Genomic DNA, 125,359 nt, shown 5'->3' with positions numbered 1-125,359 from the left:
GTACTTCAATGATAAGCGGGGTGGTTTGGTGTTTTAATTTAACTATTTGAACAACAATTTTTCACTGAGCAATACATCATATTGACGAAAACTGTTTAGAAGAAGAAGGACATGAGAAGGACTAACTAACTTAAATTTCTCTCTACAGAACTCATGCACACCATAAGTACTCAATGACATAAGAACAGACAATGTTCACAACCGACCTAGTTAATCTATATAATAGAAATATCTTTAAAACATCTCTGTACATTTACAGGGTGTCCCACATCATATTAGATCTTTTTAGCTCTAAATTGTGAATTTAGGGACGTTAATCAAAATCTTAAAAACAATGAATCATTTTTAAAAACCGTATAAGGCTATTATAAAAATTTTTCTTGCAGAAAATACTAGGTATTTCTAGTTTTATTTGAGTATATTGGCGTTAAAATCTTTGAAATAATCTAATGTGATATAGGACGCTCTGTATATCTTTCAAGATGAAAAATGTCGTCTTATGCGCAATCTATCTTTATCTATGCCTTAAATGGCCACTGGCCAGCCATTAACAATATGGTACATCATGACGTGATTAGAGGGTGTAAACAACATTTTAACAGCTATAATTGTTCTCATCAATGATGTTTGTTAAACCGCTCCAGTCACAAGAATTCCTGTTACTCTTTTAACGGTCTGACAAGTAACAATACACTAGAACAATTATCTCAGTCTCGACCTCTACTACTTCGAGACATAGGGGAGACTCCTGTAGTGCCCAGATATCGTCTTCAACAGAAAGCGGAAATGCGGGAACATGAAAACATTAATTCCCAATCCAGTCACCTTCCCGATATCATCCAGTTATAGTTACTAATTCTTAACCATGTATAGACGTGCTCCATATTTATACATATATATATATATATATGCCTAACCTTATTCTTAGATATTTATTATTTTTAAATAAATAATATTTACATATATCTAATAAAAAGTTGTTTTTCCCTTTAACTAAAACTTCTGCATTTCTATATTTTTATTTCTTTAAAAACTCATGTTGTCAATCTAGGATTTATCAGAGCTTAACCTTAAAGCTTAAAAACTCATGAATAAAGCGATAAAACCCCAACAATATTGACTGAAATATTGCACGTTGTCGTTATTTTCAGAAATGGCCAAATAATAAGAAATCCAACCAAATTTTGGGCCGCACTTTCTTCATCAACATTGATCATATTTGGGTCTCAAAAATTAAAGTCTTCAGAGGAGGAGAGAATTGGAACCTTAATTATAATATCCGTTCTGTGTAACCCTGTAAGTTAGCCATAAAGTTAAGATTGTCAACCTTCTTTAGTTCCCTAAATAACGGAACATGAGTCAAGAAGTTAATTTTCATATGAATTTGGCTTCAGGATATGAATTGACAGTGGATATCTTAAAGTTCATATTTGTATATACTTACCATACAATACAATACAACCCTGCAGCAAAGACGACTATTTTAAAGATTTCAATTTCCGGGAATCTTTATCTGTTATCATGATAAAAATGCGGCAAAACCAACCGGTGAGCGTTTAACATATTTCTTCTCTCTCACGAATCTGTGTTTTTATTCACGTCGTGTTGCTAGAAAAAATGCCAAATAATGAGTAAAATTATATCTCCTCGTTTTGCATGCATGTTCTTTCTGATTTTATAGGTTAAAGTTTTTTATTTCTCCATCTCTGATTCATCTGATTGCAGTTAATAGCGGCTAAATCCAGAGTCGTGATATAACCTGACAATATGGCGGCTTGTTTAACAGCTGAAAAACATGGCAAGGATTTTATTGAAGACATTTATTTTCCTCAAGTGGTTTTCTTCCTTAATTATTTACAAGAAATACTTGTTATTACTGAGAGAGTCGAGGATTTAATGTTACAGTCCCAAATTTTCATGTGATATACAAACCTGATAAACGAACCCGTCCTGAGGTTCGGAACTTTTGTGTGGAGTATCGTTAATCTTGAACTTTTGCTCTCGATATCCAATGTGGCCTCTTTTAAGTTTGAGGATAAATGAATGATTCCATAACTAAAGTTATAACCTCAGAATATGACCACCGAAGAGGAATCAAATTAAAAAGATCAATGGTTGATCCCGAGTTCTGATTTCTGGTCCCATTAACCTTTACAGAATAAGTAAGTAGGTATGTTTAGGTACTGTCAAAAGATTAGTTTAATTGTAAGTAATACAAATAACGTCTTACGTCACCTCAGTTGCTATATTTGGACACAGTTGCTAATTGGACACGGTATAACTAATTGGACCCCAATTCTCTTATAAATATGATTTTTCTTATTTGCCTTTTCAGACCTTTTTGTTTGAATTGTTATTCTAAATATCAAAATAAATATTTATGTTGCGTTATTTTCGCTTGATTTTGAGATCAAAATATGACTAAAATTATGTTAATATAGACAGGATGTACTTTGTTGTAGTTTTATAAGTATATTATTTGTTCTTGTCTTTTTGTATCAACTTATCTTTTTTAATCTTTATCAAATAGAAAAATTTTACATGGAAAAGAAAATGATAAAGAATAATAAATCTTTGTTAAGAATATTGTATACTAGTCCTGATACCCCCCCCCCCCTTAAACCTTGTCCGGCAGACCGCAATAATGAAGTTTTGGGGTTTTAAGACTCTCTTGAGTAGAACCTAGAGCTGTCCATGGACTAAACAATGATTAATTGTTTTAGTTTTTGCCATATTTTACATTCTCCTCTCGTATACAAAACAATTTATTGAATGCCTTCATAAATAAGAATTGATATCAGTCCATATCTTGTTTCTTAATCAAATGCAATTATTATTTTTTTATTTTCCTTAATTCTCATTTCTTCTCAATTATCTTTTCATAATTAAATTAATTTTTAGCCTTAAAGGGAGTGACCGGCTATGTAAGGTAGTTGAACTGAGGACGCAATGTTGTGGAAAACTTCTTTAAGATTCATTTGAGACATATTTCACTTTTTAAAGATCTGTAAATCCTGAGTTTGAGCGCAAATTCGACGTTCAAAACTCCTGATTTGGGGGTGGATACTCTTTCAGAATTAGTTTTTTTTTAAATTATTAATTAACGACGACATAAAATGTAAAAATATTCTACAATAAACTACAGACGTCATGTTTAGGAACATTTTGAGAAAATAAAAATTAATCTTATCATCGAAAATAAGTAATCTTGTTCATTTATTTGTTTCTATTATCTCATTATTCTAGTTTCTCGTTATTAACAAAGATGTTCGCAGATTTTCTATAATTATTATTGAAAAGACGACATTTAAAGAATTTGAAGAAATCTGCGAATAAATTCAAAGAAGATTAGAAATTTAATATAATGATGAAAACGAAATAATCGATTTTAGCATTGATTTATTGACAAATTTTTTGTGTGAAATATGTTCCTAGCCATTAGATTACTGTATAATTTTTACTTTATTTTTCGTTGTCGTTATTTAATAATTTAAAAAAAACTAATTCTGAAAGCGTATCCACCCCCAAATCAGGAGTTTTGAACGTCGAATTTGCGCTCAAACTCAGGATTTACAGATCTTTAAAAAGTGAAATATGTCTCAAATGAATCCTAAAGAAGTTTTCGACAACACTGCATACTCAGTCCAATTACCTCACATAGCCGGTCACTCCCTTTAATAATTAAACTCTCCTCCATTCCATTCTTTAATCCTTATTTTACTTAGTTCCTACAGTGAATATGAATACATAGCAAGAGTTTTTATAATGTTGTATTACATATTTGATATCAAATGCCGCGGAAAAATGAGTTTAGTTTAATATTAATATATCAATTGCATTCATATCTCAGGGGTTATATTAAACTCATTTTTCCGCGGCATTATTCTTAATATGTAATAAGACATTATAAAAAACTCTTGCTATGTATTCATATATCTGGGATTCACTGTATAAAATTCCTCCTAACTTACCTCTCTTTATATCGAAATTCTACACCCCCTACCCCCTCCATATCAATCCCTATCTCACTCAGTTTCTACACATTCCTCCTAACTCACCTCTTTTTATCTAAATTCTAACCCAACCCTCCATATGAATCCTCAACTCTCTCATTTCCTATTACCACATTCCTACTCACTCACCTCTTAATGCCTAAGTTATTCCCCGGCCCTACATTTGAATGTTCCACTCATTCTCGTCTTATTAAGTCAGTCATCTTCCCTCACATCTTCATATATTCGTAAATTCCTGCCTCCTTAAACTGTTCTTTTTTAATTTGAAAACCTGTGCAGAATATTTTGCATATATTCCTAAAAGCATTTTCAAATAAATCTAAAATTTTCGGCAGGTTAAAGTGGTTTAAGGGATTGGTTGCATTTCTTCACGATTAAAAAAGTGGAAATTGGAAACTGTTAAATATCCATTTTATCAGTAAATTACAACATCTGATTTTAAATAAATAATATAATTTTAAAATTAAAGAATTCTCGAGACTAGACTAGATATTTTCCGACTAGAGGCCTGGTAGCCTTGATTTTGTTTACAAATTGCACTGCTTCCACCCGCCAGTACAGAAATCTGGTCATCTGTACATGAGTTTTTCCCGCCATTTTCTTCACTAATGTCGTCTTTATGTGTTGAGCGATTGTGTGAGTCACACTGTAGACACACTGTACATGCAACATGGTCGTTATTGTTGTTGCGCATAAACATATGTGGGTTCAAGACGTTGTTTTCTTCTTTGAGGTTAAAGTCCTGTAAGTTTATTAGCTCTGGATTGTAATAAGACTGTTCTTGAATTGGATAAGGTTGATGACTGAAAGGAACTGCACAGGAGTTTGAACAGGGAAGAGTTAAGGACGGAGAACGTCGGTCTGTCCACTGATATAAACCTTCATTTCTGTCGCCCCTATGTTGTATAAACGATGTTTCCTGGACGGATTGAGATGTCTTGGCTCCTGATATACTGGATACAGAGCAGAGGGATGGGGACTGATGTGTAAGAGGGTTGGACAGATGATTAATTGAAAAATTCATTGCCTCGAGTCCTGGATTAGGTGGTAGAATGCCCGGGTAGGACGGAGAGGGGTTGGTTCTATCAGAACGAATGTATTCTAGTCGAGGGGGAAGAGATTGTCTCATCTCTAGCTGATTTCTAAGGAATTGAATTGGTCTTGGTGGTTGAATATACTCGTGAGAATGACTGAAATTAAGCTCTTGTCGATCAAGCACGGAAGGTCCATATTTCTGACCTATGATGTGATGGTTTGATGGAGATGTTCTAAACTCTTGAAAACTAGAAAGAGATTGTCCATACTCCGACGGACTACTTGTAGATTGTCTGTAGTAATCAGGAGATTGGTTTGAAAGAGTAGAAGGTTGAGGCTCTAATGGGCTTAAATGAGGAGATCTCATTTCTGAATAAGATTGAGGTTGAGATCGATGACAAGAATAGCAATGGATTTGTTTATTAATCGACATATCATCTGTTAAATTACCAGGATGATGTGATCTAGAATGATATGAGTTGTAATCCTCACTAGGAGTAGGTTGACAGGAGTTATGATAACAAGCATGTAAATGATATTGTGGAGAGCAGGGATAAGGACTTTGATGCACAGGATACCCTTGTACAGAGATTTGTAGAAGGGATTGATCTGGGGCTCCAGGTTCCCTTCCTAAACCTTGAGATGTTACTCCGGAGTTCTCTGTTCCAGGAGATGTTTCTTCCTTAGCGTGGCACAAAAACCGTCTGTACATCTAGAATGATATCATGTCAGAAATTGTGAAAACAGAAAAGTTATCTCTCTTTCTCTAAACTACATACTAAACTAGGCCAGGAGGAATAATTATCCTACTAACTATATTTTTAACCAATAAATGTCTTTTTAGCTGCCCCAAATGTGAATTTTACTCCATGCAATTAGTTAACAATTAACGTTCATGAAATAACCCAGTTTAATGAAGGATGTAAAAGCATCTCAATTTTAGGTTAACGACTTCCATAACTTCGCCTTAAAACAAGGGGTAAGAAAGCATGGAATATGAACACGTAATATAATGGAAATCTATTTTTAAATCATTTCTTGTGTTTACCTTATGTGAGAAGCAGAGCCCGATAGAGAGAAGACATGCGGCCAATAAACCAGTACAAGTTAAGATAAGAACAGATTTCTTCTCGTCGTCCTCAACATTCTCCTTCTTATCCCTCTCCATCTCTTCTGCATCCAAATCATCTTCATCTTCTGTAACAACTTGATCAAACAATTCCTTGTCTGTCACGTTCTCCAAATGTTCGTCTGAAGACTTTGTCAGGTTGGATTTAACATTAAAAACATTGTGTCTTTTTGTTATTTTATCCTTGGGTTCAACTGTAGTATTTAGCCCAGGCATGTCATCAAAGATGTCCAGAGATTGAGATTTTTCCGTTATGTTTTCCGCATTTTCTGGTTTAATTGTCACCTCGGTAGCGCCCGTTACAGGGATATTTTTACTTTCGGTAATTTCCGGAGGGTTCGGTCTTCTTAATATTTGCTCCGGTGCATACGTGCTCTCATAGATCAGGGTTGAGAATATATCCTGACTGAGAAGGTTTGCTCCGGGTTCCCAAACTCTCCGTATTCCCTCCTCCCTGAACAAAATTATAGAACTATTTAAAATAAATATTTTACATTTTGAATTATGATGAAAAATTGAAAACTTTGCAACAGATGGGATATGAAGCACATAAAACCGACGAGGGAGGTCTTGATACCGTTTATGGTGAACGGAGGAAGGGGCGGCGGGTCTAGAATAAAAATGAGTGGGGGAATGGAACGACTACAAGATATGTGCACATTATGTACATAATGTATGGGTTGGAAGGGTGGGGTTCAGATACGATATTACATCTCAATAAATAGAGCTGTTATTAATCACCCATGAAATACAAACTCAGGGTTGTCCGTGTATCTAGCTAGCTATGGAGTAAAACACAAAATGATAAAATAAAAAATGCATGTAATTTGTATGCTGTATTTTCAGTTTGAAATACAAGGGTAAATTTTGCACCATAAAGAGCTGGCTTAGGAATATTAAATTTTCTGGCAAACTTAATTTTGTGGAGGTCTTTAGGTCAGTATTCAGGATTTACTTTTAAATAATAAACCCTGGCTAATTCTGCTCTGCTAAAAAGCATTTCTCTAAGTTATCTGTAATTAATGTTGATATTTCGTAACCTTTCTTAATATTACCTAAACTCTGGCTCTGTCCTCTTCTGCTCTTAATATTACCTAAACTCTGTTTCTGTCATCTTCTGTTCTTAATATTAACTAAACTCTGGTTCTGTCCTCTTCTGTCCTTAATATTACCTAAACTCTGGCTCTGTCCTCTTCTGTCCTTAATATTATCTAAACTCTGGTTCTGTCCTCTTCTGCTCTTAATATTACCTAAACTCTGTTTCTGTCATCTTCTGTCCTTAATATTACCTAAACTCTGTTTTTGTCATCTTCTGTTCTTAATATTAACTAAACTCTGGTTCTGTCCTCTTCTGTCCTTAATATTACCTAAACTCTGGTTCTGTCCTCTTCTCTCCTTAATATTACCTAAATCTGGTTCTGTCCTCTTCTGTCCTTAATATTACCTAAACTCTGGTTCTGTCCTCTTCTGTCCTTAATATTACCTAAACTCTGGTTCTGTCCTCTTCTGTCCTCTAAGTGTGTCCTCTGAGCACGAGTACTGAACCTCCAGGTATTTAGGGCTACCTAGATAAAGTGAAGTTCAAATCTAAGAATATTAAGATATGATAAAAGAAACTGATTATGTATTTACAACCAACTCTATTTCTTAAATCTTTGCAACCTAATTTCGTAGACCTTTGATATTTCTAACTATGATTTCTATTGGATCAAATATTTAAAGTTTGAAATATTAAAAATTCACACCATCAGGTTTCAAAGATCAAGGACTATGAAAATTAGGGTCTGTAAAAAAATATCAGTTCCTTTGAACTTTTAAATAAGTGGGAATCAAGTAGGAAAATGTCTCAGAAGGTAAAGAATATCAGCCGTTTTCATGGGATAAGATAAGTTTTGTAATAACTTCAATATATATTGAGTCTAGCTGTCCTGATACTGTTATTCAGAGTTTTCAATTATAAAACAAAATATTTACTAAACACAATTTAATTTAATTCAATTATGAAAATGTAAAAAATAATTAGAAAACATTCCCAAAATGTTGAGCAGGAAACACAAAACTTTTTAGGAACTATCGATAGTTTGCGTGGCTCACTGTATACCTGGACACGGATCTCCAAACCATGCATATCCAGGCTCTAGTAAACAACTACTCAACCCTGAACACCTAAACAATTTATTTTATCATTTTTTGGGGATTTTAAAGCACCCCACACGCCAGAAGACAAGATTTGTTTTGGTTTATGGAGGACGGTTTAAAAAGTGAATTTTTTTACAGAAATAAAAACATTCATTCCGAGCTGAAAACTTTAGAAATGTGAATAATGAGATCAATCCTTTATTTTCTCTTTTTATTAATCTCAAGATTAATTTAATATTTTGTTATATCCTAAAAAGTGTACCAGTAGACCAATAGAGAGTGTCGCATGCAGACTCACAAACAGCCATTTAGAAGCCGGGAAATTTGAAATTTTACGCGCCATGAAATATAAAAATTGAACTCTCATAGGTCGGAATTTGGTAGGGATATCAAAAAGAGAGAAAAATAGGGGATTAAGCAAGAAATTAAAAGTGTCCACATTGGATATTGAGATTATGCGACCGGGGAAGTTCCTAGCTCTGTACCCCTTTTATTATCTTTTTTTTCTCGCAAATATTCCCCTTAAAGTTGGGTTTTGGTATCTTTATTTAAATAATAAAAAGTACCCCCAGCAGCAGCACAGTTCAATAATGCACACAATTTATCTATTTTAAATGCGAATATATATTATGTACTTTACAGTTTTACAAGATACAAAATACGCAATAAACATCATGTCCGTGTAGTATAGTACAGTACTCATGTACCCATGGAGTACTATAACCTGAGGAGGCAAACAATGATATCTAAGCATTTTATTGTTTATCCTGCCGTGTATACACACGGTTAAAGGATAGCATAGTAAATATGCTAACAGTGGGCTACCACAGTAAATATACAATGTTGTCCCAGTAACTAGCACCAAACAAACAAAAAATAAAATTCAAAATTGCAATGTGCCATGAATGTACAGAAATTATAGATTTTATTTCACTAGATTTTTTAGTTCGCCCAGTTCTACTGCACTTGAATAAATTTTAAAATCATTTTTTTAAGACTTGTACTTCATGATAAATGAGGCATGAAATAAATAAATTAGAGTATGGAGTGAACGATAAATAATGTAAATGATAAATAAAGTGTAGGATAAAAGTACTTCATGATAAATGAAGCATGAAATAAATAAATTAGAGTATGGAGTGAACGATAAATAATGTAAATGATAAATAAAGTGTAGGATAAAAAAGTCAATGAAAATAAAAAATGTGGAGGATAGATAAAACCTAGAATAAATAAAGTGAAGGAGAAATAGAATGAAAGATAAAAAGAGTTTAAGATAATTAAAGTGTAGGAGAAATAAAGTGAAGGATAGATAGAGTGTAGGATAAAGTAAAGTGTACGATTATTAAAGTGTAGTAACGAAAAAGGGATAGAGAAATAAAATTAAGGGTAAATAAAGTAAAGAATAAATAAAGTAAAGAATTAATAAAGTAAAGAATAAATAAAATTTAGGATAAATAAAGTTTAGGATAAATAAAGTTTAGGATAAATAAAGTTTAGGATAAATAAAGGGAGAGATAAATAGAGTGAATGATAAATAATATGTAGAATAAATAAAATGTAGGATAAATTAAAAAAGAAATAAAGTAAAGGATAACTAAAGTGAAGGATAAATAAGTAAGTTGTAGAATACATATAGTGTAAGATAAAAATAATTAGGATGAATAAAGTGCAGAACAGTGTAAATTAAATTTACATAAAGTTAAAAAAAATCAAGAATAATCATAAAAATAATTAATAGGAATATGTAGAGACCGCCAAACCAATTATTTGTTTGTTTTTTGTGACATCTAGTTAGTTTAGTTAGTAAATATATTGTAGTAGATTGAGTTCCTCTTGTATACAATGGACATATCTGAAATCAGATCCAAGATTTGCAAACAATTGTCATCATTTTGCAGGACGTAGGACGCTACTATTTATTGCAAAGAATTTAATGCTTTTAGGACAATATATCATGTTTAGTTTCAAGTTTATCATGCTTAATTCTTATGTTTGTTCGGAATTTAAAAGTTATCCAGAGAGGCTGATTGTGGTTTTAATTTTTAACTACGGTACAGGAAATATTACTTTATCAAGGGTTCGCTCCGCTCTTGATGTTTTGTAGCAAAATTGGTCGAGGGAGCCCGTGGTAAAGTAAAATTTTTAATTTCAGGGGATAGTAGTTCCAAAACTATCATTTGGTGTTAGGAATGGGCCAAATCTGCCAAGAGCATATATCTTTAAATCCAAGACGAGTAGAACAAAATTACACCATAAATAAAATAAAAAATGGCTAAAATTATATTGAAACAATAAATGTCAATTTTGAACTAATAATAAAGTGTGAGAATTAGTTTTTGAAGATTCTTGATTTCATTTTCAAACATATCCCTATTTTGAAACATTTACCGGATTTCAGCTCATGTCGCGTTTTCGGAACATATCCTGGTTTTGAGACAATTACCGGATTTCAGCTCATGTCGCGTTTTCGGAACATATCCAGGTTTTGAGACACTTAACGGAATTCATATCAATGTCAATTTTCAAGCAATTACCCACCTACGTAACAAAACAAGATGTTTTGAAAAGGTAAAATATAAACGAAATAGAAAATAAAAACAAATCGTTCTTTTATAATTTAAAATCATTACAGCATTTAGAAATCAAAATATCAATATCATTTGTTCTTACAATATAGATTTAACTAGAAATGCTGGAAACTGTTTGTTTAAAATGCTTGAAAATAAATCATCGATATTCTCTAATTTAACAAATAAAATGTGGAAGCTTAGATTCTATAAATAATTCAGAAGATAATTTTTGTTTTCAGTGATTTATTTGGTAAGTTATGAAAGTGAGTTTTGTTTTCAATTGTGGATTATACTCAAACACGGGAAAGTGGGGTTTGTCTCGAAAACGCGACAATGTTTCAAATTCATGATATGTTCGAAAATAGAAAACCTGACATTATCTTGAAAACGGTCAAAAGATTTCATATAAAAATAACTCCTATTATAATTTTGATTTAAAAAAAGTTTTAAATTAGGAATTGTTGTCCTCGTCATGTTTAATAAAATGTTGGTTATAGTTTTTATTATCTTCTTATACTCTGGAAATGGGCCGGGATCCCAAAAACCCAGTCTTTCAATTTGTGCCCATATCTAACAATCAGTGTTGGAAATGAGCCGAGTGTTAGTTTTGGAACTAATGTCCCCTGAATTTCCCAAAAAATTAGTTGCAGACAATTTTATAGTCTTTTAAGAAGAAAATGTACAAAATTTTCACAAAAAAATTCCCAGAGCGGGCGCTTATTTTAATTAATTGTCCCAAAGAAGGTTAAGTAACTTAAAGGGAGTGGCCGGCTATGTAAGGTAGTTGAACTGAGTATGCAGTGTTGTGGAAAACTTTTTTCGGATTCATTTGAGACATATTGAACTTTTTAAAGATCTGTAAATCCCGAGTTTGAGCGCAAATTCGACGTTCAAAACTCCTACTCTGGGGGTGGATACGCTTTCAGAATTATTTTTTTAAAAATTATTAAATAACGACAACAAAAAATAAAGTAAAAATTATACAGTAATCGAATTAGATGGTTAGGAACATATTTCTCAAAAGAAATGTGTCAATAAATCAATGCTAAAATCGATTATTTCGTTTTCATTATTATATTGAATTTCTAATTTTCTTTGAATTTATTCGCAGATTTCTTCAAATTCTTCAAATGTCGTCTTTTCAATAATAATTCTTGAAAATCTGCGAAAAATTTTGTGAATAATGAGATAATAGAAACTAATAGTTGAACAAGATTACTTATTTTCGATTATAGATTAATTTTTAGTTTCTCAACATGTTCCTATAAATGACGTCTGTAGTTTATTGTAGAACTTTTTTACATTTTATGTCGTCTTTATTTAATAATTTAAAAGAAACTAATTCTAAGGCTCGGTCCGGCTAACAAATCTGGGGGGCTCCTGTCTGCATAGCGGAGGCTCAAGGCGTCCGGGGGTTCCCTCTCTCGTCTGGGGAATCAGAAGTCTATAATGTTGGTCAAAATATAATTTGAGGCAGGTTATGAAGAACAAAAAAAAATTAAAATTTAATTTGAACTTTATTTAATAGGAACCCAATGTCAGTATTTTGTTCATAATTCCTTCTTTGGTAAATTATGTCTCAACATTTTAATTTTTAAAGTTTTAGACAACCTAGTCCTAATGTATCTTTAGACAACCTAGTCCTAATGTATCTTTAGACAACCTAGTCCTAATGAATCTTTAGGCAACCTAGTCCTAATGTATCTTTAGGCAACCTAGTCCTAATGTATCTTTGATGTTGCACGAAAGCAAAAAAAACTTACAAGTAGCTTAAAAATCAACTTATTAAGTGAAATGGTTCTGTGTAAAGTGCACAATATTATGTTTGCATGTTTGCATGTTCATCAGAATGTTTAAAATCATTACAATTAGAGTCTAGCAGTTTAAAGTTTCCTTTGTCCAACATTATTTTGATGAATTAAAAAAAAAAATTTTATTAAAAAAAGACAAATATTTGTGATTTGGAGTCTAAACTTAATCATGAACTACAGGGTGTCCCACGAAACATGACAGTATGCAACACGACTTGAATGTCGTCTTGATTTTTTATATAATTTGCTGCGTTTATTTGTCAACCTAATTTTAGAAGTAAATTTCTAGAGATAATAATAACAAAATTTCCCTTGTCCTGCCATTTCCAAAATGTGGTCTGTCTTTTTTGTGCTTTCAATATTGCCCGAGATATGAAGAATTTCGTTCAGATTTCGACAATTTTGCTTTTATTTAGCAAAATTGAAATCTGAACCAAACTCTTTATATCTCCGGTAATATTGAAAGCACAAAAAACGCAGACCACTTTTTGGAAATGCCAGGGCTAGGAGAATTATGTGATAATTGTTTCAAGAATCATACATGTTAAAGTTGACTAAATGTCACAAATAAATTCAAATATCAAAGACGACTTTCAAGTCGTCTTGCTATTGTCATGTTTCGTGGGACACCCTGTAAAATAAAAATGTTTTGATAATTTTGATAAATTAATAATATGATTTCCTTATTCAAAACACTCCTTTCAAAGATGGATCTGGTCACTATCTTTATTCAATTTATATTTAAACAAGTATTTTAAGACCATCTTGCAAAACACTATAAATTAACCCTACTGAAACCGAATTTGATGAATTAAAACTTCGTTTCTGAACCACAAACTGCCGATTCAAAGTTAAAGATTAAGGAAGGATTTAAATCGAAGATTCAAATTTAAACCGGCGGTAGGCAGTTCAAATTGGGTCCCTGGGTCCTTAGTTTCTTATATAATGATATTAAAAAATGTTTGATTGAAAGGCACTGCAAACTATATAAAGGGAGAAGTTCTTTATGCAACATTACCATTAGTACGATATATAGTTTCTCTAGATTTCTTTATACACAGTACACACAATTATAAGAATACTGAAATTCTGTTACAAATAAGAAAATCAAATATTGTTGGTCTTCTAAACACCTTTTTAACAAGATAAGTTAGGACTGAAAACATAGTATGGAGATGCCTTGCAGATTTATGCTGCAAAAAGAATGATGGCAATTGCCAGAATTCAACACTTTTTAAGGTAAAGAAACTTACATTTGTTGTATGGTTTGTTGTGTAGTGTTGAGTACACAATGGGTAGATATGTTGGTTAATCCATGTAGGTTACACATAGATATTGAGAGCCGGCCATAGTTGGCTCGTTTTATAAATATATTTCCAGTTTCACAGTTTAGAGTCAGTTTATCTCCTTCACATGCATATTCTGTTATAATATTCTCACATCCAGTTAATTTCATTGTGAGAAATATGTAATGAAATAATAAATCCCGCATGGTTGATCCTCCATGTTTTAGTTCACTTTGTACAGAAAAAAATCCGACATGATTGCACCTTGAGCGCCGCGAGATGACTGAGTTGGAATGTGAATTAAAGAGTGTATTACGATAAACTTGAAACACTGCCCATTAACCACCGAAGAAATGGTTCGGGCCGGTACGAATTGAAATCACTGTGTTAGGCACCAAGTGTCTGGACACTACAGCTGTGGCCAGGCCCCAGTGTCAGGACAGTACAACTAGAATTGTTTTAAATATCCCAAGGTTATGTCTGAGACAGGAATTGACCAAGTATGCAATTAATATTAGATATGGCTCAGCTAAATGGTTTAATATGTATATTTGAATTAAAATTTTCTCCAGATTTAAACACAAACTCAATTTTTCTAAAGGAGGATAAGAGAGTTAATAATTTTGATTTAATATTTGAGTAAATTGTATAAAAGTTTATAAATAAAATGCCACAAACTCAAATTTTCGAATTTCTTTATCTTTGCAACTCTATGATGTAATCCTTTGACATTTCAAACTTAAATTATTTGATCTAACATAATTCACAGTTCAAAATATCTAAGGTACAGGGTGTCCCACGAAACATGACAGTATGCAAGACGACTTGAATATCGTCTTGATTTTTGATATAATTTGCTGCATTTATTTGTCAACCTAATTTTAGAAGTAAATTTTTAGAGATAATAATCACAAAATTCCCCTAGTTCTGCCATTTCCAAAATGTGGTCTGCATTTTTTGTGCTTTCAATATTGCCCGAGATATGAACAATTTCGTTCAGACTTCGACAATTTTGCTTTTATTTAATAAAATTGAAATCTGAACCAAACTCTTTATATCTCCGGTAATATTGAAAGCACAAAAAACGCAGACCACTTTTTGGAAATGTCAGGGCTAGGAGAATTATTTGATAATTGTTTCAAGAATCATACATGTTAAAGTAGATAGAAAACTAAATGTCACAAATAAATTCAAATATCAAAGACGACTTTCAAGTCGTCTTGCTATTGTCATGTTTCGTGGGACACCCTGTACATAAATTTTACTAGAAGGGGATTATTCATTTGGCACACTCAGTGTTAGAAATGGGCCAAGTGTTGGAACTAATATCCCCTGAAATGCGGTCTATGTTTTATATCTTTTACAATTAGAACTGATGTACACATGTAATGAACCTAACAAACCTATTTCATGTAGTAAAAATAGTTCTCTTCTGATGTTCTTAAGATGAAAAGTAACGCGCTCAGAGATTAAATATTTTATCAAAGTAGCTCCATATTATTTAGCCACAACGCAAGAAGTTAAAATTTAATTAATTAAAACTGACAAAAAAGTAAAAAACCACAGTATTTATTTCTTTTCTCTACGAGCGATGCTCATAAAAGAGAGTTGAAAGTCATACTAATTACTACGAATAATGTCGGATATTTTATAGTAAGCCAACCTAGAGAATTTGATTGTGTTTTTAACCTTTTACGAACTTTAGCGTAGGATTGAAACCATTTTAAGAATCTATAAAACATTAAATTCAAATCTAGGAATTCGTTTATTTCAAGTCACGAATTTATTTCAAGTACTTTGCTTAATCATGAATTAAACTAAATTAGGTAAAACTGATAATTACTTTTTAATTTTGCAGATTTTACAAACATTTTAAAGCTTTAAATTTGAATTTTCAGGGATAAACAGAAAATTTAAAAATGGTTTAAGGTTTATGTAATTTTATGCATAAAATAAAAGATTTGATAAAAGTATTCGGTGTTTATTTCAGCGTAGAAGCTTGGACGCAATCCAAATTAATTTTGGAACGGTCTGTATATATAATTAATATATAAACCTCGATTACTTGTAATTTCCAAACATTTGTGTACGGTGGTAGGTGATTTAATCAATGTAACAAGACAACTTTCGAATCAAATTTTAATTCATATGAAGCTTTTAAACAGCATGGATACACAAAAAAATGGAAATAAAGAGAAACTGTTAAATTGAAAAGCTTCTCTTTTATTACTTGTAAACTTGTAATTCGATAAAAGCTTATTATCTATTAAAACTTAAATAACAAAGTCGTCTTCATTATATTGGTATAATCGCCTATCACCGTGTGGAGATAAATAAAAAATCTTATTTCCTATGTTTATTTTTCCCGCACAGGGAAGAAAATGAGAGATTTAAGTTCAGGGGAAGAAAGTTCCAAATCATGCTTGTGTTTAAAACCTGACAGGAGTGTCAGGTTTTGGCACAAATAACTCTCCCTGTCCTGTGCCGAATACAAATATAAATTAATGAAACTATTTCCAACATATTATTAAGCACTACAATAACTACAAATAACACTATTTACTTCTTTTCTAAAATTTAATCGGTCCTTCAATTTTAATAAAAACCCATACAATTTCGAAACAATTTGAGGTTTTCCATTTTCACACATATCAGGAATTCGAATCTTGGACTTGTTTTGGTACATAAACCAACTTAAGTAACAATCCATAATTTGAGAATATTCAACAATTCAGAACAAAACGCACTTTCATAATTTACAGAATAATATAAATAACTGAAAATATTTTTATCTTAAAAATTATTCTAAAATTTGTTTCCACTTTATACTTTTAAATACGGAGAGTGATTTCAAGTTTCGTCCATTTTTAATAAAAAAATTTTCCGCATTTTTCTGTTTATTTTAATTGAGTGAGTGAGTGAGTAAGTAAGTAATTATTTATATATGAAATACTAGCTGGAGGGCCCGGCGTTGCCCGTGGAAACAAAATTTGAAAAAATAAATTTTGAAAAAAATGTTTCGATTTTTTTAGCCTATAACACCCCCCGACCACCCATAGGTGTCCACAACAAATTTCAGCCCATTCCGTCCAGCCGTTTGGCTGGCTATAAGCAACTTAAATATTTACGAATGTCTTGTTTTATTAAATAGATAACAAAAGCATACAAAATTAAGCGTTTCCGAAGAAAATATTTTAAAACCCTCCAAAAATAGAGGCTATGGAAATATTTCCCCATAATTCTAAAAAAGATATAAGGAAAAGGAAAGTTACATATTTATTGTTTACATAACATTTAATATAAATTAGTGGTGGATTGTTAGTATTTTACGACGATGAAGTAACAACTTCTAGAACAAAAATTTTTAGATTTATTTGTAATGTTTAAAAAAAAAGATATGGGTCGTGAAAAAGATATATGTAGGTTTTACACAAAACAGGCATTATTAAGCATCTTATTAATTAGCGAAAATTTTTTACATCCTTTGTTTGATTATATCTTATGCTCTTTTTAGTCTTTTCTTTGTAAAATCGTCTTTGCTTTCTTCGATTCTTTTGCAAACGTAGCATGCGTTAAACGCATGCTACGTTTGCAAAAATTGCGTTAGCATGAAATCATTGGTTCTGTTGATAATAATCTTCAATTAAATTCTGTTTAAAATTCGAAACAAGATTGATTGTTGAAAGTTTAGGAAATGTCGTTTATTTTCATACCATATTTTAGGGAAATTGTGAGGAGGAAGCAGTCCAATTTTAATAGATTTTACTCTAGGAATATAGAAATCGTTTCTGCACCTAAAATTTGCGTTTTTTATATTTTTGATAATATTAAATCTTTTTTTAACTGTCGGGGGTAAACAATAAAAAAGATTACAATCAAATTTAATCTAATTACAAAAAAGTATGAACAAAAAAAATAATTCTTAAGATTTTAAAATTAATTTAGTTTTATTTATTTAACATATTCTCACATTACAATTACATTTATCATACGGAATTTCAAAAGATCAATTTCAAGAAAGGAACAACTATTGGTCTATTAATCACAAATAAATTGGGAGAGATCACTATCATTTCAGGGATTGATTCATGATTATTTAAACAAATATTATGATCATGATTCAATATTTCAATTTTTAAACTAATATTTTTCTTATTCATTATAAAAGGTTACCGGCCACAGACTCTAATGACGGCCTGAACTGAAACTCATTAAAAACATGACATGAATGAATTGAATATGAATTAAGTCTTATTTAATTTGGCGTACTTAATGAAATAAAAAGACTCAATAAATTTTGAGTTGTTAAAGTTAAAGTTTCATCCTTTCGGAGGTAACCCTTCACAAAAATACTATTATCAGACAACACAAAACAAATCAGGAATGCCAAGTATATTAACTAACAACATAATTAATAAATCCAGTTTATTTAAAAACTGAAACGGTTATTTTGTAATATAAACATCATCACATGGTATTTTATTTACTTTGGGTAGGCTAAAAGACATCAGATTTAAATACATTTAGCAAAATCCAGTACAGAATACTTAAGAAACATTCTTTCTTTATTTTTTCTACATATTTAGATAAAACCAGTTTTCTCGATCTGATCTATCGCTACTTGTAAATTTTGTTCAAACAAGTCTGCCCTGATTGGCATCTCGAGGGAGTAGAAGGGATTCTTCAAAGCAAAGTCTGCGTAGAGTTCATACACCTTATCCATCAGCTGATCTATACCAGCCTGCAATACAGTACATGATATACACTTACACTTTATCCATCAGCTGATCTATACCAGCCTGCAATACAGTACATGATATACAGTACACCTTATCCATCAGCTGATCTATACCAGCCTGCAATACAGTACATAATATACAGTACGCCTTATCCATCAGCTGATCTATACCAGCCTAAATTACAGTACATGATATACACTTACACCTTATCCATCAGTTGATCTATACCAGCGTACAATACAGTACATGATATACACTTACACCTTATCCATCAGCTGATCCATACCAGCCTGCAATACAGTGCATGATATACACTTACACCTTATCCGTCAGCTAATCTATACCAGCCTGCAATACAGTACATGATATACACTTACACCTTATCCATCATCTGACCTACACCCAAGGAGTATGGATTAAAAGTGAGATACAACTGACGCGGCCCGCCCTACCATATGATTATACATGCTTTGCAGACGGTACTTCATTTGTCTGATGTACATTACCGCGTATACAATAACATATTCTGAATATTTCTTATACAAATGGAGTACCGTCTGCAAAGCATGCATAATCATATGGTAGGGCGGGCGCGTCAGTTTTATCTCCCTCCTATTCCATATTCCTTGCCTACACCATACGAATACCCCAATAAAGATGTATGTGTAGTATTCTCTGTTTGTTGGTTTGTGTGTCTGATCAGAACTCCTGATCCCCTTGACCGATTTGTCTCAATATTTTACTGGTGAACTCGACGGAACCACGGGAATGTTCTTGGCTTGATTTAAAAGGTTTAAGTTGAGAAGGTCGACTTTTGAAGAAAAAACTTAGTTTCCAGGCAAAGCTGGGTTCCTGCGCTAGTGTATCTATGTATAAACAGTAGTATCTCTGTTTGTTCGTTTGTTTGTATATCCGAACATAACTCATAACTGTCTCAAATTTTATCTAAGAAAAGGTCTAAGCTAAATAGGTCGACTCACATAAAGAAAACTTAGTTTCCAGGCAAAGCTGGGTTCCTGCGCTAGTGTATCTATGTATAAACAGTAGTATCTCTGTTTGTTCGTTTGTTTGTATATCCGAACATAACTCATAACTGTCTCAAATTTTATCTAAGAAAAGGTCTAAGCTAAATAGGTCGACTCACATGAAGAAAACTTTGTTTCCAAGCAAAGCTGGGTTTCCAAGTAATATTTGAACCGAGTTGAGATTACCTGTTTAAGATCTGCAACAATGATGAATTTGATCCCCGTTAATGTTTGTGTACAATGGAGTTTAAAAGTATCAGACTCTAGCTCAAGAATGCCAGAAGAGCCCTAAAATAAACAGAAAATCAAAGTTTTTGTGAAAAAATAGAGGAGTATTTTGAATTAGCCAAAAATAAGACTTTTGTGGTATAATTTTTAAAATCGAATGATGAGTTCCTTGATAGGTCAATGTCATCATTGTTTTGCAGGTTTTGATATAATACTACAACAAACCTGCTCCGGACTAAGCTGAACTGCGAGGGCGTAGAGAGGATAGAACATGCTCGCCAGGACAATCTTCTCATTCGTCGTTATCTTCGCTCTTCCAAACTTCAGGTTCACAGGGAAATTATCCTTGTTTTCAAGAAACTAAAAAATAATTTTGTAAAAATTACAACTATGCATAATATATACTTTGCTTGTCTGTCTGTTTTTTTGCTTTGTTCAGAATTCCAAAAGTTTGTCTCCAAGATCCTAGTATCTTATGCTTGACGAATTATTTTATCACCTCCAATATCCCAGTACCATCTGGGAGCTTATCGTAGTTAAGTGCCTGCCCATTGACCGTCATGAGCACGTGACCCATGCATATTCCGTCCCGTTCTCCGAAAGCAACAGTAACGCGCTTATTTTCAAACTTCAGCTTTATATCCAACGGATAACTGTAAGTCTAAAATAAATTGTTGTTAAACATAGTTCGATTTATAATTTAATTATTAAAATAATTTTATCCTAAACAAAAAGCAAAACACAGACTTGCGAACGTTAAAATGTGCCTTGTACCATTTATTTTTATAATATTGAAAATAAAATTTATCAAGGTAATGATTACTATAAATAAATAGTATCTATGAATTATTTACATTATCATCGATAAAATTATCTATTTTGATATTCTCTTGAACCCTTCAAACTACAATTAAATAAAAGGTAAGAACATGAGTATAGCAAGAAGAATTATTTCGCAAACTTTTGTTATGTCTTTCCATTTTTACCTTTTCATTCTCTAGCTGTGGAATATTATGATCGTAGTTGAATATGAGACCACCGGATTTACTCACAATAAATATATGATAAATACCCATCTTTACATTCTAGTCAATCTGAAATATCACAGATCATGCAAATGTAAAAATGATAAAATAAAAAAAGATGGGTCCAATTGTTCAATTATTAAAACTTGGAAGTGATGACCATCAATAATAAGCAATCTACATTCTATTGTTAGAACTTAGAATTGTATGATATTTTATTGAAACATCTATTCGACAGATTGACGCAAGTAGAAAGACGTCGAAATGTACGAAAAATATTTTTCAGAACAATTTTGAAGGATCATTAAAGAAAAAAAAAGAAATCAATAATTAAATAATGAGAAAAGAAAAAAAAACATTATTTGATACCCTACACCAAGTTCTAATAACTGAACAATCTTTTGAAAAGGTTTGCTCCAGGTTTCATGAGGAGCATGATTCTCCATTAACCTGCTCCTTCTTTAGTTTCACTCCCTTAACCTTAGGGTTCGGAGCATACGGATTTTCTCCGTTATAGAATTCTTTAAGAAGTTGAATAGCCTCTGGAGCTCTGTGGCCTCCGGACACTTTCACTCTGTAATCCGGAGCTAAAAAGATAAAATTAATTATTTTTGTTTAAAAATTTTAAAAGTTTTGTTATTAAAATAATAGTTAAAATCTGACCTAGTTCTGCCATATTTGCTTCTAGGTTTCCTACAGATCCACATCCTCCAAACTTATCATTAGCACATCCATAGTAGATAGCTTTTACCCTGTATAGATATATAGCTTTCATTCTGTATAGATATATAGTAGATAGCTTTCACCCTGTATAGATATATAGTAGATAGCTTTCCCCTGTGCAGCTATATGGTAGATAGCTTTCATTCTGTATAGATATATAGTAGATAGCTTTTACCCTATACAGATAAATAGTAGATAGCTTTCACACTGTCCAGTTGTTATATAGTAGATAGCTATCACCGTGTACATTTACATAGTAGAAAGCTTTTACACAGTACAGTAGTTACATAGTAGATGGCTTTCACCCTGTACAGTTATATAGTAGATAGTAGTAGATGTGGAACTAACATCTACTTTTTTACTCTACAGAGGTTTGGTCCATCACCATCACCGAATTTGAAATAGTAGATAGCTTTCATCCTGTACAGATATATAGTAGATAACTTTCATCCTGTACAGTGTACAGTTACATAGTAGATAGCTTTCACCCTGTATAATTATATAGTAGATAGCTTTCCTCCCTTACAGATATATAGTAGATAGCTTTCACCCTGTACAGATATATAGTAGATAGGTTTCCCCCCTTACAGTTATATAGTAGGTAGCTTTCATCCTGTACAGTTACATAGTAGATAGCTTTCCCCCTGTACAGTTAAATAGTAGATAGCTTTCACCCTGTACAGTTATATTTATACAGTGAAACAAAAACCAACATACCTGACTTTCATTAGAGCCGCAGCGCACATAATACATGGTTCCACATTCACATAGACGGATATTGTAGGATATATACTGCTGGAGCACACCCCTCGGTCCTTGGCTAGAATTAGGATAAAGGATATTTGTATATATATATATATAAAACTAAATGTAAAGTTGTAATCTCTGTTTGTTTTTTGTTCGATCATAACTCAGGAACCCCTTGACCGATTTCCCTAAAATTTTTATTAGGGAAATCTGAAGACCCACGGGAATGTTTTTATCTTGGTTTCGAGATTGTAAGTTGAGTGGGTCGACTTTAATAGCGAAAATTCAGTTTCCCGGTAAAGTGCGGGTAAACGGCTTGAGTAATTTTTAATAACCTGGGCAGCAATAGGTTCCCAAGCTAGAATATAGATAAAGTTGGATGAACATATAGGGATTTGCTTAAAATCTTGTCTCAATTAAACCTATAATTGTTGTACCTAATTTCTCTACATCATCTACAGCATTAATCTCGGCGTGTCTGGTGGCGTTCTTGGTTTGGTTTACAGTATTCCTTGTCTCTGATATAACCTGGAATTCATGGGGTTTTAAGGAAGTATTTAGAGAAAAAATCGAACCACCCTGCCATATCACGTGACTACTGTGCTAAGAAGCTGCCAAGAGTACTAAAATGCTTCTTCTTTTACTGAAGAGCTATAATTAAAAACAATATAAAAAGGCATACATGCAACAGGATTTCTTTTTACCCTTGGATGGAAAATGATAAAATTTATAATTAGGAGGTGTATCAAGTATGGACATGGTAAGTAACTAAATTGTATCAATAATTATCTTTTAAAAAGAATATTAATAATAATATTAGACTGTAAAAATTCGAATTATTCATAAGAGTTCACTATCTGTACTCTGTAGAATACACAACTTTAAAGTAGGAAATATAATTCGATGTTTTTTTTACATCATCATAAGCCCTAGAACAGATTTTACCAATAATATGAATATTAGAACCAAAGTAATTTAAATAAAGCAAAAACATATAAATTTTCTTTGTAAATTGAAGACGTCAGTACTGAGCATATAGAGCATGTCATTGAGTCACTTGACTTAACGGATCAATTGATTTATAATATTTCTAAAGGTTGCTCAAGTTTTTTTTACCATGATTTTAACTCTATTTTTTTTTTAAATTTAGAAAAATAAAAAAACTAGATTCTAGAGTCTTACTTGGTCATTTTCTCCCACAAAAACGCATCCTATTGGCACCTCTCCAATAGCAAGAGCCTCATGAGCCTTAAAAAATGTTAAATATAAAACATTTTATTGTTACATAAATAATTGATTTTAGATTTACCTTAACAAAGGCCCTTGTCATGAAAGTATCATTATAATCTTGCATTTTATCTGAAAATTATAATAATAGTTTGATTTGCAGATTATTTTTATTGTCTTTCTTATTGACTTTCTTATTGACTTTCTTATTGACTTTCATCAAGAATGTTTGTGTAGTAGGTATAGTTTGTGTCATACATTAGCACTTTTTATGGCAGATTTTTAGCTTCAATATAATTTAAGTCGCAGATTTATTCATATGAATAATTTTTGTGTCATATTCTTTGAGCACACAGCTCAAAGAATATGACAAGTGTGGCAGATTTAGGAATCCTCAAGCTGAAACAGAAAATCAGGAGGATAACGTTGTACTCGAGGAAGTTGCTCCCAAAACGGCCATGGAGGTTGAAGATAACCCTGACCCTGCCGGAAGTGAAGTTTTGACGGCCGACGAAAATACGACCCGGAGCAGTAGTAGGAGAAGTAAGGCTGTTGACAATGATGTGTCAGCAGAAACGCAAACGGCTGTTGAAACCTTGAATTCGACACGAAGCCGTCGTAGCAGCAGGGCGGCTTCCAAGGTAAGACAATCCTCCTAATTAAAAATTGAACATTTGATATATCTATATATATTTTACAAATAACTTCCGAGATTACTGTTTGAAGATTGAAGGCTTGAAGTTATTCACTGTTCAGTTACTTATCCTCAAGTAATTTATCTACAGTTCTCTTATCTTGAATTATACGTGCTGTAAACTTCCTTCGTTCAACTCGACTCATTCCGAATGGGTTTACGTTGGGCATATATAATTCATCAGACACACTCTTCTGGGAAATCACGCTACTATCATCAACCAACCTGGACAAAATACAGATTTTTAAATGATAATTCTCAACTAACTTATCATTGATTTGATTTACTATGTTCCTGATTAAAACCAGTCCCGTTGAATGGCCATGACTTTTATTTTATAGTAAAGGATTTTAACATGTCCGTTTTTTTTCTCAAAAGTTGGTAGTTCTGGGTTTTAAGAACGTTGTTTAAAACATGCATGGCAAGCAAAAGACAAACAAAAGCCATGAAAAAGTGGAAAATAAAAACAAAATAAAAAACAAAATGAAAACAAATCATCCAACCCAATATTAAAAGTTGACTCTTATCTTGAATTAAATAAAATCCATTTGAAAGTTTTCAGAAAATTAAGAATAAATATTAACCAAAACTATGAAGAGGACGCAAACAAGCACATTTACACCCGAATTCACAAAAAAACTTTTATCCAAGTTTTCAACGTTGAATTAATAACCGTTTAAATATACTGAAGATTGCTAACCTGACATAAGCTGGAGGAATAAGCGCTGCAGCAACCACCCTACCCTCCTCCAGGAGATAGTTGTACGTGGAGATAGCGTTCTCAGTGGTTAACACCTCCATGGCAATCCCCTTCTTTTTCATTGCTAAAAGCAACAAGAATCATCAAGATAAAGAATTAAGCTCTTTGTTGAAACTTTTAATGTTCATGTCTTAAAATTAAGTTGCAAAATATATTAATACAATTACAATTAAAATGGTTGAATTGTCTAACCTAAAATGACTTTGACGTCTACAGGATTTCTAACAGAAGCAGCCTCACCATGCCCGATAACAATAAGATCCATCCTACAAATTGTTTCATTCAATTCATCATAAATAATAAGAAGTAAGACAAACTCTTTTATTATGTCAAAAATCTTCTAAATTATTTTTTTTTTTAAATACTTATAACATTTAGTTTTGATATTTAACCTTCCAAAAATCTTTTTTACTTTGATATCAAAATTGGACCTTTGATCAAATCAAATGTTAAAGCATATTTTGAATACATACTTAGGTTCCAGGAGAGTGAATAAAGCCAGAGACTCCTCTGGAAGAAAATAATCGTTATAGCATTTCATTTAAAATCCATTAAACTGCTTTGAAAAATAAAATTGACACAATTTTAAAATCATGCTAATCGAAAATTTTTCCTGAAATTTCTTTTGCCGAGTTGATGTTCCACCTGTTGGTAGAAAGAATGTTTTTTATTCAGCTAGAAACTTTTGAAAAAGTTTAACTCATTCCATACATTCAAAACTTTCGTCCAAGCTCTGCGTAGTGAATCAAGATTTTTTTTAAAAATTGTATTGCAATTTCTGTGTTGCTTTATTTCTTAAAGCAATAGCAGTTTTTATATACAATGTCCACAGAAATTAATATGAACGCCAAGTGACCCAAAAATCTGAATCAAGAATATTGATTAGAAGACAGATACAACTTTTTATTCTCAAGTTGACTTTGATTTAAACATTAGCATTATCAAACAATTGATCAAACAACAAACATTATGTTAATGGTTGGGAACAATAAATTATTTAAAACAATAACATTCTTTCCTAAGCACTGTATTAGGAAAGATAACCGAGGGACCGATTAGGAAACTGTTATCTGTTAATCTAAACCCATTAGAGGAGTAACTGTCAACCATATTTATTCCGGTTATCTCCTGAACATCAAAATATTTTATCAAATATCATATATCCAACATCATAGATCTAATATCATATATCCAACATCATAAATTGATCAAATATCTTAAATAACGAATCATTGATCAAATATCTTAAATAACGAATCATTGATCAAATATCTTATATCCAACATCATAAATAACAAATCATAGATCTAATATCATACATCCAACATCATAAATAACAAATCATAGATCTAATATCATATATCCAACATCATAAATAACAAATCATTGATCAAATATCTTATATCAAAACTTATTTCCTAAGTTTTGCACAAGAAAATGATTTTTTTAGTCAAATCAAATCAGATCATTCATTGCAGGGATTGCAGAGATTGCTTGAGGCATTCTTCCTTAATTAAAAAAATACAAATAATATAATTATTAATCCGCCAATGTTATATTAGAAGAGGGGTTATTCTTGTTCCTAGTAGAATTACCTGATTAAGAATAGAAACTGTAGTTTTCCCAGGCCCTTCATACGCTCCCTGTCTTTCAAATCCGTCAGCAGGAGTATTCAAGGTTCTAGTCAGGGTTGGGACGGGTTCGACTCCGGGTACTAGAAACCTACTGATCCTCGGGATTAGTTTATCTCTGGGTAGATTACTCCGAAACAAACAACATATTCGTCCCCGAAGCATTTTCTCTGTAAGAATCTCATTTATTTCATCTTTAAACTCGTGTATTTAGTATACATCACATTAAAGGGATTGTAAAGGATAAATGAAAGGGGGTATAGGCTGAAACCTGAGAATCTTAGGAGTTGAACGATATATAATTTTGACACAGTTTTATATAAATTTATCTAGACAGAAACATCAGATAGATGTCTTATATAGCGTTCAACTCCTTTTATTCTCTGGTTTCAGCCTATTCCCCCTTTTATTTATCCTTTACAGTCCCTTTAAATACTGATAAGGAGTGAAATTTTAAATTGTAATAGGTAGAGCGAATGCCTAGGATGTATCAGAGAGAAGATTTATCCCATTCCTCTCCGACATCTCCAGTAATGAGTCTAGAGAGTCTGTAAGAGTGAGATCTCTTCTAGGTTTCTCCGAGAGTGTTAGTTCTTGTCCTCGTTTCTCCGCTCGACCTTTCTCTTTAGACGTCGAGATCACTCTTTTCTTGGATGGCGGCTAGAAACAAAATTAATATATTTCATATTAAAAAGAAGAAGGGTGTTTGAAATATTCTCAATCATATAACTAAATTGTGCCCGTACCAATCCTTTTATAGTTCTAATACGAGTCTTCTAAGAAGAATCTCCATGAACATTACCCAAGAGACCTGTTAAATGTTTTTGACCGAACAGTTAATCAAAAACACTCACAATACCCCAGAGACCTGTAAATTTTTTTTTACCCATCATTTTATCAAAAACAGACTTGCTTATTAAATTTGACTAACCTCTACTTTCTTTCCGTCTGGAGTAAGATGATGTTTGTTGAGAAGATGAGCCTTCAAGTTACTGGATTGTATGGTTGAAAATGAACATAAATGACATTTGTTTGGTTTATCTCCAGCATGTATTTTCTTGTGACGCCTGGAAAATATAATCAAGTAAAAACAGCATTATTGCTTGCATTTCATTATCTCCATTTGAACCTTTTGTAAAATTAAATGACTCTTTATAGCACTAATTACTGATTGAATTTACTAAAATTGTTTACTCCCTTTTTTATTTTTATTTTTATTTTATGAAACAAATTAGAAAACAAGAACAAGAACAAGAACGCACGAGATAGTAATCAAAGACAATTGTTGCTCAAATGGAGGCGTAAAGGCTATTGTTATGAATCTTATGTAGCCCTCTTTAAATTGAAGGTTCCCTACTAACCCGAAAACCTAAAACTACTAAAGCCCCTATATAGGTTTACGTATTTTAAGACATATTTACTTAAAACGTATTTATCACACACAGCTTTTTTTAAGTGTTTAAGGTTATCCAGAAAAGTATTTCAAACGAATAATTGCGTATAATTTATTTCCAAGTAATATTTACGTATTTTTAAGTATTTTTCGTTTTTTTCTTTACTTAATTTAAAAATAAAATTTCAGTTTAAAAAATTGATGCAAACCTAAAAATATGTATTTTTACCAAGGAAATGGTTACGAAAAAACGTATTTCATATGTATTGAAAATTACGTATTTTTACGTATTCCAAACCTAAAAATACGCATATTTATGTAATTTCATATTTGTCATATACATATTTTTACGGATATAAAATATGTATTTTTACCAAGGAAATGGTTACGAAAAAATGTATTTCATACGTATGGAAAAATACGTATTTTTACGTATACCAAACCTAAAAATACGTGTATACGAATGTTATACGAAGGTTTAAGTTTTACAGTTAGTAGGGTTAATAAATATTTTGAACCTGAGTGAATTATGATCTCCCGTCCTGTAACTACACTCATCACAACTATAAGGTTTCTCCCCCGAGTGCTGCCTAACATGAAGCAGAAGATTCCCTTTCCGGGCAGTTTTATACCCACAGATCTGACAGATATACGGCTTCAGCTTCGAGTGCACTGCCTGCACATGCTTCTTCAAACTTTTACTGTCAGAGCACACTTTCTGGCAGATCTCACACCGCTTGGGTGTAGCCCAGTTGGGGAGCTCAACCATGGACTCTCTGAGATGTCGGACCGAGTGGTTGGTGAGCTGAACCTGCTGGTTGAACCCCTTGTAGCAGATATCACACTGGTACAGTTTCAGATTGGCGTGGGTCTGACAATGCTTCTCCAGGGCGTTGACAGTGCTGGTCTTGTAGGTCATACACTGGATACATTGATACATATCACAATCCTTCTCATGCTCACGCCACAGATGCTGGAAGAGATCAGGCCACCTCAATATTTTAAATTATAAAACCATTAAACATCATCAGCATCAGCATCAGCATCAGCATCAGCATCAGCATCAGCATCAGCATCAGCATCAGCATCAGCATCAGCATCAGCATCAACATTAACATCATCAACATCAACAACAAAAACATCGACATTAACATAAAAAAAATACTAAAATTTTTGAAACCTGGCAAACTCTTTCTTGCACTCTTGGCACTCCATGCAGTCTTCCTTGTGACATGAGATGTGGTAGTCCAGGTTTTTCTCCTCCTAATTCAAAGTATTTTACCTATTTACTTTTTAAAAAAATTTTCTTATCAGTTAACTCAACTTCATTGAGAAATTTCCAATTTTTTAAAGACAATAATAACCAAGCTCTTTATACTCGAAGGTTATTTCTTTTTCCCAAAATAATTAAAAAAAAAACTAACTCCTTTCAATTTAATTAATTAATCGTCACAAACTATAATCGAATTGTTAAAAATAACCTTGAAGATAGCATGACAGCTTTTAGTTGAGCAGACCCAAACCCTATTCTCTCCATCCACTTCTAGATTGGTCCTGTTCCTTCTCAACCTGGAGATCTTGTATTCCTCTCCTATATACTCGTCCTCTCCTCCTTTCTCCGGACCAGTATCTGCAACCTAAACAATCAGTTTAACATCTGTTGTCGAGTTTTTAAACAAAAATGATCTAATTTATCACATTTTTAAAAATAAATTGCGGTCGGGGTCGATCCTGTTAATTTCTTGAGAGCTGTTTCTGTCATGAAGATACAAATCAAAAAGAAACTTGGATCAAAAAACTCATCAAACCGAGAAAAATTATTGGTTAAAGAAGATTGTTAATCCCGTCAAAAAACTAAATTCCAGAGCGTCAAATGTTAGAGCTTGCATAGGCCCAAAGATCTGATTTGGTCTAATCTTTTTCTACCTTATAGAACTGATCTACTAGAGATATATCATCACCCTCCTGCTCTTCTGGTATACTGGAGAGAATTGTATTCCTGTCCTCCTGGTTCCCTGTAACTATAGGATTTGTTATCAATAAACATCATCCAGGGTTCCCAAGTGCAATTCTAGATTTTGCAAAGGGTGAGGAGTTAAATCTAGTTTTTATNCCTTGGTAAAAAAGGCTATTTTTTGCAATAAATTTGATTGGTGGAGTTTTATATAAAGATAGAGTTTATTATGAATGTTTACCTGGTGGGGGTTTATCTTTGATCTTGAAAACAGCAACCTGAAATAATATTAGTTTGAGAACAGATAACTTTAAAAACAAAATGAATAAACCGAAAGAACAGAAAATTGTTTTAAAGATCACACATGCACATGCACATGCACATGCACATGGTACAAAGTACGAAGTACAAAGATATGGCAGTTCCTAGTCAATTTATATATCTTGGATTGTTCAATGTGCATTGTACATTGAACAATCCAAGATATATATATTGACTAGGAACTGCCATATCTGATGCACCAAAACAAGGAATCCAGGGGCAAAACATCATTCATGTGTAAGTGCGGGGGGGGGAGTACATGAAGATCTGCAGCTTAAAATTGTAAAAATATACATTTACTTTGATTACTTTGATCCAGAGAAAACGGAACGTTGTGGGTTCCTTATGTCAAATCAAATCAAAATCAAAATCAAAATAAAATCAAAATCATCAAAATCAACTGAAAATCAACTGAAAATCAACTAAAAATCAACTCAAAATCAAAAATCGAAAATCGAAAATCGAAAATCTAAATCTACATCTAAATCTAAATCTAAATCTAAATCTAAATCTAAATCTAAATCTAAATCTAAATCTAAATCTAAATCTAAATCAAAATCAAAATCAAAATCAAAATCAAAATCAAATCAAAATCAAAATCAAAATCTTCAGGGCCCGGCACTATGCACCACACTGCAGATAGTGTAGTTCCTTACTACAATCCTACCTTGCACTTGATAATATGATTGTTGTACTCTGACTGTGTATTGAACCGTACACCGCAGTTATTACACTTGGAGTCCGTACATCCATCCCGAGCAGAGTGAATCTAAACAAGAAGTTATGTACTGTGTAGTATATGTACAGTACATAATGCCTTTTTGTAATTCACAATAACGTTGTAAGATTTTTGGGCACATTTAATCAAATAATTTTTTTGTTTACTTTCTTTAACAATGATATCCCACTTAATTCCCCCTTCTCCAATCTTGTATGCTATTAGTTCAAAATCAAATTTAAATCAAATAAAATCAAACCAAATCGAATTTTTAAACTGTAATCTAGAAGATACTTTACTAAAGAAAAGTTTTGGATATAATGTATTGTGTATTTCATTCCCTTTTATCTTGCTAGTTTCAAAATGGTTTCAAAGCTGTTTCAGAAATTTAAAAATTTTCAACCTTCATTTTTTCCTCGGAAGCCATACAAACACTGCAACGTGTACAAATAAATATCTCTTTCTGCTCCTTGACCAGGAAGAACTTGAAGAAAGGGTAGGAGCTAGATCTCTCAGCTGGAAGCTCATCCAGGATCATAGTCTCCGTCCTGCTCTCCATGTTATACTAAACATAGACGGACATTTGCAAAAACAAAAATGAACAATGTTTCAAAATAGTCTATGATTCTAACCTTGATATTATTAACGTCAGATATGATAAGCATAGCGTTAAGTTCTGGGTTCTCTACGTTCTCCGAACCTACTGGGTTGTGTTCGTCCGGAGGAAACTGCTCCAGGGTCTTTTGAGTACTGGACTCAGGAGCAGAACTCAAATGAGTAGTCTCAATGTGAGAATGAAGTGCATCTGAAAATGATTTTAAAATGCTCTTTAGTTCACGACTTAAGTGATCAAAATTCAGGAAACACAAAAATTAAATGATTGTTTGATATTTTTAACCGATTAAAATTTGTTTATATTTTATATAAAGATATATGGTAAATTGTTAAATACCTCTTTCACCACTGGTAAAATCACAGCCTTTACACTTGTATATTGTGAACACCTCGACAAAATCCTCCAGGGTTGCCATTTTCTTATTGTTGTCCAGAAAATAGAATTGATCTGTAGAATCCGTAGACAGAGGAATAGTTATATTATTTCCATTAAGCTTATCCGCAACCTAATAGAATGGGTCAATATTATTCTTCATTACAATTATTACAGAAAAAGTCTCTAAAAGCTTGAAAATAATGTTGAAATATGAAAATTGCATGCATCAAAAATCCCGGGAAAAAATTTGAATTCCTATATTACAAAAAAAATGGATTAATTATACCTGAGCATGAGTAAATGTGCCGGTCTCTATATCTTCTAGAACTCCAACAGTTGGCAACTGAATCCCGGGCATTCCTTCGTTATTAACCGAGGCGGAAAATGGATTTTCACGGACTTCTTGGATTCCGGGGATTTCATGGATAGCTTGGACCATCTCTGATCCCTGCAGGAGAATCTGGCGGATTTCCTTGTGCCCAGTGCCCTCTGAGGGTTGGGAGACTTGTAAACTGTGGACGGGTTGAAGGCCGTCCTCTATAGAGGTTCGGAGACCGATTTCACGCATCTCATGGATCCTAGAGTCAGCAGCAAGAGGAATATTCTAAACAAAAAAGTTGTCTAATAGATAAACATGCCAAATTTCATTAATTCCATTAATATATCAATTCAAATTTATTTCTTTAAACCAGTTCTTTATAAACCTGAGAGAGAGCAAAAAGTCTGCCATCATCAGCAATATAGTAAGCTTCCTCGCCATCACCTAAACATCACTTTTTAAATAATAAAAATATCAACTTTTATTTTTTTATTCAAAGTTTAATGTTGATATGAATTGAAAATAAGAAATTAAATAAAAACCCATGATAGTAAAGGTGTCAGGGGCGCCCAGATCCCTGGTTTAACTTAATGCACTATCAGTAGTAACAAAAATGATATATTGACTGGCTGAAAACGTCACTGAAGTGATCTCCCAGAGAAAAATATTCTGGTAATCCAGTAATTAACAAATATAACAATTACCATGCTCTTCAAAGAGTCCATTTTCCTCCAATAATCTAGAATTCTCCACCATTGTCCCAGAATGCTCCGCCATTGTTCCAGAATGCTCCGCCATTGTTCCAGAATGCTCCGCCATTGTTCCAGAATGCTCCACCATAGTTCTAGAATGTCCCACCATTATTCTAGAATTCCTGGTCATTTCACCTCATACACTCCAGATCCAAATCTTCATTTTAGAACCAGTATAACCATTTTTCAAAAAAAATATTTTCTCTGAAATTTCTAAATCATGAAAGGTCTCAATACAATAGAATAAAAGTTTTACAAAAATAGAAAAATAGCGATCAATAATAATTAATTAGTAATGATACACATTTAATATAATTTCATTTAAGACTTTATCACTTATAGTAGATATAATTGAAGTGTATTTATTACCATTTTAAAGTCAGAATCCAAAAATTGTTTATTAAAATATATGTTACTTCTTTCTTAAATGCAAAATGTTTCTGTTGCTATTATACGCATTACATCACAGTCAAATTCGATCAAAATATTTACAAAAGTACCAAAATAAAAAAGTACAAAATAAAAATAAAATTCATTTCAACAAGATAATTCAGTTCTCTCGGTACATCAGTACACTTAGGCAAGTTATTTAGTCTCACAGCCAAACAGAACTAGAGCAAAAATATAATTATAAAAACTATAAAATCTTCCATTAACACCAGTTTAAAAAGAAACATCTTAAAAAACATAATTAAGTGCAAATAGAGTGTCAAGTACTATAGATGGCAACGTAGACTTTGTACACTCTCAGTACAGCTGTATTCTTACGTCACAAGTGTCAACTTAGTTTTTGTGTCCGAAAAATTTTTTAATAATAATGATAATTTTAGAATAAAAGTGCTTATCTTACAATAAAAATTGTAATTTTATGTGTTCTTTATTTTCTGTTTCTTGGAAAACCTGTCAACTAATGTAAGAAAATTTCGTTTTCCTTGTTATATTTGACACTAGTGACGTTGTGTATAATTGGTCCATTTCGCTGTTGCCGCCTATTGTACTTGATAATCTATTTGATTAAGTATAATGACAACCTCTATCATAAAAATGTATAAAAACCAAAACCCCAAATATTCAATATACATTATGCATGACCTTTATGGAAGAAAGCGAAACTTTTACTGATATTGAGAAATAAATAATTAAGTGTAAAAAATGGATTCTGTTATAAAAAAAGTGTTATTATGCTTATTAGAGATAAAGTTTATTCTGAGATTGACGTGCATGGTTCTCAAATAAAATTTTCTGGTTCAACATTAGTTTTTTTCCTATCAAAAAAAAATATGTTTTTTTCTCCAAATTATTTCTGTGATAAGAAATATTTTTTTCTTTCTTGATGTGGTTTAGAATGCCTGTTATTTCTATTCCCGCGTTCTCCGAAGATACACTCTTCAGCCATCATTCATTTTTAAACACAGAGATGATTAGAGAGAATCCTCAGCTCTTTTGTCCTCTCGGAGAAAATGCTGAATACCAGTGAACATTTCACTGAAAACCAAAACAATAAGTTTTAATTAAAAAAAAGGCCGAATACAAACCCATGAGTGTCTTAAAGTTTTGGGGTAATATAACGTTTTTCAAAATTAACTACTTTCTTTGAGTGTGTAAAAAAATCGATAAGTTTTATATTTGTTCTAGCAATATTTGTTGCTTCCCGTCACCGATCGTTTTCTCAGAAATGTTCATCATTTGACACTAAACAGTCAGTAAACAGAGTACAGACAGTGAAGAAACAGAAACGCAAAAAATTCGACAAAAAATCTTTCATTGTTAGATTGCCTTCGCGGAGAAGAAGACAGGAAAAATCCTATTAACAAATAAATGTTTTACCCAGAAACATTGTTAAGGGTTTCAGTAAAAGTTAAACTTTTGAAAATTTTAAAAATTATTTATGAATTCAGATACTTTATAATTATTATAATAATTATTCATAATCACGGAATATTACCTGACAGCCTCGAATTCGGTTAGCCCTAATCTTCTACTGTTCGATAAATCATAAACACCTCCGCGCACCTCAGAATGTTCTCCGGAGGTTCCTCGAACCTGGAGACCTCGCTCCGAGGACAACCTTTCAACCTCATCAGAGGTCAGGGCGGAGAAACGGAGATGGACGGAGGCTCGAAGGGTTGTTCCGATGTTAGTAGGACAGAAGGTTAAATAACCAAACTCTTCATCATGTTCAAACTCAAGAAACTTCTCCAGTTTGTTCATAGTCAAGATCAACCTGGAGTAAAGATCATTATAAACCTAAATTGAAGTAAAAAAATTGTTTTTTTTTTTTCTCACATCAATTTCATCAAAAACAACAGGCATTAATGTTACTAAACTTATTATCTACTTTAGATCGTTTTTAAACAAATCCCAACCCTACTCTCTAGCACTAGAATTATATCATTTTCTTCTCAATATATTTCGCCAAAAACTTTGGCATCATCGGGAGTTCGTCCTTATTCTTTTGAAGAGTATTGAATGCAGAGTATTATCTACAGTTAGTGGCAAATGAATAAGATAAAATACTAGTATAGGACTTAACTACGATATGTTTAAATCATTCCGTCATTTAAATCCCATCCCATTCGAAGTTGTAAATGTAAGACTGAAATGTTTCTCGATGTTGTCGTTAACTGAAAAACAAATAAAATGTCCTTTTGTCCACTAATTGTGGAACCTGTTCCTATATCAGTTACCAGGTCATGAGTTCTCAAGGTTTCCTTATCTACCTGGAGTAAACACTTGAAAGATCTCCACCCTTCTCTAGTGATATAACCCTGAGATGATCCTCCTCATTGACCCAAACTATAAGCTGACGGTCAGAACTCAGGAATATACCGCGTCCAGTGGGCCAACTCACACAACCACCAGCTTCCAATACAAACCTGAATAACGAATATAGTAAATCGCAGGGTATATATTTACAAACAATTACCTCCTCCCCAGACTTCAACAATAAGCCTTTTAACATATTCAAATACTAAACCAAAAATAGGTAATATTTTTCCAAAAAGGTAAATCAACAAATTTGCCCTTTGCCCAAGACAAGCTAAAATTTAAAAAATTGAAGAAGAAGGGAAAGTGAGGAAGGTTAGGTTTTCAAATGAGTTTTATGTAGTTTTGGATAAGTTCTTACTAAATAAATAATTATCCCTCATCCCGTCTGGTCGTGTACCTATCACAATCTTCGAAGAGAAAATGTTGTTCCTTGAGTTTCTGTTTATCCTCCGGTGATATCTCCGCTAGGTTCAGATACTCTCCGGAGAATTGTTCCCGTAGAACTTTAGAAACCTTGGATTCAAGACTTGTCAGATCCTTTTCAGCCATTTTATTGTTAAACGGGAATCCTGAAAAAAAACTGAATCTAAGAATGCATCCTGGATCATTATATTTACAGTTAAAATTTAGATTTATTTTTAAAAATTTAGTTTTCTTGGCCACCTTACCCTTGATTGATCTCGCAATCCTGATCCTTGTTGACAAGATGTTGTTCCCCTCAAACTCTCCGATTTCTTTAGGGTTTCCCCAGAATTTCTCCGGTTGCGCTTCAAACCTGACTAGTTTATGATAGTCTAGAATGATTGGAAGAAATAGTCGTCGAAAGGCTCGGTAGGCATCAGCATCCGGGGCAAAGATCCCGACGGCAGAATCCGGATTTTTTAATCCGGTTCGGATCACATCGTTAAGCGAAGATCCGTACGGGATGGTTCTTACTTTCTCCAGGTCGTGAAATAATTCAAGATTGAGGTATTTCTTCAGCAAGGAGGTTGAGTTAGAATTGAGATAATGTTTAACCTCATGTTGAAACTCAGAAGTGTTTCCAACACTTTGTTTTTCTGGTTTCTGTTGAAGCTTGATATTCTCGTCCTCGAGGTTACTGAGGATCTGGTTGGCCAGGGTGGCGAAGGTGCAGTTGCAGGTCCTGTAGTTAACCTCGTCCAAGGTTGTGTTATGAAGGTAATTGTGGTTACTCAGGAGGTGAAGGGTGTACCTGTTTATCCAGCCTGTCCAGTTCTCCTGATCAAATGCTTTATTTTTATTTTTATTTCAAAATGTCGGAACGCACAAATCCAAATTTTCGGGTTCTAACGGAATAAGATAAGTCCCTTTAAATATCTCAAAAGTTACAACCACGGAAAAGGGGTAACGTTGTAAAACATTTGGAACTCGTTAAAAAAAATATCCCCATTCCTTATAGATTTGCTGGGATAAGTTCTCTACTCCGAAGTCTAGTTTAACTCTGTGAACAAGTTGAGGTTGTTGGTTCAGGATGTTTTGGGTCGGAGATTCTCCAGCATTGAAATACCACATGGTTGGCCGGTACTCTCTACAAATGTTTTATATCAAAATGAAATATTATCCATATTAAACCAAAGTTAACGGAAAAAAGTGGAAAATATGGCTAGAATATATAAACTAACGGATAGAAAAGTTTGTTAAATCTATACAAATCAAATTAAATCAATTTTTTTCTCGAAAATACTGATTTATTGAAAAAGGGAAATGGTTTGTCATTTACCTGTATAATTCAAGCCATAGCTTGAGAAATCTTGCATCTTTGTGTGCAAATAAAACCTGGATGTAAAAAAACTTATTAGTTTTTACATCAAGACATCAAAAAGGGACTCACTTACATTTAATTTAGTTATCTTATTAGACTTAATATAATTACAGCTCATATAAACTTACACTTCCCTTAAATGCACTTCCCAAAATTACGCCTTATTCTGGGCTAGGTAAGGTTTTCATGATTTTTGACTGAGATATCATTTGAAATGTAATATTATTGCCAGTACAGTAACTAAGCCAAAAATGGATAATACTAATTTATACCAATTTAAGTAGATTTAAATAAACGAGATAATATATAAAAAATAAATGATGAAAAAAATAAGTTTCTTCCCTTCCCTGACTACCCATATTCTGGTTCTCCGGCCAGCCCAGTGCACACTCATAGTGCCTGTACACGTTTAGATTCTTCACTACAAACACATCCTCGTCTAAAAACAACAATTTAAAATCATGCTGTCAACCCTTAATCTGAAGTGATTAGGCTTGGGCTTCAACTGTTATAATAATAGTTCAATCTGTAGCAATGTTTAGAAAAATTGTCAATATCAAGCTTAACCATTCAAAATATTATTTTAGAACAGAGGACACAATTTTTGAATTTACTTACATATGTATAATATATAATCATAAAAATGAATGTAGTCAACTAAAAATTTGGATACATTTAATTTTAGAATTAAAGCGACATAAATTAATTTTCTCAAATTTATCTAATGTTAACTTAAAACAAGGATTTAATCCAATGTTCATTCAAACTAATACATTCAAAGTCAAAAAAATAATAAACCAATTTTAAAAACATATTACCTAAATATATCCCGCCATACTTCATGAGAATTTTAATCCTTGCAACATCTGAAGCGTGCTGAACAGAAGATAATTTCTGTCCGAACACATGAGTTGGTTTCTGAACCTCGTGGATCTTCAGATTACCCCCTAGGACGGATTGTAGAACCCATAGATATCTCGACTCTCTAGGGTTCAGATTTAGATTGGTATGAAGGTAGATCTTGGAGGGTTTATGATTATACCAGGCTGACAGCATGCAGATAAATGTCACAAAATTAATAGTTCTAGAATCAAAATGAATAAAATGAATAATATTTGGCACAATAAGTTTTTTCGACCCCTTTACGTTGTCGAAAGTTGAGAAGTCTGTGGGTAAATGGTCCAGGATACTAGACTGTAGTTTGTATATATAGAGAGAGAAGAGAAAGGTTATGAGAAGGATAAAACCAGCAACTTTACTCCGTCGTAACATTTTCTCTGAAAAAAGGAAAAGCTGAAGCTGATATAAATCGACAGAGAGCAATAATCTTCGCAACTTTATTTAACATTTCTTTATATTTTCCAAATATCAATATTACATATGTTAAGAACTAGTGAACAGAAGGGTGAATCAAAAAACAAGTATCACAAGCTTAAAGAGTATTAAATGTCATTAGGCAACATAAAGAAGAGAGGAAATTTTAAATATCATGACAATCAAAGATTAACAATAAATTTACCTATTTATACAGGTTTAATATCACAAGAGTATTTTAAGAGAATAAAATGATTGATTGGAAGTTTAAAGCGTGAAATGTAATACATTTTAAGTATTATTGTTCAAGATTTAACACCAAGAACAAACAAAGAATGAACAAAAAAGGTTTCCTGTACAGATATAAATCAGTATACAAAGAAAAACGAATTTGTGCTATATTTGGATCATACATTTTTTATTTACATAGGAACTAGTTAAAAGTTTGAGCCGCTAATTTGACAAAAAGGTGGAGAAAATAAAGTTCTCCAGGGCAAAAGAAAGGCACGATTTTGCATTGGGTATATTTTTATGCTTTTAAAGTTTAGAGACAGATTTCTTTTAGTACAATTACTTATTAGACTGTGAATGCCTATTCGCATGTTTTTTTTTCGTTTTTTTGTACTAACCGATATTTTCTCCAAATATATAGGAAGACGTTCTTGAAAATAAAAAGTTTGAAAATCAGATTTTTTTTTTCAAAATTAACGACAAATATTGATTATTGATATTCCCTCCTAAGTCAGATATGTTATTCTCACAATGTCCTCCTTTATATATTATAATGAGTATCATTTTTATTTCTAAACTTTTAAGCACTGAAAAAAATTCAAAAAATAATTTGAGCGCTAAAAACAAAAAAAAATCGATCGAATTTTTGTGCCAGATAACCAACCTCAAAATTTTGTCAGATAAATTTAAAAACTGATGAGAAAATTCCGATAATCCTTTTAAAACTTTTTAAATCTTCAAAAAATGATTTTTGGAGAATAATATGAATGGCATAACAATATCAACGGCTTTGATAAACTAGAATTTTTTCTAATAATTCTTAATTTTATTTGAAACACTAGGACTAGACCTGCTGTAAATTTATGCTTCGCCATAATCGTAAAGAAGTTACATCTTGGTCCGAGAAATGAAATTTGCATTTAAGTTTATTAAAAAAAAACATTAGAACTGAAAAAAGTTTATACAATGGCTTACTGGACTAGGTCATTGTCTTATTGCAGCGGCGTATTCTTGGGTATATGATTTAAAGCAGAAAAATAAATATTTTTGGTAAAAAAATAGATGTGACACACAGTGTAGTGTGTCGCATAATAAACATATGTATTTATTAACAGATGTAACGCTGAACTCAAAGCATATTATGCTTTAGTTTCATTTAAATAGATATATATTGTATAATGTATATATATATATAGTATAGCTAAAGGATTGTCAATATCTAAAGGGTTAATGTTCTTCCCAACGTCAAGGAATAATAACAGATGAATTAACTACAAGATGGAACAGGGTTTCCAGAGGAAGGAATGTATTTGCACGGCTTCCAGCGCACATCGTCGCCTGATCATTAGGAAGACTAGGACTACACGTGACCTAGACAAAAAAAATATTCAAAAATAATGAAATATATTTTTTTTAATTTAAATTTTAAATATCTAACCTTGTGATATTTATGAACGAGGTATGAATCTGTACTTCTAAACGCTTTAATACTGCTTTTAAGAAATTTATCATAAAGATCAACATCCTCCTTCCCCCATCCTTTAAAATCAAGGTTATATCCTCCAACGGAAACAATATCCTTCTTATATCCAGACATTATTCCGTATCCGTAGTCTCGCCAATATCCCCCGCCGTCTCGGAATTCACTGAAAACTATCGGAAAATAAACCGATTTTCCTTCAACCGTAAACCGTCGTACATTGTCTAATGTAGATGAAGTGAAGCTGATGTCTACATCTACAATAAATACTAGGTCTGACTCCTCACAGACCTCTAAACCCTTGGTTAGTCCGACTCCCCGGGAGAAGGATTGGTTTAACTCCACCACGGTGATGACAAACCCAGGAAATTCCTTCTCCAGGTATTGAACCTGGGCCCGGAGAAGGTTGACCACAGCAAGGTCCTGACTGGTCTCCTTGAAAGCGACGACAACAAGCTTGACAGGGTTCATCTTTAGCAAGACTTCTTTCTCGTATTCGGCGAGAAAACGTTTCAGAACCGGTACCTTGCTCTCTCCAGCCACCGTTACAAGGAGTGTTATAGACCGCCGATCGTCTTCGTAGTAGTTTGGCGTATCGCCGGGCACCACGGCGGGCACTGGCGACGTATCCGACCCAATCTGAGGTTTAAAATGGGGTTCTAGAAGTATTTCGCGGACAAACACGTGTCGTCTCACTTTCACTGTCATTTTTTTCCCTTGGAACTTTTTATAAACGAGAAGGATGTCAAGGATATAGGAATTACCATATTTTGGATCATGGTTTACATACGCATAGTATAAATCTCGGAATTCTATAGAACGACCCTTTTCTCGGGCATCTGCGTTTATCTTATCTACAACCTTAGATATTATTCTAGTGATTGATTGATTAAGACGGGCTGGAATTTTTCCCTTCTCGTGTCCCGCTTCCGCTTTATAAATCTGGTGACTGTAAATAAAATCCCAGGTTTGGTTCATCCTCGGTAGATCAGAGAGATCGTCAAATTCGTCGACAGGGTCTTCGTTGATCAGATGAAGGTCAAACTCAAGTTTCTTGATTTCCGTCATGATGTGTAATCGTTTCATCGTCTTATATTTTACAGATAATAATTCCATGTTCTTTGGACTTTTAATAGGATGGATTGTAATTGCGTTATTGATGATATTAAGATTGAGGGTATCAGGAAGGATCTCAACACCTCTATCATCCTTCCCACCAGAGCTGTGGTAGAACAGGGTCTGCATCTCGTAGGCCCAAGTGCAGGTTCTCCCCGTTGCCATCGTGATGCATCTTCCAACTTCCACATCCTCGTGCCCGGTCATCAGGTTGGTCAGACAAGTGTCAATCTTCGGGACAAACATGCGAAGAATGGTTTGACTCAGAACCATTCCAGTTCCACCCATACAGAAGTTCTGGTTCCACTGTAGAGAGAGTTTACCTTCTTCTTTAGCAAGTCCCCGACCCGCCTGACCAATAAAATGAGGATCTCGACCGTCTAATCCGCCAAGAAAATCCAGCATTCTCTCTACATTTAGATATACGTCGTCATCAGTTCTTAGGAACCAAGAAGATCTAAAAAGGGGAGATTTTACGAAATGAATTAAAACAGACAATGTTTGGATAAAAATAAATACAAGTACTTAACTCTTAGACCCCCACCCAAATGTATGGATATAACATATACACACACTATTTCTCGTTAAAGTCTGAATTTGCTGTTTTGTATAAGGTATGTTGGGGGGCTACAGGCGGCATCTGCTAATATTTTACCCAATATCTTAAACAAACCTGTTCCCATAGTGCTGCTCGATCCAGCGAAACATGGCAAAGGATTTCCTCTGTGGAGGATAGTCCTCATCTCTGATACCCTGTAGAACTACAACAGGTAAGTTGCATGCGTTCGGAGGCAGACCAGAGTCAGAGGTTCCAACAAAGTAACGAACTTCTCCACCACGTTTAACTAAAATTCAAATGTTAAATATGAAAACTGGCGGGGATAAAATTATTAAATAATATACCTAAATCAGCGCCCCAGGATCTCCAAGAGCTGCATCCTCTTGAATTTAAATATTTTCCCGCGGTCATGACTCCGGCAAATATAGGGATCCGGGGTCCTAAGTTTAACTCTTGGTTCGACTTTAATCTGACCCTATGTGTTCTAACTTGAGATAAAGGGATTAGGAAGCTCATCACAAGATGCCCGACCAGAACTCCTAGAAGTAACATTCTGATATCTGATATCTTAAAATATTAAATCTTTTGGATCAAAAAGTCGAAGTGAAAAATAACTAAGTTTTAAGTTATTAGATTGGAAAGATATAAAGATAAGAAAATTAGAATTATTAGTGAGTGTCCAGTGTTTTTATCTTCCTTTCAATCATTTTTTCCCTTAATCGGTATAATTTTGTCAATATTTTACTTTTTAAGGTATTCACCTATTGAGAACTGAAAAAGCTTTGAGATCACGTGTTTCGATATTCTCCCCATTCTTGTATCACAGCAGAGTTTCTGTCCTAGTCCCGCCCCCCGCCACACCTACATTTTACTGAAACAAACAAATAAATGCAATTTATAAATATTTTTTAAATATTAAATAGTTAACATTAAATCATAAAAATTCATCTTTTATCAGCACTCAGCAAACTTATTTAGATATTTATCACAACTGGTTGAATTGAGACGATTATAGATCAAAATAACGATGAAGTGTTTTAAGAGGGGACAAGATTTTTCAAGGAAAATAATAAATTATCATTTTTCTTTTACATGTAATTAAAAAACATGGTGATGTCCATTTAGCATGAAAACATTTCATTCAGGGTTATTCTACATATTGGATTAAGAAACGATAACAACAATGAACCATATCAGTTTTGTATTATTGTAATCATTTTCAGCTAAAACAAGCATTTGTTGGTAAATTAGTTTAACAACATTTACTGCAAGAAGTTATTGTAGACTTGGTAAAGAACTTCATTTTGATACAGTGGTAGGAGATTATATCAATATAATAAAGGCGACGTTCGATTTAAATTTTGATCAAGCTTTTAATTAAACACATGAAACAAAGAGAAGCTGTCAATTAAAAGAGCTTCTCTTCAATTATTTGTCATCTTTTAATTCCAAAATAAACTTAGTCGTCTTCATTATATTGATAAATTCGCCTACCACTGAAAGAAAACTATAATCGGGAGTAGGATTATCTCCCGTAAAAATGTACAGCCATGACTACTTTATCATAACTCCAGGTCTATCCTAGTACTGATGATGAGACAAGCCCGATCCCTGGTGAGATGTTGAATACCCAGGTCTGCCAGGATATTAATTGCCCCGGTTTCACAGGTATCCAGTAGACCCTGATACGCTAGAACCAGGGGACCAGCACAACTTTTTAACAATTTCAAAGCATCCTGAAATTTTTTTTAATTGATAAAAAAACATCTGACACTTAAAATAAACTAGTAGATTGAGTTGAGAAAAAAGATACTTTATCAAACTAGTAATTTCCTGGGATTCCAGATTTCAAATGGAGAAAAAACTTAAAACTATCTAAAACCAAGAAATAATAAAATTGATTAGAACAATTAAAACATACTATAACTAGTAATTAATATCAAATTGAGGAAAAAGCTTAAACATTCATTTACAAAAAGATTGTACAATTTGAACCTACCACAAGCTGTGGAAAGTAGGATTGAGGGAATTTGGAGAATTCTCCGAAAATTGGAAAAACTCCAGTTTTCATGTCAAAATCTAGCTGCTCCGCCCCCTCTATACAGAACCTAAATAGCATAACATACAATATTTATTCCTTTCAATGAATGTAGCAAAATAGTTTATTCTTTATATGAAAATCTTTCAAATATTTTTTCTTTCATAAAATTATACATACAAATTGTTCATGTTTTTGTTCTCAGTCTATATTAAATGTACTTGAACGGCCCCGTGATATTAAAAGGTGAAATTTGCCGAAAAAATATGAGTCAATGTAGTTAAAACTGTATGTTAACACTTACTTATTACTGAGTATAATCTCCTGAATGATAAATGAGTGAAGACGATCTGCCAGGTTTCTCCACACTAGCTGGAAGGCAGCAGGGTTTATCCTTCTCCGAGCTGCATCCAGACCAAAAGCAAGACTTTGCAACATCTCGCAAATTTTAGGACTTATTGTTTTCCCGCTGTCCGACATACTGAACCATTTCGTCTACAGATAAGAGGGGATAAGTTCAGAATATTGAAACAATTTAAAGATAGATTTATGATACAGAGCGTCTCATATCAAATTGGATTATCTCCAACATTTGACGCTGAAATAAAAACATAATATTAAAAAAAAATCTAGTGTTTTCTGCATGCAAATTTTTATAATAGGCTTAAACAATTTCTTAAAATTGGTTTAATCTTTCTAAATGATTAGTCCCGAAAATCGCAATTTAAAGCCATAAACGATAATACGATTCGAAATGATGTGGGACACCCTTTATTTGATTTATGAAATATATGATTAAAAACTCTCACCTCCGTCCTGTATTTTAACGATCTCGCTGTAATAGTGTAGTATATAGATTCAACCACCTCGTTGATCAGATTCTCTCTGAGATACTCAAGCTCCTCAATACTATCCTCGAACACTGTATTCTCCATACCGGAGTCGGGATTAGGTTTTGTATTCTCTCTCTGTTCTAAATCCTCCCCAGAGCCAGGTTTAACATTGCTCTTCTGGAACTGTAGATTGAGGAAGAAGGGGGTCTCCGCCCAGTTACCCAGCACAAGGATAAGGTGCTCCAACGTGTTCAGAATTGGACAAAGGTTAGAACTCAGTGGAGACTTCTTCTCCGTCCGAGCCAATTGAACCAAACGGACACGAAAATCCTTAAAATGCATACAAGATTTTTGTAATGTTTGTTTTAAGATAAACGGGAAATTATACAACGGCGGCTTATGAGAGAAGGGACGTCCCCCTCCCCGGAAAAGTTAGGAGCGCAAGAAGAGAGGCAGGCAACTTCTAGTCCTTCAATTTTGATTTTTGAGAAAAGGTTCAACATTTTTTTATTCAAAATGAAAATTTGCTAAGACACTTTCCGCCTTCCATCCCCAGCTGTTTAAGGTTTTGACAAAAAATTGACACAAATTCCAGGGGGGGGGGAGATTTTTTTGTCAAGGTAGGGGGGGGGGGCATTCGGCGAGCTTCGTCCCCAATAATTCAATTATTCCACCCCCTGGAAAATATCATTAGCCGCCAATAAAATGATAACAAAGTAAATAATGAGAAGATATGAACGAATACAAACCATAATTGTATAAAGGGTTATGTACCTCTATAAGATCCAACTGTAGTTTAAGGAACTCAAGTCTATGATGAGAGTCGGATAAGAACTTATATCTCTCTGTAACTGAGAGTAGAAGAGCTAGGAAGGTTTCTGCTGCTCTAGGTGTTAAACTGTCTCCTATCAAATATTTAACAACTTTTGATTAACGCACAGTGTCTGTAACAATATCCAAAACTATTTTTAGTTTTTCTATAGTAGAACCCATAAAACTGTAGAAAATGAAGACGTATATTTGATGTTGTAGGGTAAATAATTTTACCCGTAGCTTGAAAATCAACTTATTAAAGGAAATAGGTCTGTGAGCACTGCACTATTGTAGTTTTATTAGTCCCACTTTGTTAAAAGTTACTTTTCTGACCTACTTCGGACTCCCAGACGGATGTACCCTGCTCCATGAACAAGTTGTCCACCTTCTCGAAAGCAAACTTCCTCTCCATGTTCAACCATCTGGAAAAAAAATTACGTATTTTATTTAAGTACTTGATAACGTAAGTACAGAGTACATTGTACTCAGGGTCCAGTATTCGCTTTATGTCAGTTTTATAAGACTACGCTGACTTTTCTAAAATTCTAATTTTTGATTCCGAAACAGTTTGTATAAAGAGGTAAAGAGATGCTGAACTGACTCCTATTTCTTATGCAATTGAATACTGGTGTTAAAAATACACTTGTGTCTTGTGCTATCAAAACTTGAGATATAATTTTGAATTAAACCCTTCCTGTACCGGGTTAGGATAAATTAAAAACCAAACCTGAAGAAGATATCCTATACTGGGTTAGGATTTACTGTAAACCCAAACTGGAGAATATATTTACACCCTGTATTGGGTTTGGAATAGGATAAACTAAACTATAAATCCAACCAGGAGAATATACGCTGTACTGGGTTAGGATAAACTATAAACCCAACCTGAAGAATATACCCTTTAATGGGTTATGCTAAACTATAAACCCAACCTGGAGAATATACCCTGTACTGGGTTAGGATAAACTATAAACCCAACCTGGAGAATATACCCTGTACTGGGTTAGGATAAACTATAAGCCCCACCTGGAGTATGTACCCTGTACTGGGTTAGGATAAACTATAAACCCCACCCAGGAGAATATACCCTGTACTGGGTTAGGATAACCTATTAACCCAACCTGGATTATGTACCCTGTACTGGGGTAGGATAAACTATAAACCCAACCTGGAGTATGTACCCTGTACTGGTTAGGATAAACTATAAACCCAACCTGGAGAAGATATCCTATACTGGGTTAAGATTTACTGTAAACCCAAACTGGAGAATATATTTACACCCTGTATTGGGTTTGGAATAGGATAAACTATAAACCCAACCTGGAGAATGTACCCTGTACTGGGTTATGATAAACTATAAACCCCACCCAGGAGAATATACCCTGTACTGCGTTATGATAAACTATAAACCCAACCTGGAGAATATATCCTGTACTGGGTTATGATATACTATAAACCCCACCTGAAGAATATACCCTGTACTGAGTTAGGATAAACTATATACCCAACCTGGAGAATATACCCTGTGTTGTCAAGGGTTGAAGAACACTGGGTTGGGATGAACTATACTGCATAATATTGCTCATATCACGTGCTAATCCTAAAAAAGATGACAGTTAAAAAACTTATTTCTCAATTACTAACATGAAGATCCAATTTTTAAATGCATCAAAATATAACTTAAAATTTACCCACTGTCTTCATTTTATAAATTTATTGTTTTGCCTCGTCTTGTCAATTAAAGGATTTTAAAATTAAATGACCCTCTTCCAATTAAGGCATCTATTGTTACCTATAGCTTCGTCTATAGTGTGAGCAAATAAAATGTCGTCTTCAACTACAATGGGAATATCAACACAAAGCTTATCCACCGCCAAGCAAACCAGACCCTGAATACATTTTAAATTAAATTATGCTCATTATTACAGGACAACCCTGCGTTCAATAAAATCCGCTAAAACGTATCCATACACAGAAGTAAATATATACCAAAATAAATTAAATGGGATTGGATGGAATGCTTCTAGTTTAACTTTTAACTTATGAAGGTTTAAGGTAAATTTTCCAAATTTAAGGTCATAATATTCCAATGGAGAATCATTCCTATTTATAATGTTGTAAAGATAAGCGGGTAAGATACACGACGTAATAAACGCAACCTTTATTTATTTAATGATTTATGATTTATGATTTATGTTTTATGAGATCTGCAAGAAGCCCCATGTTGAGCAACCCAGACCGCCAACAGTAGTATCTGACCCTACAGGTGAGAATAGTACTGATCTAGCCCGGCCTCCATTCCATGGAGGGGTACAACCTGGAGGTATAGCGTGATCAGAGTCACGATGCGTGCCCTGCAACAGCCTATCATTTAATACACCCATTACCTGCATTTGTTTAACCATCATGGAGAACTGTGTTTCTTTTTTAATTTATAATTTTCACCTGTTAAGAGTAGTTCCGTTACCCTTCTCCATTCCTTAGGTATGGAAATAATCCAAACTCCTCTTTAAGTCAAGTATGGAAATAATCCAAAATCCTCTTTAAGTCATGACATTTACATTGGATCTGTTACCTCCCAGGAACTCCTTCATTATCCGCTTCTTTGACATCATAGGTGATCTTGCATCCTGGAATGATTGCACGCCTGTGGAGAACTTGGCGAAGCTTGTGCTTGGGCAGACTAATAGTACATGCTGCTCATCTAGTTTATTAAGGACTCCCTGGGTAGAACACCAAGGGCACTGCTTGTACGAGTGACCCACGTGATTAGGACGTCTGTTCCCTAGCCCAGCATCTCCTGCTTTGAACTGGTTAATGGCTGCACACTCTTTGGAGTCATTTAATTGAGGATTAGGCTTGAACCAATTTCTTGGTTCTGATAACCGTTTCAGAGATGAGTGTGACTGCTTAGTCATCTGGAGCTTGATAATCTGGTTAGACAGAACCTGTTATTTCAATTTTGCTTTAGAGATCTGGGTTAGGTCTGGGATGCCTAGCTCAATTTGTAAGGACTTTATTCGTTTAGTCCATGAATCTGTCATATCTGACAGTGTAGCCTGTGCTACTGTCTTTGAAAGAATGTCATTTTTCTTTGTTAAGAGATGGTGAGCAAACAGGACCGCTCTTTCATCCAGACGCATCTGAATGGGTTTTAGCCCCGCCTCCATCCATCCCATAACCTGGAATGAGGATTGGGGAAGCTGTAGGATGAAGGAAGCCACGGAGTGTTGGATTTTCTCCAATTCCCTTACTGTGGACTTGGAAATGACCATGGCTCCTTTATACCATCGTCAGATGTCGTTTTAATTCCTTGAAACAAGTTGTTTGTTTCAATGTTCTATTTAAGATTTGTTTTTTTTTAAATTATTTAATTATGAAGCCGTGAGCAAGAAATGACTCAAAGTGTGCTAGATTTTATCAGTGAGAAATTTTTCGCGTTGCACTAATTGATAATTAGTAAAAGGGATTCAAGATTAGTGATAAAAAACATAGACACATTTTAAAAGCATTTGAAAAAAGCATATCGCGCACAGAATTAGATGGTTTCGACCTACGCATGTCCGCGTATACTCCACTACTGACCTACGCCACATCCGCTATACTACAGTTCCGACCTACTAGCACTGGTTTTGCAACTGTAAATGGACATGTGGCCGCAGCAACTGGCCCCCCTAGTCTGTCCTAGCCGCGGCGATCGGCCCAGAAATTGTCGTTACCTTATAACCTAACCTTGAAATAAAATACAAATAAATAGATTTCATAGGTCCGATATTGCAGAAGGTCGGAAGTTCAGTAGAGAGGATATTGCGTATTGACGATGTTACATTACCCAAGGGAACACAAAACTTCAGTCATCAAATTAAATAAAATTAAATTGAATTAAATAATCCTACAGGTAAATAATGTTTATTTAAAGGCGGTAAAATTATAACTAACGTTCTTAAAATGAATTAGAAGATAAGATTCTGAAATTATTGACACTAGTCCAATTGATAAAAAATTATTTAGAACAAACTAATGAATCTACCTAAACAGGGGGATACTACTACCATAATCTCTTTATATAAAAACAATTTTGGCAAGGTAAAATTTTTGGATTTCCATTTTACCATTTTTGTAAAATCATAAATGTAATAAACAGGTTTGATCTTGTTATTACAAAATTATGATAACAATTTCGGAAATAATTTGAACCGGGTACAAGAAGACAAACAGACGAGAAGAAAATAAATCAAATTATGTTTAATAAAGAAGATAAGAAAATAAAATAAAACCTGCGCAAACTCTCTTATTGCGAAAATGGGAGAACCAACCCTGTCATAGGCCGGCTGTACATACTCCGTCAAAAACTGTCTAAAAATCAGTGCTTAGAATCCGGTTCCGGAAAAATATGCTAGAACCTTAATTTTATTTTTTGCTCAAAAAAATAGTCTTTTAGTTCTTTCGGTAAAAGAAATAAGTCAAAAATTTACGCGGTGAATCCAGGGGCGTACGAGGGGGGGGGCCGCGCCCCCCCGCCCCCCTCTACGCGTGCCCCCCCTGAGAGGCTGATGGGGGGCATCCATGGGGGAGGCTCTTTTAATATTACATCTGCTTGCATTTCCCTTCCTCAGGTCAGGCACAGTGGTGTACCTAGGGGAGACAGTAGTCCTCTTGCCCCCCTGGGAGTTCCAAAAATACAAAATTAAAAGGAAACAACGTTTAAAAAGTAACACCTGACAATGACAAAGACTAAGGATTTGTCTGAATTCACTGTTACTACAAGGAGAGAAAAGTTTTAGCCTTCTAAAGAGAATACTTCATTACACAAGATGTAGTATGACGGAGAGCAGACTTAACGATCTTGCACTTATTTATAGCTTTACACCCTGTCTGAGCTCTCTATTGAAAAAAAATCATTGAAATGTTTGTACAAGCAAATCCCAGAAAATTTTAGCTTAAAAGAGTTGGGTAAATATGTAGATTGAGTAAATTCTATCTAAAAATTTCAGAAGAATTTCGTTTATTAGTAAAAATATAATTTTTAATGATGCTGTGATTATTGATTTAGTTAGCTGTGATGGAGGTAAGTGATAAGGTTATAAAGTCAAAAAGTTAGTTTTTCAAACAAAGGAATAATTTTTAGACTCTAAGGTTAGTAACACCCAAAAAAGTAGTCTTTTTGGTGTATTTTTATGGTGAACAAAACAAGTCCAGGTGGGAGGGGGGGGGGCAAAAAAAATTAAAAAAGGTATTAATATTTTTTCCAAAAAGGGGTTTTTAAGGGGGGGGCACAATGTTGCCAAGGGGGGGGACCAAAAAAATTTTTTTGCGCGCTTACGCGCGCAATTTGTGCCCCCCCCTAAACAAAAGCCCTCGTACGCCCCTGGGTGAATCCGGATTTATTTCTTCGTTATAAGTAGAATCCAGGATCCGGACCATTTTTTTGCATATAGTACATAAATACAAAGCTAGATGAAATTAAAGAATTGAAATGTACCTGTGAGACATTGCCCAGGTTGAGAGTTGTGTCACGAACCATTCAGGTTTGGACGGGTTATTTGTGGATTTTGTTCCAAGGAAATGAAACTTAAACCTCTTCCGAAGAGGTTTCATGAGCACCCTCATCGGCAGGTTTAGGAAGAACTTCTCCCCCTGCTCTGCTGGATGCTGAACTAGCAGAAGAAGCTCGATAGAATCTCTCAGCGCTCGAATATCGTCAGAACCAATTCGAATTAGATCAGCAATCGACTTTTTCTAAAAAAATAACTATGAACTAAAACTAACTTTTTTTCAGTGAATGTTTAAAGAATGTACCGAGTTTTCCAAGGACTCTATAAAAGGCCAGTTGAAGAGGTCTAGAGATGACTGCAGGGAGGTGGTGTAGGTCTGCGTGACAATCTTATGCCAATGTTCTACAGTTTCATCTACATACTTCTTCAAGTTCTCACACTAAATATTAGTATAGCTGTATTTGACAAAAAATATTGACGTTCTTTTTGTCCTGTTCTTGTTCCCGTTCCCGCTCCCGTTCCCGTTCCCGTTCTCGTTCCTGTTTCCTGTTTCCTTTTGTTACTGTTCCTGTTCCCCCTGTTCCCGTTACTGTTCCTAGTTCCTGTTCCCAGTTTCTGTTCCCTGTTCCTGTCCCCTGTTTCCTGTTCCCCCTGCTCTGTCCTTTTTTACCTTTGACTCCTGAAGCGCTGTTCTTACATCCTGCATTTTCTTGTACGCATTTATTATCTAGATTACGTTGTTGTAGAATAATCTTATCATCGTAAGATAGTATTTAATATGAAATCCTACCTGGTCTTTATCCCGGGTCTCCAAAGAAACAGACAGGTCTAGACTGACCTGCTCCACCAGTCGCAGCCATAGAGTGTACTAGGATACAGAGTTCATGAAAAAGAGAATACAACTTTCAGGAATAAATATATGTAATGTATTGTATATTTATGATAAGAATATAGAAAATATAATAATACGCTGTGTGTTTAAAAGCATAAGGTTGTTTGTAAAAGACTAAATAAGGTCAGATGTACTTCGGTACATTATAACGTGAGAAAAAAGATATATTAAACACAGAATGGTGTACATAAAGTTTTTAATACAGTACATAAAAACGGTGTACATTAGGTTTGTAAAAATCTTAACACATTGTTGTCGATCTATCAAGTACCGAAGACAGTTCGATATGTTGAACACTCTGATAGAATTTGAATTTGTACAAATATGCGAGGTTTACTCAGTCCTCCTTTTGGCGGGTATTCCTTGGTCACATGATACTTTTAGGTATCGACAAAAGGGATTTTTCAGGGCATAGTGAAATTTTATGATTAAGTATTGTAATTTTTATTCGCATAGAGAAAAACTCATCCCAAGCGATATACTTGATATTTTATGGGCCCAATTAAAAAAATAGATTTTTTAAACTGTTCAATGAAGTATACATATAGTATGTGAATATTGTTTATTTAGTGGCTCTACGTCACAAAAAGCTGATTATCATAATAAAGTAATTAATATAGTATACAGGGTTACCCGCAAAGGAATGATACTTCAGAGACGACTTTACGAAATTTATTTTGTCCGTTTCCTAATATTTATGATTCTCTGCAGCTTTTAAATTGTATCATTTAATATGCCTTTATAAGACTAAATTTAAGGCAAAAGTCTCAATTTAAACTGGAGATCGTCATATATAAAGAGTTCCAAGTAGTCCGTACAGTCTCATCCATTGTGGGTAACCCTGTAATCTTTGTGACAGAAACAATCTCAAGAACTGACGAGGGTCAACCCAGACCGAAATATATTTTTAATAAACGTGGAACTAACATCTACTTTTTTTACTCTACAGAGGTTTGGTCCATCAACATCACTGAATTTTAAATCTAGCTGAACCCTGATGGATCCTATAAATTCCTTATAAAGTAAATACTAGAGGTTTGGTCAGAACTGCAACACATACATAAATTCTAAAGTAAACTGTACAGTGTACACCTTACTAAATATAAATATTTTTACAATAGTTTTAGCAAATATACATGATAATGTACCAGTTTAAAGGGACTGAAGGCGTAAATTCAAGTGAACCTTCCTTTATAAAGAAGAATGTCTAAATCACAACGATACCATAGATAGAGATATCCATGGGTTTGTCTCTGAAAATTGATTATTTCAATTTTTTTGTTCGTTATGAATTCATGCAACAGAAACATTAGAGGATATTGTTAGAATTAAACACCCCATGCTAGAAAACGATGACGAATTCATGCAACAGAAACATTAGAGGAAATTGTTAGAATTAAACACCCCATGCTAGAAAACGATGACATCTTCCACTGTAATCAGATAAAGATTTAAATTGTGAATCGGTCATGGCTCTATATCTTTGAATAAAGGGTTATCAAGAAATTACGAGGACAGTACCTGTAAGCGTAAATAGATAAATTATTCACTAACAATGAAAGAGCTTAACTGCCTGTTACCAAGTGAAGGTCTATTGATTAACTACGGTGTATGAATAAGGTCCTATTTGTTAGGTAGAGTAGGAGGGTATCAGGTTTATGTTGGGTTTAATATCCTTCTATTTGCCTCAGCTCACTCTTCACTCCTTGTTTACATTAAAAACTGTTGTTCTCCGTCCCATTAACTTCCTTTTAGTCGAGTTGTATGCGAACAAGCGTGACAAGACATAAAAAGTTATGATAAATAACTTTAATGGGTTCCTAAACCTTTCATAAATCATAATAGAAAACTTGTTTTTTATTATGTGTTTTAACATCACATTATAAATATATACTTTATTAACAGTGAATATATAAGCAGGGGTAATTGACTTGACATTATCATTTAAAAATATTCTCCCCCCCCCCCTCTCACATGTTATTGCATTGCAATTTGCATTCAGTTCTGCGGCTATAAATAAATAATTTAAACAAAACTCGCTTTGCAATTCATATTTGTGTTGATACCATTAATAATCATAAATATATAAATGCAGGTAAATCAATATTTATAAAGTAGTAATCTCTTTTGCACGTTTTTGTTTTTGTTTTTTTGGATGTCCGATCATAACTCCTGAAACCCTCAACGTATTTGCATCAAAGTTTGATTGGGGAACTCATTGGAACCACGTAAATAATCTTAGTCTGGTTTAAAAATTCAAAGTTGAGTGGGTTGACTTTAATGAGAAAAATTCCAGACAAAACTGGGTTCCCAAGCTAGTAAGAAGATAAAGATATATAAATGTATACCTTTATCTATTTATTAAATGTATACAAAAAGATAAAGAAAGGCATTCATTTTTTAAAAAGTACATAGAAGTAGATGCATATTGCATAGTCAATGGGCAAAGTTTTGTTTCAATTAATGAGATTGGTAAACTAACCATCTTATCTATAAAGAAACTGATTACTCCACTATATCTCACAATTTTACCATCCATTTATCTTTGAAACTAGATGGTGTAAACTTGAAATATCAAAAGTTTTGAAATGGTTAGGTTCCACTGTTGTAGAAGGCCTTAGAAGAATCCTTCATCATCAGCCTATGGACGGCTTACTGCAATACATATACATCCCAGTTCTATATTGAATTAAGAATCTGGAAAAATTATGGATCCAACGAACCAGACAAGAAAAATTCCCCCAAAAATTCATTATTTGACCTGTCAGGTAAAGGTACCTAAAATGATCATATCTGGTTGCTAAGATATAAGGTTTCGAAAATTAGAGTAATGAGTTCCTATCAATGAAACTTATTTAAATGTATACCTGTGTTACTCCTCTAACACACGATATATCAGTCAATAGTTCTCTGTTCTCTGTAGAAAACCTTCTACAATGCTCAGCAGTTTCCCTAAATACAAAATTAATAAATATTTATTGATCATAAAATTCTTCTCCTATGTCATAATAAAGTCATCAGAATACTTATATGTACTTATAAAACTAAAATAAAATAAAATAAAATCTAAAATTGGCAATATTTCTGAAAAATACAATAATTTTTTAAGTGCATTTGTAAATGTATCTTATGAGCTTTTGTTTAGGAATTCATTCTATATTGAATGTGAATTAACAAAAAAATTAACGAATATTCATGACACAATTTAATTTAAAATATATCTTAAAATAAATTTTAATATTTTCGTTTAGTACCTAGAACGTATTAAGAAAAATATTATTTCAAGATTTTTTTCTTATAACTTTATTATATTACTAGCTTGGGAACCCAGCGTCATAGTTAGTCTCACCGCTTACCCACCCCTTGTCAATTGCGATTTTAGTTACTCAATTTAGAATCTTTAAACCAAGCTAAGAACATTCCCGTGGGTCTCCCGAGTTCCTAAATCAAAATTTGAGGCAAATCAGTCAAGTAGTTCCTAAGTTATGATCGCACAAACAAACAAACAGAGATTACAACTTTAATATATAGATGATTTGTTTATCTAGAATACTAGGTGTACAGAGGGCAAGTTGGGGGACTGGAAAAGTAAATAAATGAATCGTCATTCCTTATTTCAAGTTTGAGACGTGATGCAATGTCAGCATATTACGTCAAGGACAAACAACAAATTTATTTTTGTTTTGTTTTATTTATTTTAAGATCACGTTTCGCAAACTTTGCATCTAGAGACGTGCAAATCTCCCCCCCCCCATTCATCCCAAAATCTTTTCATTGTTTGAAATTTAATATAAATTGGTATAATTTTTTGTAAAGTGTTCAGAAAAAAATGTACATTTTGTTGAACCTCTAAATGTTAACCTTTAAACAAGAATTTGAGCCGCCTCTAAAAAGGGCTTTAAAGAGTATGTTTGAAATAAGATATATCTTCTCCCCTCCTCACAGACTTTATCTTTGATTGTGTAATCAAATATTACACTATGTATATAATACACAACTTTTCAACCCTCCCCCTATCCCCGGCCCTTCAACTAACTTCAATATACATATTGTTATCAGAAATAGAGGGATGGGTCATGACTCAAGAACGTATATAGGAAATGTTTCATGTTTCCAGGATAGGCTAATTCCCCCCTCCTCCCCCCCAGTGGAACCATAGTTTTCAATTACCCAGGGGGGGTCACCCATACAGTCACCCACCCTGAATAAGCCCCTCGGAGGGCGCAGGGTTCAATTTCTAGCTCTTTAACTAGTAATAATAGATTATCTACCACTCCGACCCGACAATCTAATCCTATAATTAGAACTATAATAAAGATTATTTTTATACATTACAGTAAATTAGTGTAATCTTGGTCACAATTACGCTATGATATGATGCTTGGACTTATTGTAATATTATATATTATATTTTTTAACATAAACGAACAAAATTTTATTCCTATCACATATCACGAGACCCCACCCCACCCCCATGTACAGAACCTCAAACTGTTATCTTCTTAGATATCTTTACTTTGATGACAGTTATTCTTGAACAATATTAGAATCAACATGAACGTCATAAAAGACAAAATAATTTACTCAACATTGGAACCTAAACCTGAACAACCTAATCAACCCTACATTGAACGATTGCTATCTGAGATCAACCAAGAACTAGATGATACTGGAGACAGAGACTGGTTGGTGGATACAGAGACAGGGTCTTCTCGCACTATTTCACAAATAGAGCCGATCAGCAGAAGGGTAGCGAGTGCACTTTTGAGTTTAGGGTTTGGTCCTGGAGATGTTCTTCAAACAGGATATTCATCATGTCTTGACTTCTACTGGCCTGTGTTCGGAGCCTGGTTGTGTGGAGGTACCGTGAGTCTAGGGGATCCTAACTTATCTGAAACCAACATTAAGAAACAACTTGAAGAAACAAAAGCAAAGGTTTTAGTAAGCAGCATTGATTATCTGGATAAATATTACAAAGTAATACAAGAATTGAAATTACAAGGGAAGAATGTTAAGTATTTCATCCTGGATGCTGGAGAGCAAGATACTCTTCCTTTAGGAGTAGAGAGTTTTCAGACCTTGATGAGAGTTCAAGAAACTCAGAAAATGCCATTGCTGCTTGATTTTACCCCTGATAGAGAATCGATTATCATGTGGAGTAGTGGCTCATCAGGAACTCCCAAGGGAATCCTTCATTCACAGAAGAATCTTCTAAACCTTTATTTTGGACATGATTTAAAGCCAAAGACAATCATTTCTTCTGCATTGATGTTTCATATTTCAAGCTTTACATTCAACCTTACCCTAGGCATTCTTAAAGGAACTATTTGCTACATTATGAAAGAGAAATGTTTCTCAGGAGAGAATCTTCTAAAAGTTGCAGAGAAGATTCAACCTGAACATGTATTTTGTGGAGTCAGTCAGTATATTCAGGTCAGCAACACAAAAACCAATGGTTACAACCTTAATGGTGTTAAAAATATTACTCCTCTGGGAGGTGCAGTATCTCCAGGATGCTCTGAAAAAGTTCTTAGTCTGCTTGGTTCCCAGGCAACGTTGGTAGAAATGTATGGAAGTACAGAAGTTATGTTTGTTTCCAAACATGAAGTAAAAGATATAGAATTTGGATTGCTTGGAAGCCTGGCGGCTGGTGTTGAAATTTGTATCCAGGATATAAATACAGGGGAAAGGTTGGACCCAGGCAAGGAAGGAAAAATTATGGTAAAAACTAACACCATGATGATGAGATATCTTAACAGAGAGAAAGAAACAAATGAGTTCTTTGACTCAGATGGATTTGGCTTCACTGGAGACATTGGTTACTATGACAATTTTGGAAAGATTTTCTTCAGCTACAGAATGAGAGAGGTCCTGAAAGTGGACAACTACTGGTTTGGACCTGCAGAGATAGAAAACCTACTGGAGAAAGAACCAACCATTGATGAAGCCTGTGTCTGGGGGGAGTATGATCCTAATACAGGAAATGATCAGGTACATGAATTAAAAAATGAAGGAATGTCAGCTTGCTTTAATTAATTGTATCTTTTACAGGTAAATCTTGGGATTGTTCAGAAGCAAAACCAGAAAGAATGGACTAAAGCTAAAATTTGCAGCTTAGTAGACGCTAACCTTCCTTGCACTAGAAAAATTACAGGGAAAATTTACTTTGTGGAGAAGATTCCTCACAATCCTCAGGGGAAGAAACTTAGAGGAGAGATGAAGAATTTTATGAAACAACCTTAATTTCTAAAATTACTTTACTGATACATATGCAGTTAAAAGCTGTTTTGAAGCTACCGATATGATCAATTGTTACTACATATAATACATATAATTATGACATTATTAGGTGCATTTAGAACTTTTCCCAGCAAACCTGAAGGACAAATCAAGCATTTTCAGTATAGTTATAGATTTTTATCAATTCTAATGATGTTCCGTAAGAATAAATCAGATATTTCGGTTTATAGAAACTTTTTCTTTTTAATTACGTTTAAACTTTATCGAGGCGACTAAAGTACATTTTATATTGTCGGTATAAAAACAAATTCCCGGACCTTTGCATTTATCAAAATGAGATATTTTTTCCATTTGTAGTGTTGACATTAGAAGTTTATTTCCTGCAGTTAGTTGTTCAATAAATATAGATAACTTATTCTTATTATCACTAATTGTTCTCTGATCAAAATACATTTGCAGATTATTTATCTATTAACACTGAAAATAAAACGTATTGAAAAAAATAAAAGTTTATACAGAGCGTCCCATATCATATATTGGATTATCTCCAAAATTTTTAACGTTGAAATAAAAACATAATACTCGAAAAACCTGGTGTTTTCTGCATGCTTATTTTCATATCAGGCTTATACATTTTTAATTTTTTTGATTCGTCCCGAAAATCGCAGTTTAGAGCCATAAACGATCCGAAATAATGTGGGACATAAAATCTGAAAAAATATTGATTCGCCAACTTTCTTGAAGTTTCAGGTTTGTTCGTATTTACCTTTGTCCCTTGGTCTTAATGCTGATTAAAAAAACTGTGTTTTTGAAGAGAATATCCTACCTAGCAATAATAAGAAGAGAATCTTGTTGAGCAGTTAGATCTGAAACTCTCTTCTCCAGTTTATCTCCTGAGATAGAAACAAGATTTGCTTAATTTTTTCTTGTTAAAATTACACCGAAGTTTGTTAAAAAGAGTACATAGTTATTTAGCCCTAGCACCATAATTTGTGACACTATCACCTTAAAATTGTTTTACTCTAAGGAATAGTAATTTAAAGGAGTTTTAGAATTTTTTTTTAAATAGATACATAGGGTAGAGTAAGGTGCAGTGCATGCCGGTAAAAGACCTAAGAAGTACATTTTATTAAAACCCTTGAAAAATGAATGTAAAAACATGTGTCAAATCTTGATATTTGTCAAAAACAAACAAACAGAAAATTTTGACATTTTTTAACCTCCATAGCACCCAAACTATAAAAGTTAGCGGTCCAATTTTTCTTATTAACTTATTATTAATTTATTGTATTGTATCATATCGCATAAAAATTTATATTATATCATATCTGTTCGGTTCCATAGTAGTAAAGCTATCTTTTAGTAATTCCCATTATTACACGGTTCAGGAGGAACAATTTTAATATTGTTCGCTTCCTTGCGTTTAAGAATGCTTATTCTTACACTGTAGGTGTAGAATTTTCATTCTTTAACGCTCAGACTTTAAGAACCAATTTTTACTTCTAAAATGTTTTTTTTTAACATTTTAACATTAGAAAAATAAAAAACAGTGTTAGTCAGAACAAGAGCATAAAACTTATTTGCGACCTTTCATAATGTGAACTCTTCCAACTTGAAATAGTCGGTTTTCACCAGAATTATTTTTTAATATAATTTCTTGGGTATGTGCCCATGGAACCTCACAAATATGATATAATAATAATCTTATGAGGATAAAAATGTAATAATGGTATTCTTAAACTCGATGAAATAATCTTGATGCATTCTTTAACTCAGGCCTGCGGCCTTCGTTAAAGAATACATCAAGATTATTTCATCTCGTTTAAGAATTTCCATTATTACATTTTTTTCCTCATAAGATTATCATAATATATATGATGGTTGATGTTTATGTTTTTAGTCATAAAGTACTTAAACAACTACTCTTGACAATTCGGATGCTTATTGCTTACCGCCAACATAAATCAAAATAAACAAAATATATTAAAGCCATAAACAAGGTTTTAAACATTAAACAAACCTGAATTTAGCAAATCTTGAATCTCATGTGAAACTGAAGAATTGGCGTGATCTAACCTGGAGAACAAATATTTTAGAAACAGTCATAACCTGAAAGACCCGGAATTTATTGTCAGTTTGTCAGACGGCTTTACATTTATAATTTTAAACACACATAAAGGCAGATCATATTTTATAATTGGAAGGACTCGGCTATTTTGTATATATCGTTTTAATAATAATATTAGTAAAATTAAATTGTAAAATCGTCTGATTAATTTTAAGTTAGTTCCGGGTCTTTCTGAGTATGACTGTACTAAAAAATTATAATATTTAAGTAAGAACCGTTATAAAATAAAATAAATGCCCTTATCATTAAGGGAAAGTAAACTTTAATCCAATTTATTGCCTCAGAAATGATAAAAACAGATTTTATTTGATTTGGGCAGATTTATTCCAACTTGTTACCTTGTCTCCAGTCTAGCTTTTTTCTCCTCAAAGTCAGCTTCGTATTCATTAACCTTTCTGAGCTTCGTCACATCATCACCAAAACATTCATTAATGGTTTTTATCACCCGGTCAGCCAGCATTTTGTCCAGAGACTTCATTCTGAAAGTGGGTCGTCATAAAGCACCAAAATTCAGATATATATTTTATAGATGAACAAACATTAAATTTCTTGACAAATATTTATTTTTTCGACTAGATTGTATAAGTTTTAGCACCTTAAGTTACGAGTTTTGAGATTGTCCTATTTCTTTGGTAAACGTTTGGCAAAGATAGAAATATAAAAAATGGAAGACATTAATACAAAGTATAATTATTCTACTTCTCCGTCTCTTCCCGACCCGTCCTGGTCTAGTCTTCGTCGTCTGAGTGATCGGAATAATAATACTCGTACTCCGACTCTGGAGTTGAAGCTTTCTTCCAGACAGGAAGAGAGCCCGGAGGCGGAGCAAAATATCCGGCAGTTGCGTTTCCACGACTGATAAATTTTTCCGCAATTCTCTTGAGACGAATCCTGTCCAGATTCTTCTGCAGGTGGACTGCAACCCTGTTCCTACAGTCGTTGAACTCAAACTGGAGTCCAACCTTCAGTAGGGTCTTGTTGTTCTCAATTGACTTGGTGATCGCCATCTCAACCTTGTTACCCAAACACTGTGCTGCCTGGTTTAGAGCTTTCAACTCCGTTACCGACTCCTGGATGTTGATTGCCTCAAACAATTTAGACAACGTTTGCGGGGTGATGTTGTTGGACTCAAGGTTCAGCTTCTCAATGGTTCCATTGGCCTCTAGTGTGTGCGCAAGATTACAGGCTGCCCAATCTGTAAGACTGGTGTTAGAAAGAGATAGACTGTGAAGAACTTTGTTATTCTGAAGAGCTTTGAATATTTCTAAGAACGTTTTCTCCGGGACCGGAACATTGTTCAAGTTCACTTCCTTCTGCTCCTCATCATTTTCAATAATCTTCTCAAGAACCTCGTCAGGGTTGGTAAGGTTGGGCGCCTCAGGAGGATAATACTTGAGGGGTGTGGCTTTAGTTACTCCGTCCCAGCCCAGGTTTGGATCTGCCTTGTCCGCTTTGTCAGACTGTGAGGCGTGGTATTGCTCTTGGTTGATTAAAGAGTGAAGTCCCATAATCCCGGCTAGATCTATCATGTCTTGTGTTGAGGCATCGTTTAAAGCCATTTCTATTTCGTCGCCGAGATCTATATCCAGCTGGAAATCGTCCAAACTTTCTTCCTGAAATATGTGAAGATTAATATCAAAATGTTTGTCTGCTTAGTGCTTAGGCTAATGTACTAGAAATCCAAACCTGTATTTGAGGATTAATCCATTTTTTGCCGCGTACAGTTCCCGGTACATGCGGTACATAATCCTGCTGGTCAGGGGTTTTCTTTGCCTGGTCGTATATATAATTGAGCAGTGCTTTACGGTTCAAGGGTCCGGTTGGAGCCTTCTCACAGTGGTAAGTGCACCTAGGAAATAAAACCAACTTAAACAATTGAGTTTTGTTTTGTTGGAACAATATTTTTACTTGTAGGATTAGGGAGGGGGTGCAGGGACGCCATGAGTCGCGTGAAATGGTCTCTAACCCTCTGGATTCGCAGATGAGTATTAAAAATGACCTGGCGCTACTCACATCCTTTAGTGTAGGTATTTTAGAAGTAATGTATACAAATATTTAAAAAAATATTTAACGTTTTTATAGTTATGCAATGCTTTTTGGATATTCATGAAAACACTGTATAATTATTCAAAGATTATAAATTTTATTTATTTAATACTTCTATAATATCTATTCTAACGTTTAAGGGTTGCGCAGGTCTTACTTTTCTGCGAATACGGAGGCATTTTGCGGGGCTCTTGGCGGCCCTATATCCCCTCCCTCGTTGGATGCAAAATTTGAAAAGTATCTCTAGTATCAATATGGTTTTTGTATTATTAAAAATATTTAACTTGCTATTTTTTCTTCAGATTTCGTTGACCCGTTAATGGTTAGTTATCCAAAATCTTGTTAGACATGTTATTGTTAGGGACACTCCACATACATATATACACTATATTAGATCGTTAATAGCTTTAAATTGAGATTTAAAGGACTACTCAGAAAAAATAAGAAACAAATTAATCATTTTATTAAAATGTATAAGGCTAATATAAAAATTCAGGTTTTACGAGCATTATGCGTGTCTTTTGGCGTTAAAGCTTGGAGATCATCCAATATGATATGGAGCGCTCTGTATAATCCTGAATAGTATCCCAAGTAAGTGTAAAAAATAACCTGGCACTTGGAGGCATATGCGTATCATCTGGATCAGTATCTTCTAGAAGCTTCTCTATCTCCTCACTCGTTAGCTTCGTCAACAGTTCGTCGATTTCTTCATCGGTCAGAGGGGCATCAGTTACCTGCCAATCAACCCACTAATTAATAACAACCAAGACTCAATCAATCAAGACCACAGGAATGAGGAAAACTTGTAAAATACAATCAAAATTACAAGCAAATTAAAAGCTTTCGTACTTATTATTTGTAACATCAGATATCTTTAACAATTTTCTTAATTCGTCAGTTATTTTCTAACACTATCACACACTTATTATTTGGAGATTTTAAAAAAGGGGTCTATTCCATACATACAAAACAAACCTGTATTTTTAGGGATTTTTGGTAAATTTAGTTTTCCATCTAATCAATCATTTTAACTTATAACGAACGATCAAACATAATACAAGAGAAAATAAAATGTTCCAGTCGTACAATGGTAAAAACTAGTTTTGTGATTAAGCAGGATTAAGCAGTTTTTCAAATTCTGTGATGTTCAGTATTATGCATTAGTTGAAAGAAAAAGATGTATGCTGTTTTCAGTTCAGAAGTGATATATGTTCTTCTATCGTAGTCGACCGAAAGTAACTTCATCAATTCGCCTGTAGACGGGTTTTACTACTTTACATATACAATATACATCCCACTTATTTTTTCTTGCATATACATTTTTCCGATAAAGATTTCCATGGTTTAAATATTCTCAAGTCAATGTCGCGCCCAATACCTTTCCAGTGGGAGCTGCTTTCGCCATTGCGTCCTTCATATCATCTGAAAATTCAAATTCCTTTTCTGAAAATCTACAATAAAAAACCCTTGATATTCAGAATAGAGAGGAGGGTTGTGGATGTTTAAAATTGGATACTTGTTGCGCTAATGCCACGATTTGTTCTCTGCCTGTCCAGCTTTCTACCCAGAGTAAAATAGTTCACCGACACGAAACCTTGCATTTCTTACACGTAGGAGCATAAAATTTTCCCTGCCTGGGGCGGATAAAACATGCGTTCATTCATGCATTTATCCTTTGGTTCATAGAAAATAAAAACATTGGTTAACTACACAAATGATGAAATATATATTTTCCTAAGTATCGTAAAATTGATACAATTCATTAAATTGGCACATTTCAGATTAAAATCTTTTTAACATCAAAGACATCAATTATTTCATTATGAGTATAAATGCATTTGAGATTATAAATAGTCTGAGATTATGCATGTTGTAAAATATAAGATATTTTCCCCATATCCCGATATTACAGTCATCTTCCATCTGCAGACTTAAACCTGACCAGTTCGCTCCAGGTAGGCGTTCCAACCCGCCTTTTTATATCTCTCCGCCTCCTCTGCAGGATCCTCCGCCCCGGTTATACCTCGACCTACAATTATCAGGTCCGCCCCACGCTTCAAGACGGCATCTGCCGGAGAAACGTATCTCTGGTCAGTTTCATCTCCGTCCTGAGAGAGATGAACACCTGGAGTAAGCTGTATCAGATCATTGTCCTAGAACAGAAAATAATAATTAGAAAATTCTTGTGGGAAAATTTATAGTTTTTAGAAAACGCGTTTTTAATTTTTGAACCTAAAATCATGCCTATTTGGCACTTGACATTCAAACTTTTTTCTTTCTCATATTTCTTGCAAAAATCTTTAATTTTTTTTTTTATAAAAAAATGTCCGATTTGCAGTCATATACAGTGATGAAGGCAGGCGACCGAAAACCACAACATTTTTCCCTTTCATGCTACATATTAGCTTTTTTATTCCGAGAGCCATAAGCCACAACCGTGCGGTCTTCAATGCCACAGCATCTTAGTCTTCCGGCAATTATCACATTTCAATTGGTAAATTTAGTGATTTGAAATTTGAAATCCAGCCACGACGTGCATAAGATATCTAAAAAGACATTTATATTTGATCTTTATATTAAAATAATGATGATTCTTTTAATGTTAACTGCTAAACTTACTTTTCACCAAAAATAAAGTCCATCTTTCCAATATAATGGCAAATTTTTTTAAAAATATTTTGAACAATAAAAATGGTGAACCATAACATACTCTTGAGTTTAAACGGCGCCCATAACCTAAAATTTGCAATACTTTATGAGAAAATTACAAAATAGAATTTTTTGGTGGAAACCTGTAATGACAGTTTATATTGTGATTTTTCTCATCTTTTCTTAATCTACAGACTATTCTGCGTAATGAGGCTCAATTTTTGTAAAAGCAATTTCAATGCACTAAATTCATCATTTTAAACGTAACAATTGCCTGAAGACTCAAATGCTGTGTGGCATTGAAGACCAGACGGTTGTGGCTTATGGCTATCAAACGACAAAAAAGATAATTTATGGCATGGGAGGAGAAAATGTTGTGGCTTATATCCGCCTGCCTTCCCCCGCTCCAATAATAACTGCAAAACTCTGGAATAAGAAGTTCACTTTTAGACTCACGTTTTGACTTAAAATAGTCCAGCGAACACATGCGGCACAGTAATTGTGCAGTGTTAACAGACCTATTTCACATAATAATTGATTTAATAAAAAGTAAAGCTATTTGCTTGGTAAAAACATCAAATGCACTTCCGTATTGCTTTAATTTCGTCTTCCTTTTCTATACAGTTTTCTTGTTGTCACTGTATGAGTCTCCAAATTTGACAGCCCATTTTTAACTGCACTATGAAAGTTTTAAACCGCATCATATGTTAAGACTGTAGCTCAATTTTTCACTACCATAGTCCCCATAACCCCGATCATCATAGTCCATTAATCCAAACTATAAAAAAAACTTAAACTGGAAGCTGAGATGTACTTGATCCCCAAACTAAAGTCAATTTAATTTGATTTGACCATGAAAGCCCCTTTAACAGAATTTCTGAACTAAAAAGTCTACTATAAAGCATTTTTATAAGAAATTTGCACTGATGTAACTCCACTCCAGTGTGCACTATGAAAGAATTTTTAGTAGCAATAATCAATATATATTACTTTAATAGTGTAGGAAAACGTATCCTGATAAATTAAAAAAATCCCTATAACCGCACTTTTTAAGACTTTAAACCTAAACTTTCACCCAAAATGAAAGACACTGAATGCATCTCAAAATCTCCCACCTGACTAACTCTAGATTGAGCGATGAAACCGACGACGACATTCTTATTCTTCTCCCCCAGGTTTACAGTCTCCTGGGTGTAGGAGCTAGAGATCAGATTCCCCGCAGAACTCATCTCTGCCACCAACAGGACTCCCAGACCAGCAGGTCTTAATAATAGAACAGATTAACGTATAGCAAGAAGCAGTGGAACTACACGTATTTAAATAATGTCTCATAAACTTTAAACGTTCAAATCAAATCAAATCAAATCAAATCAAATCAAATCAAATCAAATCAAATCAAATCAAATCAAATCAAATCAAATCAAATCAAATCAAATAACCAAACCAAACCAAACCAAACCAAACCGAACCAAATGAAGTGTAAATCTGAAAGAAAGCCCAATATGGAATCCCAGACTGCCTTCAGGGCGCCATTATTCACCACCGTGCAGATAGCGACCTGGAGTCCACCACCACCACGTCTACGTAGTTACACTTTTCCTTGTATTCATTAAATCCTTGAGATAATGTATTTATTCTGAACTCTGGATTTGGAAAACAAGGACGATTTCATTGATTTGTAATGTGAGACCCCAGAAAACCGAGGAAATATGAACGTCGTCTTTTTTATCTTTTAATTATGAAATGTCGATAAGGATTTGATTTAACACATTTAAAATTACAAAATCCTGAGTGAATTTTTTAAAATAAAATGAAGAACAAAGACGACATTCATTCCATAACTTTCTGGTTCTCTAAATTAAAAACTAAAAAAGGAAGAGAAAAAATAATAAAAATACCCAGACTTCTGAAGATCTCGTACCGCCTGTAAAACACCTGGACCCGGTAAAGCGTGCACAGTCACTAAAAATGTTTATATTTTTTAGAAATATGAAAACTTTTTTAGGAATAATTTTGTTTACATCATTTGTTATTTCCTTCTGATCGGTTTTAACAAATGATCAAAACAAAATAAACCGAGGCACTTGGCGTGATTAAAAACTTTTTATTACTTTTAGAAAATAAATTTCATGACTTCTCATGCCAAAAGTTGAATAAAAGAACAAACTTTTGTAACAAACAGAAGGTAAACGCTGTATATGGTGTATATCCAAAATAATAATAGAATTATACCTAGTTGCGCCCAGCTGGAAAACTTCAATGCCTGTAGCCTCACCGTGTTCCCTTTAGTTCAAAATATTAACAATTAATATCAAATAATCCTTGGTAAATCGTTTTTATTGTTTAATCTACTTCTTTGAACCCCCCTTTGTTATTCAGTCAGATTTTTTTACAATATTTTTTGGACCATATTTTATATTTCGGTCTTGTATTTTTTTATATATTATTGTTCCTATATCTGCCAGTTTTCTATCTTCAAACAGAAGGAATCCAAATTTATCTGCCAGCTTCTTCAATTCAACCTTAAATCAAAAATATCAATCTTAACAAAAAAAAATCTGTTAAGTAACATCACAAAAAGTTGCCTAACTAATTTTTTTACGTCGACCTAATTTTGGTTGCTTTAACAGAAAATAATTTTTATTTAAAACAATTTCATCTCCAAAACGCTCATTGCAGCGCTATAAATACCAAATGGGTCATAGAAATCTAACTAAAATTACTCAACTGTTTTTAAATCGACAAAATAACAAAATATGTTGTTTTTGTTTAGCTTTTATTTAATAATATACCTCAGTCTGTTCAGTCCAGTCATTCACAATATCGGCGTGGAGTTTAACAACTGCTACAGAACTACCAATCTAAATATGATCATAGATTTATTTGGCCTGTCTGTTTATCCAATAAACGTCAACATGGCTGAACCGGTCAGAAGCAAATTTTATACTACAATTATCTAATCTACATTCTCAACCTAATCTAAATATCTAACCCACCCTCTCTACCATCTCTAGAATATCTAACGCACCTTCTCTACCAATTCTAGACTATCTAACCATCCTTCTCTACCTACTCTGGAATATCTACCCTACCTTCTAAACCAACTCTATAATATCTAACCCACATTCTCTACCAACTCTATAATATCTAACCTACCTTCTATACAACTCAAATATCTAACCCACCTTCTCTACCAACTCTAGAATATCTAACCCACCTTCTCTACCAACTCTAGAATATCTAACCTACCTTCTCTACCTTCTCTACCAACTCTAGAATATTTAACCCACCTTCTCCACCAACTCTAGAATATCCTGGGCTGAAGTAAGATCAACAGCAACACAGAGGTTGGTGCGTTTACGCAGCATTATCTCCATGAGCCGCGTAGAGACAAGATTCAAATCCGACTCCGTAGACTCTTGTTTCTTCTCAGCATTCTTCATAGTATCCAACCTTGTTTCAAACCTTGTCTTTATAACAGAACTAGTATCCGCTCCTAAACCTACAATAAATTGAGTTTCAACTATGTCATTATGTTCTATAAACTAAAAAGTAACTTGTACAAGGACCAATAAATCAATATTGTGACGCTATGAATGATCTAGTGTAATCTTATAACTTATAACTTAAATAATGCTAGGAGTTTAAAATGTATTACCTTGAGTTTGATTGTTTAGAACGAAGGAATTGACTGCCTCTACAGTAGAGGATGATATCCGTCCTGCGCCGAGTAAAACTTCGAGAACCCTAGAAATAAAATCCTGGTTAACTGTCCACTGTTCAAATTCAAAATAGATAAAGAAGTCTTATTTTAAACAAATCCCAAAATCCATCATTTCCAGCCATGAAAATCCACTAAATACAATATGAAACCGGTTTGATAAACACAAATCAAAGTTAAGTCTTGAATTTTATTCCTCCCAATTTTTTAAATCTAGGGTTTGGATTAAGATACGATTTAATAGTCTTAACGAATTCATAATTGGCCCAGATAGTCCAACTGTTATAATGGTAGCAGAAGGTACAAGGAGCAGAAGGTACAAGTAAACATGTTTAAGCTAAACTTACTTTGAAACCGAGATTAAGGTGATGACAGATATCCCCGCTTTAGTGAGGTTATCTACAGCTCCCTGCTCTCTATCCAACAGCACTATGCACTCAGTAACCTATATTATAACTAGGTAAATCGTCGCCGTATTTTAATGAAAATGTTAGTTGATATACGTGCATGCGTAGAAGTAGGGACTGTTAAAATATTTATCTCTCTTGCCATTCCACCTACAAAGAAATCCTAGTTGACAGCTCTGAAGAAATCTTCCACTCACCGTCAGTCCTAGTTTTCTGAGTAAATTAGCAGTTTCTATCACACTTCCACCTAAAACCAACTGCAGGTCAGAAAATAGAAAAATCAAGAATCAATTGTTCCGAGCTGTTTTGTATATAGGTTTAAGCTACTGTGGTTCAAAGGCTAAAACGTGATATTGAAGTTAATTACATATTTGTGTCTAATATTAGACGGGATTGTTCCATATATAATCGAACTGATTACTCTAATTATCTTATCCTTATATCTTTGCAATCTGATGGTGTAAAACTTTGATATCTCAAACTTTTGACTATTTAATCTAGCAGAGTTCTCCGACATCAGATTGCAATGATACAAGGATAAAAAGCATGAGACAAGTAATTAGTTTATTTGAACTTATAAAGCGCACTGAAGTCTGCTGTGGGCAACTCTGTATTATAAATGAATAATGTGACCACAATAGAAGTGAAATGTTGTTGGTATTCCTGTAGTAACCACATCCTCCACGATCACACAGTTCTGTCCCTCTGTCCACACACCCTCAACCATCTTCTTGGTTCCGTAGGACTTCGCCTCTTTTCTCCTTAAAACCAGAAGGTCATACGGGGCTAGGAGTAAGGAGCTGGTAATAAAAGAGAGTATCTCGTATTTTATATACAGGTATATTAAGAAGTAATCTCTGTTTATTTGTTTATGTGTATGTCCGATCATAACTCAGGAATTCCTTTATAGATTTGCATCAAATTTTGACATAGGAACTCTATAGAACCACGGAAATGTTCTTAGCTTGGTTTAAAAGATCTAAGTTAACTAGGTCGACTCATATAAAGAAAACTTTGTTTCCGAGCAAAGCTGGGTTCCCAAGCTAGTATTTATATATAAAGAAAAGACTAGAGTTTTCCTTCGGTGTTAAGTAGATATTTTGATGAGAGTAGTAAGTTCCGTTTTTTTTTAAAAGAAGTTTTTTTCTTCCAAGAGGATTGTATAAGATGTAGATCAATTAACAACAAATACTACCGACTTCTGAAAGAAAGATAAGATTCTACCTGACAACCATTCCCAGGTCAGCCTTTACCGACATCAGGGTAGCAATGGGTAGAGCTGTGTAAGGAACCCCGCATAGAACACAATCTCGTCTGTATATACAAGTTTTAGATAGATAGATATATATTTCGGCTAACATTATAATAATTACATTTTACATTTTATAATTGTTTACTAAATAAATTAGCCAGGGCTACAGCCCAACCATTTCTGGTTGTTTTGATTGGCTGGCCCTCCAAAGTTTTATAGATACATTTTATTTTTTTAAATTAACAAATAACGAATACATTACACAATTCACAAAGTAATTTTAAAAAAAGGGAAAAAAAAGAAGGATGGGTGAATAGCAAAGGGAAAATGGGAAGAGAAGGAGAAAACCCAGCACTAAAAAATCCAATTAAACTTTTATTCTTTAGGAACTTATTAATAAAAACCAGTTAACCCAATACAAATGGAAGATTAATTTTAACAAATTAAAACATGCTTGGTTGTGGTACTTAACGTTTACTCAACTCATAATCAATAAAATCCAATGAGAAATTACTTGTACGACTTTGCGACATCTTAATTCATCTACTTATTTTACAGTCACAGTGTTTGCTCGCAAAATAAACTTAAGAATATAAAAATTATCAATTATTCTCCAGAAAAGATATGGAAGATTTCAAACTAATTTTTTTTTGTATATTCCTTGTAACTTTTTCCAGTAGAAGAGCTGCAACTTCTTCCAGTAACTAAACAGCACGTTACATTAATCCAACCGTGGGGCACTTTACATTAAGCAAACCAAGAGCACATAATGTTAAATACCGAGTACATTAGATTTAACAAACCAAAGAACAGATATTATTTTACAAACCATAGAGCACATTAGATTTACCAACCATAGAGCAGATTAGATTTAACAAACCATAGAGTAAATTAGATTTAACAAACCATAGAGTAAATTAGATTTAACAAACCATAGAGCAGATTAGATTTAACAAACAAAAGAGTAAATTAGATTTTAAAAACCATAGAGAACATAGATTTAACAATCCATAGAGCAGGTTAGATTTAACAAAACGTAAAGCAGATTAGATTTAACAACCTATAAAGCATATTAGATTTAACAAACCATAAAGCATATTAGATTTAACAAACCATAGAGCACATTAGATTTAACAAACCATAGAGCAGATTAGATTTAACAAACCATAGAGAACATAGATTTAACAAACCATAGAGCAGATTAGATTTAACAAACCATAGAGAACATAGATTTAACAAACCATAGAGCAGGTTAGATTTAACAAACCATAGAGAACATAGATTTAACAAACCATAGAGCAGGTTAGATTTAACAAAACGTAAAGCAGATTAGATTTAACAAACCATAAAGCAGATTAGATTTAACAAACCATAACGCATATTAGATTTAACAAACCATAAAGCAGATTAGATTTAACAAACCATAACGCATATTAGATTTAACAAACCATAGAGTACATCAGCCAACTCATCTCACGAAACCTCGATACCAAGAGGAAGTGGGGTTCATACATTGCACATACTGCAGAGTCTGCAGGAGTTTGGCACATATTTAGATCATATATTTAGTAGGCATTTTTCTGGCGTACACATGAATGCTAAATAATCTGAGAGATATGCAGATATTTTCCCCCTAAAATGTAAACAAAAAATTAGAAAGTAAAAAAAGGAAGCGCTGGAAAATTAATTGTTTTTAAGAATACTTTAAAACAACCCCAATTTTTCTAAAATCGTATAGTTTTGCACAGCTTGCCTTCTCTACTCAGTACATTGAACCTCTATCAATATCAACTCTGTGGTTAAAACCCATTAGATTTACACAAACGAAGAACATATTAGATTAAAAAAAAACATTGGGCAAATTAGATTTACACAAACCATAGAGCACATTAGATTTAACAAACCATAGAGCAGATTAGTATACCATACCATGGAGCACATTATTTTTAAAAAAACCATTGTTTACATTATATTTAACAAACCATAGAGCAGATTAGATTTAACAAACCATAGAGCATATTAGATTTAACAACCTATAAAGCATATTAGATTTAACAACCTATGGAGCACATTAGATTCAACAAACCATAGAGCGGATTAGATTTAACAAACCATAGAGCATTTTAGATTTAACAACCTATAGAGCATATTAGATTTAACAACTTTTAGAGCATATTAGATTCCAGAAATCATAGTGCATATTAGAGCATATTAGATTTAACAACCTATAGAGCATATTAGATTCAACAACCTTTAGAGCATATTAGATTCAACAACCTTTAAAGTATATTAGATTCAACAACCTTTAGAGCATATTAGATTCAACAACCTATAGAGCGTATTAAATTCAACAACCTGTAGAGCATAATAGATTCAACAACCTATAGAGCATATTAGATTCAACAACCTTTAGAGCATATTAGATTTAACAACCTATATAGCATATTAGATTCAACAACCTATAGAGAATATTAGATTTAACAACCTATAGAGCATATTAGATTCAACAACCTTTAGAGCATATTCAACAACCTATAGAGCATATTAGATTCAACAACCTTTAGAGCATATTGGATTCAACAACCTATAGAGCATATTAGATTCAACAACCTATAGAGCATATTAGATTTAACAAACCATAGAGCAGATTGGATTTAACAAACCATAGAGCATATTAGATTCAACAACCTTTAGAGCATATTAGATTCAACAACCTATAGAGCATATTAGATTCAACAACCTTTAGAGCATATTAGATTCAACAACCTATAGAGCATATTAGATTTAACAACCTATAGAGCATATTAGATTCAACAACCTATAGAGCATATTAGATTCAACAACCTATAGAGCACATAAGATTTAACATCAAAGAGCTTAGGATTACCAAACTATTGAATAACATATTTAACAAACCCACGCCATACAGAGCATCTTATGAGGTGTAAGGAGAATAAGAAGCATGAGAATCAATGAAAATACAATTAACAAAAAATAGGATTTCTCAGATTTCCAATCATTGGAACAATTTGACGGGACGTTGACAACTAAACAGTATTTGCATAAAATCTGACAAAAAATGAGATGATCACTGATTAGTGCTTAGGATAAATTTCGTTATGATGCGGGCCCTAAAAATAATGGATTTGAATCCAAAACTGGATCCAGGTCTTAAACATTTCTTCAAAATTTACTGAGATGAAAATATTTTTTTTCAATTCTTAACTTTTATGCTGAAACTAATAAACCATTCAGAGATGTCGAAGTTTTTTTTAATCAAAATTGATATTTGTGTTTTAAGACAAAAAAATATTTTCTTAGCAGGCTTAAGTTGATATTTTGCCAAAATCCTTGCATACCACAACTGTGAAATCCCAAGATTTAAAACATTTACAAATTCTAATATTGCTGCTATTACAATTAATTACAAAATTAAATAAAACCAAGGAGAACTAGGGCCTCAATATCATACCAATCCGGTTGAATTAATTAATATTTCGAAAATTCTTTAAAATTCGACCTCCCTTAGTGTAAAATGTGTGTACAGGGTTTTTAATTTCTTAGAAATAGAAGAATACAACAATAAAAAAGTTACTTATTTTTAACATTTTCTGCCCGGAGGGAGGTGACTTTCTGGTCATCAGAAGCGTCAGTAAAATGAAAGATTAAGAGTAAGAAATATTCTTTTTCCCACCTTGGGAAATGAGACGAGGATTCTCAGATCAAAATAAACTGGAGACGTGAGTCCGGATTTTAGAGTGAATTCTCCAAACTTGACAGCTCCGATCCTCTCCAGTTCCAGGATTAACGAGTTCATCTTGGAGTCCGTGTTGGAGGATGTTGAGGACATTTTACCTGTAAGGAGGATGGTTCCGTACATTTCATACTTTCATAAATATTCACAAGCAAAATATTAGGGGATATTGAGCAAGCTTTAAATCTATAAATATATATTATATATTCATTCCTTCTCCTTCTTAGTTCTTTCATAAAAGGAAATGAAATACTTTGATTAAAATTATCACATTTTTTAGAATTTCAAAGACCCATGCCGTTTTTTCTGATTCACGATTAATAGAAGAAGCTGATAATTTTGCAGTAATTGTGTCATTTGTAAAATTAAGACCGTTGATCATGTGTATAAAGCTAAGTACAATGTTGAGTGTTGACTGTACATTTATAAAAATCAACGAACATTTGTAAGTTAACGCGTTGGTAAATTCTTTGATGAATTAAAATTAATCTTTTTCAGTTGGTTCATTGTCAGCAGCTGAACTTGTTAGTCCTGAATCATTCAGCGCAGATTTATAAGTTCCTAAAGCTTTTTGGAGACTGATGCAGAACCCTCGGGAGGCAGGGAGGAGAGGGAAGTCTGGAAGTTGCAACTTTTCCGGTAGGGCGGAGTCTGAGGAGGGAGGGTTCAGTGATACACTCAACCAATTCTCCAATCTAGAAAATAATATATGCTGCCATTATTACACAAACAGAGAAGAGACAAATGTGTAACCTAAAATAAAATATTATTGATCAAATCACCTTTCAATAAGTCTGGGTGCGTGTGCTCTGCAGTACGTTTTAATTTCTTCATTGAATGTTTCCGGAAGGTTGAGTAATAGCCTTGTCATACTCTGAACTAGTTTCAACACAGCCATCTCGTTATACGTTCTAGAGTTCTCACAACCTTCCTGGGTTCCTTTCTGCCTCTCATACCCAGCCTCGTTAAAGTAGGGTTCTCTCACCAGAATTAATCCTTGGATTGAAACCAGTAGTTGGAGAAGGTTGGAGTTAGGAGTCCAGGTTTCAGTTCCTTTACCGTTCCAGGTTCCCAGCAGACTAACACAAACTTTTCCGTCCTCGTATAGGTTCGGATTCAGTTTATCTGCACAGTAGGAGGTATAATGACAGGTGGGAGGAACCGAGGGGTAGGTTGGTCCTAGTTGAAAATCAAAGAAAAACAATCCATCCTCGTAAGGTGTGTTTTTCGGTCCCTCAATCATCGCACTGAAAAGGTCCATTCTCTCATCGAACCCCTTGACAGTAATACCGGCAGGTAGACTAGACTGAAGCAAAGCTATTTCTCTTTTTACACTCCGGACAAAGGTTTTCATGTTAGTCGGCTGAAAAACTGTTAATTTAAACTTGTGATTATCCGGGACTGAATCTACTGTTTGAAAACTGCCCGGGGATAGGGGTATAATGTTCTCTAGGGGTTTGTCTATAACCGGAGATAAAATCTCCTGGGATGTGTCCGCGCTGTACATTTGGAAAACGGGTGTGTCTAGAGGGAGGAATCCTAGAATAGATAATTCTGAGGCAATGGAATCATTCAGATCTTCAGGTTCGTTTGCATATTTTTCCTTAAATGCAAGAACCTCTTGTTCCCCGTACTTTTTCACTATCTCTTCATGAACCTTTACAAGTTGTGTTTTCACTATTTTACAAAGTTGGAAACATACTCCTGGTTCTTCAGAGCTGGGTTTGGAGGGGGAAGGAGAAGCTCCAGGTTCTATCCCACTGTCCTTACCAGGACTAGTCTCCTCAACCTCCCTCATCTCTTTCCTGGGACTATTCTCGTCTTCTGTTGAGAAGAGTCTAGAAACCTGACTCTGTACTGCGCGCTCAACTGTAGACATCTTATCCATAACCTTGATCTTTTCTAGGAGAACCTGGAACCTTGAGTCATTGAAGAAATCAGTCCCAAGAAGTTTATCCAGAAGTTTACAGTGTGTGCAGACAGCAATCAGTTTCTTTATCAGACTTGGAGACTCTAACCCAGGATTTTCTTTAACAAGTTCTTCCATGCGTAGTAAAGTTACTCCGGCCTTCTCCACGTTACTGATCAGCTTGGTCTTAAGCTCTGCAGCTTCGTCATGGACAACCAGTTCCTCTTCACCTATCTCATGCTCACTCTCAGTAGACCAACTGTCATCCGTTCCACTTCCTTCTTCATCCTCATCCTCAGCCCATAGTTCCCCCTCGTCAGAATCATATTCACCAACCTAATATAAGAGGTGGTTTATTGGATAAATAATACACTTCGAAAACTGTATTGGCGCAGAATCCTTGTGTTATCCTTAAAATCATCTCTGGATTGATGAGTATACTAACCCACCTGTTGACTTCAACGAAACCCTTTAGCTTTTAACAAAAACTTCTTTAAAATTATGGTCGTTTTTCGCGTTAATAATAAAAAAGACATGCTAGAATAATCAAAGTTAAAATATGAAATAAATTGTTAACATTCAATAGTAGAACAGTTTCCTTGAATTAAAGTTTTTGGATATGAAATGTTGACAACATAGTTATTTTCTCTAGCAAGAGGTAAGTTAATTCACCTTATATATATCCTGAGGCCAACATGTTGATGTTAATCCAATATTATCCATTCCTGCCCACCAGACCCGGACTAGTCCTGTAGGTTCTGTATCCAGGACCTGTCCTGCTCCTAGTCCACTGTCCTCACCCGCCCAGTTAGCAACCCTGGACCAAACTCAGGTTAAAAGAGTAAAACTTGTTTGAGCTGTATAGTGTATATAAAATGAAAGAACTTTATGTTAAGTGTATGTCCCATTTTTATCCTTTAAGTTTTTGAGTTTTGAGGAATCATCTATATATAAGTACTATGTATATTGTATATAAAGTAGTAATCTCTGTTTGTTTGTTTGTTTGTCTGGCTATAAGCCATGAACACGTTGACCAATTTGCCTCAAATTTTGATTGGGGAACTCGGTAGAACTACGGGAATGTTCTTATAGCTCGCATAAAAAATCAAAGTTAAGCAGGTTGACTTTCAAATGTTAAGTTTAGTGAGCAGGCAAAGCTAGGTTTCAAAACCTAATAGAAAAGTCGTCTTCATTGTTTGATAAAAAGTACCACTGTAGTTTAAAAAATGATTCAGATAATAACCTGATAACTATGGCTCCAGGTCTGTATTTAAAATCTGGATGATCCTTGAGATCATAAACACTGCACTGCGTAGACTCTAGGAAAACTGGTTCAGGTTGAGCTCCTTCAGTGTAGGTTTTAAACCATTTCACCTGACAGAATCTACCCATGAAATCAACATCCTGCAATTATTAAATTTACCACTTTATTGAACTAGAAGCTTTACAAATAATTGATATCTTATCCTCCATGTTGGCTCCTTCATGAGCATTTTATTTCAGAAATTAAAATATTTCTTTTGCTGTTTTAAAGCTTTTGAGAGCGAAAAACACTTCCGGTGTGAAAAGGAAGAAGCGAATGTTGAGTGCCATGCAACTTTATTTATCTAACTTCAGAGCGATGACAGTTGTTAACCAGTGCTTAGCATCAATTTAATTTTGAAGCGGAACCTGATCCGGATTCTGGATCCACAGTCCGCACTGGAAAAAATGGATCCAGATCCAAATCCTGGTCCGGATCCAGGTCATGAACATTTCTAGAAGATTTACTGGATTTTTTTTAAACAAAGCAAAATTGTCAAATTACCTTTCTTCTTTTTTTTTCGCTTACTTTTATGCTAAAATTTGATGAACCATTCACTGTTCAGGAAATCTTTATCATCTACATTTTTTCAACAGTTCAGATATGGGTTTTTATTGCAGATTTTGGTTGATATTTTGCCCCTTAAGATCCGGATACAGGAAAATATAGATATTTTTGCGGTTCCGGATACAGGAAGCCAAGATCTAAAACGAGGGCGATAAACGGCGCGGGGATTTCCCTTGCATAGTTTTTTACCTGGACTACTCCGTAGGTATGTGGATGGAATCCATCTTTAGACTCTACGACGAAATCCCCCGGGAAGAACTCGTGTTCGTCAAGATGTTGGATAGGGTATAGATCAGTAGATCCTACACCACTCTCAACCTTTCCGTTCTGCCAAACTACGTCAATCTAAACGATATTCAAATTAGCTCTTCCGTCCATTCTTGTACTTCGAAGAGTTCCCAACACTGCTTAAAACTTGTTTTCATCTTTCTCAATTTATTATTTAAAATAGAGATCACTCCATACTTACTTCGGACCTGGTCGACAAAACCTCTGTGACAACTTTCATCCCGCTCTTAACGACCAGGAAGGAGGAAGACGCGTCCCTCTGCGCCCTGCTCATCTTCAACTTCTTCTTCTTCACCCCCCTGGTGCTGAGTGCCGGGGCGTGCTTCTTCTTTTTCTTTCTTGTATCCAGGGTGACCTGTTCACTAACATTACTATCCGTATCCTTCTCCAAACAGTCCTCACAATCCTCGTACTCGGAGCTACCCTCACCATCCCCCTCTTTGTCCTCAGTGGCCTCCACGTTCTTCTGACAAATTCATAAAATTTAAAAACAATTTTTTTTCTGTTTTCATTGTACACAAATTGAAAGAGAATAATTTGAAATAAAAGAGTGAATTCTAAGAATAAATAAGAAGCATTTGTACTGTATAGAAATTTCTAGCCCAGTGATTATAATCCCTACAACTGCGTTAACTATGTTATTACACGTTTTAAAATTCCAATGTTGGATAAACGCCGCGCCTAAGTTTGGCTAAATTCACGAAATAATCACAACATATGTAGTTGGAGAGAAAAGGGAATGTGGAGAACTTTTCTTAAATTCAAAATATTTAGAAACCCTTTGTGAAAATAACGAATCAACTTACCGAGGATGGAGCAGGTTTAGCGACGGCTTGACTTGCTCCCTGCTTCGTCAGGAGTTCCAGCTGTAACTTCCTCCAATCAGATTTAGACAGAAGTAGATCTGAATCTTTTATCACATACGAGTTCCTATCTCCTATCTGTAGAGTGCAGGATTCAAAAATATTCAACATCCGTACCTTCTCCAGGTCCGGCCCTGAGACCATGGGACCGGGCTGTTCTAATTTGTCCTCGGAGCTGAAATTAGCGCGGCATAACCAGCGCACTGTGATCCGCTGGAAATCTACTTCCTCAACTGTCATCTTGAATCCTTTGTGGGGCTTGTTGCTTCGGGTATTGGTGAGCTCGGTGGAGCAATCCTTCCAATCTCCGCAGTCTACTAGACGGATAGGACCAAACAGGATCTGACCCGGGTAGTAGTCGTATCGCATAAACTCGGAATCGTGTTCACGGCGATTAAAAACGTCCTCAAGGTCAGAGGCTAAATTGTCATCGATTAAAACTTTGGAACCGTCGGGGAACCTAAAATAATAATTGAATTTTAGTTAACCAATTTCAAAAAATCTTAAACTTTTTTCTTCTAACCTGAGTGTGAGTTTAGCTGTAACATCTCGAATAACTCCGACCCAGCCCTCCAGACATATCAGGATATCTACGTAGAAGGTCTCCAGGGGAAGAAGATCTTTAGACTTCACACCAAACACGACCTAGAGATAAAATTTATTAATTCGTTCATTTCTCTGCATCGTGTCTCATTTCTAAGCGATTTATAAGAAATTGAAATATCTTTTTTTAGATTTTTTGGGTTCCTTTAAACGGACTAAATCGATGATGTTTGTTCCCAGTTTAATTATTTTTTACACACCAAAAGTTTTTTTACGTTTACAGTTTCTGCGCTTGCAAACTATGTTTGAAAAAAGGTTTTTTATACTGTAAATAATAGTAGAAAAAAGATAATATTTGTCGGTTAGGTCCTTTCCACGACCTGATCTCCTCTTTTTGCCATTTTAATTATTTCCTTGACAATTCTTGACTTCTGCTTACAAATATTTAACTTCAGTGGTTCTTGATTTAGAAACATTAAATAAATTTTTGCTTCCAACTTCATATTCTGAGATAAAAAGTTTCTGACCTGTTTAGTTCCAATAACCTCGACATTAGAGTAAACGTGAACATTCTTACAGATTCCTTTTTCCGCTCTTCCTCTGTCAGTCATACGTCGAACTATATCTCCAGGCATCAGGGATCTCAACAAAAAAAATTTCAACAACCATTTCAAAGTACCGACAAAAAAACCGAGAAATTCTTCATAATACAGCGGTTTTCTAAGGGAACGCATTATAGTTTTGGACATTCTGAGGAACCTCTTTAATTAACTTGGAGCTGTACCTTATAATCAATTTTGATTAACAACGACATTCAGAAACTTAACCAATATTGTCCAAACAAACTATTTAATTAAAACTAGACTAGACTAGACTAGACTGTTCATAATTAATTAATTAATCAAACTTGAACCCAAATTAAATCATATTAAAACAAGATTATCTAACTGGATTAAACACCTTAACTACTAAAAACTATTAAAAAAAAAGAACGAAAAAACTCGCTAGGGAAATACCCAACATCCAAACTTAACACAATGTTTAGCAATCCTTGGATGTTAGGTATTCTAAAGTGGTGCATGGCTCAAATTTGGTCGTGTGGCTGGGCGCTTCGCAAATACAAAGTTAAAAAGAGCACATTTATCGCAAATACAAAGTAAAAAAGAGCACATTTATCGCAAATACAGAGTTAAAAAGAGCACATTTATCGCAAATGCAAAGTAAAAAAATAGGATATATATTCATATTATAAACAGAAGACCTGGCTGAAAAACTAGGAATGGGGAAGACTTAAAACTCCAATCCACTACTAGAGTCTTAGGCTTAGTTGGAGTCCAAAATTTAAATTTTGTCAACCATTTAATTTTTACTTAGCGTCTGGATTAAAGGGGCTCACCTTTATTTAAATTATAATTTTCCACCTCAAAATACCGATTACATGTAAAGACTATAATACCTAACTACCTGTCTGCTAAATAATTGTAATGTAAAGACTATAACACCTAACTACCTGTCTGCTAAATAATTGTAATGTAAAGACTATAATACCTAACTACCTGTCTGCTAAATAATTGTAATGTAAAGACTATAATACCTAACTCCCTGTCTGCTAACTAATTGTAATGTGAAGACTATAATACCTAACTACCTGTCTGCTAAATAATTGTAATGTAAAGACTATAATCCCAAACTACCTATCTGCTAAATAATTGTGATGTAAAATCTAAAAACCCCAACTACCTGTCTGCTTAATAATTGTAATGTAAAGACTATAATCCCAAACTACCTGTCTGCTAAATAATTGTAATGTAAAGACTATAATCCCAAACTACCTGTCTGCTTAATAATTGTAATGTAAAGACTATAATCCCAAACTACCTGTCTGCTGAATAATTGTAATGTAAGGACTATAATCCCAAACTACCTGTCTGCTAAATAATTGTAATGTAAAGACTATAATCCCAAACTACCTGTCTGCTAAATAAGTGTAATGTAAAGACTATAATCCCAAACTACCTGTCTGCTAAATAATTGTAATATGAAGACTATAATCCCAAACTAACAAATAATTGTAATGTAAGGACTAAAAACCCCAACTATCTGTCTGCTAAATAAGTGTAATGTAAGGACTATAATCCCACTACCTGTCTGCTAAATAATTGTAATGTAAAGACTAAAAACCCCAACTACCTGTCTGCTAAATATGTGTAATGTAAGGACTATAATCCCCAACTACCTGTCTGTCAAATAATTGTAATGTAAGGAATAAAAACCCCAACTACCTGTCTGCTAAATAAGTGTAATGAAAAGACTATAATCCCAAACTACCTGTCTGCTAAATGCAATTTCTTCTCTGGCAGAACTTCCTCTGCTCCAGCAGGATACCAGGCTACACGGACATCTCCAGGCTTAACCTGATCCTCGTCATCAGAACTATCATCACTAGATGTAAACTCAGAGGTCTCCACAACCATACCAATCTTCAGGTTTCCCTGAAAATAAATTTCTCCATTAAACTTTTTTTAAAAACTGTTGCATATTGAAACCAGCTGAAAAAGATTGTAAAAAAGCAATTGTATCAATTATCAAATTTTGAATCATAATGATCAAAGTCAATTAATATCCAACTTGGGTACAAAAATGTAAATTGCGATCGAGTCTGAATTTATTTCTGATTCTTCAACAAACTGCAATAATTTTCATGTTCTTGTTTTAAATAAATCATATTTATTATTACTAACCTTGTGTATTCTCCAAACCTCATCCTCGTAAAAATATTTATGATCATGTTTCGACATTATTTTCTGAAAATAAAAAAAATAACAAAATCTTTTTATACAGAATATGAAATCACAGCCTGCATAGTGTGAATTTGAGACATGAATGAAAAATCACAAAATATCACATACAAATTTTCCGACAAAAATGGCCCCTGCATTTTGGGGTTTGCAATAAAGTAATATACAATTATGAATGGGATCCAGTAGGATCATCACTCTTCGAACTCCTGATATTCAGCAGCAATTAACCGGTGTACAAATGAAAACTTCTACACAGCAGCAACAGGAGCAGCTTCAACCGCCTCAGTAGGGCCGGAGGGAGCAGCAGTCTTCTCCTCAGCCTTATCCTCGAGGGAGACCTTGCTGAGGCCTCGAATAGACAAGTCGTAGACGACCTCCTCAACCTTCTTCAGGTCGTACTTAATACTGTCAAACCTCTTCCTGAGGTTGTCGTTCTTCAGGTTGAGAAGTCGGAATCCAGTGTGCAGAGAGTTTAGAAACTCAGCGATCCTAAACCACATTCTTAGAATATTTTGAAACCTTTCGTTGGAAGAAATAAAGTTTTCGAGCATCTGAGTAAAATATTGTTCATTAAACGTTATTATTACACTACGGAAAAAAATTACACCAAGATAGTATTGAACGAACAATAAATCTAAACGTATTTGTAGTCATGAACTTAACTTTTTTAATTTATAAGCAACGAAATAACCTTCAATAAATTTTAAAACTTTATCTTGATAAATCAAAACTAATAAAAAAAAAATTTATTTACCTGACGGGTCTCGAGTAATCCTCGCTAGTGACAGAGTTGACCGCCAGCCTAGAGAGTTCATTACAGAGGTTGCAGAGGCCGAGCAGATATTCCTCTATATCAAGATGGAGACTGGTCAGACCGGTATCCATACCCAGCAAAGCACTCACCTGCAACACTAACTAGTTCAAGGATATCATATTAAAGGGAAGGAGTCGAGGATTTTAAAAAGTTGAAAAATAAGATCAGAAAAATCTCCTTAAAGATTAGATTTTTATTCCAGCCGGACATAATCCGGTTTCTGTTGATAAGCTGCCGCAATCTGTATGGCACAGACAACATATGCAACATACTTTCAAACAAAATTAACATTTTTTCTTTTAAAATGTGAAGAAAGAAAAAAAAATTTTATGTAATGTAACATTCACGATTAATTACTAAGGAGTTTCTAATCTATGCTTCTTTTAATCTTCATTTAGGCTCTAGCGTTCGGTTTGGTCGTATGGAAAAAGATTTGTAATGTCAGAGTTAAAAAGGACAGGATCCGGATCCGTTGGATCCGCAAATCCGCAAAAATATTGACATCCACGGATCCGGATCCAAGGGGCAAAATATCAACAAAAAAGCAATAAAAAAATTTACTCTCAAAACCCAAAATCTGAACTATTGAAAAAAGAGATTATAAAAATTTCCTGATTCCTGAATGGTTCATCAAGTTTAAGCATAAAAATAAGCGAAAAAAAATTAAAAATTCTGCTTTGTTAAAAAAATTCAGTAAATTTTATGGGATAAACTGGATCCAGGATCCAGTGCGGATCCAGGATCCGGATCCGCATCAAAATTAAATGGATCCTAAGCACTGGAAAAGGGGTAAATATTGAGATCAAATAAACTAAATATAGAAAAGAGTAGAATTACCCGAGGAAATCTAATTTAGAAAGGATATGAAGACGAAATAATTCAACTTTAACTTTCTCTTGTTGGTAAAGTTTTGATTGCTAAGAAAATAAAAATGTTGATTTAATAAAAAAAGGAAAGAACAATTGTTGAATAAAATTTAATATTAATTATAACTCGTTGAAGTGCCCGGCGTTGGCCGTGAAATTTCTTAAAATCTAATTGGAATTTTTTTTCAATGCTCAAAATCCCTTTTTAATGGAAATTTTTTACATCTTACCAAGATCAAAGTTAAAAACCATTTCAACGACAAGTTTTTCCAAGAAAAGTTAAGCTGATATTTTATTTATTTTAAATCCCCCCCCCCTTCATCACTTCTTCCAATAATATATATCAAATCTTACCTTCACAAGATAATTCCCGTACTCAGAGAAAACCTCGAACACTCCGATCTCATCTGTCTCTTCCATGTTCATTTACTTTCTGAAATTAAGTATTTAACAATACATGCACATTAGTTCTGTTTAGATCACCGTGTTTCTTCTTCTTGTGTGCTTGTAGGTGGCCTCTAGTGGTTGCTTCATATTTACATTCATCACAAGGAAACTTTATCCCAAGATGAACAATTTCTTTGTGTATTTCCAGCAGAGCTTTACTAGAAGATTGGTGTTTGCATTGATCACAAGGAAACCTGATCTGATCGTGCTGAGATGTGAAATGTCGAGATAATCCTGACTTGTTTAAACTTGAGTATTCACACTGATCACAAGTATACCTTGTATTTCCGTGTATGCTGTTCACATGCTGCTTTAGATTACCTTGGGATGAGAAAAGTTTATCACAATAATCACATTTATGTTTGACTCCAAGGTGGACCGAGTTCATGTGCCTCTTAAGATTTATCCCTGTTTGTGTTTGGTAGCGGCATAAAGAGCAGCGAAGACGAATCCTACTGTGAAGGGAAATTTTATGCTGCTCTAGGTTTCCTTTCTTTTTGCTTCTAAAACTACAAAACTCGCAATTATAAGTCTTAGCTTCGTACGGATCATCTGGATCATCTGTATGCTCCTCTTTCTCGTGGTTAATCATCCCGTTGTCAAGTCGTAACTCATCGCCAGAAATAGACTGATTTTTCTCTACTCTGCCCTGTTGGTTCGATAAGGAGATAAACTTGCCTTCCAGCTCTTCTAGAACAGTGAGTAGAGTCGAGTCAGGGAGAAGTATCTTTAATTCGTCCTGCTCTTGGTTTAGGTTTAGGATAGAACCTTGGAGTAAACCAAAGAGCAATCTAGAATAAAAGAAAATACATTTTATACTAAAATTTAGATTTTATCTAGTAGGTTTCTTAAATCAAATTATTCATCTACCTCCTCCCCCCCCCCCCTGGATATAAGAAAATGAGAGTTTCACAAACCCATTCTCACCTGTTCATACGGAGAGAACCGTCCTGACAAACTATGGTCGTATCCCAATAGCATTTCAAGTATCTAAGCTCCCGGAGTTGGTTCACTAGATGGGAAGTATAACCTTTCTTCATTCTTGCATTCACGTGTTAGGTAAACAGTCCCTTACAACTTGAAGTTAATTAAAGTTTGACCAAGACATTTAATGAACATGAGTCACAACAGAGGAGGAAATCTATCTCTCCGTCCTTGATCAACTGTTGAACCTGAGCACTGTCTATTTCATACAACCCGGAGCATTTACACGTAAACTCGAAACCATCGTTTTCTTCTCTTTAACGACAACATGTTACTCTCCAAAAAAGTTGAAAAAATATATTTGTGTAATTAGATAATGTTCTTTGGTTGTAAAAAAATCATTAAATTATGTATTCTGTTAGTTGTAGAATTAAAAATAAAAATCTGTGGATTTTCAAAACCAATCGAAATGTTAGAGGAAAAAATCTTTAAGATCTTAAACAGAAATACACATTATTTGGTTAAGAAAATAAATTTATTAAACATCAACGGAATCGTTCTCAATTTTGCGGAAGATATTTTAGAAGCTGTAATCAAGACTCAACCAAAACTGGCAAGCCTTCCTCCCCCCACCCCCCTTATAGATTATACCCGACAAATCATTCATTTACCCCGGCTCGGCGAAAAAAAATTAAACTTTGCGCAATCCATACAGAATTAATCTTTAATAAAAGGGAAAATGATTTTTTTAAGAAAATATTTTCCCTTCAGGTTTCAGGAGTTTTAAAAGAAGTTAGGAAAAGAGCAAAAATGTTTCCCTCAGTTCTTCTAGTCTAAGTTCACACCAGAGAGTACTATCCTGACTGAGCTCACGGTTACTCAGCTCAGCATCATACAGTTTCCTGGAGACAGGAAAGCTTAAGGTTTTCCAGGCGGAGCGGATATCTAGGTACTCGGAGCTCTGAGCGCCCCCGTTCTTGTCAGGATGATGCTTTAACAGTAATTCTAAAATAAATTATTTTTTCAATTTGAAATAATTTTTCATCCCATTCGTGCAATACAACACTCTTTTCAAAAATGGACAAAATGGATTTCATTCTCCTCGCTTGGAGATAAACTAAAATTCCTTTAATAAAACTTTGGATTTGACCAATGAAAATATAGCTTGCAAAGATAAGCGAACAGTTTACCTCAATCGGTCCATTCAAAATGTTACAGCTTGGGCAGAACATTAGCACTTTTTTAAAAGAGTGGATATACTATTGATTTAATTAATTTTAAGTTAATGGAAGGTTATTTTTCGGGATGTATCCAGAAGTGGATGGTTTACAAACTTCTAAAATTTGATTCTCACTTTTTATTTTTCCTTACTAGTGTGAAAAATAAAGATAAGAATCCAATTCGAAATGTAACTTATGTGATATTTATTTTCTGGATAAAAACCCCCCCCCCCCCCTCCCCCATCTCAATAAAACTAAAGTTTCCCAAGGACATAAGAAAGTTTGATCTTTTAAGGTAAAAGAAACAACTTGGTAATGATCTGTCAAATTTTTCAAAAATAATTTTCTTAAAAATATATATACCCATGTGGAACTTAAAAACTAGATTAACCTTGATATCGTCGTTTGATTGTAAGTATATCCTCGTCTCTGGTGCAGCCCAACACCTCATAATAATCCATAGTAGAAGGCTCCGATCCTACTTGTTGACGTTGGACGAGACAGGATAACAGGATGATAATATTTGATGCAACATTGTGAAATGATAGTACAGGTGTTCTGAAACAGGTGTATCAGAACAGATTAAGTTCCACACAGAACATTCGAGAAATAAATCAAGATGCTGCGAAGGAACTAACATATTATACATATGAATAATTAGATAATTGATGTGTAAATATACAAGTGAGCGACAGCGTATGATGAAAAACTAATAGAACACTGTACAAAGTTGAATTTTAAAGTTTGGACAAAAATAAATTCTATTGTGTATTTAAGTTGATTTTATCACTGGTTTTCTTTTCTGAATGAACAAATATGAGTTTCGGACATTATTAAACAAATAAATACAATTACTGTTCGGGAAACTTCTGAAAAAAAGCAGAGTATGAAGTCCTATGCTTAATGATTCTCTTCAGGCTTCTCAGGGTTCCTGTTTCTGAACGTAGGATTAAATCGTCTCCTCCTCCTGTTCAGGCTCAGGTTCAGGTTCTGGTTCGGAGTTGTAAAGAACTGCCATAATAGTTGCAGGAACGTGCTGACGCTGCGCATCCGTGAAATTCTGCAAATAAATTAAATAAAATTTAGATATTTAAAAGATACTTCTAAACCAAATGAAAATCAAAAGCTGTTTTAAAATGTTAAAAGATGAAATTAATCCGTTGTACATAGTGCTAGTTACTAAAAATATAGAAATAGGGGACTATAATATGTCCCTCATGTTAGCTGGTAACATTTATCAACCTTCTAACCTCTCCTTCAAAAAGTTTAACTATCATGGTCCTCGGACCATGAAATGTAAAAAATGTCTTCCCCCCCCAGAAAAAATCCTGTTAATGGCCCTGATCATATGCCTTCTACCTGAACATGAACCAGGAGAGGATCCCTGAGATCCTCCGCCTCCTTGAGGAGCTGACTAAGCTGCCTGGGCGGAAGTTGTAGCATAATTGTGTAGGATTGAGGTTTCGTTTTCTGACAACAGCGGATAAATCCGTCCCACAAAGTTCGTTGCTTCCAAACCTGAAAATTTTTTTATTCGATTAAGCTTTTGATTCATTATGATCAAATATGCTTTAAGTTTAAGATAATAAAAATAATATTAGAAATTTTAGTATTTCCATAAAGGATATAATAATATTGGGGTTTGTTTTAAACACAATAGAAAAAATCTAACAATTTTTACTGTCCACATGAATAATAAAATCAAACCTTTTTGACAATTAATCGTTGCAATATGTTCATGGTGAACCCAATGAGGGGAGGATACAAGGAAACAGATTGAAGAACCGATCTCATCAGGAGCAAGGGGATATCCTTCTGCTCCATCAACTGCTGCAGCACAATGGTTAACACCTCCATTGTGTACACGCTCTTCTCCTGGAAGCAGTAGCTTGTCGCCTTCATCACAGTCTTAGTGTCGCACTTTGTCGGGTCTATATTATGCAACGCAATAAGCAGTTCTGCAGGTGACATGGCACCGGAGGCTCTGTTGGTCGTGATACCGATAAGACGGTTGAAGACCTCCTTAACTACTCCAGGGTTCAGTTTGATAAGTTTAGGCAAAGCTGCGGTCACCTCCTGTCGACTGAGTCCATTAAGGACTGGTATCAGGAACCTGACATCGGCCACCCTGTGAGCATACAGTTCTCTCACCTTGTTCACTAACTCCGGGGACGGAGTCGCTTTCTCCGTCAGGATATGGATAATCCTGGTGATCAGGGTCTCAGAACCCTTGGGGCAGTTCTCAACCAGAGACAGGAGTTCCGGAGATTCCATTCCGATCTCTCGGATCGGAGTTTCAATAATACGGAGGATTGTTCTCTTGATGTCCCCGCTAGTACTGACGTATACCTCGGCGAGATTAGTTAGCAACTTCTTACACTTGGGGAGCAGGGCCAGGAACAGGTTCAAGCAAACCTTTATGAAATCCTCGGTCCATTCATTCATCATAATCGGCCGGCCTCGGTCCTCTCCAAAGAGCATATCCGGAGGTCGGGGCAGGAGCAGAAACCTCAAGAACATTCCACTATAATCCTCGATAATCGAGGCCAACTCCCCGCGCTCGTATAACGACAGAACCGTGCTGAGAGCAGTGTCACGGACTTCGTTCTCTTCATGCGAGCAGAACTCTAGAATAGAATTGAGAAAGTTTAACTGTTTAACAGGTCGCTTTAGCACTAAATCTTTCATCAGACTAACCCCTGAGAGAGCTCGGCCCGGCTCCTGGCAAAACTGTTTGAGCAAACCAATTGCTTCGCTTGTAATGATAGGAGATTCTAAATATAGTCGGCGCAGAATACTATCCCTGTCAGAGGGAAGGATTTCTGTTCTTGTGTTTAATCCGTTGATAAGGGAACACAAGATCTCGTTGTACGTATTATCATCTCCGGGTTTTCTCTTGTAGATGTTTGAGCTTCGATTGAAACCTTGACAGAAGCAGTACTCTTCGTACAACCAGTTGAACGCCAGATCGGCTCGATTCAATAAATCCTCGAAAATAAAATCGAGCAGAATACCCCGAACTTCGTGGGAGAACGAAGCGGCCAATGATGTGATTATCTTAATTCTAACATCAGTGACACCTCCCACACTTGCAGCCTTCTCACATTTCAGGATCCGTTGAACAGCGTCGAGGATCATAATTTTCTTGGTCGATTCCGACAATGGTTTGGTAACTTCGGAGAGCTTTAATGTGTGTCCTTTTCTACCGCTTCGATGAGTTAACCCAGTTGGAGTTAGTTTAACCTTTGCAAGATCTTCATCCTCACCGAGATTAGGAATATTAGTAGCACCGATATCTTCCTCCTCTTGTGCTCCTAGCGCTAGTTTACGTTGACGCTGCTCTTCTGCAAACCTTACTCCGGGTCCTAGTCCTACATTGGTGAGCTGAGCAGCTAGCAGTCTGGATACATGACGAACCTAAACAAATCAAAGATAATCAGAAACCCCAAAAATATACTAAACAAATCACGGAATGATGGAAAGTGAAAAAAAAATTTATCAAGAAATTGACAAAAACCGGTTTATCAATAGCAATACTTTTATAGGCAAACATTAAGCAAAAATTTAAATCAATTTTCAAAGTTTAAGTCCTGGTTAACTTAAACTCAATCATTCATTCAAGGTCACCATTGTGAGTTAGACCCCGCCAATTCATAAATTAAAGATTGCTTGAAGTTATGTCTTCCGCCCCTTTATGATCTCTACCTGAGTTTCTGTGCCTGCTGCTGCTATGGGTGTGTACGTATTGTTAAAGTGTGGTGGGATTTCTCGTGGCAGAAATTGCATAGAAAGCATCACTAGCTCGGCAGCAAAACTAAACAGAAAATATATATTTAAAATTCTAAACATTAAAAATTGAAAATGTTTTATTTTTGTCAATTGTACCTAGGTTCTTTTAAACGTTCAAAAACAAATTTCTCTGTGATATCAACGGCGGATTCCATTCTGTCAAAACTACGGCGTGGAACTCTTGAAACCGTTTCATCCTCCTCATCATCTTCATCATCCTCCTTAACAAAATAAAATAATTTAAAATTAAAAAATTTTATTTTTGAATTTATTGATTCTTAAAAATAATTCTAATAGAATCTCTTTTGGAGGTTTGAGAACCAAAAAATTTAAACAACAACAGAACATGAATTTTTGATAGATTTTTACGGATCGAATAACATTTTTATAGAAACACAAGAGAAAGGGGAAGTAATTTTATAAAAAACGATTTTACCTCATCATCAGCAATGTCAATCTTTTGACGTTTTGCTTCCGTCGCTTCCTCCTCCGCCCTCGCCGCAGCCTTCGCAGCCTCCCTCTCCTTCTTCCTAGCCTTCCTCTTCATCTCCTCGTAGTGCGGCATCGCCTTCATCACCTCGTCCCTGGAGGCGCCCAGGTCGGTGAGGAGGGTGGTGATGTTTGTGAAGAACTGCTCGGCAGCGAAGGGGTGCTTGAGGAGGGTGAGAAGCTGGTTTTTTAAATGTTTTCTCACACTCGACACCTGAGACTTGGCCAGGGTCGGGGGCAGGTTGGCATGAAGCATCTCCAAGGCGGTAATCACCTTATTTAAAAATATTGACATTAGAAACATATTTAATTGAATAATTTAAAAACAACCAACCTTGGCCATAAATTCAGGTCTAAGCTTAGCAATATTAGAGAGGGCCCCCATACATGTCATAAGGTTGGCACTGCTGATGTGAGCAGACCCGTGGTACTTCACCATATCGTCGAACACTCTCCTAGCGTCCACCTCCAGCTTCCTCGGCCTAGCCTGCTTCAACCCGAGGGGAATATCGTCCAAACAAAAATCGTTTTCCTTAACAGCGCTCTCTGGTTCTCTGTGGGTTTGTGTTAGGACGATCATCTCCATGAACTTGAGAGTAAGGGTTCGGATACCGTCGTTGTCAGAGTCAAGGAGCTCAACAATTAGGTCCTTGATGTTGACCATGAGACCCCAGGCAGCCTCCATACGGTCGGAGATAGATTGGCCTCCGCTCATCCATCTTAAAGTTGACCTAGAAAAATAAATATTAGTCCGCATTTTCCTGTCGTATTGTCAAGTAGGCTTAAATATATAAAATAGAAAATAAATGGAGTAAGAAAGGTTCGTTCTACTAGTCAAAAAGATGAGAATATTTATCATCTAAATGTTTTAATAAATCTGATTAACCTGTATAAATGAGTCATGGCTTGAATGACACGTTTTTGAACCGCAACAGAATCATCCCCCAGCATCATCTGGAGATTGGTTATAACCTAAAAACAGTTAATTCTTTATTTTTTAATTCAACCTTTTAAATTAACATTTTGAATGATTGGTGCACTGAAAGAAGTAAAGAAAGAGTCTAATCCCTAATGGGTATACAAGCCATGCACAACGATACCGGGTTTTTAACTCAACCAGATGTGAGGACTGGACTGCTATGGAAGATTCCTCTCAAGAGAGCATTCAGGGATCACAACTCTCCATTTTGCATAAGGGGTGCAGTTATGGGTTTTCCTACAAACCTCCTTATCCTCTCCTACCTGCTCCAAAACTCGGATGGTACAAGGACTATTTGGAAAGGTCTTAAAGTGCAGAAACGAGATAAACGAGATAAACAAGAAAAAAAAAGAAAATATAGGACAGGAAAATTAGAAGGGGGTTTTCAGCTTTACACTAAATCTTTTTTTTTACCAATAGCGAATGAAGACAAAAACAGGATGGGAAACGTCCCACCCCCCTCCCTTCAAAAAATCTTCCCAAATTTAAATGATTTAAAAAATGTGTACAGCCGACCCTGGCAATAAATACAGAGCTGACATTGAAATACTACAAATTGCTTAGTCAGCTTTCCAAGAAAAGAAAACCAAACAGTTCACTCAAAATAAACACAGGGTTCAGAAGAAAACAAGATCTTTTTAAAAATAGTTCTCCTTGTAAAAGTGGCTATTTTACAAGAGCATCCCTTTCTTTTTTTTCTTTTTTTAAATTAGCCGATATATGATTGAAAGATGCATGAAAGACGAACAAGAGGAAAACAAAGAACAAATATTGAAATATCAAAATATTTTGAATGATTTACCTTTGGTAATATTTCCGCATCTTTTTTGCATGCCTCCTCAATAAATGCAACAACGAACTTTCGAACCTAAGAAAATAAGATTCAGACCATTTTCATTCGTTTTTAAAATCTTGTTTAATGTTTACCTCTTGATTCCGATCTGTTTGAAAGGCTAATATTTCATCCAGGAAATTATCCAGTAGATCAGGTTCCTAATAAATATTATTTAAATATGATTTCTAAATTTTAATTTTAAGACATTCAGTGCTGCGAATCTTAATCCCCGGTTTCCTTTTTAATCCGGTTCTGAACCGGTTTTAGTAGTTTATCCGGAATTGTTCCCAACAATTACTTGGATCAAGTCCAGATCAAAAATAATAAGGCTTTTTTAGACTTGCAGCACAAGTTTTTAAGTACTTTCAAAAGAAGATAAAAAAATTGTTGTACAGATTGGATCTAATGCTTTATTTATATCGATTCCAAAGTATTATCTTTTCCGGGTTTGACACTTTTGTACTATCTAAAATATTTTATCTTGTTTCTAGAAATTGTTTCTGTAATCCTAGATTCCTAATCATTATCGAAATCTCTCTCTGGTTTTTGAAAATTATCTTTTACCTTATGAACAACAATTTCTTGAACTATCTTGAGAGAATCAAGTTTACTGTTGTCCCCTGTGTTCATCTGAGCATTGTTCAGTAATTCAATAACCTGAACAATACAAAGTTAAAAATCTTATCGTTCTTAACCCTTAACAGTTAAAATTATAAATCTAGATTATAAATCCTGAACAGTTCGAAGTTAATGATCTTCATATTTTAACCTGAACAGTTCAAAGTTAACTTAAAGATCTAGATTCTATATTCTGAACAGTTCAAAATTACTGATCTAAATTCTAGAGTCTTCAACCTGAATAGTTCACAGTTAACTTAAGATCTAGAATCTATATTCTGAACAGTTGAAAATTATAGATTCTAGATACTTCAACCTTTAACCTGAACAGTTCAAAGTTATCTAAAAGATCTAGATTCTATATTCTGAACAGTTCAAAATTACTGATCTACATTCTAGAGTCTTCAACCTGAACAGTTCACAGTTAACTTAAAGATCTAGAATCTATATTCTGAACAGTTGAAAATTATAGATTCTAGATACTTCAACCTTTAACCTGAACAGTTCAAAGTTATCTAAAATCTATAACCTAAACATTAAGCAGTTCAAGAATAAAAGATCTAATTCACGTACTTTTAAATTCTTACTTTTCAAACCTTTTTTAAAATTTTAAATTCCCAAGATGGACATCAAAATATTTAGTGACCCTGTGTCTAACCGCGATCCATTTAGAACTTCAATATTATCAATGATGTGGAAGATATCGTCGTTTTTATAGCTTGAGAAATGTTCCATTTTGACTATTTCCTCCAATGTTTCTATTGCAAAACTCCTGAAGTCACTTCAGTAGAGAACCACAACAGGAAATAGTATTAGTAAAAAACATAACTCATTCATTCTTGAATCTAGTTATCGTTGATAATCGGGCATGTATCCCTCTTTGCCTTTAATGATATAACCTGGGCGGATGAGGAGGTCTGCTGTCCCCCGGAGGCCTGAGACAGAGACATTTCTACTTGAAAGTTATATTCTGAAAGAAAATAGAAAACTATCACAGTTTGATTAAACTCAAACTAAGTCGGAGGAGAGATTTTAAATTTATAGTCCTTAACTTAAGACCCGTTTAAACATGGAAAGTTGAATTGAACTTAAGTTAAGTACTATTAATATAAAATCCGAACTGATGATCACAGCATAGATATCTTCCAGTATGTAGTTTTGCCTGTAATTGTGGAGTGAGGTTTATCAAAAACCAAGTACGAGTTTATCAATCCCCGAGCCTGTTCAGATCGTAACACCGGAACCAGACCTAAATAAAATATATTCTCCTTTTTCTCATCCAATAGCAAGAGGGTTTTGAATATATTAAACTTTGGTTTAAGAAAAGATTCAATTCTTCTTCCTCATCAAATGAACAAATCCTTCCCAAGTTTCTTCAACATTGAAATCATAGCAGATGGTTCGTGGCAGCGTGGTTGGATTCATTAGCAGATGGTTCCAGACAGCGTGGTTAGATTCATTAGCAGATGGTTCCAGGCAGCGTGGTTGGATTCATTAGCAGATGGTTCCAGGCAGCGTGGTTGGATTCATTAGCAGATGGTTCCAGGCAGCGTGGTTGGATTCATTAGCAGATGATTCCAGGCAGCGTGGTTGGATTCATTAGCAGATGGTTCCAGGCAGCGTGGTTGGATTCATTAGCATATGGTTCCAGGCAGCGTGGTTGGATTCATTAGCAGATGGTTCCAGGCAGCTTGGGTGGATTCATTAGCAGATGGTTCCAGGCAGCGTGGTTGGATTCATAAGCAGATGGTTCCACGCAACTTGGTTGGATTCATTAGCATATGGTTCTAAGCAGGGTGGTTGAATTCATTAGCAGATGGTTCCAGGCAGCGTGGTTGTAATCAATCGCAGATGATTCCAGACAGCTTGGTTGAGTTCGTTAGCAGATGATTCCAGACAGCGTGGTTGGATTCATTAGCAGATGGTTCCAGACAGCGTGGTTGGACTCATTGGCAGATGGTTCCAGACAACGTGGTTGGACTCATTGGCAGATAGTTCCGCGCAGCGTGGTTGAGTTCACTAGCAGATCGTACCACGCAGCTTGGATGGATTCATTAGCAGATGGTTCTAGACACCTTGGATGGATTCATTCGCCGATGGTTCAAGCTGGGAGAGAATCTTCTAATTTTCGTCTTCTGAATCTGTTTCATCTAAATCCTCTAGTTCTAACATAGGAAACCTAAGAAAAAAGAATGAAATAAAGTACTTCCTAAATCCAAAATAAATATAATTTACTTTTAAATAATTGATTTCTTTTTCCGCAAATCCATGGACTACATATTTCTTGTTAAATGGAAAAATATAAAAAAAAAATTAAGAAAAAGCTTCAAAACATAGATTTTAACCCCCAACAGCAGATGGATATTTCACCTGAGTATAGCACAGAGTCCTGTTAATTGATCGAGTTGTTCTCCAGAAACATGTAAACTAAAACAATTAATGTAAAAACTTAAAAGAAACCTGTAGTTTTTTTTTGTTAATTTCCCTGATAAGTTCCATTTGGTCTTAGGATAGAAACATTTGGTCCAAGCCTCCCAGGATAGAAACATTCGGACCCAGGATAGAAACATTGGGTCCCAGGACAGAAACATTCGGTCTCAGGATAGAAACATTCGGTCCCAGGATAGAAACATTCGGTCCCAGGATAGAAACATTCAGTTTCAAGATAAAAATATTAAAATTAAATGTTACCTGGAGAAAATTTTAACACTACCCCCTGCCTCTCGCACTTTATCTACTAAATCCACATACTACGAAATCAATGCTTTACCAACACGAACATAAAATCATAAAATAACTCAATAAGTTAGAGATTTATTTTTAGCCAAAACATAAAATCCCTGAACCATTTTAAGAGCTATCACTTTTTCAGGTAGACCTGTAGAATAATTTATCTATTTCTTCTTATGTAAATGCAATGATTCCTTTTTTCTTTCTGCAACAGTGACAGCTCTGAACAGTTTATCGGAAATGAGTAACACTTCTATGGCTTCCGCTTCACACGCCGCAAATACGTGCTTAGGCCCATAGAAAGCACGCGCCTGCTCGTTCTTCATCATTTTATAGAAAGCTTCTAATGTGCGTACCTCTTCAGTAGCCTGGATACAAAATATCAACCATATTTTAATAAAATTAATTAAATAATTTTAACCAATTTAAGAAAATAACTGTATTATTTTGTGCTACAGCATAAAAAATAAGAATGGTTGAGTTTGATAGCTCAGAGCGATTATGTTACAACTTTACATTCCATAACATTGTATAATCATTTTTTAACAGTGGCCGTACATAAATTTCGGTGAAGAGAAGCGCCAACCGCTATTCACTTATTCGTGGGTTGTCATTTAAAAATATTAATAGTAATACAAGGAAAACATAATGCATTTAAACGCACGAATTGAACATGAGAAGAATCTCTGATTGATATGTTTCCTTGGTATCGACTAAACGCGCAAGCACAGCAGGATCTTGAAGAACTTCCTTGAGCGCGTGCTTGTACCCGCTGGAGGAGTGGACGAGTAGAAACTTCCCTTTGTTCTCAAACAACAGCTTGTTGTCCGTCTTCACAGCCTGATGAGAAAATTTAAATTGAAACTTTTTCATAACTTGCTTGGATGTTTGAAACCATATGTAAAAATAATAAATTGGTAATGAATTAGTTTCAGATCCTAATATTATCATATCTTTCATCAAGAGGTTAATATTATACAAAGATGAGTGGTTCTTAAAACAACAATAATTATTTAGCTTCTAAATCATTGCAATAAACTAGAAATAGAATTAATCTCTTTGCAGAGAGTGTTTATAAATTCTGAAAGGGGTAAAGATACATGTGTGGTGTAAGGGAAGATGTTTAAAGATACATGTGTGGTGTAAGGGAAGATGTTTATGAATAAGTCGTTTCTGATTTATATCAACATCGAAATTTTTATTGAACTTTTAAAAACTTTTACCCCAAAGTACTCGTAATTTAATAATAACTCGTCATAAACAATCATGATCATTCCTTGAGTAAACACATCACCTGAGCATACATATAATCAAAGAATTGCTGTCGAACAAATCCAGGAGATGCGATTAAAATTGCTTTTACTACGTCAAAATTTACATGCCTAGTAAAAAAAAAGAATATTAAGTATGTGAGAGGATAATGAAAAATATTCATAATTTCTTTAATTATTGATTCGCTCTTTTAATTTCTAGACTTTAACCGCATTTGGTAATACCAACCTAAGAAGAGCTTGAATAATCTGATCATAAAACTTAGTCAATCCTTTCTCGTGTTGGGAGCAATCCCCTCGTCGTTTCCGTGGAATCGGAGCATCGATCTTAGCTCTTACTATCGTCATACTAGAGGTCACGAGACAAACATGAGCTAAACCCTCCTAAACAGAAAAATGTAATATGACTTAGCTGTGTACGCATTTAATATGTTCAGTTTCTTATCTATAATAAAAGAGAATCAAGAATTTCATGCCAAAACGCGTTTTTAAAATTTTTAAAGCGCACGAATTTTACCTGCATAACAACGGCAGCAACTTCTGCGTGTTTTGATGCGTCACAAGCCAGTTCTATTCTGTCCAGATGAATTGTATCCCAATTTCTTTTACGCAGCGTAAATTTCCTAAATGCCTCAACATTGTAATCATGCGTTATATTATGTAAAATAAAATTCCAGCCATGCAAGATATTAAGCGTTAACAAGTCTATCCCTACATGACCGCGTTCACAGAAAAGGCTGATTTTGGCACCGAAATTGCTTAATCAATGACGAGGATATAAAAATATATCGAAATTGATGTATTTATTTATATTTCAATGAAGAAATCTTAGTAAGTCAAAGTTGTTTTTTTTATCTGCAAGAGTGATAACCTTTTTTGCCAATATGGACAATTTACAGAACTTAAAAATGAAATGAAAATTAGTTTATTTTACGGCTGCGGCAAATCAATAACGATCTCCTTCTTAATATTCTTATTGTATTTTTACCTATTTAGTTCCAGATCTATTGTGTGATATGCTCCCATTTTAACATATTGATTCTCCTCCATGTTTCTTCCTTTTAACCGAAGCATACAGGCCTGTAATCACTCGAGATATCATAAGCGTAACTTTTGCCCGAGGGCGATGAGTCTTATTTCTTGTAATCATAGTTTGTTTAGCAGAAATTTTTTTCTCTTTTCATTTTTCGATAAACTGACCAAATAATTGGACCCTGCAATAGAATCTTAATGTGTAATAGTTGCTATCAGATATAGAAAGATAAAATTCCATGAGAAAATTAGAACAATATTAATACCTGTGTGTCAAAAAAAATGTTCTCTACTGATACTGTCAAAATTGTCCGAACTTTACTACTGGTGGTTGAACCAGTGGCAGTTTCATTAGTCACCTAATAACAAATTTACAAGAATGTTTTAATGCAAACCATACAATTAAATTAACATAATAATACCACAGCTAAAACTAGAAAATATAGTGCAAGTTTAGCATTTTCGCATTTGACATTATTTGATTTAAATTCATGACCAAAATTGGTCGTTTCTGTCCCCCCTTTAACTTTCGAACTTCGAAGTAATTTCCGTATCATTCTCATACCCTTTGTTTACCTTCCTAACTGTACTAGCTTTGACGCTATCACCCTCCATGATGAGATTGTAAGCGTGCCATATATCCTCAGGTTCGTCTGGAACTAGAACTACTGTCCCCGACCCACCCTTCTCAAGATCCTTGTGAACTAATTTCATTGTAATATTAATGTAATCTGAAAATAGTGTTTACAATTATAATTAAACGACTACGGATGAAGAAAAAAACTAGTTCATTCATATTTTAAGTTATAAAATCCTTTCTTGTAAGAAAAAAACAAGATAAAATAAGAACATAATAACACTAGTTTCCAGTTAGTTATACATACAGGTAATTTGCTAGAAAACTAAACCTAAATACCATAATAAATTTAAATAATTTAAGTTAAAAAAAATGGTATAATGGACAAATTTATAGGAGGGGGTTACAATCAACATATATAGCGGCGCACTAGTGGGGGGCAAATCGCGTTTCGCCCCCCCCCCCACCCCTCACTTGACTCCAGTGTGATCATGATTGTTGAACATCTTTGATCAAATTTGTCAAAAAGGGAAAAGAATACCAAATTTCAATTTCGCGCATCATTTCTGATAGAATTTCTATCTATTTTCTCGATTTCTCGCTGCGGCCCCATGGTCAATTTTATCCTTGTCTTACATATAAGACCCATGTACAAAGTTGATAGGAGGGGGAGGGGGTCCAAAACTCGCATTTTTACCATTTCTGGAATCTGGGCCTAGCGCTGCGGCTAGAACAGGTTAGGGGGCCGAGCGCCGCGGCTAGGAATGCTGGGGCCGGGCGATGCGGCCACATGACCAATTATATCGATGTGTTACATACGAGATTCATGAACAAAATGATAGGTAATTTCCTAAAGAACGATTTTTGGACCCCGCCCCCAAAAACTGTTCTCCAGGAAATTACCGGCAGCATAATCTTTATTTCTAATCAATAAAAGTTTGAAGAATCAAGATCGCGTGAATGTAAGAATTTCCCAGCTTTACAACTATTAATAGTATTAATTCATTAGGGGGTAATTTCCTAGTATACGATTTTTAGACCCCCCCCCTCCTATCAATTTTGTACATGGGTCTGACAAGAAGTTTCTAAACTTAACCTAACCCGTGGCCGCAGCGCTCGGCCCCATAGCCCATCCTAGCCGCAGCGCTCGGCCGCCTAGCCCATCCTAGCCGCAGCGCTCGGCCCAGAAAGTATCTTAACCTAACCTAACCCTAAATAACAAAAGAAATTGTCTTAACTAACCTAACCCGTGGCCGCAGCGCTCGGCCCCCTAGCCCATCCTAGCCGCAGCGCTCGGCCCAGAAAGTATCTTAACCTAACCTAACCCTAAATAACAAAAAAATAAATAATAATAAATTTGCTGAAAAATAAATGGTCATGTACAAAATTGATAGGAGGGGGGGGGAGGGGGGGTCCAAAAATCGTATACTAGGACAGACCCCATTAGGGTGACAAAATATTGATTTAAGATTAGCACACTACAATGAAAGATTTCGTTTACTTTGGACCGTCGTGATGCGTGAACATAGCGGATATTAAAAAAATGATGCAATATAAACGTATAAATGTAGGCTAATATTTCGAAGAGAGCATAATTTTTGTAACCCGAATTATAGAAAAATAATTTCATTTATCACGAAAAGTATTCAAGATTTCGTAAATAAAAAAGTTAGCGTGTCAAAAGTTTTTGTTCGTGAGATGCAGAATGCGCAATTGCTGCAATAACTTTGTGAAAAGTACAAACGTCGTCTTCGTTTCTTGAATGATTAGGCGACGGTGTTATGAGTGTCATGCGCATGGAGCGGACAATTGCATGGGGCGGACGTCGAGTCGAGCTACAGTTTTAACCATTTCAACACAATATTAGACATAGAAAGCAATGCAATGACATTTTCCGATATTTATTGATGCATTTTGATTTGAAAAACCCATTAGAAATTATCTATGTCTATGTCATTCAAGAGAGATAGCCTTTTTTTGCCTTTATACCCTCTAAAATACATTTAATAACTATAAATGCGTATTTAATAAACAGGGTGTCCCACATCATATTAGATCGTCAATCGGTCTAAATTACGATTTTCGGGACTAATCAGAAAATTTAAGAAGAATGAATCATTTTGAAAAATTAAATAAGGTTAATATAAGAATTTTCTTGCAGAAAATGATAGGTTTTTCTAGTATTATGGGTTTATTTTGGCGTTGAAACTTGTAGATAATCTAATATGATATGGGACGCTCTGTATGTTAATTATTATTTTTTAATGTTTTAACATTGCTTTCATTTCTAACATTGTGTTAAAATAGCTAAAACTTTAAGGGTTGAGTCCGCTCCATGCAGGACAATTCAGAAATAAAATGAATAAGGAAGAGGGTCGGAATCGGAGGAAAAAGATAACTTCTGATTTTTCTGGTGAGCGTGGCAAGACGGCGCCCATAAGCCACAAAATTTTTCCCTTCCAAGCCACATATTAGCTTTTATGTCTTCCGGCAGCCGAGCCGTACAACCGAATACGGTATTCCATGCCACAGCATTATTACGTACAAATGTGTTTTTAAAACAACAATTATTTTGCATCCTCTAAGGATAAACTAGAATATATAGAATTATTCTCTTTGTAGAGATGTGTTTACAAGTTCTGAAACGGGGTCCGATATTTGGATAAATGAGTGGAGCGAATTTTTTAATTAGGCGTTGTCGATTTTTTATATGATATATCAAGAGCGAACTTTTATAAGGAACATTTTAAAACCATTACCGCCATAAACAATTATGAACATTCCCTTTAATTGAGTAAACGTCATCTGAGCAACATACAGTGAAACCCTTAATAAAGAATACATCGAAAGAATTCATCAAATGTCATATTCTTCACTTTCTGATAATAGAATGTTGCAGATATTTAGTTTTTTAATTAAATGATTATAAGCAACTCTTCAAAACTGTTCCCGCATATTCATGGCTATTTATTTATCTTCACAAATACTGAAATTTACGTAATATAGTATAAAACTCATTGAAAAATTGTCAAGACGACATTTGATAAGTTCTTCCAATGTATTCGTTATTAAGGGTTTCACTGTATATAATCACAGAATTGTTGTCGGACAAATTCAAGAGATGCGATTAAAACTGCTTTTACTTGTAACTTATAAAGGATCACTTATGAAGTGAAATGAGTCTGTGTACACTGCACAATTGATGTGTATCATTTTCATTGGAAATTATTTAAAGTCATAACTTTAGTCTAAAAGCCGTCTTTTTATTCCAGAAATTCCTGGTTCTCAATCTCACTGTATGATAATTGATAAGAGAAGGTATTAACATTGCCAGCTGGGATGTGGGAACTTTTAAAATCTCAGCTTTGTGAAAAATACAAAAACTTGCCCTTAATTCATTTTCCAAGATCGAACCATAATCCATGAATTTCAAAAATCTTACTTACATTATTTTGCATACAATTTTGAAATCACTAGTGAATTTTTTTGCAATCATATTTTTTGCTTTCCAATTTGTCCTTAAATAAAACATTAGTAGCCTTTTTTGTAATTCACAATTGCAGCTCATTCTTGACATGCGGAGAAAGGTTAGAGTTGACATGTCTCTCTCATTCACCAGACTGCTTATAAGCTCTAAAGTCTCTATGGATAGGCTAAGAAGTCCCAACGGGACATGAATTCATTTCCACAAAAGGTTTTTGACTGCCATCTAACGGCCACTTGTTGCATACATTTCAGGAGTTATATTTTACAAGATTTAAAGAATTACTAAACTTCTAACATAAAGCAAAAAATTATTAATCAAGTCTATTTTTGAAGATTTTGTCATAGCATCCAAAGGATCCTTAAATATCCCTGAATATACAGACGTCTGCTTATTGGTTGTGTACTCCAGTTGTACACAATAGAACCTGCTTTGGAAGATATCGTATATTCTAGCCTGTAATAGATCTCTGTACTCTATTACCTCTGCTCTCAATCTTACTTACCTAAATTTAATTAAAGATACTAAATCGTCTATGCGTTCATTAAAGTAACTTTTATATATTTTGAATTACATATTTTCAAGAAAACATTAGGATATATAAACTATATAAACGCTGAAATGTTTATTAGTTTTTTTGTACAATCTGTTGTACTACTTACAAATACATATATTTTTAATTCAACAGTACAATAGATATTTCTTTACATTTAGGCACATTGAACAGACCTTTGGCTTTGGGTCTTGGTTTGAAAACAGAATTTACTACAGGGCAGAACGATAGGAAAAGCAGGCTTATGATAAAGACGAATGGAAAAGCTCTCGTAAAATTGTGATTGCACTCTTTTTGTTAAGGAAAGGAAAGAAACATATAAAATATAAATCATATAATGGAGGGAAAAGGATAATAGTTTGAATTTAGTAATCAAAGAATAAACTGCTTATTTTGAATTAAGGCCGGATTTGAAATGCTTCTTTTAAAAATATAGGGTATTCAGAATGGTGGAAGAATTTAAACTGCTTGACTGGAGCCGAGGAAAGATTTAAGCTGCTCTATTTGAATAGAGAAAGTTTAAGTGCACTACATGAATGGAAGTAAGTTTAATTGCTCTATTTGAATAGAGGAATTTTAATTGCTCTATATTAAAAGAGGAAGTTTAATTTCTCTATTTGAATATAGGAAGTTTAATTGCTATACTTTTTTCTAAATTCCACGGGCCGGGCACTTCAGTTAGTCTTAAATAAAGGAAGGATTTAAACTGCTTTATTTGAAGAAAGTTTAATTGCTTAGTTTGAATGGAGGACAGATTTGAACTTCTCTACTTGAATGGAAAAAAAGATTTATGCTTCTTATTTTTAATAAAGGAAGAATTTAAACTGCTCACTGATCATCTTGAATGTAAGAAAGTTTAATTGCTCAGCTTAAATAGAAAAAGGATTTATTTCTCTTCACTTTAAATGTGAAAGGATTTATATACTGCTTAACTTGAAATGAGAACTTGAAATGATAACTGCCCAATTTAAAAGGAGAAAGGATTTATGATTGTTAACTTGAAAGGAGAAAGGATTTAAACTGATAAACTTGAATAAATGGAGAAAGGATTTTAATTTATCTGCTCAATTCAAACGGAGAAAGGATTTATTCTTCTTGGCTGGAAATGAGAAAGAATTTAAACTGCTGAACTTGAATAAATGGAGGAAAGATTGGAACTGTTTTACTTGAATAAATGCAGGAAAGATTTAAACTTTTGAACTTGAACGAATGCAAGAAAGATTTGAACTGCTGAACTTGAATGAGTGCAGGAAAGATTTAAACTGCTGAACTTGAATGAATGCAAGAAAGATTTGAACTGCTGAACTTGAATGAGTGCAGGAAAGATTTAAACTGCTGAACTTGAATGAATGCAAGAAGGATTTGAACTGCTGAACTTGAATGAGTGCAGAATAGATTTGAACTGCTGAACTTGAATGAATTCAGGAAAGATTTGAACTGTTGAACTTGAATGTATGCAGGAAAGATTTAAACTGCTGAACTTGAATGAATGCACGAAAGATTTAAACTGCTGAACTTGAATGAATGAATGAGGAAAGGACTTTAGCTGCTCAACTTGAATAAAAGGAGGAAGTATCTAAACTGTTCAACTTGAATTAAAGGATCGAGGAAGTATCTAAACTGTTCAACTTGAATTAAAGGATCGAGGAAGTATCTAAACTGTTCAACTTGAATTTAAGGATCGAGGAAGTATCTAAATTGTTCAAATTGAATCAAAGGATCGAGAAAGTATCTAAACTGTTCAACTTGAATTAAAGGATCGAGGAAGTATCTAAACTGCTGAACTTGAATAAATATATAAGAAGTATCTAAACTGCTGAACTTGAATAAATATATAGGATGTATCTAAATTGCTGAACTAGAATGAATATATAGGAAGTATCTAAACTGCTGAACTTGAATGAAACTTAAACTGCTCAGCTAGGACGGAGGAAGGATTTGTATTACTAAACTTAAATAAAAGAAGGATTGAACGGCTAAACTTTAATGCAGAGAAGATTTAAACTACTCATATTGGCAACCTTAAAAATGTTCAAAAAGCAAAGAGTTGCCATAGCAATCTGCCAGTGGCAACTCAACTCGGGCAAGCACCAAATTCCAAAGTAACATTGCACTGCTTGAAGGTCTGTATTTCTCTGGGTTGGTGTAGAAGTAGAAGTACAGATTAGATCTTGGATTGGATTAAAGTGTAAGCTCCTTAGTTTTGAGATTGATGAGTAAGACTATGCTTGATGAGAAAACTGTTCTTAAAAAATCTGAAATAGTTTAAGAGTTAAAATAAATTTAAAAATTTAAAATTAAATTAAATTAATGTTTGATCAAGATATATTATAGTTAAGAATGTAATTTAAACATGTTTTCTTCATGAAAAAAAACATTTTATATTTTAGCTAAGCACAAATTTTTTGTAGGATTTAAGAATTTTATAGGGAATAAAAGGCCTCAATACCTAAATTCGGTTTGAACTTTATGTCTTTTTAATTTTGTTGTTGTAGACTGTACAATGTTTCTAGCTTCATGGTCTAAAAGGAGTAATTGGCAAAATTCAGATTATCGGATGAAAACGTGCACATTCATTAGTTTACCGTATGTTATATACCTGGCAGGACACTGTCCGCAGCTGTACTGAGGTTTCAGTGCCCGACTGACCGCTAGATGTCGGGATTTAAGATGAACCAGGAGAACACCGTTATCAGCAAACCTTTCTCCGCACAGGTTGCATCTAAACAATTCATATGCTTTTATCTCTAAAGAGGAAAAAAATCATTTATGGCTCTAAATTTAGATTTAAAGAATAAATCAGAAAATAAAAAGAATCGTATGAAAAAATGTATAAGGCTATTAAAAAAAGTTTTTTTCAGAAAATACCAGTTTTTTCGAGTATTATGTGCGTATTTTGGCGTTAAAGCTTGGAGATGATCTAATATGATATTCAAAGTTCTGTTCATCAGACAAAATATCGGAGTCGATTTGTGATTAATTTGACTTTTGAAAATGAAAATAATGATTAATGACATACATAATATCAATGTTTACAATACAATTGAAAAATACCTAAAGAGAAGATCAGTTCCGTATCTGGAGTAACTTAAACTCAATCCGTCCGGTTCAAGTAAATCACTCTCTGATCCTATCCCTGTAATTGGTAGGGAAGGAGGTTCAGGTTGGGGTAATCCTTGATAAGTTTCCAACCCAGTGAGTCGAGATCCTCCTTCTCTTCGGAAACTCCGGGTATGTCGGCAGCGCTGTGGGGTTCGATCCCGTTTTCGATCCTGGATTTCGGTGAAACTATTTCGACGGGATCGGTGGGGATCAGAATTATCTGTCTTTTTTAATCTTTTGCTATCCTGGGATCGTTGTCTGAAGGATCCAAGGTTTAAGTTTCTTGAAAATTTTTGTTCATTTTGATATTTTTCCACCTAAAAAACCATGATTATTAATTAATTAAAAAATGAAAGTTTGTCCTTAAAAAATATAAGAAAAATAATAACCTGAGGTGAGTCGATTGATTCGTAAATGTATTGACTAGGGGATCCAGGATAATGAAGACGATCTCTATCATTGTTTCCAGATATAGTTTCTTCAATTTTGACCGGGGTTTCCAGTCGGCGACGAACTCCATTGTTTGGTGTCATATAGTTGTTTGGAAGAATTCTATAAAAATAAATGTATCATTAGTGACTTCTTTTCATCATAAAAATGCTGAAGTTTTTATGAAAGGATATAAAATACAATACTGATTTTTAAAAAAAAATTTGAATGTGAATTTTTCTTTTCTCAGCTTTATCACCTGTTTTGTAGGAACTGTAGATGCTTTGGGTTTGCAAGGTTTGATTTTTTCTCTAGGTTTAGGTAATTATTTTCAGGTTTTGGATCAGTGTAATGATGCTCTTCGGAGAAACAGCTAGAAAATTAAATCATGAAATTATGATTGTTTGATTTGGCAAAAACTCAGATCCTTAAAGATCTAGGTTGCATTTATTGCTATTGTCTGATCGTATATTTTTTATCATTTATTGCTATTGTCTGATCGTATATTTTTTATCATTTATTGCTATTGTCTGATCGTATATTTTTTAATAATTTTTGTTTGTCTCTTTATCTTTCTTGTATTAGTTTGTTGTCTTTGTTTGTTTGTATATCGTTGTTGTCTGTCTCTTTTATGTAAAAACAAATAATTTAATTTTGAAATATCAAAGGTTCAAACTTAAACCACTGGGTTGTAAAGATATAGGGATTATAACATTTTAGTTTGTCGCAAAGACTAAATTCCTTTGTAATTGTATGTCTGTCAAACATTGTCGGATTATCTATTAAAAGACGACATATTTGTACCTGTCGGATTATCTATTAAAAGACGACATATTTGTACCTGTCGAATTATCTATTAAAAGACGACATATTTGTACCTGTCGGATTATCTATTAAAAGACAACATATTTGTACCTGTCGGATTATCTATTAAAAGACGACATATTTTTACCTGTCCGGAGATAAAGGAGAGAGTCTTGAGATAACGTTGTTCAGTTGTCTAGAAAAGAATAAAAAGTGTGAGCAAACTTTATTTTTGCCATTTATGCACTTTTTCACTTTAATTAGCAAAATAAGAGAAATTCAATGAGCACGTTCTTTTTAAAATACAATTATTGTGACACATGTTTTTCTAAGTTTAAAGGTGTTGTAAATAGATTGGGTGAGTTATTGTTAATTCTTTTGATTGGATTATGTAAAAAGGCTAATCAGAGGCGTATTCAGGGGGGGGGGCTATGGGGGCTAAGCCCCCCCTGGACCAGTGAAATCTATTGACAGCCCCCCCCTGGAAAGATAAAAAATGTAAGCCCCCCCCTGGACAAATTCCTAGTAATAGCCAACATACAGAGGAATGTGTGTACATGCATAATCTTGGTAAAGGAATTTAGCCACAAACTCGAGTTCTCGAATCCCTATATCTTTGCAATCTTAAAGTGTAAACCTTATATATTTAAAATTTAGATCATTTGAATTCAAAGAATTCGTAGTTTGAAATATCTAAGGTCTACGATTGCAAAGATGTAGGGATTAGAAAATCAGAGTTTGTGGCAAAGACTCAATTCCTTTATGGAACCTTGAAAACAATGTGAATTATACTCTTCTCATGGATGGTACTCGAGGCCCCATAGACAAAGTGTACTAAACTGAACTACCATTAAATAGAACATTTTCATAATTTCATGATTAAAGGAATTGAGTCTTTGACACAAACTCTGCTTTTCTAAACGTTATATGTTTGGATTCCAATGTCGTAGACCTTAGATATTTAAAACTATGAATTCTGTTAGATCAAATAATATAAGTTTGAAATATCAAAGATTTTCGACACTGGGTTCCAAAGGTATAGGGATTATAAATTCAGAGTTTGTGGCAAAGACTCAATTCCTATAGCAATTTTAGCTTAATTTTGATGATCTTTAACATTTTATGTCGTTTTATCATCAGATCTATTACTTAGCGTTATCTTATGAATATACGTTTCTAGTAAGCTTGAATTTAATAATAACTATAGCTTACATAGAAATTTTATTATCAAAACTAATTCTTGTTTTGTTTTTATAGCAAACTAAAAAATTTACTCAAAAAGATTATCAATAATCACAGTATTACATTTGAAAAATTGATAAATTGAACTAAATTTTATATTTTAGGGGGGTGGGGCGATATCCTCCCCTGTAGGATCATAGGAAGGGGCGCGTTAAACATCGACTCTATTTATCTAGACCAAGAACATTTAGATAGATAGATTGTTCTTCTTTCTAAACATCGACACTATTTATCTAGATCAAGAAAATGTTAAAAAAGTAATAGTTTTAATTTAAAAATGTTAGTATGAATAGAAATGGAGTTTTTGTCACAAACTCTAATCCTGATATCTTTGCAACCCGATGTTGTAGACCTTTGATATTTCAAACTATTAATTCTGCTTGATTATAAATATCAATGGTTTACACGCCGTCAGGTTGCAGAGATGGGATAAGAAAATTTGATTTTCTGGCAAAAATTCAGTTTCTTTGAAATTTTTGAATACACAAATCAAGTTCTGCTTCAAACAAAATAAGTTGATTTATTTCGTTTTATATTTATATTTATATTTATCTAGTCAATGAACATCGTTGGTTTGAAGGCGGCGGGGGCGGGGAGCACACCTATTCTTTCTACCAATGGTTAGACTTAGACACAGTTTAACCCAGAACTTCTGAACAATCGAAATAATTTATGAAATGTCGTCTTGACAATTTTTCATTGGTTTTTATACCATTATACCCATATCTCAGAAATTGTAAAAAAAAAAAAATAGTCATGAAATATGCGGGAATAGTTTTTTAGACCTCCATATAATTAATTATTTAATAAAAAAACTAAATATCTGCTGCAGCGCTTAGAAAACGACATTTTATAAATTCTTTTGGATGTCCCCAAAGTTCTGGATCAAACTGTAGATAAAATAAAAGGAAACCACGGAAGTTTTTAGGAAATCGAAATCGAAATTAGTTTTCGCTTAAAGGGCTAACTTGCCCTTTAAAAGCCATTTACTGTGATTTTAATATATTAAAATATTACCTTGAAAAAGATAAAATATATTGGATCAAAATATTCCTGGTTTACAGCTGCTTGTTTGTATGTTTTGTAAATATATGCAAAATAAACTGTAAAAACTTGAGCAATAAAAGTTGGGTTAGAACTACAGCATATTATACATATGAGTGACCAGGCCAGGAGGTTTAATAATTCAGCCCTTCTCAGGGTGTATATAATACAATACAGAAGGTTTAATAATTCCTCCATTTTCAGGGTATATAATACAACAGGAGGTTTAATAGTTCCTCCCTTCTCTGGGTAGTACAACAGAGGGGTTTCCTAACTTCTCAGGGTATATAATACAACAGGAGGTTTAATAACTCCTACCTTCTCAAGATACATAATATAAGAGGGGGTTTAATAATTCCTACCTTCTCATGGTATATAATACAACAGGAGGTTGAATATTTTCTCCCTTCTCGGGGTATATAATACAACAGGAGGTTTAATAACTCCTACAATCTCAGGATACATAATATAAGAGGAGGTTTAATAATTCCTACCTTCTCATGGTATATAATACAACAGGAGGTTTAATAATCCTCACTTCTCAGAGTATGTATTACAACAGGGGGTTTAATAATTCCTACCTTCTCAGGGTATATAATACAACAGGAGGTTTAATAACTCCTACAATCTCAGGATACATAATATAAGAGGAGGTTTAATAATTCCTACCTTTTTATGGTATATAATACAACAGGAGGTTTAATAATCCTCACTTCTCAGAGTATATATTACAACAGGAGGTTTAATAATTCCTACCTTCTCAGGGTATATAATACAACAGGAGGTTTAATAACTCCTACAATCTCAGGATACATAATATAAGAGGAGGTTTAATAATTCCTACCTTCTCAGGATATATAATAAAACAGGAGGTTGAATATTTTCTCCCTCTCAGGGTATTTAATACAACAGGAGGTTTAATATTTTCTCACTTCTCAGAGTATGTAATACAACATGGAGGCTTAATAATTCCCCCCTTCTTAGGATACATAATATAGCAGCGCGTTCCTTGCCAAATAATTTAAAAGGAAAAAGTTTTGAGATAACTAATGGTCTGGCAAATGTAAGATGAATAAGATAATTTAGAATGAATCTGGACCTGGAATATGTACAGTATGGTCCAATAAATATCTCATGCACAGCACAATGTGTTCAATGTGATCCACACAGGGCAAGGTTGTATAATAAGGTTGGTTACACTCGATGCGCTCCAACGTACGAAAAATGTCGTCTTCTAAGATAGATAGAAACATAATTTTGTCACTCTCACCTCTATAATAAGTGACGTCATATTATTTTTTTTTCTATCTATCTTAGGAGACGACATTTTCCGTACATTGGAGCGCATCGAAAGTAGTCCTGCTTATTTTACGACCTTGACACAAGGTGACCGGGAAAATATCTGCATTATCTTTTTAGTAACATGTTTTGTCATGTTTAATAATCTCACCCTGTATACTGTAAAGGATTAAAGGATTGCAGAAATGGCAAATACGACCACGCGCTGTGCAGAAACATTGTATAAATTATATATCTTGTTGATTGTGCAGATTGAAACTGCAAATTAACTAGATATGTTGGTGTGTGTGGGAGAACTAGGGTGGGAGGAGAATAGAGGGAGAATTCTAGCCAGGGACTTACAAAGAAAAATATAAAAAGTGTAAAAAAAACTCAAAAAAAATCATTTTAAACTGATTTCTTTCCTTAATAATTTTCTTATCCTCATATATTTAAAGTTCTAACCAGGGAGGGACGTACAAAGGAAAACTAAAAAGAATGAAAGACCTTAGCAAAATCATTTAAAAACTCCAAAAACTCAAATTTTCTTAACCTCGTATCTTTAAAACCTGGTACATATTTTTATATTTCTTACTAAGAATATTGCTAGATCTGAAGGTTAAAGATTTGCTAAGATATTGGGATCAGAGTTTGATTCGAGTACTCACTTCATTAGAAAAGAGTAATCTTATTATCTTATCAATGCGTTGATTTCAGACAGGACAGAGAAAACTCAACCCATGCTTTGTGTAGAAAGAAGAAGTTAAACTATCCGTACCTAGTTCAACTAGTTCTCACTATTCATTAATTCCAACCACAATATTTGTTAAAGTTTTATTAATTCTTGTTGAAATATGAAGGTTTATGGCTGACAAGGCGTCATGATAATAAACATTAAAGGAGGGTTGGGGGCGGTTGTATGCATTTACAGTGCACACATTGAGATCTACTAATGGAGGACATGATGCACTTGTAGTTTAATATTTCTAACATAGGATCCGAAAATAACATTTCGGACTAAACGGGAGAGAATTAGGGGGAGGGGTTATAATTTTATTATCTTTATATCGTGCCTACACAGGCCCCTTCTATACCTTATTTCATATAACAAATTTAAAGTAAAGGTAGTGTGTTTTTGCGTAGAACTCAAAATGTATAATCCCTATATCTTTGCAACCTGATGGTTTCAGTGATATTTCAAACTTATATTATTTGATCTAACATAGTTCATAGTTTTAATATCAATTGTCTACGACATTAGGTAGCAAAGATATAGAGATAAAAAATCAAAGTTTGTGACAAGTACTCAGTTCCTTTCCAATGTGGTATTATTGTTTACAATAATATTTCAAAATACTAAGGTTGTCAAAGCCTGGAGTGAAACAATTAAAATCAATTAAAAACTTTTAACCTAATTTTCAAAAAAATTAAAAAATACATTCATCTTATTTTACTCAAACTCTGCAGTTAAGTAAAACTTTTTATAAGTTTGTATGGAACGTTAAAAAGTTTAAAGGTGGTGAAAAGTAAAAGTTGATAAGTTTTCAATCTATATTTGCAGCAAATGAAATTTTAATTGTGAATGTTACTTTAACCAAACCCGGTAGGTTTAGTTTGAAGCAAAAGAAACGGTTTTGGTTTTAAGAATCTGAAATCTAGAATATTCTCTTGCCAAATATAAGATTTACCAGATTTGGTGATAAACTGAGAAAAGATAATAAATCATTTGAATGTAAACAGGCGGCCCCGCCTTGATGAAAACCTAAGATTTGTTTATCCAGGATCCAGGAGGGTGCGGAGAGAGAAATATCAAAATATTGTCACGAATCATATGAACCGGGAAAATATGCAACCTGATACTCAAGTTCAGAAATTTAATTTTTAATCAATATTTTGTGATTCAATCGAAACAAATATTGTTTTTTGTTCTTTTTAGGAATTGTTCGATGTTTACTTTTTAGAAAATATGCAAACAATAATATTCTTAAAGAAAAGGAATTTTTCTTAGACATTTGAAATAGTTTGTAGAATTAATTCAAAACCCCGTTTTTAGAAATATTTTTCATTAAACAATAATCACAAAATAACCCAAGCCCTGCCATTAAAAAATATGGTCTGACTTTTTTGGGCTTTCATATCTCCTGAGATATTAATGATTTAGTTCAAAAATAGACAATTTTTGTTTTATTTAATCAAAATTTTTTCAAACAACCATGCTAAACGGTGACACTGTACTTTTAAAGTTTGCAAACTCTCAAGCAAAAATCGGGGAGAATGTTGCCAATAACTTCTTGAAAACCAAAGCTAACAACAAGTGTTTTATGGTGATAAAATGTACATATAAAGGGCGACGGAAAAGCATAAGTAAGTTGTAGAGGTAAAATCAAAGTCCGAGGCGTTGAGACACTTAAAAGTCGACCTTTTCTTAAAACTTGATGAGACTTTTTATAAGGAGGCTGAATCTATGTGTGAAAATGTCGTCTTTTTTCATGTTTTCTGGAAATTCATTTTTATGATAATTCAAGAGAGAGAAGCTTGTTAAGCTCTAACTAACGATTCTAGGTTTGATTATACAGTGCGGGGTTCACTGGGTTTACAGTTTACATCCATATTTGGAGATTTTCAAATCATTCAAATATTAAATATTCATTTTCCTTCAAACCTAAATACTTTGTGTGTCTTCAAAAGCACATTATGTAGAAGTGGCGGGAGGTGTGGGGTTTTATTTACACCCCTTAATTGGTTGAAAAAGCAATTTCTTTAAACAAAAACTAACCTTGACCACTAATTATTAAAATTAAATCAATCGTTAATGATTTTCTGTTCAATCTATTTTAGAGTTCATATTTCAGGTTGAAATATAAACGGTTTAGATTTAGAAGTTAAAGGATGTTAATTTGAAAATTCCTCCAATTATTCTGGGATATTCAATATATCCGGCCATTAAACCTCATAGATAAACATTATACAGGGTTTCAAGCTAATTAAAATAATTATGCCACTAGGATCCAATGTTTATTGGACTCCCTGTGTCAAGATTTTAACGGAAGAGTTTTAATAAATAAAGGACGGATTTGAATTGTTATGAGATTTGAAAATTTGGTATCATGTTGAGAACGTTTTATTCCTTACTCCAGAATTAAGTTTGGGTGTGTTATTCATGTATCTTATCATCAAACCCTTATTTTCCATTTAGATTGATGGAACCGATTTGAAACCATCATTTAAATGATCAAACACTAAAGAAAGGGATATTTAGAAAAAAAGATTACCGTCTTTGAAAGGGATGTAACATACATTTGTATAGATGTTTATTATTTAGATGTCATATTGGATTGGTTTAGTTTAAGCAATAAAGATATTTAATCAAATTTTCTGTTCAATGCTACGTATGAACACATTTTTGTTTTTGTCTTCAAATGTTGTTAATCGGTTGCATTAAGTTTAAAGGAATTGAGTCTTTGCCACAAACTCAAATGTTCTAATCCATATATCTTGTAAACCTGATGGTGTAAACACTTGGTATTTCAAACTAAGATTATAAATTCCTAGTTTTAAGTATTTAAGGTCTACGACATTGAGTTGAAAAGATCTAGAGATTGGGAAGTCAGAATTTGGAGCGAAGACTCAATTCCTTTATCTGCCGAACTTGTTTATTATAACCCTTGACATTCTTACACTGCGGACAGGATTTAAATAGTTCTGATTAGTCTATACTGCAGGTGTGAGAAATTGGCTACAAGTAAATATTATGTATGAGCACTAGATTTTTTGGGCGCTTCGCGCCCCTTTCCTGTAAATAGTTTTAAAGCTTTTATGTATTGCTCTAAAAGTCGGCAATTTAAAATAATTTCAAATTTTGGGGATTTTCTGTCCGAATTAGCGAAAGAAATTTGGACCCGATCGGTTCAGCCGTTTTGACTTTTACTGAATAAAAACGGACAGACAAACAAACATGTACGTATGTATGGATGTATTGTATTGCATCATGTATATGCACCAAATATAAATTGCTCGGAGTTAAGGAAGTGACCATTGGGTAGTTGATACTGCAAAATATAAATGGGAATGAATGAATGAAATAAAGAATGAATGTTTAAATTAATGAATGCATATTTTGATTAAGATCGATGCAATGTCCAGCTTAAGTAGCTCTGTTTGTGTGGTCACTAGGAGTAGGTTGAGCTGAATTCTACTTCTTGAGTGAAAAGGTTATAAAAGTTGTAACCTTTCCTGATAAACTACATAATAAATAATAAATAAACTGAACCTAACAAAATGTTGTAAGATTGATTCATATTGTAACATGTTTCAATCGCTATCTGAGCTCTTCTGAGAACCTATTTAGATTTAAGAATAAACTTACTCTGAGAAACTGAGCATTGCAGCAAGGACAGGTTTCAGGTTGGAAGGATGAGAACTCTTGTACTCGGAGCAGATGAAGCTCCTGAGGATGAGAGGCGAGGAGATGAGTGTGAAGCTGATCAGGATTATAAACAGCTGCCAGGCACAAAGGACAAAACACTTGTCTGTTAGAAAAACGATTCTTAATTGTTTTATTAAATGAAAATTCAAACAGATAAAAATATATTTAATATCTTTTTTACCTTGGTCTAGCGGTATGTTGGGCTAGCTGCCCCGCTAGGTAGGATTCCGCCGGAGATAGAGGAGTATCCGGAGATGGCGGAGAACAATCACTCACAGCGGAATCTGAGTTTCTCCGCCTCCGTCCAGATTTAGGCGGTAGTGGAGGCGGCGGAGTGTTGTAAAGTCTGCGATAGAGAAGAGCATCGTAGCCAGGATTTACAACTGCCTTGTTCTCCGCCTCGTCAGGTCTCCAGGAAGGGGGAGACGGCGAATAGGGCGGAGAAGCGGGCCGGGAGTTGGTCTCAGAACTAGGAGAAGTATCCCTGGAAGCAGGTGAACCAAAATTTCTGGAATCTGAAAAATGAAATTGATTCCCAGCTGAACCAACAGGTGTAGAACTAGTGGGGTCGGGGAGCATAACATAGAGATAATTAGAATCCTCCCTAACTACCCCCTTCCCCTATCCCATCTACTCATCCCCCCCCCTTCATAGTTCCCCGCCCCCTTTTCTCATTCCTTGGTGTGAATTATTTTTGACGTATTGAATGAATTGAAACTATTTCCTTATCTGTTTGCTAACTGTCCTAATGAATTTAATTTTAAAATTCAGTAAAATTTAACACTTCAGAAAAATGATTGATTTGAGTTTTATACTAGACACTAAACTAAAGCATAATAAGACTGGATTATTTGGATGGTAAAAACACCCTAGTGTTTAGAATTCGTCTTGCATATTTGTTCATTAATTTGAACCTTATTGTTTGTTTTTCCAAACTCATTTATTGTTTATCCTAGCTGTTACAGTTTTCTTGTTTCTTCTTTCATCAGAATATTTAAGGTTTTGTCTACTCCAGGTTGTGTCAAGAGCGGAGGGGGATGGGGGGGGGGGGTCTGAAGCAAAACCCAACACGGTTCAGAGATTCACTGATAAGCTCACTAACAAAATTTACGTTGGCGGAGCTATTGTTTTCATTCTAATTTGCGTGGTATGATCTGAATAACAAGAACATATCAACAAGAAAAAGGTAAACTGTTGAAGGATAATAAACATCATTCCAATCGCAATCGCAGGCAGTTTACTGGATTAAAAGATTTTCTACGGATGAATAAAAATGAGACTAAAATTATGTATTGTTCCTTATCGGAGAAGTGTCATGTAAGGACAGAAAAAGATAGATAAAGAGACGCTTCAACCTTTCCACCTACACCTACTCAATTCTACTCTAAGTTAGAGAATACCTATTCCATTCTACTCCAGATTAGAAAATACCTACCCCAATCTACTCCAGGTTAGAGGATACCTAAAACACTATCCTACTCCAGGTTGATATTACCGTGTTCCATTCTACTCCTGATTTGAGGATACCTACTCCAGTTTGGAGAATACACATTCCATTCTACTCCAGGTTAAAGGATACCTATTTTATTGTACTCCGTCTCCAGGTTAGAGAATACCTATTCTATTCTACTCCAGGTTAGAGAATACCTATTCAATTCTACTCCAGGTTAGATGATACCTATCTAATTCTACTCCAGGTTAGAAAATACCTATAACAATCTACTCCAAGTTAGATGATACCTTTTCCATCCTACTCCAGGTTAGAGAATACCTTCTCCATTATACTCCAGGTTAGAGGATACCTTCTCCATTCTACTCCAGCTTAGAGGATACCTATTACTGCCTACTCCAGGTTAGAGAATATCTATTACAATCTACCACTGCAGCTTTAAGAATATCTATTCCATTCTACTCTTAATTATAGAATATCTTTTTCATCCTACTCCAGGTTAGAGGATACCTAATACTTCATTCTACTCCAGGTTAAAGGAAACCAGATTAGAGAATATCTTTTCTATTCCACTCCAAGTTAAAAAATACCTATTCCTTTCTACTTCAGGTTAGAGAATACCTATCTACTCTAGGTTAGAGGAACCTATTCCATTCTACTCCATGTCAGATGATACCTATTTCAACATACTCTAGATTGGAGAAAACCTATTCTATTCTACTCCAGGTTAGAGAATACCTATTCCATTCTATTCCAGCTTAGAGAATACCTATTCCATTCTACTCTAGGTTAGACAATACCTATTCCATTCTACTCCAGCTTAGAGAATACCTATCTACTCCAGGTTAGAGGAACCTTTTACATTCTACTCCATGTATGAGGATACCTATTTCAACATACTCTAGATTGGAGAATACCTATTCCATTCTACTCCAGGTTAGAGAATACCTATTCCATTCTACTCCAGGTTAGAGAATACCTATTCCATTCTACTCCAGGTTAGAGAATATCTATTCCATTCTACTTTAGGTTAGACAATACCTGTTTCATTCTACTCCAGGTTAGAGAATATCTATTCCATTCTACTCCAGGTCAAAGGATACCTTTTTACTCTACTACAAGTTAGAATGATGTTAGGTACTTTCCCAAAGGCATTTTCCCAAGGGCGACTTCCCAAGTAACTATTACCCAAGTGGCAACTTCCCAAATGTGTGATTTCCCAAGCAGAAACAGGTTAGCATAGGCCCTCAGAGGCTCCGCAGGCTGCAATAAAGGCCGAGCGATGCGGCTAGAATGGACTAGGGGGCCGAGCACCGCGGCTAGAACATGCAGAATACAGAACTCCTACCAGCTCTTTTCTACTGCAGAATACAAAACCCTACTCCACGATACGATATAGCTCCTCCAACTTGATCATCAACAAGATCAACACAAACATCGATTGAGTAAGATTAAATCTGACATGATTAATTTTAATCCAATAAATTACATGAGGAAGATTAGTTAATTACAAATTTAGATCAATCATTAATCAAATTAATTTGATAATAAAGGTAAACTTTGATATAACTTAGATAGACTCTCGACAACATTTGTCGGATTTTTGCACGGGAAAAGGTTAAACGGGATTTTTAAATTGAATGGCAGACTTAACAAACTATTATTCATTTAATTTTAATCTCAACAAAAATTTAGCAAATAACTTTAAACCTATTCTTGCAACTCAAATTCAGTAACTTAATATCCTCAAGAATATTGAAAGGTGGGGTATAATATGCTAAAGCCCTAAAATAAGTTGCAAAGTGTGTGGGTTTTAAAGAAGTAGAGGGGGGGGGGGAAGAGAGAAAGGGCGTTCTCTGTTTATGTCTTCCAAAATTTGTAATTATTCCTATCCATCATCTTTCAGCACAGTTTTATATTCTAGTTCATTAAAAACGATTTAACTTGGTAACAAATTATTTGTTTTTAATAAATGTTACCTTTCCCTGGTCTATATCCGGGAAGGGAGAGAAGGTCGGCCGACATGAAGGAAAGAGGAAGAGGAAGGGATCCCCTTCTATCACAGCTTCGAACCTCTAGTTGCTCCAAGAGCATAATATCCTGCTCTACAGAGCAAATTAGAGCACTTAAATCCGGTCCCTCCAAATCCTCAAAATAATCTGATGTCTTCTCTTCATTATGTTCGTTTAGATAGTCGGAGAAGGTTTGGGTTTGAGCGGAACCGGATCTGCTATATTCCTGTAATCCATCTCCTGACCCGTAACCAGACATTTCCGGTCTTTCTGACCGATTAGGACAGGTTGACCGTTGCTCCTGGCTAGCCCAGGCAGGGTTACAGCATAATCTATGCTCCTCCCCCGTACTGTCCAGTTTGCAACCCTTAACTTCTCCCGTCCTACTCAGGATTCGAGAGTTTACATCTCTTCTCTCCAATTTACTAGTTCCGGGGTGGGTTTGTTTGTTTCCCTTCTCCCGGGGTAATGTCCGGGGGGTTGGAATAGGAGCTTTTCCTGACATCACTTAACTAAACACTAATCCTTAATCAAGAACTTAAAACAAGGTTAAACACATTTTAAAAATGGTTTTGATATTTGATATTAAATCACAGAATCGGGCTCATAGTGCAACCCTAAATTTATCACTTTAGGGTTCAGATTTGAGTGTTTTTGTATCAGCTGCTCGGTTGGGTTTACATCTCTTTCTCCAATCTCATCCGACAAGGTTTAGTTTTTGTAGATGCAAAAAGTCGGACCATGTGTGAGCTCTGATTTAACCTATTCACGTATGCAAGCCGTGAGTTTGGGAATTGAACTCTGAGATCAAAAATCAAAATTATAATCAAATCCAACCTCAGCCCTGAGCTCTTTGCAAAACCGAGCAAAATTATATTTTAATAATATGTGTGTCAAAATTTGTTGAACAGTTTTGGGATCTATTTTGAAAAGAGGGGGAGGTTGAGTTGTTTGATCGATGATACAATTTCTGAATTGTATGTTTTCATTCGAAGGTTGAATGTCGGATGTTTTGATTTTATGAAATATTTTATCTATTCCTCGTTTTAACGGTTCCGTGTCTCAATGTTTAGCGTGAAAGGATCTGGGAGGGATCAGAAGCTTTTTAGATAATTATCCGTCCTTGTAACTAGGACGGTTGGGGGAGAGAGATAGTTTCGGAAACAGGATGCAAGATTTACTAGTCCCAAGGGTACTCAAACTGCTACTGGAGCTCGGGGTCGGAGTGGTCAATGATTGAAACCCTGACAGATTAGAACGGGTTTAACACGAATATGATCTAGAGAAATTGATTGAAAAAAAGATTTAGCACGAATCCACAGAAAATCAGACAGATCTACCATGAATATGAGTTTAGTTTTTTTTTACAAAATGTCGCAGTATTTAGTTTCCATAGGTTCAAGGTCTCAGAAATTTCAGCCTTTCGCAAAATTAGGTTAAATAGGTGTTATTGAAGTTTTTGCTAAGAAAACAGCTATTATAACAAAGCTTTACATGCAGCTCTTTCTCAGAGAAAGAAAGAAAAATAATGCTTTTAATTAATGATAAATAGATTAATCGGACCCCGAAATATGGAACACTCTGTAATAGAGGTTTCTTGAATATGAGTAAAGGTTTTGAACCTTTGGAACTGTAGAATGACAGAACCCCGGAGAAAGATAAATGATGATGCTTCACAATTTACAGAAAATCGGTCTAATTAACGTTTTAAGGTTTTGCATTAGTGGGGGGGGGGGCACACCGATAAACATCTTTCTTCCTACCACAAACATGGAAATATAACAGAGCAGTGCAAGCATTTAAAAAAGCTGAGAACTAATTGTCCGCCCCAAAGCTCTAAGTTGGAAGCATTTTAAATATTTTGGCAACTTGATCAGGGAAATACCTTAATTATTTTTAAAATCATATTTTAAAGATTTCAAAGATGAATTAGAAATTAGAGTTTTGGGCCAATCAGTTCCTGTGTCAAAATCTTTCCAAATTAAAATATTGCAAAAATTTATGTTAACTATGGAGGTCTATTGGACGGAAATCCTAACGGAGACAGTTTTAAAATATTCTCCATAACGGAGAAATCTCCAACTAAATTGCTCCATGTCTATCAAGTGCTGAGACGGTTGAACCCCATTTCCTGTAAAACTATCCGGGTCTCCTCATAATCAGTGAAAGCAAGAGAAAGGATTTGGGTTAAGTCGAGATTAAGATAAGAAACACTTGTTCAACCAGACCAACAAAAATAAAACTAAAGAATTTAGGATTTTAAAAGGCTGACTTCTCGCCTCAAACTCTAAATTTCTAATCTGTATTTTTTCAGTCTGAATTTCTCAGATTATAAATATATCAATTTATGAATTTTATTAGGTCAAATTGTCTAAGTTTGAATGATCAAAGATAAACACTTTGTGATGCAAAATTATATAAAGAGATCAGAAAAATTGGAACTTGAGGCGATTTATAAATTCTCTTCTTTTACTCTAACAGCATGCTAGATGTATCTAAGTGTAAAATAATTGAGTATCTGAATATCATTTCTCTCTTTTCATTTTATAAACATTGGAGTCTGATCTAGAATTTAAGTCAGGTTCAAAATAGCTCCGAGCAACGATTATGTAAATATAAAAGAATAATGATTGCGACCGATTTTGACCAAGATTGACAGGTTTAACCCTCGGGTTCAACCATAGATTATATACTCAACATATTTTGCTCTAATATTATATTTCTTATCGAATCAAGGTGTTCAACTAAGAAAAAAACTTGTATTCGACATTATATATAAATTTTGTTTTTAAATAGTCTTTATCCATAAATGTCATTTTTATTGTTTGATAAAGTAAGATTAAGTAATTTAAGACGTTTTTTCTGGAACCCAGTTAAACTTATCAATTTACTCACACATATCTATTGTACAAATCAATAAATCTCTTTCAAGAGAAGCCGCGCACCTGTTCTCATCTCTCCTCTAAAGTCCTGTATAAAAGTATCAAGGATCTATAACATTGTAAATGGCTGGAGACAAATCTCTTTAATTGAAGTGTAACTTAAACTGGGGGGACTATCCGTTTAATTTAGTGTGTCTCTATAAACATAATAAATTCTTGACAAGTCACTGTAAACTATAACAGAATTAGAGACCCTTTATCTCCCCTAGATTTGATTTTATGCACACGAATTAAAATCAATTTTATCCGGTTGCATTTAAGAAATTTAAAGGGACAGACCGGCTATGTTAGGTAGTTGAACTGAGTATGTAGTGTTGTGGACAAATTCTTCAGGATTCATTTGAGACATATACAACTTTTTAAAGATCTGTAAATCCTGAGTTTGAGCGCAAAGTTGACGTTCAAAATCGCACTCTTAATGGATACGTTTTCAGAATTGTTTTCTGTTAAATTATTAAATAACGACGACAAAAAATGTAAACAAAATTCTACAGTAAACTATTTAGTTGTTTATGAACAGGTTGAGAAAATAAAAATTAATCTTATCATCGAAAATAAGTAATCTTATTCATGATTATTAGTTTCTATAATCTCTCAATTATTTACAAAGATATTTTGCAGATTTTTGGAATTTTTATTGAAAACACGACATTTGAAGAATTTGTAGAAATCTGCGAATAAATTCATAGAAATAAGAAATTCAATATTTTGATGAAAAGAAAATAATTGATTCTAGCATTGATTTATTGACAAATTTCTTTTGAGAAATATGTTCCTAACCATCTAATTAGTTTACTGTATAATTTTTATTTTATTTTTCGTCGTCGTTATTTAATAATTTAAAAAAAAACGATTCTAAAAACGTACCCACCCAAATTCACGATTTTAAACGTCGACTATGCACTCAACCTTATTAATCATACATCGTGGAAACGTTTTATATGTCTCAAATGAATCCTAAAAAATGTGTCCACAACACTGCATACTCAGTTTAACTACCTTGCATAACCGGTCTGTCCCTTTAAAACATTTTATTTCTTCTCAATAACTCTTCAATTAGAAGAGATATGATTTACTTTAGTTTAACGTCAAGAAAATTTAAGTCGTTTACTACAGTTGTACAAGCATGTTCTTGAAAAATAAAATCCGTAAATCCTAAATGTGGTCTGCCTTTTTTATGCTCTTAATAACGCCAGATATTGCATTTCCTTTTCAATATATTTTCGCGATATACCCCTATATAGATATATAACCCTTGTATTTTCTAGAAAAAAATGCTTGTTTATAAACATGCTTAGTGAAATACACTGTAAAAAAATAATGAATCGAAAAGAGCCAGCCACAAAGCGTATACGGAAAAGAGCCAGCCACAAAGCGTATACGGAAAAGAGCCGGCCACAAAGCGTATATGGAAAAGAGCCGGCCACAAAGCGTATACGGAAAGCTATAAAGGAGACATTGGAGGCATGAACCCGTGAAAAAAACATATTATGTTGGGCGCCTCAAGGCTCCTTCAAGATCCTATCTTGAACCCTATTAGAATCTCTATTTACAGGAGATACGATCTTGAATTGAATTCTATCTCTCTCTGAGGTTAGATAGCTTAAAGGGGATCCCTCTAAAAGACAACAAGGTGATTGCTTGGTAAATCCCCACCCCACCTCCCATACCTGTACCATGGGAAAAATATCAAGTATAGAAACTGAGATAAGAATGTCAACATCACACTATTCAAATTTGTCAATAAATCATTTAGTGAAAACCAGTATTGTTATAATAACTATCAAAATTTACATTTTTTGGCATAAAAACAGCAGTTTGTATCGTATATGGTGTAAAAGGATATTGAAAATTTACGACTAACAAAAGTATTAATCTAAATGTAAAGTGCATATTTTAAAAGGCAAAAAGGAGTAAATCTAATGTATAGATGAAAACTAAAAGATTTGAACTGGGATGAAGGATGCGTTTGGCAGATATTTGTACTTATACTTTTGCAAATGGCGGAAAATGTTAGATTAAAGGCGGAATTGAGTCCATATACAGAAAAATATTATCATTAAATGTAATGGCGGAGCGTAATACCTAGCGGCGGAGAGTCATTATGCAATTATAAAAAGTGTTGTAAAGGCGAAGGATGATAAGTTTAAGGCGACGTTTACGGTTTATTAAATAATGTTATTAACAAGTAAAATACAGCAGGGTGCCAGTATACACATATACATCGAGAACGTATAAAACAGCAGTATAATCATTGTCGGCAGATAACAATAAAAATATTAAATAAATGGCGATTTCATGACCGGAGCAAACGGGTTGAAACCCTTATAAATTATTCCATACTCGATACTATTATTATGTAGATTGGTGGTCACTTTCTTCAGTTTGAGTTATGGTCTGCTCACAAGCTCCAGTACCCCAATAAAACATAAGAGTCATCTAAGTTGAGTAAAAGAGAAGAGGAAGCAATGAATTTGCAACCTTTTGTTAGAAAATACTTTGATCACGTTTATATATTCATCCTTCAACACAACCTGTTGTTACCCATCTTTTTCGCTTTTACTCCCCCCCCCCCTATCCCTCTTCTTCCCTTTTTCATCATTTCCTTAAAATCAACAAGTTTTTCTAGATTAAACTAGAACAGTTTTCGTAATAATCGAAAGATGTTAAGATCGGACTTTTTTTACAAAAGAGGAATCTAAATTCGGATGTATTACCCAATAGTGCCATGTATCATTTTATTCCTTAAAAAGTCACGAATGGCATTTTAAATACCCAAAAAAATCCCAAATATTGCAGCATTTCACTAAATATACCAAAAATGATTTCTTGTTATCCAGTTTCTTTCTTAAAATGCTTAGAGTTGATATCCTAAAGAAAAAAATATTTAAAACAAATTTGCTTCATTTAACCTTAGTTCTATCTTGCCCGATTTGTACATCCTTATGGTTTTTTAAATATCTTTCCTTAAATTC

General features: G+C 34.1%; 18 protein-coding genes across 26 annotated transcripts; 1 reads left to right on the top strand and 17 right to left on the bottom strand.

The window, feature by feature from the left end:
- Window positions 1-4,291: 4,291 nt before the first annotated feature.
- On the bottom strand, window positions 4,292-14,282 carry LOC111703399 (uncharacterized). Its single transcript, XM_023475334.1, has 5 exons — window positions 13,954-14,282; window positions 8,279-8,343; window positions 7,661-7,742; window positions 6,097-6,631; window positions 4,292-5,760 (listed from the first exon to the last, which is right to left on the bottom strand). Exons 1-5 carry the CDS (start codon window positions 14,190-14,192, stop codon window positions 4,477-4,479), a joined length of 2,205 nt encoding a protein of 734 aa, XP_023331102.1. The 5' UTR covers window positions 14,193-14,282; the 3' UTR covers window positions 4,292-4,476.
- A 3,640-nt stretch (window positions 14,283-17,922) lies between these two features.
- On the bottom strand, window positions 17,923-21,100 carry LOC111702944 (trafficking protein particle complex subunit 4-like). Its single transcript, XM_023474767.1, has 5 exons — window positions 20,965-21,100; window positions 20,478-20,639; window positions 20,204-20,338; window positions 19,937-20,038; window positions 17,923-18,727 (listed from the first exon to the last, which is right to left on the bottom strand). The coding sequence occupies exons 1-5, from the start codon at window positions 21,052-21,054 to the stop codon at window positions 18,569-18,571; spliced, it is 648 nt and encodes a 215-aa protein (XP_023330535.1). The 5' UTR covers window positions 21,055-21,100; the 3' UTR covers window positions 17,923-18,568.
- Window positions 21,072-23,902, bottom strand: LOC111702952 (tRNA-specific adenosine deaminase 2-like). Of its 2 annotated transcripts, none has more exons than XR_002765527.1 (7): window positions 23,783-23,902; window positions 23,656-23,721; window positions 22,911-23,001; window positions 22,444-22,546; window positions 21,667-21,755; window positions 21,373-21,590; window positions 21,072-21,148 (listed from the first exon to the last, which is right to left on the bottom strand). XR_002765527.1 is itself a non-coding variant. In XM_023474779.1 (7 exons), exons 1-6 carry the CDS (start codon window positions 23,825-23,827, stop codon window positions 21,427-21,429), a joined length of 558 nt encoding a protein of 185 aa, XP_023330547.1. In that variant the 5' UTR covers window positions 23,828-23,902; the 3' UTR covers window positions 21,072-21,148; window positions 21,378-21,426. The 2 variants fall into 2 exon arrangements, 1 of the variants encoding a protein (XP_023330547.1); XM_023474779.1 differs by having other exon boundaries at window positions 21,378-21,590.
- Window positions 23,903-23,997: 95 nt separating this feature from the next.
- Window positions 23,998-26,992, bottom strand: LOC111702936 (NADH dehydrogenase [ubiquinone] 1 alpha subcomplex assembly factor 3). Its single transcript, XM_023474754.1, has 7 exons — window positions 26,750-26,992; window positions 26,173-26,282; window positions 25,768-25,799; window positions 25,628-25,664; window positions 25,347-25,420; window positions 25,095-25,218; window positions 23,998-24,619 (listed from the first exon to the last, which is right to left on the bottom strand). Exons 1-7 carry the CDS (start codon window positions 26,948-26,950, stop codon window positions 24,457-24,459), a joined length of 741 nt encoding a protein of 246 aa, XP_023330522.1. The 5' UTR covers window positions 26,951-26,992; the 3' UTR covers window positions 23,998-24,456.
- LOC111702827 (zinc finger protein 729) lies at window positions 26,969-33,437 on the bottom strand. 3 transcript variants are annotated; one of them, XR_002765503.1, is made up of 15 exons: window positions 33,186-33,437; window positions 32,867-32,925; window positions 32,449-32,766; window positions 32,124-32,292; window positions 31,804-31,976; window positions 31,575-31,736; window positions 31,121-31,222; window positions 30,374-30,410; window positions 30,105-30,199; window positions 29,660-29,815; window positions 29,359-29,441; window positions 28,697-29,170; window positions 27,717-27,852; window positions 27,212-27,445; window positions 26,969-27,019 (listed from the first exon to the last, which is right to left on the bottom strand). XR_002765503.1 is itself a non-coding variant. In XM_023474612.1 (14 exons), the coding sequence occupies exons 1-14, from the start codon at window positions 33,361-33,363 to the stop codon at window positions 27,266-27,268; spliced, it is 2,322 nt and encodes a 773-aa protein (XP_023330380.1). In that variant the 5' UTR covers window positions 33,364-33,437; the 3' UTR covers window positions 27,211-27,265. The 3 variants fall into 3 exon arrangements, 2 of the variants coding, with proteins under 2 accessions (XP_023330380.1, XP_023330390.1); XM_023474612.1 differs by lacking the exon at window positions 26,969-27,019 and having other exon boundaries at window positions 27,211-27,445; XM_023474622.1 differs by lacking the exon at window positions 26,969-27,019 and having other exon boundaries at window positions 27,211-27,445; window positions 30,105-30,193.
- A 980-nt stretch (window positions 33,438-34,417) lies between these two features.
- On the bottom strand, window positions 34,418-39,452 carry LOC111702870 (creatine kinase S-type, mitochondrial). Its single transcript, XM_023474660.1, has 9 exons — window positions 38,604-39,452; window positions 38,133-38,224; window positions 37,744-37,799; window positions 37,416-37,551; window positions 36,671-37,241; window positions 36,400-36,571; window positions 35,954-36,109; window positions 35,179-35,457; window positions 34,418-34,718 (listed from the first exon to the last, which is right to left on the bottom strand). The coding sequence occupies exons 1-9, from the start codon at window positions 39,055-39,057 to the stop codon at window positions 34,655-34,657; spliced, it is 1,980 nt and encodes a 659-aa protein (XP_023330428.1). The 5' UTR covers window positions 39,058-39,452; the 3' UTR covers window positions 34,418-34,654.
- A 664-nt stretch (window positions 39,453-40,116) lies between these two features.
- LOC111702862 (chondroitin sulfate synthase 1) lies at window positions 40,117-43,333 on the bottom strand. Its single transcript, XM_023474648.1, has 5 exons — window positions 43,247-43,333; window positions 42,830-43,024; window positions 42,600-42,771; window positions 40,769-42,383; window positions 40,117-40,701 (listed from the first exon to the last, which is right to left on the bottom strand). The coding sequence occupies exons 1-5, from the start codon at window positions 43,296-43,298 to the stop codon at window positions 40,576-40,578; spliced, it is 2,160 nt and encodes a 719-aa protein (XP_023330416.1). The 5' UTR covers window positions 43,299-43,333; the 3' UTR covers window positions 40,117-40,575.
- A 24-nt stretch (window positions 43,334-43,357) lies between these two features.
- Window positions 43,358-61,413, bottom strand: LOC111702848 (RAD50-interacting protein 1). Of its 3 annotated transcripts, none has more exons than XR_002765512.1 (18): window positions 61,263-61,413; window positions 60,817-60,872; window positions 59,623-59,689; window positions 55,424-55,508; window positions 52,455-52,532; window positions 52,335-52,391; window positions 51,969-52,103; window positions 51,652-51,908; window positions 50,447-50,525; window positions 47,962-48,058; window positions 47,679-47,769; window positions 46,503-46,591; window positions 46,131-46,261; window positions 45,333-45,686; window positions 44,828-45,018; window positions 44,485-44,593; window positions 43,980-44,221; window positions 43,358-43,795 (listed from the first exon to the last, which is right to left on the bottom strand). XR_002765512.1 is itself a non-coding variant. In XM_023474631.1 (17 exons), the coding sequence occupies exons 1-17, from the start codon at window positions 61,400-61,402 to the stop codon at window positions 44,048-44,050; spliced, it is 2,190 nt and encodes a 729-aa protein (XP_023330399.1). In that variant the 5' UTR covers window positions 61,403-61,413; the 3' UTR covers window positions 43,358-44,047. The 3 variants fall into 3 exon arrangements, 1 of the variants encoding a protein (XP_023330399.1); XR_002765513.1 differs by having other exon boundaries at window positions 43,358-43,782; XM_023474631.1 differs by having other exon boundaries at window positions 43,358-44,221.
- LOC111702879 (4-coumarate--CoA ligase 1) lies at window positions 57,070-59,220 on the top strand. Its single transcript, XM_023474673.1, has 2 exons — window positions 57,070-58,547; window positions 58,608-59,220. Exons 1-2 carry the CDS (start codon window positions 57,111-57,113, stop codon window positions 58,797-58,799), a joined length of 1,629 nt encoding a protein of 542 aa, XP_023330441.1. The 5' UTR covers window positions 57,070-57,110; the 3' UTR covers window positions 58,800-59,220.
- Window positions 61,402-64,429, bottom strand: LOC111702894 (tropomodulin-like). Its single transcript, XM_023474697.1, has 4 exons — window positions 64,349-64,429; window positions 63,580-63,704; window positions 62,611-62,773; window positions 61,402-62,537 (listed from the first exon to the last, which is right to left on the bottom strand). Exons 1-4 carry the CDS (start codon window positions 64,385-64,387, stop codon window positions 61,653-61,655), a joined length of 1,212 nt encoding a protein of 403 aa, XP_023330465.1. The 5' UTR covers window positions 64,388-64,429; the 3' UTR covers window positions 61,402-61,652.
- On the bottom strand, window positions 64,392-74,904 carry LOC111702887 (uridine 5'-monophosphate synthase-like). Its single transcript, XM_023474684.1, has 14 exons — window positions 74,694-74,904; window positions 71,660-71,703; window positions 70,972-71,061; window positions 70,411-70,508; window positions 69,945-69,994; window positions 69,688-69,785; window positions 69,278-69,366; window positions 68,910-69,121; window positions 68,412-68,480; window positions 68,072-68,141; window positions 67,852-67,902; window positions 67,518-67,581; window positions 66,735-66,882; window positions 64,392-65,123 (listed from the first exon to the last, which is right to left on the bottom strand). The coding sequence occupies exons 1-14, from the start codon at window positions 74,877-74,879 to the stop codon at window positions 64,902-64,904; spliced, it is 1,491 nt and encodes a 496-aa protein (XP_023330452.1). The 5' UTR covers window positions 74,880-74,904; the 3' UTR covers window positions 64,392-64,901.
- Window positions 74,855-83,036, bottom strand: LOC111702805 ((E3-independent) E2 ubiquitin-conjugating enzyme UBE2O). Its single transcript, XM_023474596.1, has 11 exons — window positions 82,968-83,036; window positions 82,555-82,718; window positions 80,754-80,868; window positions 80,207-80,328; window positions 79,627-80,143; window positions 79,002-79,286; window positions 78,722-78,877; window positions 77,906-78,066; window positions 77,335-77,479; window positions 75,536-76,998; window positions 74,855-75,448 (listed from the first exon to the last, which is right to left on the bottom strand). Exons 1-11 carry the CDS (start codon window positions 83,022-83,024, stop codon window positions 75,238-75,240), a joined length of 3,396 nt encoding a protein of 1,131 aa, XP_023330364.1. The 5' UTR covers window positions 83,025-83,036; the 3' UTR covers window positions 74,855-75,237.
- On the bottom strand, window positions 83,027-86,233 carry LOC111702922 (translin). Of its 2 annotated transcripts, XM_023474742.1 has the most exons (4): window positions 86,082-86,233; window positions 85,062-85,945; window positions 83,782-83,930; window positions 83,027-83,516 (listed from the first exon to the last, which is right to left on the bottom strand). In XM_023474742.1, the coding sequence occupies exons 2-4, from the start codon at window positions 85,131-85,133 to the stop codon at window positions 83,276-83,278; spliced, it is 462 nt and encodes a 153-aa protein (XP_023330510.1). In that variant the 5' UTR covers window positions 85,134-85,945; window positions 86,082-86,233; the 3' UTR covers window positions 83,027-83,275. The 2 variants fall into 2 exon arrangements, with proteins under 2 accessions (XP_023330510.1, XP_023330502.1); XM_023474734.1 differs by lacking the exons at window positions 83,027-83,516; window positions 83,782-83,930 and having other exon boundaries at window positions 85,138-85,945.
- A 638-nt stretch (window positions 86,234-86,871) lies between these two features.
- On the bottom strand, window positions 86,872-87,858 carry LOC111703248 (diphthamide biosynthesis protein 4-like). Its single transcript, XM_023475140.1, has 2 exons — window positions 87,690-87,858; window positions 86,872-87,083 (listed from the first exon to the last, which is right to left on the bottom strand). The coding sequence occupies exons 1-2, from the start codon at window positions 87,757-87,759 to the stop codon at window positions 86,872-86,874; spliced, it is 282 nt and encodes a 93-aa protein (XP_023330908.1). The 5' UTR covers window positions 87,760-87,858.
- Window positions 87,859-88,053: 195 nt separating this feature from the next.
- Window positions 88,054-94,988, bottom strand: LOC111702817 (symplekin). Its single transcript, XM_023474600.1, has 12 exons — window positions 94,908-94,988; window positions 93,955-94,047; window positions 93,483-93,548; window positions 93,358-93,423; window positions 92,463-92,548; window positions 91,911-92,307; window positions 91,524-91,850; window positions 91,184-91,308; window positions 91,004-91,112; window positions 89,006-90,715; window positions 88,658-88,816; window positions 88,054-88,358 (listed from the first exon to the last, which is right to left on the bottom strand). The coding sequence occupies exons 1-12, from the start codon at window positions 94,956-94,958 to the stop codon at window positions 88,248-88,250; spliced, it is 3,300 nt and encodes a 1,099-aa protein (XP_023330368.1). The 5' UTR covers window positions 94,959-94,988; the 3' UTR covers window positions 88,054-88,247.
- On the bottom strand, window positions 94,977-99,792 carry LOC111702900 (protein pelota). 3 transcript variants are annotated; one of them, XM_023474715.1, is made up of 12 exons: window positions 99,618-99,792; window positions 99,308-99,400; window positions 98,998-99,089; window positions 98,527-98,632; window positions 98,239-98,393; window positions 98,033-98,120; window positions 97,441-97,578; window positions 96,933-97,106; window positions 96,700-96,758; window positions 96,379-96,435; window positions 96,084-96,187; window positions 94,977-95,257 (listed from the first exon to the last, which is right to left on the bottom strand). In XM_023474715.1, exons 1-11 carry the CDS (start codon window positions 99,753-99,755, stop codon window positions 96,130-96,132), a joined length of 1,158 nt encoding a protein of 385 aa, XP_023330483.1. In that variant the 5' UTR covers window positions 99,756-99,792; the 3' UTR covers window positions 94,977-95,257; window positions 96,084-96,129. The 3 variants fall into 3 exon arrangements, with proteins under 3 accessions (XP_023330483.1, XP_023330476.1, XP_023330491.1); XM_023474708.1 differs by having other exon boundaries at window positions 94,977-96,187; XM_023474723.1 differs by lacking the exons at window positions 94,977-95,257; window positions 96,084-96,187 and having other exon boundaries at window positions 96,700-96,760; window positions 96,934-97,106.
- Window positions 99,793-103,712: 3,920 nt separating this feature from the next.
- On the bottom strand, window positions 103,713-108,215 carry LOC111703376 (uncharacterized). The gene is made up of 6 exons (XM_023475301.1): window positions 108,139-108,215; window positions 107,446-107,559; window positions 107,147-107,309; window positions 106,710-107,074; window positions 106,255-106,377; window positions 103,713-105,910 (listed from the first exon to the last, which is right to left on the bottom strand). The coding sequence occupies exons 3-6, from the start codon at window positions 107,288-107,290 to the stop codon at window positions 105,853-105,855; spliced, it is 690 nt and encodes a 229-aa protein (XP_023331069.1). The 5' UTR covers window positions 107,291-107,309; window positions 107,446-107,559; window positions 108,139-108,215; the 3' UTR covers window positions 103,713-105,852.
- A 7,657-nt stretch (window positions 108,216-115,872) lies between these two features.
- Window positions 115,873-120,203, bottom strand: LOC111703238 (uncharacterized). The gene is made up of 3 exons (XM_023475129.1): window positions 119,410-120,203; window positions 116,162-116,495; window positions 115,873-116,083 (listed from the first exon to the last, which is right to left on the bottom strand). The coding sequence occupies exons 1-3, from the start codon at window positions 119,945-119,947 to the stop codon at window positions 115,873-115,875; spliced, it is 1,083 nt and encodes a 360-aa protein (XP_023330897.1). The 5' UTR covers window positions 119,948-120,203.
- Window positions 120,204-125,359: the final 5,156 nt, after the last annotated feature.

The sequence above is a fragment of the Eurytemora carolleeae genome, unplaced genomic scaffold (assembly GCF_000591075.1).
Source record: "Eurytemora carolleeae unplaced genomic scaffold, Eaff_2.0 scaffold17, whole genome shotgun sequence".
Classification (NCBI taxonomy): Eukaryota; Metazoa; Arthropoda; class Copepoda; order Calanoida; family Temoridae; genus Eurytemora; species Eurytemora carolleeae.
Note: the sequence above shows the minus strand (reverse complement) of the source record. Positions and strands in the feature narration are given on the sequence as shown.

Excerpts from the sequence above, each read along its gene's own strand:
- LOC111702952 (XM_023474779.1), bottom strand. The coding sequence starts at position 23,827 with ATGCAAGATTATAATGATACTTTCATGACAAGGGCCTTTGTTAAG. Across the intron at positions 22,547-22,910 it reads AGATGATGTAGAGAAATTAG|CCAAGGACCGAGGGGTGTGC; the intron begins GTACAACAATTA and ends TCCTAATTCTAG. Across the intron at positions 21,591-21,666 it reads AGCAAATATGGCAGAACTAG|CTCCGGATTACAGAGTGAAA; the intron begins GTCAGATTTTAA and ends TTATCTTTTTAG.
- LOC111703248 (XM_023475140.1), bottom strand. The coding sequence starts at position 87,759 with ATGGATTATTATGAGGTGTTGGGCTGCACCAGAGACGAGGATATACTT. Across the intron at positions 87,084-87,689 it reads AATCAAACGACGATATCAAG|AATTACTGTTAAAGCATCAT; the intron begins GTTAATCTAGTT and ends AATTTATTTTAG.
- LOC111702848 (XM_023474631.1), bottom strand. The coding sequence starts at position 61,402 with ATGAAGTCTCTGGACAAAATGCTGGCTGACCGGGTGATAAAAACCATT. Across the intron at positions 47,770-47,961 it reads CACTATAGACGAAGCTATAG|GATTAGCACGTGATATGAGC; the intron begins GTAACAATAGAT and ends CATCTTTTTTAG. Across the intron at positions 44,222-44,484 it reads CCTACTTTCCACAGCTTGTG|GATGCTTTGAAATTGTTAAA; the intron begins GTAGGTTCAAAT and ends AAAAAATTTCAG.
- LOC111702936 (XM_023474754.1), bottom strand. The coding sequence starts at position 26,950 with ATGCTTCGGGGACGAATATGTTGTTTGTTTCGGAGTAATCTACCCAGA. Across the intron at positions 25,800-26,172 it reads TTTCCTAATACAGTGCTTAG|GTGGAACATCAACTCGGCAA; the intron begins GAAAGAATGTTA and ends TTCTACCAACAG. Across the intron at positions 24,620-25,094 it reads ATTCCTCCAGCTTATGTCAG|GTTGGTTGATGATAGTAGCG; the intron begins GTTAGCAATCTT and ends TATTTTGTCCAG.
- LOC111703399 (XM_023475334.1), bottom strand. The coding sequence starts at position 14,192 with ATGCGGGATTTATTATTTCATTACATATTTCTCACAATGAAATTAACT. Across the intron at positions 7,743-8,278 it reads GTTTGGAGATCCGTGTCCAG|GTAGCCCTAAATACCTGGAG; the intron begins GTATACAGTGAG and ends CACTTTATCTAG. Across the intron at positions 5,761-6,096 it reads GGCTCTGCTTCTCACATAAG|ATGTACAGACGGTTTTTGTG; the intron begins GTAAACACAAGA and ends ATATCATTCTAG.
- LOC111702900 (XM_023474708.1), bottom strand. The coding sequence starts at position 99,755 with ATGAAATTAGTTCACAAGGATCTTGAGAAGGGTGGGTCGGGGACAGTA. Across the intron at positions 98,121-98,238 it reads ATTATTCAAGCTCTTCTTAG|GCATGTAAATTTTGACGTAG; the intron begins GTTGGTATTACC and ends TTTTTTTACTAG. Across the intron at positions 97,579-98,032 it reads TTGATTATATGTATGCTCAG|GCTGTGAAGACGGACAACAA; the intron begins GTGATGTGTTTA and ends TTTTCTCATCAG.
- LOC111703238 (XM_023475129.1), bottom strand. The coding sequence starts at position 119,947 with ATGTCAGGAAAAGCTCCTATTCCAACCCCCCGGACATTACCCCGGGAG. Across the intron at positions 116,496-119,409 it reads CGGATATAGACCAGGGAAAG|ATTCCAGAAATTTTGGTTCA; the intron begins GTAACATTTATT and ends TTCATTTTTCAG. Across the intron at positions 116,084-116,161 it reads CAACATACCGCTAGACCAAG|ACAAGTGTTTTGTCCTTTGT; the intron begins GTAAAAAAGATA and ends TTTTTCTAACAG.
- LOC111702805 (XM_023474596.1), bottom strand. The coding sequence starts at position 83,024 with ATGTCGAAACATGATCATAAATATTTTTACGAGGATGAGGTTTGGAGA. Across the intron at positions 80,144-80,206 it reads ACAGCTAAACTCACACTCAG|GTTCCCCGACGGTTCCAAAG; the intron begins GTTAGAAGAAAA and ends TTATTATTTTAG. Across the intron at positions 78,067-78,721 it reads ATACCTACGGAGTAGTCCAG|GATGTTGATTTCATGGGTAG; the intron begins GTAAAAAACTAT and ends TAATAATTGCAG.
- LOC111702817 (XM_023474600.1), bottom strand. The coding sequence starts at position 94,958 with ATGTCTCTGTCTCAGGCCTCCGGGGGACAGCAGACCTCCTCATCCGCC. Across the intron at positions 91,309-91,523 it reads TTGACATTGCTGATGATGAG|GAGGATGATGAAGATGATGA; the intron begins GTAAAATCGTTT and ends TATTTTGTTAAG. Across the intron at positions 88,817-89,005 it reads AACGATTAATTGTCAAAAAG|GTTTGGAAGCAACGAACTTT; the intron begins GTTTGATTTTAT and ends AAAAATTTTCAG.
- LOC111703376 (XM_023475301.1), bottom strand. The coding sequence starts at position 107,290 with ATGACACCAAACAATGGAGTTCGTCGCCGACTGGAAACCCCGGTCAAA. Across the intron at positions 107,075-107,146 it reads AATCAATCGACTCACCTCAG|GTGGAAAAATATCAAAATGA; the intron begins GTTATTATTTTT and ends ATGGTTTTTTAG. Across the intron at positions 106,378-106,709 it reads GGAACTGATCTTCTCTTTAG|ATGCAACCTGTGCGGAGAAA; the intron begins GTATTTTTCAAT and ends TGAATTGTTTAG.
- LOC111702879 (XM_023474673.1), top strand. The coding sequence starts at position 57,111 with ATGAACGTCATAAAAGACAAAATAATTTACTCAACATTGGAACCTAAA. Across the intron at positions 58,548-58,607 it reads CTAATACAGGAAATGATCAG|GTAAATCTTGGGATTGTTCA; the intron begins GTACATGAATTA and ends TATCTTTTACAG.
- LOC111702887 (XM_023474684.1), bottom strand. The coding sequence starts at position 74,879 with ATGTACGGAACCATCCTCCTTACAGGTAAAATGTCCTCAACATCCTCC. Across the intron at positions 71,062-71,659 it reads CTACTGGAAAAAGTTACAAG|ACGAGATTGTGTTCTATGCG; the intron begins GAATATACAAAA and ends TTGTATATACAG. Across the intron at positions 67,582-67,851 it reads TTCCAGCTGGGCGCAACTAG|TGACTGTGCACGCTTTACCG; the intron begins GTATAATTCTAT and ends AAACATTTTTAG.
- LOC111702870 (XM_023474660.1), bottom strand. The coding sequence starts at position 39,057 with ATGTTACGACGGAGTAAAGTTGCTGGTTTTATCCTTCTCATAACCTTT. Across the intron at positions 37,242-37,415 it reads TATCCCAGCAAATCTATAAG|GAGAACTGGACAGGCTGGAT; the intron begins GAATGGGGATAT and ends GCATTTGATCAG. Across the intron at positions 36,110-36,399 it reads CTCTTCGAAGATTGTGATAG|GTTTGTATTGGAAGCTGGTG; the intron begins GTACACGACCAG and ends TTCGTTATTCAG.
- LOC111702894 (XM_023474697.1), bottom strand. The coding sequence starts at position 64,387 with ATGAAGGACGCAATGGCGAAAGCAGCTCCCACTGGAAAG. Across the intron at positions 62,774-63,579 it reads CATATGCCTCCAAGTGCCAG|GTGCACTTACCACTGTGAGA; the intron begins GTTATTTTTTAC and ends TTTATTTCCTAG. Across the intron at positions 62,538-62,610 it reads GGATTAATCCTCAAATACAG|GAAGAAAGTTTGGACGATTT; the intron begins GTTTGGATTTCT and ends CACATATTTCAG.
- LOC111702827 (XM_023474612.1), bottom strand. The coding sequence starts at position 33,363 with ATGACCAGGAATTCTAGAATAATGGTGGGACATTCTAGAACTATGGTG. Across the intron at positions 29,171-29,358 it reads TGCAAGAAAGAGTTTGCCAG|GTGGCCTGATCTCTTCCAGC; the intron begins GTTTCAAAAATT and ends TAAAATATTGAG. Across the intron at positions 27,446-27,716 it reads CAGACGGAAAGAAAGTAGAG|CCGCCATCCAAGAAAAGAGT; the intron begins GTTAGTCAAATT and ends TTTTGTTTCTAG.
- LOC111702922 (XM_023474734.1), bottom strand. The coding sequence starts at position 86,194 with ATGAAGAAAGGTTATACTTCCCATCTAGTGAACCAACTCCGGGAGCTT. Across the intron at positions 85,946-86,081 it reads GGTTCTCTCCGTATGAACAG|ATTGCTCTTTGGTTTACTCC; the intron begins GTGAGAATGGGT and ends CTTTTATTCTAG.
- LOC111702944 (XM_023474767.1), bottom strand. The coding sequence starts at position 21,054 with ATGGGTATTTATCATATATTTATTGTGAGTAAATCCGGTGGTCTCATA. Across the intron at positions 20,039-20,203 it reads TTCAGCTTAGTCCGGAGCAG|GGCTCTTCTGGCATTCTTGA; the intron begins GTTTGTTGTAGT and ends TGTTTATTTTAG. Across the intron at positions 18,728-19,936 it reads TTGTTGCAGATCTTAAACAG|GCTGGTATAGATCAGCTGAT; the intron begins GTAATCTCAACT and ends ACTGTATTGCAG.
- LOC111702862 (XM_023474648.1), bottom strand. The coding sequence starts at position 43,298 with ATGGGGAGAATATCGAAACACGTGATCTCAAAGCTTTTTCAGTTCTCA. Across the intron at positions 43,025-43,246 it reads GCTTTTTCAGTTCTCAATAG|GAGTTCTGGTCGGGCATCTT; the intron begins GTGAATACCTTA and ends TGTTACTTCTAG. Across the intron at positions 42,772-42,829 it reads ATCCTGGGGCGCTGATTTAG|TTAAACGTGGTGGAGAAGTT; the intron begins GTATATTATTTA and ends TTTGAATTTTAG.